This window comes from Mus caroli, unplaced genomic scaffold, assembly GCF_978045245.1.
Source record: "Mus caroli unplaced genomic scaffold, Mus_caroli_1 scaffold_9, whole genome shotgun sequence".
Taxonomy (NCBI): domain Eukaryota; kingdom Metazoa; phylum Chordata; class Mammalia; order Rodentia; family Muridae; genus Mus; species Mus caroli.
This window is the reverse complement of record NW_028227264.1, coordinates 26,766,463-26,910,641: the sequence shown is the minus strand read 5'-3', so window position 1 is coordinate 26,910,641 and position 144,179 is coordinate 26,766,463. Positions and strand designations below refer to the sequence as shown.

General features: G+C 38.9%; 2 protein-coding genes across 2 annotated transcripts; both read right to left on the bottom strand.

The window, feature by feature from the left end:
- Positions 1-26,200: 26,200 nt before the first annotated feature.
- Kiaa0408 (KIAA0408 ortholog) lies at positions 26,201-38,763 on the bottom strand. The gene is made up of 5 exons (XM_021175058.3): positions 38,526-38,763; positions 34,707-35,051; positions 34,531-34,610; positions 31,465-32,644; positions 26,201-29,657 (listed from the first exon to the last, which is right to left on the bottom strand). The coding sequence occupies exons 1-5, from the start codon at positions 38,700-38,702 to the stop codon at positions 29,493-29,495; spliced, it is 1,947 nt and encodes a 648-aa protein (XP_021030717.1). The 5' UTR covers positions 38,703-38,763; the 3' UTR covers positions 26,201-29,492.
- Positions 38,764-55,745: 16,982 nt separating this feature from the next.
- Mtcl3 (MTCL family member 3) lies at positions 55,746-110,715 on the bottom strand. Its single transcript, XM_029482758.2, has 7 exons — positions 109,770-110,715; positions 106,371-107,563; positions 105,689-105,913; positions 104,007-104,165; positions 71,459-71,530; positions 57,577-58,752; positions 55,746-56,028 (listed from the first exon to the last, which is right to left on the bottom strand). Exons 2-7 carry the CDS (start codon positions 107,466-107,468, stop codon positions 55,918-55,920), a joined length of 2,841 nt encoding a protein of 946 aa, XP_029338618.1. The 5' UTR covers positions 107,469-107,563; positions 109,770-110,715; the 3' UTR covers positions 55,746-55,917.
- Positions 110,716-144,179: the final 33,464 nt, after the last annotated feature.

The following is a 144,179-nucleotide window of genomic DNA, read 5'->3' as shown; positions in this document are numbered from 1 at the left end:
AGGATTGTGGCTGGAGGTGATCTGGAGGGGGAAGTGAGCAGGATATAAAGTGAGTAAGTAAAAAAATAAAATAATAATAGTAAAAAAAATGATGGACGAAAAAACCCTTGTTTGCAGAATAACTGGCAGAGTAAGAATTATGTTGCAGCAGCTGTAAGCCAAGGAGACAGAAATTTCACAGCAAGATTGTTAGATAAACATACCCTGAATCACAAACAACCCACTCATGTTCTGGCTTTTAGATATAATGTAATTACCCATGAGTGTTTACATCTGACAGAGTCTGGGGCCCTATCTATGAAATATCAAGGGTGGAGAGTATAGATGAACAATGGTCAGCCTCATCATCACCACCACCACCACCACCATCACCACCACCACCACCACCACCACCATCACCACCACCACCACCACCACCACCACCACCACAACCACCACCACAACCACCACCACCACCACCACAACCACCACCACAACCACCACCACCACTATCATCCTGCTCTAGGTTGATTTAGAACTTGCTGTGGCAAGGTTTAGCTGGACTGGAGTACTGGGTTTACAGGTTTCTCTTATCATAGTTGGCTTTTAAGTTCTCTTCATATCTGGAGGCTTGAGCAAACATTAAATATGATCCAGGACTTAAATGAAACATTTGTATTAGCTCAAATTGCTCACTTGTAACTTCATGGATACAACTAATGGATATACCAACCTTGTTACTACATTCTTCACATATGGCAGATGGCAAACCCCTCCCTGTCCTCCAGAGGAAGGCTTGGCTTTTGCTACTCAAAGTTTCTGGCTTATAAAAATTTTAATATACAAGTTTTTCTATTTTTAATTCTGTAAGAAGTGACGAGATATGACAGAGGACTCTCCAGGACATTTATGCCTTTCCTGCCATGTTGATTCAAGGATATCTGAGAGGTTCCATCTTAAGCAAAAAGACATGGCACAGGGCCATCACTAGGATTTCTCTTAACTCTTCCACTTATGCATCAACTTGAGGTCTCAGCATGCTGACTACTTTGTTTGTTTGTTTGTTTGTTTGTTTTCTGAGACAGGGTTTTTCTGTGTAGCCCTGGCTGTCCTGGAACTCACTCTGTAGACCAGGCTGGCCTTGAACTCAGAAATCTGCCTGCCTCTGTCTCTCAAGTGCTGGGATTAAAGGCATGCACCGCCACTGCCTGGCTCTAACTACCTTAAAGGTTTCACCTTCTAAAACAAGGATATCGGGCCTTCTGTTGCCATCAATTTGAACTACTACTAACTTTGGTGTAATCTATCTGTCTGTCTGTCTGTATCTCTTTACGTGTCTCTTTCAACTAGAGAATTTCTATCAAAAATGACAATATTGGTTTGTAGTGTTGATATTTGGTAAATTTCTTTTTAAATTCTATTTCCTAAAGTTGCTTCTATTCATCCAATGCAGATTAGCTTTCAGAGCTTATTCTGTGACTTTTTCATCTGCTTCTGTGTATTGTCTTCACTGTCTCTTCCATTTCTGCACAGTCTATTGTAAAGGGTTTGTCTCAGCTCCCGTACTAGACCCACAAACCCCAAGCCAAAGGAAGTAACTGACATGAGTCAATCTAATTTTCCATTGTGGCAAACTGAAGCTAACTCACCATGGAGCCCTTTGAAAGATTTTGCTGAATTTTTTTTTTGTTTATTTGTTTTGTTTTCATTTTTAACCTTTAAGACACAACTTGCAAACTTACTTTAGAATTCTCATGTATTCAAAATGTGTTGTTGAAAAATATAGAAATTTTAATGACTTGTGTGTGTGTTTTAATATGTACTGAAACTAAACAAGAAAATATGTAATAAAAATTGTTAATCGATTATTATGCTGGATCAGAATTTTTCAGCTTATAGGGCATGTTGATAAGGATACAGATGCAAAATGTATAACTAGTATCACTGACATGACAGGAAGAATTGGAAAGTCTCTCTCTATGTCTGCACAAGTGCTACTGCTCATAGTACAGGTGTCAGCTGTGAAGAAACATACTCTCTGCATATTTCAGATGTCACTGGTAAAATTTTGCTTTCATCATGAGTAGCTATGTAATTTTGCATATCAAATATTATGTTCCTTTACCTAATCTTGTTATCACATAACCTAGTTAGATCTTTCTTCTTCTCATAGTGAAATATTGTATATTCATCAATCGCCAGTAATCTTTTGAGTTCATAGTGATATGAGAATGTGAACAGTTTGGAGAATAAAATAAATTAGATTCTGACTCCAAGAAAGATGATAAATAATGAACTAAGACTTCAGACTGACCAAATCCTGCAGTGTTTACTCCCATTAGCCCTATCTTCTATAGCTTATTGCTTTGTTCACTTCAAGTCACACTAGCCCTCTTTTCGTTCGTAATTTATCAAGCAACAGGGCAATACAGAGGCTGGCCTTGTAACGTCTTACCCGATGGATTATTTCTCCACTAGTGTACTTCTCTCACTCTCACTCACCTTCTGCCTTTCTACTAATATTTTCTCAGAGGAACTTTTCCTTACATTCCAAATTAGGCAACATTTCCCATCATACACTCTCACCATGCCATATATTTTCCTTCCTTTATATAGTTAAATAACACAATTAAATAACAATCTATGTGATTATGGATTTAATATGTATTTCCCTACACATTGTTAGGACACCCAATATATTAGATGACTCAAAAGTATAAAGGCACTGTGTGTATTGATAAACCTTCTTGTTCCAATGAATGTTTTTAAAGTTTTTTTTTTTTTTTTAAGACAGCATGCTGTTTAGTGTGGGCTCACTGTAGAGACAGTTCATGTCTGCAGGAGTTGACAATAAATGTCATCTGAATTTTTTCAATAAGAAATTTTTCACCATAGAGTTCAACCTCTTCCTCTTTTGTCTTCTAGAGATGGTTAGAGCGCTATACAGATGCTGCTTTCTCAGAATACCAGTAAAAATTATGTCTTCCATGGATACTTCTCCATGGGAAGACAAACATGGCTCCTGCCCTCCCTAATCATTTTGCTCTTAAATTGGATGGTAGCTGAATTGCCTGGGAGACTGATCCACCATATATATCTGACCAGCCAAGCTGAACAGCCTTCAAGCCAAGCAGGGAACTCCAGGGATGCAACCTTTCATTGATCACTTGAGTAATTTGAGTGGCTCTTCCACGATAGGGTTGCCTTGAAACTACCAATGCTCCGGTAACCAGTTTCTGCCCATACTCCTGTTAATAACACCCAATAGGCTCATTGGTTCACTCAGCTAGAGTGGCATGGAATGGTTTCTTTAATCTGTCATTCATGCTTTATCTAGGGTGAATACAAGTTTCTTCATCTTTCTCCAGGAAAAGTTTCACAACAGGCTTAAAGTGTCAGTTGAGAAAAGTAGATGACACAACCACAGATTTACAGGGCTGAGATGACTCAGATAACCAGAAGATAAGGCAATAATAAGGCTATAGTTCATTTGCTGGTTGCTTCCCGGGGAAAGCACTGCGCTGCAGAGGTGTAGAATTTTCTCTCTGAAGTACACAGCAGCCCTAATAAGGAAGTTAAAACAAAGCTTTAGAACAATGTAACTGGTTTTAAGTTACGGTCTTTGATTCACTAGGACCTTACTTTGTGTAGGGTCATTCTTCTACATACACATATCTAGTTAGACCAGCACCATTTGCAGAAGATGGTTTCTTTTTTTTTTCCAGTGTGCATTTCTGGCTTCTTTTATTTGAAACAAACAAACCAACAATCAGGTGTCCATAGGTGTGTGGGTTTACTTCTGGGTCCTTGACTTGATTCCATTGATCAATATGTCTGCTTTCATGCCAATACCATGTGGTTTTTATTACTATTGGTCTGTAGTAAATCTTGAAATCAGGGATGGTGATACTCCTGGAAGGTTGTGGGTTTGTTTGTTTGTTTGTTTGGCTTTTGATTTTTATCATATAGGATTGTTTTAGCTATCCTGTATTTTGTTTTTCCACGTGAAATTATTGTCCTTTCGGGTCTGTAAAGAATTTTGTTGAAATTTTGATGAGGACTGTGTTGAATCCGTAGATTGATTTTGATAGGATGTCTATTTTTACTATGTTTATCCTACCAATCCATGAACATGGCAGATCTTTGCATTTTCTGATAACTTCTTCAATTTATTTTTTTCAAAGACTTGAAATTTTTATCATATAAGTCTTTCATTTGCTTTGTTAGAGTTACAACAAGATATTTTATATTATTCATGTCTATTGTGAAATGGGTTGTTTCTCTGATTTCTCTCTCAATCTGTTTGTCATTTGTTTATAGGCAGATTATTGATTTTTATTTATTTTCATTTTTATTTTTTAGTTAATCCAGCTATTTTGCTGAAGGTGTGTATAAGCTGTAGGAGTTCCCTGGTAGAACTTCCAGGGTCTGTTATGTATATATATTCTCATATCAACTGTGAACAGCACACATTGACTTCTTCCTTTCCAATTTGTATCTGCTAGATCTCAATTGTCTTACAGTTCTAGCTAAGACTTCCATTACTATATAGAAGAGATATGGAAGGAGCTGACAGCCTTCTTGATTTTTGTGGAATTGCTTTGAGATTCTCTCCATTTAAGTTGGCTATAGGCTTGCTGTAAATTGCCTTAATTATGTTTATATAGGTTCCTTGTTTCCCTATTCTCTTCAATACTTTTACCCCGATGGTGTGTAGGATTCTATTAAAGGCTTTTTCTGCACCTAGTAAGATTAATCATATGGTGTTTCTTGTTTTTCCTTTCAGTTTGTTTATATGGTGGATTATATGGACCGATTTTCGAATGTTGAACCATCCTTGTATCTCTGGCATGAAGCTTAAGTAGTCACAGAAGATGATCTTTTGATAAGTGTTCTTGGATTAGTTTGCTGGTGTTTCATTAAATATTTTTGTATCTATGTTCATAGGAAAATTATTCTGTAGTTCTTTTTCATTAAAACGTGTGTTATTTTTGTGTGGGGAGACTGTGGTCTTGTAAAATGAGTTTGGCAATGTTCATTGTATTTTGTGGAATAATTTGAGGAATATTGGTAGAGTCCTTCTATCTATGCCTGCATCAAGAGGTGGATTTTCTTATTTTGAATATCTTTCCACAGTCCCTCTATGATTTTCCTTGAGTTTTTATTAATGTAATGTAATATTGGGGATGGAACCTAGGGCCATACACTTGTTAGGCAAACACTCTACCTCTGTGAAACAATCTTTGGGTTGTTTTTGTTTATGTTTTGGTTTTAGTCAAGGTCTCATTATGTCACTTAGCCTGACCCTGAACTCACTTTGTAGTCCAAATAAGCATTATATCATCTTTCTCCCTCAGCCTTCAAAGGAGTAGGATTTTTTTTAATATTTTTATTACATATTTTCCTCAATTACATTTCCAATGCTATCCCAAAAGTCCCCCATAGCGCCCCCCACTTCCCTACCCACCCATTCCCATTCTTTTGGCCCTGGCATTCCCCTATATTGGGGCATATAAAGTTTGCAAGTCCAATGGGCCTCTCTTTCCATTGATGGCCAACTAGGCCATCTTTCGATACATATGCAGCTAGAGACAAGAGCTCCGGGGTTCTGGTTAGTATACATCATGTTGTTCCAACAATAGGGTTGCAGATCCCTTTAGCTCCTTGGGTACTTTCTCTAGCTTCTCCATTGGGAGCCCTGTGATACATCCAATAGCTGACTGTGAACATCCATTCTTGTGTTTGCTAGGCCCCGGCATCGTCTCACGAGAGACAGCTATATTTGGGTCCTTTCAGCAAAATCTTGCTAGTGTATGCAATGGTGTCAGCGTTTAGAAGCTGATTATGGGATGGATCCCTGGATACGGCAGTCTCTAAATGGTCCATCATTTCATCGCAGCTACGAACTTTGTCTCTGTAACTCCTTCCCTAGGTGTCTTGTTCCCAATTCCAAGAAGGTGCACAGTGTCCACACTTTGGTCTTCATTCTTCTTGAGTTTCATGCGTTTAGCAAATTGTATCTTATATCTTGGGTATCCTAAGTTTTGGGCTAATATCCACTTATCAGTGAATACATATTGTGTGAGTTCTTTTGTGATTGTGTTACTTCACTCAAGACGATGCCCTCCAGGTCCATCCATTTGGCTAGGAATTTCATAAATTCATTCTTTTTAATAGCTGAGTAGTACTCCATTGTGTAAATGTACCATAATTTCTGTATCCATTCCTCTGTTGAGGGACATCTGGGTTCCTTCCAGCTTCTGGCCATTATAAATAGGGCTGCTATGAACATAGTGGAGCATGTGTCCTTTTTACCGGTTGGGACATCTTCTGGATATATGCCCAGGAGAGGTATTGCTGGATCCTCCGGTAGTACTATGTCCAACCTCCCGAGGAACCGCCAGACTGATTTCCAGAGTGGCCTTACAAGCTTGCAATCCCACCAACAATGGAGGAGTGTTCGTTCCTCTTTCTCCACATCCTCGCCAGCATCCGCTGTCACCTGAATTTTTGATCTTAGCCATTCTGACTGGTGTGAGGTGGAATCTCAGGGTTGTTTTGATTTGCATTTCCCTGATGATTAAGGATGTTGAACATTTTTTCAGGTGTTTCTCTGCCATTCGGTATTCCTCAGGTGAGAATTCTTTGTTCAGTTCTGAGCCCCGTTTTTTAATGGGGTTATTTGACTTTCTGGAGTCCACCTTCTTGAGTTCTTTATATATATTGGATATTAGTCCCATATCTGATTTAGGATAGGTGAAGATCCTTTCCCAATCTGTTGGTGGTTTTTTTGTCTTATTGATGGTGTCTTTAGCCTTGCAGAAGCTTTGTAGTTTCATGAGGTCCCACCTGTCAATTCTCGATCTTACAGCACAAGCCATTACTGTTCTATTCAGGAATTTTTCCCCTGTGCCCATATCTTCAAGGCTTTTCCCCACTTTCTCCTCTATAAGTTTCAGTGTCTCTGGTTTTATGTGAAGTTCCTTGATCCACTTAGACTTGACCTTAGTACAAGGAGATAGGAATGGATCAATTCGCATTCTTCTACATGTTAACAACCAGTTGTGCCAGCACCATTTGTTGAAAATGCTGTCTTTCTTCCACTGGATGTTTTTAGCTCCCTTGTCGAAGATCAAGTGACCGTAGGTGTGTGGGTTCATTTCTGGGTCTTCAATTCTATTCCATTGGTCTATTTGTCTGCCACTATACCAGTACCATGCAGTTTTTATCACAATTGCTCTGTAGTAGAGCTTTAGGTCCGGCATGGTGATTCCAACAGAGGTTCTTTATCCTTGAGAAGAGTTTTTGCTATCCTAGGTTTTTTGTTATTCCAGATGAATTTGCAGATTGCACTTTCTAATTTGTTGAAGAATTGAGTTGGAATTTTGATGGGGATTGCATTGAATCTGTAGATTGCTTTTGGCAAGATAGCCATTTTTACAATGTTGATCCTGCCAATCCATGAGCATGGGAGATCTTTCCATCTTCTGAGATCTTCTAGAATTTCTTTCTTCAGAGACTTGAAGTTTTTATTATACAGATCTTTCACTTCCTTAGTTAGAGTCACGCCAAGATATTTTATATTATTTGTGACTATTGAGAAGGGTGTTGTTTCCCTAATTTCTTTCTCAGCCTGTTTATTCTTTGTGTAGAGAAAGGCCATTGATTTGTTTGAGTTTTATATCCAGCTACTTCACCAAAGCTGTTTATCAGGCTTAGGAGTTCTCTGGTGGAATTTTTAGGGTCACTTATATATACTATCATATCATCTGCAAAGAGTGATATTTTGACTTCATCTTTTCCAATTTGTATCCCTTTGATCTCCTTTTGTTGTCGAATTGCTCTGGCTAGGACTTCAAGTACAATGTTGAATAGGTATGGAGAAAGTGGACAGCCTTGTCTAGTCCCTGATTTTAGAGGGATTGCTTCAAGCTTCTCACCATTTACTTTGATGTTGGCTACTGGTTTGCTGTAGATTGCTTTTATCATGTTTAGGTATGGGCCTTGAATTCCTGATCTTTCCAAGACTTTTATCATGAATGGGTGTTGGATCTTGTCAAATGCTTTTTCCGCATCTAAGGAGATGACCATGTGGTTTTTGTCTTTGAGTTTGTTTATATACTGGATTACGTTGATGGATTTCCGTATATGGAACCATCCCTGCATCCCTGGGATGAAACCTACTTGGTCAGGATGGATGATTGTTTTGATGTGTTCTTGGATTCGGTTAGCAAGAACTTTATTGAGGATTTTTGCATCAATATTCATAAGGGATATTGGTCTGAAGTTTTCTATCTTTGTTGGGTCTTTTTGTGGTTTAGGTATCAGAGTAATTGTGGCTTCATAGAATGAGTTGGGTAGAGTACCTTCTGTTTCTATTTTGTGGAATAGTTTGTGAAGAACTGGGATTAGATCTTCTTTGAAGGTCTGATAGAACTCTGCAGTAAACCCATCTGGTCCTGGGCTTTTTTTAGTTGGGAGACTATTAATGACTGCTTCTATTTCTTTGGGGGATATAGGGCTGTTTAGATCATTAACCTGATCTTGATTCAACTTTGGTACCTGGTATCTGTCTAGGAACTTCTCCATTTCATCCAGGTTCTCCAGTTTTGTTGAGTATAGCCTTTGGTAGAAGGATCTGATGGTGTTTTGGATGTCTTCAGGATCTGTTGTTATGTCTCCTTTTTCATTTCTGATTTTGTTAATTAGGATGCTTTCCCTGTGCCCTCTAGTGAGTCTGGCTAAGGGTTTATCTATCTTGTTGATTTTCTCAAAGAACCAGCTCCTTGATTGGTTGATTCTTTGAATAGTTTTTCTTGTTTCCACTTGGTTGATTTCACCCCTGAGTTTGATTATTTCCTGCCGTCTACTCCTCTTGGGTGAATTTGCTTCCTTTTGTTCTAGTGCTTTTAGGTGTGTTGTCAAGCTGCTAATGTGTGCTCTCTCTAGTTTCCTTTTGGAGGCACTCAGAGCTATGAGTTTTCCTCTTAGAAATGCTTTCATTGCGTCCCATAAGTTTGGGTATGTTGTGGCTTCATTTACATTGTACTCTAAAAAGTCCTTAATTTCTTTTTTATTCCTTCCTTGACCAAGGTATCATTGAGAAGAGTGTTGTTCAGTTTCCACGTGAAGGTTGGCTTTCTATTATTTATTTTGTTATTGAAGATCAGCTTTAGTCCATGGTGATCTGATAGGATGCATGGGACAATTTCAATATTTTTGTATCTGTTGAGGCCTGTTTTGTGACCAATTATGTGGTCAATTTTGGAGAAGGTGCCATGAGGTGCTGAGAAGAAGGTATATCCTTTTGTTTTAGGATAGAATGTTCTGTAGATATCTGCCAGATCCATTTGATTCATAATTTCTGTTAGTTTCTCTGTGTCCCTGTTTAGTTTCTGTTTCCATGATCTGTCCATTGGTGAAAGTGGTGTGTTGAAGTCTCCCACTATTATTGTATGAGGTGCAATGTGTGCTTTGAGATTTACTAAAGTTTCTTTAATGAATGTGGCTGCCTTTGTATTTGGAGCATAGATATTCAGGATTGATATTTCCTCTTGGAGGATTTTACCTTTGATGAGTATGAAGTGTCCCTCCCTGTCTTTTTTAATGACTTTGGGTTGGAAGTCAATCTTATCAGATATTAGAATGGCTTCTCCAGCTTGTTTCTTCATACCATTTGCTTGGAAAATTGTTTTCCAGCCTTTCATTCTGAGGTAGTGTCTATCTTTTTCTCTGAGATGAGTTTCCTGTAAGCAGCAAAATGTTGGGTCTTGTTTGTGTAGCCAGTTTGTTAGTCTATGTCTTTTTATTGGGGAGTTGAGTCCATTGATATTAAGAGATATTAAGGAAAAGTCATTGTTGTTTCCTGTTATTTTTGTTGTTAAAGTTGGCATTCTGTTCTTGTGGCTGTCTTCTTTTAGGTTTGTTGAGGGATTACCTTCTTGTTGTTTCTAGGGCGTGGTTCCTGTCCTTGTATTGGTTTTTTTCTGTTATTATCCTTTGAAGGGCTGGATTCGTGGAGAGATAATGTGTGAATTTGGTTTTGTCGTGGAATACTTTGGTTTCTCCATCTATGTTAATTGAGAGTTTGGCTGGGTATAGTAGCCTGGGCTGGAATTTGTGTTCTTTTAGTGTCTGTATAACATCCGTCCAGGATCTTCTGGCTTTCATAGTCTCTGGTGAAAAATCTGGTGTAATTCTGATAGGCTTGCCTTTATATGTTACTTGGCCTTTTTCTCTTACTGCTTTTAGTATTCTATCTTTATTTAGAGCATCTGTTGTTCTGATTATTATGTGTCGGGAGGTATTTCTTTTCTGGTCCAGTCTATTTGGAGTTCTGTAGGCTTCTTGTATGTTCATGGGCATCTCTTTCTTTAGATTTGGGAAGTTTTCTTCTATAATTTTGTTGAAGATGTTTGCTGGTCCTTTGAGTTGAAAATCTTCATTCTCATCCACTCCTATTATCCGTAGGTTTGGTCTTCTCATTGTGTCCTGTATTTCTTGGATGTTTTGAGTTAGGATCTTTTTGCATTTTACATTTTCCTTGATTGTTGTGCCGATGTTCTCTATGGAATCTTCTGCACCTGAGATTCTCTCTTCCATCTCTTGTATTCTGTGGCTGATGCTTGTATCTATGGTTCCAGATTTCTTTCCTAGGGTTTCTATCTCCAGTGTTGCCTCATTTTGGGTTTTCTTTATTGTGTCTACTTCCCTTTTTAGGTCTAGTATGGTTTTGTTCATTTCCATCATCTGTTTGGATGTGTTTTCCTGTTTTTCTTTAAGGACTTCTACCTGTTTGATTGTGTTATCCTGTTTTTCTTTAAGGACTTCTACCTGTTTGATTGTGTTATCCTGTTTTTCTTTAAGGACTTGTAACTCTTTAGCCATGTTCTCCTGTAATTCTTTAAGTGAGTTATTAAAGTCCTTCTTGATGTCCTCTACCATCATCATGAGATATGCTTTTAGATCCGTGTCTAGCTTTTCCGGTGTGTTGGGGTGCCCTGGACTGGGCGAAGTGGGGGTGCTGGGTTCTGACGATGGTGAGTGGTCTTGGTTTCTGTTAGTAAGATTATTACGTTTACCTTTCGCCATCTGGTAATCTCTGGGGTTAGTTGTTATGGTTGTCACTGTTTAAAGATTGGAGCAGAAGCTGTGTTCCACTCACCAGCAGTCTCAAAATCCTGCGGCGGGGGTCGTGGGAAGCTGGCGGTACCCTGGTGCTGGTCCAGCGGGAAGAGGCCTGTGGTCCTACTCAGGCCGGTTTTCTGCTTCCCTAACTAATGCAGTCTCTGGTCCCGAGTGCAATTGGATTGGAGCAGAAGCTGTGTTCCACTCACCAGAAGTCTTAAGATCCTGTGGCAGGAGTAGGATTTTAGGCCTGCTCTGTGAGTCCTGTCCAACACATTCCCTTTCAGTGCCATAAATAGTGTGCTACTGTTGTTTGAAAAGAACTTCACAGCTATCATCATTTTAATGTACAGCTCCATCATACATAGCATTATTCAAAGACAGGATAAGGAAATTGGATGATGTTTGCATACAGGACAACTGGTGTCCTGAGGCTTACCATGCCAAAGTTTTGTTCTGTCACTTCATTTTACTACTTCATTCAGCTTTGACATAGACCTGGGAAATTGGGTGTTAGGAAAGCCATTTTGACAACATGAGCAAGAAACAGAAAACATCAGTTCAGTTACTCCAATTTTTGAGGCAAAAATAAATTCTGTAAAACAGAGAGCAAGTAAGCCTTGATTGTGGGTTTGGGATTATCATTTTATCCTCATGAGTGTGTATTATGTTTTGTTTTGCTTTGTTTTATTTGTTTTTTGAAAAGGTGAAGCAGTAAAAATCTAGTTTTATCATTATGAAAGCCTCATTTCTTTTCAAGAGCAAGCTTCATTCTCCTTTGTAGAACTAGAAGGAGAGAGAAACAGTTGTAACCCACACCTTCAATGATAAACTCTTGTTCCCACACTTTCCTGTTATTCTCAAGTTTTGGCAGGAAGCACTAATCTCCCAGTTGGCTGCTCTGTGTAGACACTAATGGTGTGGGCACCAAGGTCATGGAGGATGGATAGATCAGTTCCAGTTGGCACCATCATCTCTCAGTCACATGTGAACTAAGGATGACTAACATATGAAATCTTTATATACTGAGGATAAGGCATTCACAATCTGCCTATGATACATTCCTAAATGCAGTGATTTTGCTTTTTTTCTTTAAGGGCTTCACTGTTTTCAAAAATAGGATTAAACTGATGATCTCCCTACCTCAGTCTCCTTTATGCTGGGATTGCAGGAATGTGTCTGACACTTGACTTATTCCTTGTTTGTAAAGCCAAGAATTATATACTGGGTTTCAGATGCAGTTTGACTGATGGATTGTCTAATATATAGGAAGACAACAAACAAGAACCTAAAAAGCAGACCATAGTGCATTGTTTACATAAGTGTGTTAATTAGAGCTTTATTTATATGAAGAGACACCACGACTACAGCAATTCTTATACAGGGGCTGTATGCAGTTTTAGAGGTTGAATCTATTATCATTATGGTAGTAACCATGGCATCTTCCAGGTCAACATGGTGCTGAAGAAGGAACTGAGAATTCTACTTCTTGATCCACGGGCAGCAGAAGGTAACTGTGTGTCATGCTGGGCTTTCTTTCTTTTATCTACTGGTATTCCCATGAAAGCTTCAAATGCTGTGTTGTTTTGAATATGATTGGCCTATTGAGCATCACTATTAAGAGTTGTGCCCTTGCTGGAGGAAGTACATCACTGTTGAGGTGGGCTTTGAGACCCTCCTTCTTAGCTGCCCTTGAGACAGTCTTCTCCTGTTTGCCTTTGGAAAAACATGTAGAACTTTCAGCTCCTCCTGCACTATGCCTGCCTGGAAGATGCCATGTTCCTGCCTTGATGATAATGGGACTGAATCTCTGAATCTGTAAGACAGCCCCGATTAAATGTTGTTTCTTTTAAGAGTTGCCTTGGTCATAGTGTCTCTTCACAGAAATGAAATCACTAAGACAGATCCTTATAGAAGTGACATATATTTTATTGTTCAAACCAGTTACCTTGGAAGTCAAAAGTGGAATAATTTCTAAGAAGTCATTCTCCAATCAGAATTCTCCTAGATAAGACAATTTCCAGGAAAGAAAAGAAACAGAAAAATGTTTCTGGCCGTCAAGGTATGTGAATTCATCTCCTCAGTTTCCCAATGTTTTCAAGAAATTAGAAAGTCAGAAGTTTATGAAGAAAAATAGATGTGTCTATAGTTAGATGGATGGGGCAAAATGTGTGGACTTAAAGACGTTTACCCCTTATCTCCCACCCCAAACACAGATGTCTTTTTACGGTGGTCATAACTTATAAAGGACTATGAGGAAAACACTTAAACCTGTGTTAATTTAGCTTTAAGACAGGTTAACAAAATATGATGATTTGAATGAGAATGGTCTGTCTCAGTTTTGGTTACTATTGCTGTGGTGAAACACCATGATCAAAGAAACTTAGGGAAGAAGAGTTTCAGCTTATATTCCCACATCACTGATCATCATTAGAGGAAATCAGGACAGGAACTCAAACAATGCAGGAAGGTAGAGGCAGGAGTTGATGCAGACATCATGGAGGGGTGCTTCTTACTGGATTGCTCTCCATAGCTTACTCAGTTTTCTTTCTTATACAACCCAGGAACACTAGTCCAGGAATAGCACCACCTATGGTAGACAGGGCCCTTCCACCATCAATTGGTAATGAAGAAAATGCCCTAAAAGCTTGCCTACAGACCAATTTAATGATGACATTTTCTCAGATAAGGTTCCCTCCTCTCAAATGACTAGCTTGTGCCAAGTTGACATAAAATTACTCAGCAGAGACTCCATAGTCTCATATATTTGAATGGTCCCAGTTGATGGAACCATTTGAGAAAGATTAGGAGGTTTGGGCTTTCTGTAGGAGATGAGTCACTGGGTGTGAGCTTTGTGGTTTTAAAAGCTCATGCCATCCCCAGTATTTCCCTGTCTCTGCCTCATAATTGTGCATCAGATGTAGGTGTTCATTCATTGCTCTAGCACCATGTCTGCCTGACTGCTGCCATATTCCCTACTGTGATGGTCACAGATCCTGATCTTTTAGAACTTTGAACACCAAATTAAATGCTTTATTTATAAGTTGCTTTGGCCATGGTGTTTTGTTGTGGCAATGGAAAAGTAACTAAAACACCCATGTTTTCTCAAAGAAAGGGTCCTCGGCCCGAGTTTACCACCATTGTCTCCATTCTCTGATATAGAGACAGTTTTACTTGAGTGTGGTGGACAAAAATGGGGATGTTAGAGATTCTTAGGTATAAAGAGAAGAATCAAGAGTTTTGTGATGTCAGAGATTCCTACCTACTGTAGGCCTGGAGGTTTTTTTCCCCCCAGATCTACCCTTTGATAGCTATAGAACCGTAGAACTATTACGTTATAGGTAAGTCAGATCATAGTGGATTTGAAAGCCAATGAGAACAGTCCCTTCCCTCATAATCAGCAACTTTAAAAACAAAAAATGTTAATGTATAATATGGATAACCTATCATAGAATGTAATATGAATCATATCTCTGTCCCTGGGTAGCGATATCACTTTTCAAAGTACACAAAAGATGACATTGTCACCAGCAAGCCAAAGATTTGCTGATAGAATTATCCCCGCTTAAGAGTTCATATAAATGAGCCTGTTAATCATACAGAGAGAAAAACCCTCCCAGGAAAGCTACTTGTTCCATAATCTTTAAGAAATAATGTAAAAAGGCTGCTCAAGAGTATTTGACTATAATACTCAATTATAAGAATATTCTTATAAAGAACACAGGTTCTGTTTCAAGCACCCACAAGTTGTCTCACAAACTTCTGTAGCTCCATGTTAAGTGTATCTTCTGACTTCTGAAGATATATGGGAATCTGGGCATGCATGTGGTACACATATATAAATGAAATTCACATCACTCATACACATAAAAGTGTAGCTATATACAATGGTCCTTTCGGCTATTGCCTATTTTCATTCTACAATGGTGTTCTTTGTGGTCAATGCTGTCTATTCTCATCCCTTAGGATACTTTCTCTCCACACTGGTTGTGTGACCACAGCCCACTCTCATCCATTGATGAGATACTACTTTATACTGTGATAAGCTCGATAGATAGATAGATAGATAGATAGATAGATAGATAGATAGATAGATAGATATTCATCCATCCATACTATGCTCAGTATGTCTCATCTGAATTATTTCGACAATTATAGGGGATGGTGAAATGAGGGAAAAACTGAGGAAAATCCAGGTAAGGATGGGAAGCCTATTATATATCTTTTTTTTTATTAGATATTTTCTTAATTTACATTTCAAATGTTATCCCCTTTCCTAGTTTCCCCACTGAAAATCTCCTATTCCCCCCCCCCCGCTCCCCAACCTACTCATTTCCATTCCAGGTCCTGGACTTCCCCTATATTGGGGCATAGAACCTTCACAGGACCTAGGGCCCCTCCTCCCATTGATGACCAACTAGGCCGTCCTCTGCTACATATACAGCTAGAGCCACAAGTTCTACCATGTGTTTTCTTTGATTGGTGGTTTAGTTCCAAGGAGCTCTGGAGGAACTGGTTAGTTCATATTGATGTTCCTCCTATGAGGCGGCAGACCTCTTCAGCTCCTTGGGTATTTTCTCAAGCTCCTTCATTGGGGACCTTGTGCTCTGTCCAATGGATGATTGTGAGCATCCACTTCTGTATTTGCCAGGCACAGGCAGAGCCTTTCAGGAGACAGCTATATCAGGCTCCTGTCAGCAGGCTCTGGTTGGCATCTGCCATAGTGTCTGGGTTTAGTGGTTGTTTATGGGAAGGATCCCAAAGTGGGAAAGTTTCTGGATGGTTGTTCCTTCAGTCTCTGCTCTGAATTTTGTCTCTGTAATTCCTTCCATAGGTATTTTGTTCCCCCTTCAAAGAAGGATTCTGAGTTTCTGGGCTAATATTCACTTATCAGTGAGTGCATATCATGTGTGTTCTTTTGTGATTGGGATACTTCACTTAGGATGATATCCTCCAGACCCATCCATTTGTCTAAGAATTTCATAAATTCACTGTTTTTAATAGCTGCATAGTACTCAATTTTGTAAATGTACCACATTTTCTGCATCTATTACTCTGTTGAGGGATATGTGGGTTCATTCCAGCTTCTGGCTATTATAAATAAGGCTGCTATGAATATAGTGGATCATGTGTCCTTATTATATGTTGGAGCGTATTCTGGGTATATGCCCAGGAGTGGTATTGCTGTGTTTTCCAGTAGAACAATGTCCAATTTTCTGAGGATCTGCAAGACTGATTTCCAGAGTGGTTGTACCAGCTTGCAATCCCACCACCAATGGAAGAGTATTCCTCTTTCTCCACATCCTCACCAGCATCTGCTGTCACCTGAGATTTTGATCTTAGCCATTCTGACTGCATGAGGTGGAATCTCAGAGTTGTTTTGACTTGTATTTCCCTGATGATTTAGGATGTTGAACATTTTTTTAGGTGCTTCTCACCCATTCGGTATTCCTCAGTTAAAAACTCTTTGTTTAGCTCTGTATCCCATTTTTTAATGGGTTACTTGTTTTTTGGAGTCCAACTTCTTCAGTTCTTTATATATGTTGTATATTAGCCCTCTATCATAGTTAGGATTGGTAAAGATCTTTTCCCAATCTGTTGGTTGCCTTTTGGTCTTATTGACAGAGTCTTTTGCCTTAGAGAAGCTTTGCAATTTTATGAGGTCCCACTTGTGGATTCTTGATCTTACAGCACAAGCCATTGCTGTTCTTTTCAGAAAAATTTCCCCCTGGACTCATATCTTTGAGGCACTTCCCCACATTCTCTTCTATAAGTTTAGTAGCTCTGGTTTTACATGGAGTTCTTTGATACACTTAGACTTCAGCTTTGTACAGTAGATAAGAATGAATCAATTCACATTCTTCTACATGCTAACCAACATTTCAGCCAGCACCATTTGTAGAAGATATTGCTTTTATTAATTTTATGTATGGGCCTTGAATTCCTGATCTTTCCAAGACTTTTGTCATGAATGGGTGTTGGACTTTGTTGAATACTTTCTCAGCATCTAATGAGATGATCATGTGATTTTTTTTCTTTGAGTTTGTTTATATTGTGAATTACTTTGATGGGTTTCCATATATTGAACCATACCTGTATCCCTGGGATGAAGCCTACTTGATCATGATGGATGATCATTTTGATGTGTTTTTTGATTCGATTTGTGAGAATTTTATTGAGTATTTTTGCAGGGAAATTGGTCTGAAGTTCTCTTTGTTCAGTGTTTGTGTGGCTTAGGTATCAGTTCTCTTTTTTTGTTCAGTCCTTGTGTGGTCTAGGTATCAGAGTAATTATGGCTTCATAGAAGGAATTCAGTAGAGTACCCTCTGTTTCTATTTTGTGGAATAGTTTGAAGAGTTTTGGAATTACTCTTTGAAGGTCTGATAGAACTCTGCTCTAAAACCCATCAGGGTCCTGGGCTTTTTTTTTTTTTTTTTTTGGTTGGGAGAATATTTATGACTGTTTCTATTTCTTTAGCAGATATGGGACTGTTTAGATTGTTAATCTTGATTTAACTTTGGTATCTGATATCTGTCAAGGATGTTGTCCATTTTATCCAGGTTTCCCAATTTTGTGGAGTATTGTCTTTTGTAGTAGGATCTGATGATTTTTTGGATTTCCTCAGATTCTGTTGTTATATCTCCTTTTTCATGTTTGATTTTGTTAATTAGGATACTGTCCTTGTGCCCTCTAGTTAGTCTGACTAAGGGTTTATCTATCTTGTTGATTTTCTCAAAGAACCAGCTCCTGGTTGGTTGATTCTTTGTATAGTTCTTTTTCTTTTCATGTAGTTGATTTTAGCCCTGAGTTTATTTCCTGCCTTCTACTCCTGTTTGGTGTATTTGCTTCCTTTTGTTCCAGAGCTTTTAAGTGTGTTGTCAAGCTGCTAGTGTATGTTCACTCCAGTTTCTTTTTGGAGGCACTCAGAGCTATGAGTTTCCCTCTTAGGACTGTTTTCATTGTGTCCCATAAGTTTGGGTATGTTGTGACTTTATTTTCATTAAACTCTAAAAAGTCTTTAATTTCTTTCCTTATTTATTCCTTGATCAATTTATCAGTGAGTAGAGTGTTGTCAAGCTTCCATGTGTATGTGGGCTTTCTATTATTTATGTTGTTATTGAAGATCAGTCTTTGTCCGTCATGATCTGATAAGGTGCATGGTATTATTTCAATATTTTTCACATCTGTTGAGGCCTGCTAGGTGTCTGATTATATGGTCAATTTAGGAAAAGTACCGTGAGGTGCTGAGAAGATATATCCTTTTGTTTTAGGATTAAATGTTCTACAGATATCTGTTAAATCCACTTGTTTCATAAGTTCTGCTAGTCTCACTGTGTTTCTGTTTAGTTTCTATTTCCAAGATCTGTCCATTGATGAGAGTGGGGTGTTGAAGTCTCCCACTATTATTCTGTGAGGTATAATGTGCACCTTGAATTTTAGCAGTTTCTTAAGTGAATGTGGATGCCCTTCCATTTGGAGCATAGATGTTCAGAATTGAGAGTTCATCTTGGTAAATTTTATCTTTGATGAGTAAGAAGTGTCACTTATCTTTTTTTGAGAACTTTAGGTTGAAAGTCTATTTTATCCGATATTAGAATGACTACTCCAGCTTGTTTCTTGGGACTATTTGCTTGGAAAATTGTTTTCCAGCCTTTTACTCTAAGGTAGTGTTTGTCTTTGTTCCTGAAGTGGGTTTTCTGCATTCAGCAAAAAGTTGGATCTTGTTTATGTAATGTCTGTTAGTCTATGTCTCTTTATTGGGGAATTGGTCCATTGATATTAAGAAGTCGCTATTGCTTTCTGTTATTTTTGTTGTTAGAGTTGGAATTCTGTTTATGTGGCTATCTTCTTTATGCTTGTTGAAAGATTACTTTCTTGATTTATTTGAGCTTAGTTTTCCTCTTTGTGTTGGAGTTTTTCCCTTTATTATTCTTTGAAGGAATGGATTTGTGGAAAGACATTGTGTAAATTTGATTTTGTCATGGAACACCTTGGTTTCTCCATCTATGGTAATTGAGAGCTTTGCTAGGTATAGTAGCCTGGGCTGGCATTTGTGTTCTCTTAGGGTCTATATGACCTCTGCCAAGGATCTTCTGGCTTTCATAGTCTCTGGGGAGAAGTCAGGTGTAATTCTGATAGGTCTTCCTTTATATGTTACTTGACATTTTTCCCTTACTGCTTTTAATATTCTTTCTTTGGTTTGTGCATTTGGTGTTTTGATTATTATGTGATGGGAGGAATTTCTTTTCTGGTCCAAACTACTTGGAGTTCTGTAGGCTTATTGTATGTTCATGGGCATCCATTTCTTTAGTTTGGGGATGTTTTCTTCTATAATTTTGTTGAAGATATTTATTGGTCCTTTAAGTTGGAAATCTTCCTCCTTGTCTATGCCTATTATCCTTAGGTTTGGTCTTCTCATTGTGTCCTGGATTTCCAGGATGTTTTGAGTTAGGACCTTTTTGCATTTCACATTTTCCTTGATGTGTCAATGTTTTCTATGGTATATTCTGCACCTGAGATTCTCTCTTCTATCTCTTGTATTCTGTTGGTGATGCTTGTGTCAATGGCTCCTGACTTCTTTCTTAGGTTATCTATTTCCAGAGTGGTCTCCCTTTGTGATTTCTTTATTGTTTCTATTTCCATTTTTAGGTGGATGGTTTTGTTCAATTCTATCACCTGTTTTGATGTGTTCTCCTGTATTTCTCTAAAGGAGTTATTTATTTCCTCTTTATAGTCCTCCATCATCGTCATGAGAAGTGACCTTAGATCCATATTTTGCTTTTCTGGTGTGATGGTGTATCAGGACTTGCAATGGTGGGATGATGCCAAGTAACCTTGGTTTCTGTTGCTTCTGTTCTTATGATTGCCTCCTGCTATCTGATTATCTCAAGTACTTGCTGCCCTCAATATATCTGATTGGAACCTGTCCTTCCTGTAATCCTGGTTGAGTCAGAACTCTTCAGAGTCCAGATTTCTGTGTGATCCTGTGATTCCAGGATCCTGCAAATCAGTGATCCTAAGATGCTGGGAGTGTTAGGGCACCTGGGGCTTGGAGAGTCCTCTGGGGACTGTGGGACTGTCCGTCGAGTTCACACCCAAGGTTGCCCACTCTACGAATGTATATCCAAAATTGTCAACAAAATATTAGAAAACTAATGTGAGCAACTATAAAAATTGTTTCATACCCCACCTACATGGGAAATATTTTGGGAAGGTTGTTTTATTATCTGAATAGATATAGAAATGCATCTGGCAAAATCTAACTCTACTTCATGGTAAAAATCACTCAAGTATGAGCAAATGAAATACTCTTTTGTAACTAAATATAGGAATCTTATAGCTACTGTCACCTTTGTTGATAATAACTGGATTCGTCCCCTAACTAAGAAATAAGGCTAGATGGGACTGGCCGTGAACTGCTTTTGCATGGGCTGCTCTTGGTAAGATATAAGTCCAGTTTCTCATATCCACAGGGGAGAGTACAACCTCTTTTGGCTTCAGATCCAGGCAATCCCAAACCCTCTTCTGGGCAAAGGCAAAGCAGACATACTACCCCCATCCACACAACTGACAATAAAATAAATATTTAAAATGGAAAAGGATATTCATTTTTAACTATTCCTGTTTAGTATTTCACTGAATGTTCTTTCCAGGTCAACTAATTTGGAAAAAAGCCATAAAACTAAGGTTCAACAAATTTGAAGTAATTGAAACCATATTGTATGAATGTTCTCTCTGACCATATTTTAATCAAGTTAGAAATCAGCTGTTTATCAGGTTTAGGAGTTCTCTGGTGGAATTTTTAGGGTCACTTATGTATACTATCATATCATCTGCAAATAGTGATATTTTGACTTCTTCCTTTCCAATTTGTATCCCCTTGATCTCCTTTTGTTATCAAATTGCTCTGGCTAGGACTTCAAGTACTATATTGAATAGGTAGGGAGAAAGTGGGCAGCCGTGACTAGTCCCTGATTTTAGTTCAATTGCTCCTTATAAGGATTTGCCTTATAAGGAGCCTGCACTGGGCTTTTCTGCCACCATGAACTCTGCTGTGACTTGTCTACCATGATGAACTAAAATTAGTGCTGAGAGCCTTCTTTTCTATTTAATTGCTTCTTGTGGTACATTTACACAATGGCAAATGGATGGATCTAGAGGATATCATCCTGACTGAGGTAACCCAATCACAAAAGAACTCACTTGATATGCACTCACTGATAAGTGGATATTAGTACAGACACTTAGAATACCCAAGATACAATTTGCAAAACACAAGAAAATCAAGAAGAAGAAAGACAAAGGCCTGGATACTTCATTCCTCTTTAGAATTAGGGAGCAAAATACCCATGGAAGGAGTTACAGAGACAAAGATTGGAGCTGAGATGAAAGGATGGACCATCCAGAGACTGCCCCACCCGGGGATCCATCCCATAATCAGCCACCAAAGACAGACACTGTGGCATATACCAGCATGATTTTGCTGAAAGGACCCTGATATAGCTGTCTCTTGTGAGGTTAGGCCAGTGCCTGGCTAATACAGAAATGGATGTTCCACAGTCAGCTATTGGATGGAACACAGTACCCTCCAAATGGAGGAGCTAGAGAAAGTACCCAAGGAGCTGAAGGGGTCTACAACCCTATCAGTGGAACAACAATATGAACTAACCAGTACCCCCAGAGCTCATGTCTCTAGCTTCATATGTAGCAGAGGATGACCTAGTTGGCCATCATTAGGAAGAGAAGCCCTTGGTCTTGCAAACTTTATTCTCCAGTACCGGGGAATGCCAGGGTCAAGAGTGGGAGTGGGTGGGTAGGGAAGCAGGGCTGGGGGAGGGTATAGGGGACTTTCGGGATAGCATTTGAAATGTAAATGAAGAAAATATCTAATAAAAATTGAAAAAATAATTTAAATAAATAATTTTACCTAATAAATTCCATAACATAAAAAATCCTTCTTTCCTGGGTTCTATCTCTGTAATGAGAATAGTAACTAATTCTACGTCTCAGTAATAGGAGACGTGATGTGCAGAAACCACTGAGTGAGCCATCCTTGGTTTTCTTTGGTTTATTTTCCAAACTTCTATAAGCCTATTATCAATCCCTGCTGACATACTTTAAGATGTGTTGGCATGTCCCAACTTAATGAAGTTTTTGATCTGTCAGCAAGTATTTTTATTACATTCATGTGCTTCCAGAATGCACAACATTTTTATTTGTGGTTGCTGTGAAATTTTGATACCTCTGTGATTGATGAACAAAATATCATTAACATTTCAGTGCCAAATAGTTTGTCCTGTGCATCATACTAGGGTGGCTTAGTTGCTTTTCCTGCTGCTGTGATAAAACCCTTGAACAGAAGCAAGCTCAAGGCAGGAATGGTTTATTTTGCCTCCGTTTGAAGTTAACAGTTCGTCATAGCAGGAAATTCACAAGGAATGGTCATTGGGCTAGCTAGTAACATTGTCTTTTTTATTATTATGTTTATTATTTTTTATTTGTGTATGTATGAATGTCTGTGTGTGGGTATGCACAGGTGATTGAAGGTGCAGAACTGAGAAGACAGTCTTTGATTTCCTGGTGCTGGAACTACAGATAGTTGAGAGCTGCTTATGGTGCATGCTAGGAACTAAACTCAGGTCCTCTAGAAGAGCAGTAAACTCTCTTATCTGATAAGTCATCTCTCCAGCCCCTAACTCTCTCTATATACAGTCCTGGAGCACACCCTAGGGAATGGTGCCACCCAAAGTAGTATGTAGTGAAAAGAGTCAGAGACCTCTTAGATGAACTTGGAATAAGTCACTCGGACATAAATGGCATCAGTGACACCTGTGGTCCAGATCTGCTTAGGGAGTTTCCTGCCTCTTCATGGATTAATCTTAGAGCCAGGAAATGCTTCTAGCCCCTTGTCCTTCTCGCTAGACAACAGTGGATGGATGCAGAAATTCTTGCTCTTGACATGTTATTATGTACATTCCTGGAAGCCCAGTTCCCTTCCTGTCAGACAGCGACTATCAGAATGATTGATGCTATACTTCCTTCACATATCATCACACTGCCTTTGTTTGTCCTTGAGACTGAAGTCTGTTCTTATTAAAAACAGCTTGTCTCTTTATGTGTATTAGATGGAAGTTTGTAGTCTTTGGGTTATCTTTATTCTATGAGGTCATAGATAGACTACTTTATCTATTGTGTTCTCAGGAAACATTTATGTTCCAGGGACGAAATCAAAAGAAAATAACAGTAAAGGGAGAAAGAAAGAAGGACAGTACCATATCATTTCTTCTTGATCTTTTTAGTGTTTCCCAGTGAGATTTTCCCATGGCGTCCTCCCATTTCCAGCTCCTAAAGCTGTCCCATATTAAAATCCAAAGTGGACTGCCTCATCATTACTTTCAGCTTTGTATGATTATTGTCCTAGTTGCCTACAAACCAGGCCTCACTTCCTACTTCTGCTTTCCAGATTACAGATTGTGCATCTGCCAGTTTCTTTCCTGGGACTCCTCAGTTCTAATGGGGCCCTAACAAAGAAGAAACCAGAACTGCTTTTTGAAGAAGAAAAACAAAAAACAAAAAACAAAAAACTGTGACCCATCTCACCCCTGAGCATTGAGGCTCTTAGTACCTTATGTAGTTCTGGTTTCAAGCCCAAATTGGAAAATGGGCTTAAAAACTAAATGACTCTCAGGGAACAAACTTAAGTGAGTTTTAAATTAGAGGTAATTAATTGATTGCTATGATCTGAATGTGCCCCTCCAGAATTCACATAAAAACTTAATCTCATTGCAACATTGTTAAAAGATGGACATTTTCATTTACAGTATCATGACGTCTTCTCAAGAATGGAAAAATTTGTGGCCTTGTTAAAAAAAGAAACCTTAGCTTTATTACCATTGGGATATTTTTTGTATTCTGATCGGGAAGGACACCACTCACATGTTAAGTAAGGCATAGCAACAGAATCCTGCCTTAGATGTGAGGAATGTTATTACCAGACACTCAGTTTGCTAGCAAAATCTGGCAGAGTCGTAAAAACTACAGTTCTGCTCCTCAAGTTACCCACTTGTAGTCATCTTGTCACAGTGGGAAGGAAGGGTTAAGACTGCTTGGGGTGCAGGCCCCCGTTTATTCTGTAGTTTGTTTTTATGGAGGGTGAAACTTTCCTGATTCTTTTGAAGACAGAGAAAGACCAGGATCCAATTCATACTGGATAGATACTGATTGCTCACCTACTGTACTGCCGCATACAGAAATCCATATGAAACTAGACAGTAATCATGGAAACCAGTTTTCTAACGTGAGTGTTGGTTGCAACATTGTGAAGTTGTCAAACACATATGACTAGGCAGTGAGCATTACACCCAGGTCACTACAAGGCTAAATCAAAATCTCTTCTTTTCTCTTCCCCTCTGCCTTTTCTTTATGGGGAGAAAGGGTTGAGGGGGCTTCCTCAGGAGCCTTTCCTGTTTCTAAACACCATCTTGAGGAGTACTTATGCCAGTTGTTATTCTATTTAATTCCCTTTTGGTAATTAGAAATTGCAAAGTCTGCCTGAAATTTGCTATAAGAAGGAAATAAATCATAGACCAAGAAAGTGTTTGGCAAGCTTTAAGTCACGCATGGGACAATTTATACAGGGGAGCAGATTGTGGATGGCCAGTGAGGCTTGGCTTCTTTCTATTCCTGGGCTGTGGGTAGCATCAGAGATTTTGCATCTCAGAAAAATGTCAGGGATCCTGATGTTTGATACTGGTTGTCAACATGATTACATCTGAGATCAACTAAAAAACATGACTCTGGCCGGACAGTGGTGGCGCACGCCTTTAATCTCCGCACTTGGGAGGCAGAGGCAGGTGGATTTTTGAGTTCGAGGCCAGTCTGGTCTACAGAGTGAGTTCCAGGACAGCCAGGGCTATACAGAGAAACTCTGTCTCCATAAAACAAAAACAAAAAACAAAAACAAACCCCCAAAAAGAATCAACAAAAACCCATGACTCTTGGAAAGTCTGAGGGTGTTTTCTAAAAGGGGGGAACTTCCTCTATTACATGAAAGGAAAGACACTCACTTCCTCCAAGTGAGCGGAACCTTCTAATTGTACTTCAGTTCTGAAGAAGCTCAAGGGAAAATATTGCATTTTGTGCTTCCACTGTGAGAGAGTGTGCTTTCTGATGCCATCTCATCTCTCTTGATGAAGATACTCCTCATGGAGTATCTTCAGCCTTCCAGTGTGAACCAGTGGCTTTCAGGTATCCTCCTTCTGTACCAGAATTTTACTGTAAAAGGGTGCAGCCTCATGGACTGAGCAGTGACCAGGTCCAGCCTCTCCAGCATGCAGCCAGCCATTGTAGAACTACCCAGAATGCATCATGTCAGATAACCTAACAAATACCCTTTCAGTATGTATCCATCCCGTTGCTCTCTTCCTGTAAGATAGTGATTTTTCAAGACACTTCCAAACCTGGGCTCTTCGCCAACTTGACAGCTTCCTCCAGTGTAGTCTATTATTTGTAAGATTACCCAAAATGGGCTCTATTTTAATTGTCTTGATTTTGTTTACTAATATCCATTTTTCTAATATAAAAATAAATTATATGGCAAGTAAACTGATTGGGGAGTAGGCATCCCTCTGAAGTTCTCCAAAGAATGACTTTCCAATTTATTTATATTGTTTGCCTCATGATGCCCCCCCCTTTTTTTTTAAAAAGCACGATTTCTCCGTGAAGTGTATAAGTTATGAATTCTACTTCAGAAAAACATATAAAATTTAAAACATCAAAATACTACACCAAACAATTGTTATCTACCTAACACTAACTTAATCTTATCATGTATGTTCTAATTTCATAGACTTAGTACCATTTAGATGGAAACAGTGGATGTGCACACAAAGCTATATGGGGGATGTATGTGGCTTTCAACTGGTTTGTCGTAAAGTCTCTGGTTATTTTGGGGGCAGCTGAATTGAACAATAGAGGCATTTAAGTTGGGACTAACGGCCCAACTGGCATGTCAGTATCACAAGGGAGAAAACAGAGACATTATTGTGTCTACAACAGTAAGTGTTTCCAAACTTATTTTATTTAATAGCTTCCAATGGCTGAAGACTTCAATTTCAAATAATTATTTTTCATCTGAAAAATGTAAGTTTAAAGATTTATTTTAATGGAACTTAATACTCTTTTGGGAATTCAATGCTTTGTTTTGTTTTAAGACTTTGTGGTGGCTTTGTTAAGTCATTTACATAGACATAAATCATGTTTTGGGGAAAGGTCAGCATAATGAGTCTTCTATTCATTTCCTATAAGGACAAGTGAAAGACACGGTTATGTTTGAAGTTCTGAATAATACAAATTATCACTTATATTTTTATATTTGTGTTTTGGTTCTAAGGCAAATATTGATAATATACATAAAAGTGCAAACAGGGAGCAAAAAGGAGGATGGCTGGAGGAAGGGAGGGAGGGTGAAAGGTGGAGACAGAGAGAGCGAGAGCGAGCGAGCGAGCGAGCGAGAGAGAGAGAGAGAGAGAGAGAGAGAGAGAGAGAGAGATTTGAGCACTCTGGTTCTGAGATCAGCTAAAAGTTTCAATAATCCCCTGTGAAAAAAAGAGATCTTTATTTTATTTTATTTTTTCAAAATCTGCTAGGGAAAATGTCTTCTAAATAGATATTCCTAATGAAATGTTTCTGTAAATGATTAAAAGACCTTAAACTCAAGGATGATGGCATAATGACGGTTTCAGTGAAGAAAATGGCTACCCAGCATAGAAAAAGAACCAGTTAAAAATCACAATTCAAAAAAATATTTTCAGTGACAACTGTCACTTTCGTGGTAAGCTTTCCCATAAAATTTATAAACTAATTTAAGAGAGAATATAGACTAATCAATTTGTTTTAGTTTCTTTAGTTTTCTAGTTAAGGATCCAGACTAAAAGCTAGTTTTTCCCAATTCTTATATTCTATGATTCACATTAATATGTTATTAAAGTAGCCCCATTAGTCTATTCAGATGATAACAGAAAAGGCAGCTTAAGCGGCTGAACCCCTGGCAAGGCAACTGTTTGTTGATAATAAAGTAAAGGATTAAGTGATCAAAGACACTACCCAAGTCCTAACCCGCTCAGGTTCTACTCAGCACCTCTGCTTCCAAGTCAGTGTGGTCATCAAATATATTACATTGTTTTGTTTTATTAAAGACTCGAAGAATCTCAGGTCTCCTCTGCTGGAAATCTTTCTTTATCATTCTTGGGATGAGATCAGGATTTCCCATTTTTAAAGGAGGCCTCAACGTTCAGATGTGAACTTAAAGACAGGGGCTACCTATCATTCCCAGACTGCTTGGGATTCAGGGACACCGAGGAACAGATGTGACCACAGCAATAGCTTTAGGTTATTATTTCATGCCCCAAGGAATCACTTCTCCAGTGTTTTTATCTGTTCTAGTGGAAAAGTATACTCTAACTCATATCTGGTATCTAGGCTACTTTCCTGTGGGGGGAAAATCCCTAAAGTATGAAAGATTGAGAAAAGTGGATCTATAACCTTTGTGGTTTGTGCCAAACTCGCATTCTAGACACCTAATACCACTTAAGCCCTAGAAGTCTTCTTACTGTAAACCGTGAATCTTGCCATCACTGTGCTACAGTCTTGAACCTTTTAAGGCAATCTGTGATTTAAAAATTATTTTCTTTACTCCAGGGAATGGTATAATAAGGTGGAATCCTTTGAGTGGCTAGTATATTAAAAGCAGAAAGCCCACTGATTTTGTTTGGCAAAGAGAATTTCTCAACATTTTTGGGTGAAGTAGGATTAATATTTAACAAACCATTCAAAATAATTGCTCTTATATGGGAGTAATGTACAGCAAAGTTGTTTCTAAGACCATCCATGAAGAATTCTAAGTACCTTAACTCTTCTACTTCTTCTAGGCCACTTCTCAGTACAGATTTCATTATAGATTTCATGCATCATGTGAAAGCAGATTATACCCTGGATGTACATCTGTTTCTTATGTTATTATCAATGCCCAATTTAGTTTAAGACCTTTTTACACAGTATGAGAATTACAATATAACTGAGCTGTCAACAAAAAATTGTTTCTGTTCATTTTTGTTTTACATAAAAAAGCAAATTAGTTTTTTATCTACTAACTTTGGGGACATGATTAGAATAAAGAAAGAAAACAAACAAACAAACCAAGCAACTTACCTCTACAGAGGAATTTGAGATAAAGCAGACAAATGAAAACTCGGGACAATTTTAACAAAAAAGAAAAATTCAGCATGATTTGATGCCTTTCTTTATCTTGTTTAAAGGATGTTTGTTACTACGAATGACAAAATAAATTCATTACTTTGTCCTGTCATTATTAAGGCAGTCTAATGATACTGGCTCCGAGAAACAAGTATACAGTTAAAGCCACGTGAGACTACAAGATGATATATAAAAGTGTGTGTGAGCTTCTTATGATTGCTCTAGAAGGCTGATATATTAAACCTGTGACATTTTCATTTTACAAAAAAATCAACAGTATCAGCTATTTTCATATGGGTTAAAATGCTATTTAAGATTGATTTCAGGTCAAAAAAAGCCAGGCGTGTTGGCACACGCCTTTAATCCCAGCACTTGGGAGGTAGAGGCAGGCAGATTTCTGAGTTCGAGACCAGTCTGGTCTACAGAGTGAGTTCCAGGACAGCCAGGACTACACAGAGAAAACCTGTCTCTAAAACCAAAAAAAAAAAAAAAAAAGGAAGAAAAAAATTGATTTCAGGAAAATTGTTAATGTTAGGTTTGTGTATAATTCTTACTTTTCAATATAGTTGGTAGCCAAAGAAGTCATTAAATGATACATGAACATCAAATGTCTTAGGTGAATACCTATTAAAAGGTATGCAAAATATAAATAGGATTGTATATTTTCAAAACTTTAAAATAAGCACAAAGAATATATAGGTCTACATGTTATAATTTCAAAGTCAATACTAGCACATACATTTTTACCTAAATACATATCAGAATACTTCCTATGACAACACATGCACCCACAAACACATTGCCATGCACAGGACCTTGTTTTCTGCATTTGCAAGGAAAGTTAGAATATACAATATAGTACACTGTGTCAACTTAAATCATATTGGAAAGTCAATGAGGATGCCGATAAAAAAAATCTAATGCAAGAAATTAAAATAGAAGGATATAATTATCCCATAGATTAAAAACACTGAAGACTGATGATAGAAAGTTGGGATTTAGATCACTTGTTCCAGTGGTCTTAGAAAATACAGAAGAGAACAGGACTGTTTGTAAACATTCTCAATATTCAGTTTGGCAAAAGGTATGAGAGCTTTTGTAATCCAGAAATCCAGGCTAGAGATATCGAGCATCTAGGCTTCTGTTTGCAGAGAGACTTTATATCTGTGGGCAGTCCTCCGCAAGGCTAGGGGTGCAGATGGTGATCTGGATGCCCATCTGGATGGGAGCCGACGATTTGCTGGTCTAGCAGGTCGGGAAAATCCTTTTCCATTAGAGGCTTTCACTGCTATGGACTTCTACAACATAAATAAAACTTTGTAATCTCTTAATACATACCACCTTTATCCAGGAAATAGTCTTTTCTTCATCATTATCATCATCATCATTGTAACAATAACAAAAGTGTTCCTGAGATTTTATTCTTATTGTTCCAACGGGCTTTCTTTCAAGAAATTTTTAAGATTTATTTATTTTTATTTTCTATATATACATGGTTTGCCTGTATGTATGTGCACCATGTATGTGAGTGTTCTACATGGAAGGTAGATTTCTTGTTCCAGTGGATTCCTGGAACTAGAGTTACAGACACATGTGAGATACCATGTGGCAATTGGGACTTGAACTCAGGTCTTCTGGAAGAACAGCAAGTGCTCTTATCTCTTCAGCCATCTCCCAGTTCCTCTAACTGGTCTTTGTAATAAAGCTACTATTCTTCCATCTGAGATAGGCAGCAAGGACAGACTCAGATGCTATTCTCTCACTGACAGGCAAACAATAACCTCAAGTTTTTATTGCCCCTTTGGAGACTTAAGTTTAGTTCACTGTTTTTGTTTGTTTGTTTGTTTGTTTTTGTTTTGTTTTGTTTTTTAATGAAACAAAGCAATACAATCTGTTCCTAAGGGTCAACAGAAAATAATGCCTCACAAATCTCTAATCAGTGAAAAGAAAGAAACACTCAGCATTTATTCTTAGCTCAGGAGAAATTTGTAGGTTTGTGTTTGTCTCCAGTCACAGCTCCTACAGATTTATAGTTTCAACTATAATGAAGAGAAATGCAATAGCCAGGGAATTATTTGAAATGCTTGCTAATGATAATAGCACACCATACATCTTAGAAGTCATGTTAAGTTACATATATTAAAGGACATTTTGTATGAGTCTTCATAGTAAATAACAGGTTGCTTGACCTTTCCCTCACAATTCATGAATACTATCACTTTTAAGTGGATAAAAACAGAAGGATAAAGGCTTATTTAAGTACCTGTTTCTATTATTTTCCATGTAAATACTATCTATGGCTAGCTGTATTTTGTAGACAGTCTTAGTAGCACAAACATTCTACTAGACATTGTTTAAAAATATTGTTTTACCCACACATTCATATGGCTAACCCTATGAGGACATGGGTCATAAGGTAGGAAAGTATGAACCAGGCATAACTGATAAACCTTTAGAGTAAAACTCTGTAAATCAACAAATATGTATTCTGCTTTTTTTTTTTGTATTCTGTTTTTTTTTTTAAAGAAAACAAGTAACCTTCCCCAGGTTCTTGAAAGTGTCTTATATTAAACCTATCTCTTCTATCTATCTATCTATCTATCTATCTATCTATCTATCTATCTATCTATCTATCTATCTATCTATCTATCTATCTATCTATCTATCTGTTATTGTTGAGGCTTGGTCTCACTGCATAGTCCCACATAGCCTGGAAACATTTGGGAAAACACTCCAGTCTTACAGAGGACCAACTGCTTCTGCCTACTGAGTGTTGAAATTAAAAACACAGGTCACCACAGGTGTCCCTAATTATCTTAAAGAAATGGTATACTAGATCAAGTTCTAAAAACCATATCCTTAACTCATATTAAGTTATTTCCTCACAGAGGGCCCAGATGTTAGGAAGGCCTGCAACCTACTTACATGATCAAGCAACTGAGCTGATTCCAGAGCTATTGCTATAGATGGATGTAGTCCTTACTCTCTCAACTCTGAAATCTTATTTGAATCTACTCCTTGACCCACTTGCTGATTTCCCTAATACAGCAAATGTTCCATTTGACACATTCTAAACATTGACTCAATGTGATTGCAACCACTTACATCAGAACCACATTTGGTCCAGTTATTCCTGAAGCATTTTGAGTTTTGCAGTGCAGACCTTGTCTCTGTCTCATAGGTTTTCAGTAGCTTTTCCACAACACCGTAATTTGATCTGGGATCCGCTGATCTTGGCCGGCTAGAAAAATTGCTTGATCTCCAATCATGCTCATGGAGCATAAGCTGATAGCTGCTGGGGCTCTCACGTGTCTGCGTTTGATTGACCAGGCCTGCCGAGTATATTTTTGCGGGATCACTGAACACATTTTCCATGGGCACAGACACATTGTCACTAGCTTTCAGAACACTGGTCCCATTGTCACCTTCTGATAGGTAAGCTTTCTGAGCAGTGGAGATATCACGGGTATTGAGATTGTCAGGCGATTTTGTATAGATTTCACTTTGCTGTATTGCTTGACAACTTCTGTCTGTTCTAAAAACAGTTCTGTTAAACTCATCAATCTTTGCAGCCAGCATTTCATTTCTTGGAGTTGGTTCAAAATTGCAGTTGTAAATTCTAACTGGGTCCCTCTGTGTCACTGAAGGAAGAAAGTCATTTTTCACATGAAGATCAAGATGCAATTTCGTAGGGTCATCTGGAAACACCTTTTCAAATTTTGCTCCACTGGAGGTAAAACAGGTTTTTTGAGATGGCCTGGAAGGGCTCTCTTTTGTACCTAATATGGTGTCACATGACCACAAATTAAGTCCAGTGTCTTTGTTACCTGGAAGATTTCTATCTATTTTGACTTCTGGTGTCCAAGAGGAAAACATGGTACTATCTTTCAAACTCTTGCCTTCTTGTGGAAACAACGGAGACTGCCTCAAGAGGAAATAAGGATTGCTATCTGTTTTGTCTTGAATCTCACGGGCCACCCACCTGTGGTATAAACTTTCCTTCAGTCTTTCTTGGGCTTGTTCAGAATATGAGCTGGGGAGATTTCGAGAGGTACTTCTTGGAGGGGGAGTTGGTGGAGTTTCGCTTCTTTGTAAACCAGTTGTACCAGTTCCACAGTTGTTTATAGAATTGCTTTGGAGTCCATAGGCACAGCTCAGATTCTTTTTCTGCATTTCTTTCTCCAAATTGGTTGGAAGAATGCCCTGGCCATTGCTGATCAAGTGGTCCTCAGGAGGCACAGGGATTGCCTTTGGCATTTCCTGGAGAACAGGATCTGATTTCATCCTAAACATAAGTCAAGGTGGATTAGTGACAATTTTCTTTTCAAAATGAGCTTTGTGATATGTGATATATAAGTAATGCTATGTGATATGTAAGTGATGCTATATATAAATAATACGGTATATAAGTGATGTGATTATGTAACACACACACACACACATATACACACACACACACATATTCTAAATCCACTTACAGAAAGTCCTCTTTATTGTAGGATAAAGTTGTCAGTGTTACATTCATGGATCTAAACCAAATTTTATTCACCAAATTTTATCATCCCTCATTTCCCCTATAATCTGAAACTTATGCTAGACTCAAACTAGACAATGTAGTCCTTGAGTTTCTGCTTTTGACATTCCCATTTCTAGGCTTTTTTCTGCTATAGCTTTTCTTCCTCTTTCCCTATGCAACTTCTATTCCCTACTCATAATTCCTCTTTAGACCTCAGTTTTCTCCTTGGGATATAAATAACATTATCATGAGTTCTAGGTAACTCCAAATGCAATGTGTCATTTGAACTTTAAAGTAAAATAAGATTATCTTTTAGTAATCAAAGAAATGAGCTCTGATAAAGTATGCCTACTGAGCAAAGAAAGTGATAATGAATGACACAGAAATACTAGACTGTGGCAAATCTTAGAACAATCTCTTTAAACCACACATTGAGGCTCTGAAATGCTTTCTGGAGGCCATAGGAATGAAAGTGAACACTTTACATTTCAATGTTTTTGGCTTTTTTTTTTTTGGAGAATTTCAAACAACATAATTTGCTCATATTCTTTGATCTTCCCTCAACTCCCCTCCCAGATCTTCCCTACCTCCCTACTCATCCAACTTCATGTTCTGTTTTCACCATGAGAACTTTGAACTAATTTGATTTGTAAATGAAAGATATCAAGTCTCTGCATAAAACACAAATAGAGCAACAATGTGGACATGTGGACTAACAAATAAGAAAATCACAGAAGTAAAATAAGTCATACTGTACAACTTATAAAAAGCTTCTACGACAACTTATAATGATGTACAATAAGCACATGCCAACAAATGACAACAGGAAAGCTCAATGGGCAGAGAGGGGGCAGTGCACAGTGGCTAACAAACTCTACTGCAAGTCAGCACAGAAATTCGAGATTTCCAGACAGCTAAATAATAATAAGGAACCTCACTCTAAGAGAATATCAGATTTCTCAATGAGCTAATTATTGATAAAGAATAATACATGTTTAGTATGCACATAATTCCAAATTATTGTTTTTTTAACTTAGCTAGAATTTAGCCTTAAGCTTACTTAGTGATTCTGACCTAATACAAGAGATTGTGCCATGTAGACATATAATGTGTTATTTTGAAATGTACATTTGCTTTTGTCATATCCACATCACTGTTGAGAAATAAATGATCCAGCTTTAAAGTGTTTAAATAGAACATCTCACATTGTTCAAACACCACATTGTTAAAGCTGTCACAGTTTAAGCCAATTTAACTGGCTTTGCCTATTTGTATATTCTCCCTCTGGTCCAAAACTCTGATGGAGAAGGAGCTTCAGTAGAAAATGCATAGTCATTTTGTACAGACTGTCTACTTTGCCTAAACACTGAAAGAATACAATATACTATTCCTTTTTTTTTTTTTTTTTTTTTGCTGGCCTTGAACTCAGAAATCTGCCTGCCTCTGCCTCCCGAGTGCTGGGATTAAAGGCATGCGCCACCACATCCGGCTCAATACAATATTCCTAATACTTAAGTTATGAAAAGTACTGGAAGGTGACTTTTAAGGATCATGAGCTAAGATATACATGATGAGTCAGTATAAATTCATAAAATAAAAACAGAATTCTTTTCTATTCTCTGGTCTACAGAGATCATACGTGTTAGCCAGCCTACCTTCTGTGGTTAGAACGCTTTTGGATTTCCTCTTGAAAGGTGCACAATTCTTCACTAACTTTTGCAAGTTCTTCAAGAGCCTTCATACCATAGCACATAAAAGAGAGCTTTTGTTAGCGTTCTGAAGTGTAAATGCTTCTTTAGAAATAGCTCCCGGCTGACCCAATCTTACTTACTGTGTTAAGGGCGACAGAAAAATCTTTTCTCTCCTTAGAAGTGTTCTCACCAGCCCAGGTCTCACATGCCTTCCTGTCTGTGGCCAAAGGATTCCAAAACTCCACTTTGGTTTCTGTGTGTATGTTTTGTTCTGGAGACCCTTGACTTTCTTCCCCAAGGAAATTCCTTTCTATTTTCTTTTCCTTTTCTGGATCATCTCGGTAATTCAGCACTCTTAATTCGCATTGTCCTGAGTTGAGGTGATTTGGGGGAAATTCCATTTTATCTTGATCACGGCAAAGATCAATGACCTTAGAATATTCATTCATGTTCATCTTCCTCTGAAGCTTTACTTCCTGGCAAAGCTGTAAAAATTAAAAATTAAAAACTTATTTTCCCTAATTTACTTGAGCAATGAATTCTTTTAAAGGCATTCTCACTTTGTAGCCCTGGGTAGCATAGAACAAATTCTGAAGTCCAGAGTGGCTTTCAAACTCTTAAAGATCTACCTGCCTGTGCAACCTGGAAATAAAGCTGTGTGCCAGTATTCCCAGCTTTGATCAATATTCCTAATACTAAGCAAATCATTTGAGTTCTCTTTGCAATATTACAGTGTACTACCATTGGTGTTAATGCTTGTGTATACAGGCAGTGTCTCTAAAATAGGAATTAGCCAGAAAAGTTTTGGGGAAACCATAAACCATAAAGACTAATTTTAGTAAGGCAATGCATGGACATTACATTCTATTTTTCTGATGAGAAATCAACTCATTGTCACATAAAGTGAGTCTGGATCTACACAGAATGTAAAAGTACTTTCACAAAATTACACTGTGCTGGATCAATTACTGACTGTTCTCTCTAAGTGCTTTTTGGATATAACAAGAGCTTAACATTAATAAAATCATATGTTTTAATGATACACTATTATATAGCAACATTAGCTGTTTAAATAGCTGTCCATATCATACAGTAAAGCAACATATTCTCTCCTCTAACTAAGCCCTTACTAGTCATCCCCTCAGTGGGTCAACTGAATTATCAAGGTATAGGTATTACAGTGATATCTTGATTGCTACAATGATACAGATTCATTTTTAAAAGTTCTTTATTCTGATTAAAACAAATTCATCAGTGTTATACATGATAAAACGGAGCTCCAAAGCTTGATACATTTACTGCCTCTGTTAAAGACAATCCCAAACTATTTCTTAAGGAGGACTTATGCAAATCAGAGGTGACTCTGTAAGCTCACCCATAACGTGAAGAAGGAACACACATTCACCTAAAGCTTCCACCTTGGACATGCTCATCATCTTTCAAAACAGACAGTCAAACAACTTGAAAGCAAATGTCTCTATATTTCACAAACACAATAAATGCCTGTAATAATAATATACTTACTCAGTATTTACACATACTTTAGTTCACAGAAGCACCATACATAATTAATACATTAAGAATACATGGTGCTTTTAGTTGATAAAAGTTTTAATCACTCATCTCATTGACTAATCTAAGAAACCCACCAAACTACAATAGTAAATTGATTGTTTAGATGCTTACAAAATTATGCCTATAAATTATCTTTACTGAACTGCTATTCAACATGAGTGATATAAAGAACATCGCCCCAAAGTGCCATGATACATTTAAGGATATTATTGGTGGTGTTGTTCTCTTCTACAAATTCCTGATAGGCTGGATATGGTGTTGCTCACCAATTCCAGCACATGGGAACCAGACAGATCTCTGTGAGTTCAAGGCCAGCCTGGTCTTCAAAGCCAGACACAGGATAGCTATAGCTGTTACACAAAGAAACCCTGTCTTGAAAAACCGAAAGGGGAGGGAGATTTCTGAATAAATAGGAGATGGCTATATCTTCAAATCCAGGGGAAATTGTGCTATTTATGACACATGGCTTTTTATTCTGCATCTGATAACTATATTAGGTCCCAGAAAGACCCTTGACTGTACTCATCTCAGCCTTCAATTATAGCTACGGTGTAATTTACCTTATAATGTAATTTTATGCTGTTATTTCTTCTCATGGATATTTGGTCCAGAAATGGGAAAAAAAAACCCTAGTATACAGTAATGAGTGGAGAACTACTTGGTATAGGGGCTGATACTCAGCCCTTGTCAATAGCTAAATGACTATTCTAACAAAGGACACAAGCAGAAAAGATACAAACAGTAAAGATTGCAAAGTGAACAGAAAGCTCTCAAGATGATATCAATTCAATGTATCCATAATCCTAGTTCATATGTAGTTTATTCTAAGTTTCAAATGGTCTGAGTATGTACATTCTGGATTTTCAATAGCCATTGACATTAATGGGGACATGGACTCAGCAGAGAGGCACCGAATCGCCATGCCCACTGTTGGATACTTTCACTAAGAGATATTACAGGTGCATACTTGGGAATCCACACTTCTCTAGCATATGGCTCAATATCCTGAAAAAAAATTAAAAACTAGAACCAATTCATTTTAGATAAAATGCTATATTTGTAAAACAATATATTTACTAAACAAAATACTCCATTATGCTTTCAAAATTATATGATTGCGTTTTTGTTTTGTTTTGTTTTTTAGTTTCCAGAACAAGTGTCTATTTTCTTTAACCTGTGAAACTATTTCCTCTGTTTTACCAGCATTTTATCCTAGCATTACATACTGTTGATCATTATTTACATGACCAGAGGAAGACACGCTTCTAGAATTGAGATTTTCTCTACAAGCACTATGAATAGTCTCAACAATGTTGCCTTAACTACAGGTAGGAAGTCCCTGGGTAAGAAGAGAGGGAAGGAAGCAAGTAGAAACTGTTTTCCAATTTGTAGAGCATCACAAAGGAATCACTAATCATAGATATCTCAATTTATTTTAGAGGAAGAACGTAATAGTCCCTTTCCTTTGCTTTCTGTTTTGGTGGACCACTTTTTTACTCTGTATTTTATCCCCAACCTATTTGTTTGTTGTTAGTCAAGTCAGAAAAAAGTATGTTTGCGTTACAAACATACAAAGCACTTACTTTGTTTATATGCTTTTAAAAGGGCCCAGCAATCTGTTAAATAAACCATAAAATTTAATACTGTGTATTAAATAAAGTAGAACAAAATAAATATAGTTAACTTTCAGTTGGAGGAAGCTTGAATGCACACCCACCAAAGGAAGAAATAGTTCAGAGCAAAGTATGGGATAACTGGGAGATTATTAAGGAGAATATAATCACTGACTACGTCAGAGCCATGGCAGGTCTTTTTAATAACCCATTTCCCAGGTAGTGTGCTAGCATGTGAGGACCCCTGCCAGTATAAATCTAATAAAATAAATGTAGCCGTTGCTACTTTTCTATTTGGCATATGGCATACGTTTTGATGCTGCTGAGTTATTTGACATCCTTTGGTATACGTTACTCAGATATCATCTCAGGAACACTCTTTCTTCTAGTGCCAAGTGATAATCTTAACACTATATGTCCCACAAATTATTTCCTGCATTTTCTTCCGAGGTTCTAGTATCTGAACATTTATACAGAGTATACACATTACTTTCAGTACCATGCATCTGAATTCAGAGAATAAGGAATTTGATGCATTGTAGAATAACATTACAAAGTCTTCATTTCCATACAAGATTATAAAATAAATGCAGTCTCAAACATACCACCGGGTGGAGGTGAGCCAGTTTTGTTCTAGTAAATTTCATAAGACATTTATTTCTTTGGTGGAAGAAGAAACACAAAAGTACTTCCTGATATAATATGCATGTCAGCAGGCTTCTAATTTCAAGCTTGCACTTAACACTACATTTAAAATAAATCAAGCCTTACCTCTTCGATCTTCTTCTGCATGATCTTCCACTGACTCTCCCATTCTTTTCTTTCCTTGTCAAACTGGTTCAGTAACTCCATCTTTTCCTTATGCCGGTTGGCCTCTGTGCTCCCCCTCTGCTCATGGAGGTCCGTGGCAATGGTGTGAATGTCAGCCACAGGACTGCTGCTGCTCATCTCTGCCTTCTCTTAGCTGGTTCTTGGAAGTGTTAAACTGTTTGGTTTGAAGTGGTCTCACTTGCCTTTAAAATAAAGCCTGAGATAAACATAACAAGACAGTGTCCCAGGCTTGTGTGCTTCCTGCCAACATATCATTTTTGTCAAACATCAATGACATAATTAAACTATAGAAGAATAACAAAAAGAAGGGAAAAGATAACAAAATCTGATTATAAAGGAGTTTTTTTTTTTTTTTTTAACACAGTCAATAAAGTGTCAATAACGGGTCCTAAGACCCTTTCTTCTGTTTTGATATTAACAGGAAAATTATAGTGAACAAGCTGGCTAAGTGTATATGCATGATATAAATATCTCTTTACCTAACTGCTTAATCTAAAAATAGACATTCTTCATAAATATTCATGAGTTTGAGTCTGATGTGCTGATTCTGTTAAAATGGAATTAACTCTTTAAGCGTCAGTACAAGTTAGTTACATATGCCTAAGATTTAAGATTGTGAGCCGGTTCGGAATAACTGAGTTCTGCATTCAGAGGTCAAGCCCATGTAACATAGGAAGGATGTACCAAGACCTAAAGCAGGTAGTCACCTCGAGAGGCTCATGTCTCAGCAAGAAACGAACCTAATCTTAAATTTGGAAAGGTCATTATTTTACTTCCTCAAATAAAATCTAAAGAATCATTATTGTTCTGTGAGAATCTTAACATGTGTTAAAACTTGTTCATGACCTCTTGTTTTTTGCCTGGACTATTTATGCCTACGATATCACTATAGGAAATAGTTATTGAACAATAACTATAGGAAAATGATTTTTTATATTACACTAAGTAATGACCAAAATAATGTGATTTCTAATATTCAGCATATGAATATTTAGGGTTTGAAGAGACCATTTAATATGCCAGATATGGGGGCCAGAGAGATGGGTCAGACCTTAGGATTGCACAGTGTTCTTATGGGGGACCCAAGTCTGGATCTCAGGCCCCATACTGGGTGACTTACAACCATCTGTGACTCCAGCTTCAAGGAATCCAAAAGTTTTTTCTGAAATCTGTGGGTACCCACACTCACACATGCACATACCTCCCACCACACACACACACACACACACACACACACACTCAAAAGAGAAGAAAATAAAACACCTAAACCCTCATTGTCCAGCTTACTAATTAATTACTAATTAATTATCATTAACTAATCAATTAGCATAATTATTAGTATATGGTCACAATGCTACAGCCTTCCTGTTACTTATGCACGAATCTGTACTGTGTCTGGTAGAATCAAGTCTGCATGATTATGCAGTAAGAATTACTTGGCATTTGCAGCAGATAGATGCATGTTTCATACCTCACATGTTAGACGACTATGAAAGGTAGCTTTACTTTTGTCAGGCTTCTCCAGTCAAGATGTGAATGAATGATCATAGACTACAAGGAATTAAAAACATAGCTCTTTATGTAGGGCTCTATTTCTTCCTTCCTTCCTTCCTTCCTTTCTTCTCTCTCTCTCTCTTTCTCTCTCTCTCTCTTTTTTGAAAAAAAAAAAACCTTTCAAATGTTAGTTTCTATAGTTCCTTAAAAAACATCTACCAGTGGCCCTTTGACAATTTTTGCATATTTTCTTGTCACTCACAGTATCACTATTAATTCAATCAAGAAAAGAAAACAATTTCTAGTTAGTTACAAACACGCTCTCATTACCCTTTGTCACTCATTTGCTCTCTGTTTCTAATCTCATTTTCCTTTGCTTCTTCATTAGTCTTGGTTTTTTTTGTTTTTTGTTTTTTTGGTTTGTTTGTTTGTTTTTGCTACTCACCCCATTTATAAGCCAGACCACAAAAATCTAACAAAAGGAAGAAGTTAAAGAATTTACCAAATTTCGAGTTTTGTTTTGCTTTACATAAACTTTACTAATATTATTTAGTGATACTTTAGGTCTATACAAAACTTACTCCCAGGTACACAGACTGGGTTTGTGTTGAGAATGGAAGAATGCTTTAAAACTATCTATAACAAACTGTGAGCTGAAAGTAACTCATGGACTGGGAAGAATTGCCTCTGGGACTTCTTAGCAAAAGCAATTACAAATTTAAGTAAAGACATTGTAAAGAAAGGAGTGGAGTCCTTACAGGATATTTAGAAAAGAGTCTTTACAATAAATCGTGCTTTGTTCCAACTGTGCTTAAATAGTGTAATTGCTCAGAAATCCTCCTCGCAAGGATTTACTACCATCAATGTAACAGAAGGGTGCAAGGATTTTTTTTTTTGTTTGTTTGTTTGTTTTTGTTTCGTTTCTATTTTTCACTCCTCTTGAACCATTCCCACCTTAGAGTTTAATGTGGTCAAGCCTTCCTATTTTTATCTACAATAAGATCAGTGTTGTCACTAATAACAGGAGTCTGTTAGCCCAGGAAAGAGGCATGAGGGCCTAACTCCGGGGCTTGTTTATTATCTGCAGTGTCAAACTCATCGCTGCTGAAAGGCCGATTTACACAGCTTTCTCTTTCCAGAGCCAGAGTAAAACCCAGTTCCTAAACGGTACGGCTATGATTGAAAACCAACCAGAGCCATTTCATACAAGAAGAGTTTCTGAAAGTTCATTTACACCTGTTTCTCTGGTAATATTTTTGGAAGGACATTTTCTTAGCTTTGCTAGGGTCTCAGCCTTGTCATCAATACACACATAAATGTCCACTGCAACACAGTTGCAAGGGGTGGGGGGATGAAGCATTCTAGAGACTAAGTAGCAAACAAGAGAATGCATAACCAGAATTTAAACACTGTTGTGTCATAAGGATATTTTTAAGATTTATTTTATGTATGAGGGTTCTATCTGCATGTACACCTGCATGTTAGAAGAGGTCATTATATGCAGAGGATCACATAGATGGTTGTGAGCCACCATGTGGTTGCTGAGAATTGAACTCAACAGTCATAACCACTGAGCCATCTCTCTAGGACCACAAATTCTGGCTAAGTGCTGATTTCTTTCCCTTGCATTTCATCTTCCCACTTTCCCTTCATCCTTTCCTTCACTCATCTCCATGCAAACCACTTCTTTTTTTCCTAAAGTAAAACTAATTATTTCAAACTTTCCCTCATTGCAAGCAAATCTGAATGGGTTAACTCTTATCTTCCCTTTAACTCTCTTGCCTTGGTATTTTTCAATTTTATTAAAGACATATACTAAGTTAAGTATAGTGCAAAACAATTTGTCCCTAGTAAAAAGTTGGATAAATATTTAAAACTGCTTTTTGTTATCATTCTAAATTGAGTTTTTAGAATGTCAGGCTAAATGATCTATTTTGTGGGGACAGAATGTTCTGTGGTGAGACGTTTCAAGGCCAAATGGATTAGCCATTCAAAAGCCTGGCTTTAGGGCTCTCCACTGAAGCCAGTATAAAAGCTCTCCTTGTTCTTAGCTGTCAGGCTTCCCCTCCCACAGATTCTGGCATCACTGTGGGAGAGAAGAAAGGATTTCTCCATTTTACATCTCCTTCTCCCTAGCTCCTTGTTTCATTTCAGCATTCTCAAATTTCATTCAGGATAGAAGTTCATTAGAGGAACCTTAGAGAGGTAGTGACTTGATTTGCTAGTCACACAAATGCCCCGCCTCTCGAAACACAACACTAGCATTCCATAATCCCCTTTAATTTACTTCTCCTCAAAACCAGACACCAAGATTATAAAGGGTTATAAAGATTATAAAGACACCAAGATTATAAAGAGTGGGTTGTGCACGTGCTGTAATAAGAAGCAAGACGGTTTAGCTGATGGTTCAGTCCTGCCAAGGAGCAAAATATAGGAACAGCAAAGGGGGGCTCATGAACTGTACATGATAAAATACAAACTTTGATTATAAACAACTTTTAGGTCGGGGAAGCAAAGATATAAATGTAATAACATTGAGCAGACGATTACTGCTGCAGTCTTGGTCCCTAGACCCACCTCAGTTTGGCCATGGTCATACATCTTTATCCAAGGCATGCTCAGTGCTTTCTACATCACAGTTATGACTATTTCGAACTCCATCTTGCCTGCTGAAGCTGGATTTTAGCCAACTAAGGCATGTCAGGAGGGTTGATCTTACTGCTGCTTCGGTCTTAGGAAATTCTGCTTTGAGTTCGTGCCCATTATTTTCTCTTTGTTTCTGGGCATATTGCATTTTTTTTTTTTTTTTTTCTGAGACAAGGTTTCTCTGTGTAGCCCTGGCTGTCCTGGAACTCACTTTGTAGACCAGGCTGGCCTCGAACTCAGAAATCCGCTCCCGATTGCTGGGATTAAGGGCGTGTGCCACCACCGCCCAGTGCATATTGCATTTCTTATATTTCAAGTCCTTTACACACATGAGGATGCACACTGAAGAAGGAATATCAGAGACAGCAAATACTTCCAACTTCACAATTCTTAGAGGAAATCATTTGGCCTGACAATAAGCTGCTCCCCATGAATTTTGTGGGATTAGGAACTTCTGTGCCTATACCTCAAAGTACTGTGTCACCTATCTTCAAAATCCCCTCCCGTACTTTCCACGTTATTATCCACCACTGGAACCATTTTAATCAATTAAGGAATCCTATTGCTCATGTGCTGTTCATCAGCAAATGCATCTATCCAGAGACCTCCATTCCGTTTTATTAGAAGATTAAAATGAAAAAAAAAAAAACCAAAAACCAAATTCACTGCTGTTCATTGCTCTTCCTGCCTGCTCCTTGTTTTCTAGCAAGGTCAAAGAAATGCAGCACAAAGAATTCCAAAGAAGTCAATCTTGTTTTCTCATTGGGTCACCATCTTTATTCTTTTTTTTTTTTTTTTTTTTGTTTGTTTTTCGAGACAGGGTTTCTCTGTGTAGCCCTGGCTGTCCTGGCACTCACTTTGTAGACCAGGCTGGCCTTGAACTCAGAAATCCGCCTGCCTCTGCCTCCCGAGTGCTGGGATTAAAGGCGTGCGCCACCACGCCCGGCTTACCATCTTTATTCTTGGATCTCCAACTATCTACTCATAGTCTCAATTTAAGCCACATGGGCATTAGTTTTAGTTCCCTTAACCAATAAGATACAAGCTTTGATTAAAAACAACGTTTGGTTTGCAGAAAGCAAACACCAGTGTCTCTTAACTCACATTATGAAAAATACTCCTCCTGGAGTGTAATAGTAGTTTTGAATAAAACTACATTTTTTTAAAATTACAAATTTCAAATAACAGAGAACTCACAGGTTGAAAATTTTATTTCACAGATATTAAAAATAACTTCATCCCACCACAGATTGCATTCTAATAAATAGTTAAAAGAAACTTACACTGAGCAACGTTTTCTGAACTGCTGAGAATGAATGAGAAACAATCTCAGGCTGAGGATGTTGCTGTCAGTCCAAGCTTTAGAAATCCACCCTCAGCAATTGAACAGCCTCTTTTCCAAGGCAATTGAATCCCTTATGTACCCTGCCCACTGTTCGAAGGCCCAGCCACAAGCACGGCCAGGTCAGGAGATGCTGAAAACACACTTACTTAAATTTCATCTTTAATATAAGATTCGGAAGCAGTATCCTGCCCTACCTAGTTTGCTCTTTCAAGTTTGCCAAGAAGAAACATACCTTCTTACACTTGGGGGTCGTCCTGCAGCAGGTCAGGCTCTGTGTGGCCAGTCTAGCAATGGAAGAGGTGGGGCAGAGAGCTAGTTGTCTTAAAGAACAGTCTCAGTGATTCTTTTATAAAACAAAGTCCATTCATCTTCCACAGTGGTCCTGACAAACGCCTTCGCAAATTGAACTTCAAAGAGCTACTCTGCTCAGTGTCACAACAGCAGCTGGGCTACTATGACGTCAGGGACTTGGAGGCGGCCTTAAGGCTGCTGCTTCCAACCACAGCCCTGTAACTTTAGAGCAGTTATATCCTCTGGGTAAACAACTCCAGGTCCAGGACATTTTTAACTTTTATAATGGAGCCTAGCATTTTCAAACTTGCCAAGAAAGAGATCTGCTTGCTAGCAGCACATGATGACAATTTAGATTTCTTTTATTTGGAAAGTAGACTCTGTTTTAGGAGCAAGAACCATCCTCTTCCTCCACCCCCTCTCTTTCCCTCTCTCTCCACAGTGAGATGCAGTTTCAGTGTGTTTGTAAGTCTGGCCAGGGATGAAGTGGAAACGTGTGAGAAAAAAAGAAATACACACACACACACCAGCAAGCATGAGTCAAAATGTATGTTGAAACATACTGAATGTCTGCCTTTATGCAAAATAGAAATGGGGCATATATAAAGAGAGAGAGAGAGAGAGAGAGAGAGAGAGAGAGAGAGAGAGAGAGAGAGAGAGAGAGAGAGAGAGAATATGTATTTGGCCTTATATATCCAGGCATCTGTGGTTTACTTTAGTCAATAAAGTCTCTAGGGCTAATATAGCAAACCAGTTACACTGAATTTTAAGTAATAAGCTCTTATCGTCAAGCTAAAGTTTTGCGACTGTACAATATAACAATGTGTCATTTGAAGCATGCCATAATTTCATGGTTTGTTTTGTTTTGTTTTGTTTTTGCCTACCTCCAAGCACCATCCCATAAGGAGCTAAATTGCTTAATAATGGTAAACTGGTCAGGTCAACCATATATTTATCTAATTTAATCAACTGACTTATTAATTAGCATATAACATATTGCTTAGCAAAACAGGCTAGCCTAAAACCCAATATTGCCTCTCAAACTGGTCTCAATTTAGTACAATCTTGCTTCAGTCTTCCAAGTCCTGGAATTATGGTCTTGAGCCACCAACTCCAGCTTCTTTACTTCCACAGAAGGAAGTTATACATGCAGAATAACTGAAAGAAAGGCTTCCCTATGTTTAGAGAGCTAGGCTTCATATTTCCAGGGGTAGCCACAATCGTCATAGTTACAATAGCAACACTAGTTACTCACTGGGAGCAGCTTTAAGCAAAGCTCTGTGCTAAGGATGTCAAGTGGAGCTTCGTGTTAGTTTACCACCTTAGCAACTGTCTCTGCGGTTTTATTCACCCGATCTTACTTACATCCATGGCTTAGAGAGCTAAAACATCTTGACAAAGCCCACAGAAAGACCTCTGAGAGGAGGAACAGGACTTGGAACCAGTTTGGGGACCCTAGAATATTGCTATAGGGACCGAGGGCTCAATACTTCTGCCCCCATTTAACTGTGTAATCCTGAGGCCTCCGTCTCTTCCTTAACCGATTAGATGAATTTACTTCATAAGACTGTAAGGCAAACAGATACATGGAGTGACAGACAGTTACAGTTGGTCCCTCCTGCTTGCCTTGTTGCTAATGCATACAGGAGGGCGAAGAAGAAACTTTGCTCAGAACCATCAGCTGGAGCTATCAAATAATACTCCTGTGGACTCTTCATTCCAAATCATTGAGTTTCTGTGTCCCCTGTAATTCAAGCTAGCCTTTGCATCTGGACATGTTGGCATAAGCCTGGAATCCCAGAACCTGAGAGGTAAAGGCAGGAGGATCAGCAGTTTAAGGCTAATCTCAGATACTGGGGAAGTTCAAGGCCAGCCTAGGCTCCATGAGATCCTGCTCTCCAAACAAACAGACACCAACCCATAAACAATAACTGAAGCGAAGAAAGGCAAAAGGCCCTTTCCGAAATTCTATCAGAAAGTCAAATAGCATCTGGCTGACTTTCAGAAGTTATGTTGTGCTACGGACTCTGGGCTTCCCTGTGGCTATTTCAATATCCTTTCTCCTGTGCTAATCAAAAAGAACTACACTTCCTTTTTTTTTTTAGCTTCTTATACTGTATGTAGGTTTGCCAATGAGTCACTTCAAATTTAACACTAATATCTTCTAGCCCTTTCTGCTGAATAATTTTGTAAATATACGTACATACATACATAGTCTCTTGGTCTCTGTCTCTCTGTCTCTGGAGTAAGCGCATCAACAAACTGATAGGATATAAAGACAACAGCTGTTCAAAACTGCTTTAAAGAGCTTCCAAGCAATTCATTTTAACAAGAGGGGCTATTGTTACATGCACAAGATACATAAACTGAAAAAAAAAAAAACCAAAAAACTAATGGTGGTGTATGTACTCCCACAGCAATGGTGATAATTTTAGCTCTTAAACGATTTAACATTTTAAAGTGTTAAAATGACAACGATTTTATAGAAAACACGTCATTTATTGTGTAATGCAGATGATTTGTAAGCCATTTGAACATTTGAATTCATCTCAAAATAACAAACACACCCAAATTGTTGGTCTCCATTTCAGAAAGAGTTTTACTCACAATTGCATGCCTGCTAACCCAATTTCAAAGTGGAACAGAATATACACAATACTTAATAAGAGTTAATAGAGAAAGACCAGCTACCATTAAGAAACAATACAGCAAATTATAGAAAAAGGTTTAAAAACATTTGTACGTATGATGACAGTAGCCATGAGTTAGAACATTTTGGAAAAGTAGAAGAAAGACACTGAACACATAAATGGCATGAGCAGGTGTTTCCAGACTCACCGAATTTAGAGCCAAAAAGAGCCTCTGAGGTCATCTAGCTAACCTTCTCAGTTTACAGTGAAGGGGGGGACCCTGTCATGAGATCATCTGTTCAAGGCCACTAATTACACTAAGAATAGAATCCCGGTCCTCTCATCCCCAGGACAGCTCTGTGAAATTTAAAATTCCAACCAAGTCAAGAGACAAGACTCAAGATCAGGGATAAGGATGTTGGCTCTGACTGGAGAATAAGATGCTGGCTTCTGGTTTTGCCAAATCTGTCTGAGTTGAATCAAGGGAGTCCATAGTCTATCTATATGTCTATCTATATGTCAAGTGTGCCATAAGACACCATATAGTTGAGAGTTTATTTTGCTACTCAGATAAAGAAACTTGGAGCCTGGAGAGATAGCTTAATGGGTAATAGTGTTAGTCACATAAGCTTAATAACCTGCTTCAATCCCTGAATGCAGTGTGAAAAGCTGAATGAGGTGGTATGCATCTGTGACCCTAGCACTTCCATAGAAAGATGGGAGGCAGGGTTAGAACTGTCCTGAAGCTGGCACAGCATAGCATCAGTGACTTGGTACCCTATGTCAACATATGTGGCATATGTGAGGACTGATGTCTCACGGCTGCACTCTGACCTCTGCTCTTCAAGCTAAGACAACTCCGGCTGCTATAAGACTGGGAATTATCTGAGTTCATGCTTGCACAGTGTTTCTTCCTTCTTTCCCATTCAATAATATTTACAGTGTGTTTCTGTTTTCTATAAAGGTAACATGAAAATAACCGAGAGCACAGAATAATGTTGGAGTGAAAAGAAATCTCATTCTTTTCAGGCTAAAGTTGGAGGCCATACTATAAGCACTGTGTTTTAGATAGCCATTCTTTCCACTGAAAACTTTTTGATGTTGCTGTTTGTTTTGTTTTTTAAGATAGAGTTTCCCTGTGTAGCTCTGGCCATCCTGGAACTCACTATGTAGACCAGGCTGGCCCTGAACCTGACTATCAAGTGTTGGGATTCAAGGCATGTGTGCCACCACCACCCATCCTTCCTTACAGAACAATGTCTGCCTTGTATAGATTCTTTAAGGTATGTGACCTCACATTTCAGCTGAGCTCTTCAATCTTAAAGTATCTGCGCTTTTTTTTTTTTTTAAGGAAGACAGATGTGAGGTATTTCAGTTAATATTCAACGTATAAAACATTGATGAGTGGCAACATCATCTCAGGTCACACTCGGGGAGGGGGGATTCGAGGAATAAGACAAATTCATGAATTACAAAAGCTACTGTGAGGAGTCAAAGAAATGGGGTCCACAGCACAACTCCTCAAGTCTCTTTTCTTGTAATTAAGTACAGCGTTCTACCCAGGGATTCAGTTTAGTGTTACAACCAGCCATAGCTCGCTCACACTGCTCGGAGGTTTATACTGAACTATTCGTGAAAACTAGGAATTTTGAACTTTTTCAATCAGTTCGTCCAGTGTGGACTCCCGCCCCCATCAAATGTGCTCCTATGTTTTCTGCATCCTAGAAAAGCAGAGCTGTAAGTGTGTGTTAAGAGAATAAAAATGACTTTGATGCATATGAGACTCCGACTGGGTAAAAGTTGGGATGGCTACACCAAGGACATTTTCTCTTAGGAGTTCCATACTTAGACTATTACATTTCAGCTAGTGCACTGTTTTCCTAGCACTGGATGTTTTTTTTGTTTTTGTTTTTGTTTTTTTTGTTTTTTTACCAAGAATCATGGGATGCTGGCTTCTTCTATTCTGAGGTCTGGTGACATGACAATAGATATTTTAGCCAAGTCTTACATAGGCACTTCGAGATGTAAGAAATAGTTCAAAGAAACACTTTTGAACTATCAAATTTTATTTTAAATTCTAGTCCAAATTCTGAGTAAAATAATAACGTACTTGAGAAATATATGTTATTTAAAATTACAAAAATACATCCCTTTGAGCTTTTCAAATTGGTGTTTAGCATCTAATTCTATTATTGACAGATTCATGACTTGTTGATGACCAAAGAATCAAAATAAGGAGGGCATTCTGCTAAGGGTGTCTATTTAGTATTTTGCCACTAGATGGCAAACCTGAGTCACTTCTCTTTGCTTGTAAATTCTGAGGCCCAGACTGGCCATTTAGGGAGTGATTTGGAGGAGCGGTGAATAGTCCTTAGTGTTCTAAAAATGTGGCTATCCCACAGGCAATAGCATTATGTTTCCAAAAGTTGTCTGCTACAACGGTAGTGATATAAGAAGCCAACTGATGGTTCTTCAGAGCCAGCACAGAAAAGGAAAGTCATCACCATATAGAAAAGACTAGAAGGAACAAGCTAGGAGCATAGAATAGCTTTCTGTTTCACTTATATGTCATGGGTGAGAAAGAGGAGCAAGGACTGGAAAGAAAGAAGCAGGGCTGGGGCCTAGATTCTGAGGCCATTATGTAGAGTGGGAAGATCTGTGGCATTGTTAGTGAGAAAGTCCTAGTGATGAGAGGCCTGAGGTCACACCTCAGAGTAATCAGAAACTTCTACAGCTGCCAGACTCATTCCCCAAGGTCAAGGCATAGTTCAGTATCTGATGAAGTCAGGAGGCACTTTGCATGCCTGTCAGCCTGTCTGTGTTTGAACCTTATAGTATAGCATAGTTCTTGATGCTTTCTGGACAGTTTGCACAATCATATCCCTAAAGCTTTGCTTTTTCTACTGCAGTTATTTGGAACCCACTGTGATAATTTGAATCTACCTACTTTCTAAAACTTCAGTAATTTCAAACAAGAAGCCCCAAGTCATGGGGCTTATACATAAACACTTCCAGATGTAAGAAATAGTCCAAAGAAACACCTTTGAACTATCAAATTTTATTTTAAATTCTAGCCAAAATTCTAGTAAAATAACAACATATTTGAGAAATGGACCTATTTTGGAACCAATTGCATCCCTTCTAAAGTTAGGGGATGATCAGAAATACGAGGAAGGTAATCAACTCCTTCCAACTCTGCCCTTTGCCTGCCTCACTGTGGCTTCTTCACCCAGATAAGAGTCCAAGGCTGTGAGAACAATGGGATGGCTCTCCAAGTGATAGCCCTAACCCCAGTAGGTGATACAACTCCAAAGGAAGGTGTTCAGATGCCTAGAGCTCACCTAAACTCCAGAATAAATTAGTTTCAGTACTACCTTGGAGATTCTATGTAACTGGTCTATTTTAAAGGCATTTGTTTTCTGTTCAAGAGTTAATAGGGAAGAGAGGCCCCTTGATCTTGCAAAATTTATATGCCTCAATAGGGGGGAACGCCAGGGCCAAGAAGTGGGAGTAGGTGGGTAGGGGAGTGGGGACTTTTGGGATAGCCTTGGAAATGCAAATGAAGAAAATACCTAATTAAAAAAATAAATTACAAAAAAAGAGTTAATAGTATAAATAAAATGTCAACGATATTTTTCAAAAACCAAAGCAAAACAATAGATAGTCATGAAAAAGAGAAACTACACCGAACTTAGTTTGGGGGTTGATATACAAAACACCATATGTGTGTGTGAGTCCCCCATGTCTATCTATCTATCTATCTATCTATCTATCTATCTATCTATCTATCTATCTTTCTTTCTTTCTTTCTTTCTTTCTTTCTATCTATCTATCTATCTATCTATCTATCTATCTATCTATCTATCTATCTATCTACTATCTATATATGCTCAAGCAGAGAGGGTATTGATGGAAACTTATTAGGTTACATAGCAGGAACCATTTGAGTCTATGGCTTCACAAAATTTCAGTATGGCCATCGTGAAAAAGAGCCACTCGTACCTCCTCCCCCTCCTAACTGTTGACACAAAAGCACTATGTAGATGCACATGGATGCTACTGCGTTCATTGAGGTGTATTCAGAACGTGAAGTATCCTTCCTGTGTTTCTCTCTGAAATCTTTCAAGTGTCATGAGAATACTGGGGTACATTATCATCAAACTATATATGAAACCATCTCATCTACTCCAAACCAGATTACAGATTCAAAACTGCTTATCTCCCTGTACCTTTCTTGCCTGTAAAGAGGGCTCGAACAGATATGGCTTTATGCATAGTGGTTTTGAACTGTACCAAATTCCATTATTTTAATAAACAGTTAACTTTCCTCACATTTTAATACTACCCTCTACCACTTCCTGTTTATTCCCACAATCAGTTAGAGCCTGATTCTACTAGGGGAGACTTACTCTAGGAGACTGTAGCTAAGACACTGCATAGAGTGTTGGAATTAAGGCTTACATTCCAAACTTCAGTGACAGACAATTAAATAGCCACATCCCAGTCTACCACATAAACTGCACATTCCTGGCTTGAACCAAAATTTCTTTGCTTAATGAGTTTCAGTCATCTTTATTTAAAAATAACCAAGCAGATTTCTGTTTTCCTTAAACCTATGCTAAATTCACCAAGACTCTAGTTTCTATGCCCAAGAAAGTGCCTTAGAAGGGAATTGTCTACAATAATTTTGGTTTAAAAAAATTATCTCCAGCATGTTATTTAGATAACCTAGCTTTGAAAGTGAGAATAGAAGCTTCCCTGTATCAACAACTGGGAGATTTCATGAGGCTGATCATTTAAAACCAGCAAAAATGAAATAACTGCACGCTGAAGAAAGTAACAAAAATAATGCCGAAATGAGGTCAGAGACACAGGCAGGGAAGTGTGTAGGGGTGGGGGAGCAAAGTGAGGTGCTCAGAGGAAGGGCATGCTGGTAACTCTCACAGGTCTTGGGCACCATCTTTTTAAACTTGTCTTCCCTACCCTAAATATTAGGTTCCTACAGAAGAACCTACATTAAAAGAACAAGATCAGAAAAAGTTACTTCACTGGTAGTTTGCTGAGACCACCTTCCTTTCACTAGCCTACTAGCCACTTCTCTGGACACAGGGACCTCTCACCACCTGACTCCAGTGAACTTATTACATGTCACAGCAGGTTGGCTGTGTGCTCTTGTGTGTGCCTGTGTACATGCTGAAGCACATTAGAAACCTGGATGGACAGTCGACAGAGCAGAGTTAGAAATGCCTTTCTCAGAATTCACTGGGAGAGTAAGTTTGCATCCATAAGTTCAGAGATTTGGTCAGAGTGAATCCAAAGAGCCCAGAGTATGGTAGCCAGGCCAGTCCCATTCAAACTGCTGTCCCTTTACCAGTATCTTAAGACGGTTCTATCTACGAAAGGCATGGCTTGGGATGTAAGAGTCACATAACATTCTTGTATTAAAATTCAGCCATATGAGTTCGTATCATGACTGCCAGATGAGATCTAAAGATAGTACTATTTGGCTATCCCAGAGAGCAAAGCTCACTGCTATGGTCCTTGCATTATCGCTGCAGACATTTCCAGTGCCTTTAAGAAAGCCTACGGATTTGTTGCTACAGCGTATAGATCAGTATGAGGGTTTGATTTAGTGTACACATCTATGCATCTGTAATGTGCCTACCTTGCATTTTGTCATCCTGGTTCTTTTTGCCATTGAATACGTGTTCCTTTTGTTTTCAATTATGTTAGTTTTGAGAAACTGGGGGAGTGGGAAGAATTTTTCTTTCTTCCTGAACTTTTAATTTTATTTTTATGTGTATTTATGTTTATGAGTGTTTGCCTGCATGTCTATATATGCATCACATGTCCATAGTGCTTACAGAGTCCAGAATCAGACACAGGGTTCCCGAGAACTGAGTTACAAACAGACAGTTATGAGAAGCCAATGAGAATGGGACCCAGATTTTCAGCAAGAGCACTGAGGACTTAAGGCCTTCTCTTCTGCCCCGTATTTTAAAAAATGGCAACAACACAGTAGAGAACTTGCCAGTCCTGTGCATCATGAAACATTCCCATATATTCCCAGAATCTCCATAGGTAGCTAAGAACCACTGCTTGGCTGGGGAAGTCTGTGGCTCCAAGTGTTATAGACATTTCGGGCAATTGTCAGTTTCAACCCTTAAACATATATGCTCACTTCCATTGAGTTTGTAACTTGGAAAAATATCAAAAATCTAGTAGACAGGTTTGAGTTTTTAAGGGGTGTGTGTGTGTGTTGTTGTTGTTGTTGCTGTTGTTGTTGTTACATGACTGGTTGGTTTTGAATCAGTCTCTAACTGTAACCCAAGCTGGCTTCAAACTTGCCGTGGTACCCTTCTTCACTTTCCCATCTGTTTTGAGTATAGACTTGTGCCACCAATTTGATCAAGTTCAGAATTTTCTCCCTTGTTTCCTCTTTTCTTCTGAAAGCCTACCTAATCCCTTAGTCTTTTGAATTTCAAGATTAAAAGCCAAATGTGGCTGGACATAAAGTTCTAAGGTAGAGCATTTGCCTGGCATATACAAGATCCTGGGTTCCATTACTAACATTGAAAAACCAAAGAGAAAACATCCAATCAAACAAAATCTATTTATTGACTGATTCCAAGTGCTGGTAACTATTCATTAGACAATACTTTTCCTTCCTGACCTCCAAAATAATTAAAATTCAATAAACAAAGTAAAAAAAAATCCCAAGCATAGAAAAGATAACGGACATTAAGAGCAGTTAAATTAAACTTTTCAACTGCTGTGAAACTTTCTAAATTTAAATGTGTGTGTATGTGTGTGTGTGTGTCTACTGCATGCATATGAGTGTGCAGGTACACACACTTATGAAGGTCAGAAGGGGATATTATGTGTATGGATGTGTAGTGTGTATGTTGTGCATACTATATATTGTGATTTGTATGTATAGTGTGTTGTGATGTTATGTGGTGTGTGTGTATGTGTGTATATACAGGTGCTATACATATGTGAGCATACACACACACACACACACAGTATGGGTATCTAGTGAAAGACAGAGAAGGATGTTGTTTGTGGTGTGTATATGCACATATGCAGGTACTGCATGCATGTGAATATGTAGGTACATGCATTTATGAAGGTCAAAAGGGGATGTTGTGTATATGTATGTATAGTGTGCATGTGTGGTATGTGTGTTATTTGGTATGTGTGTTATGTGCTGTGTGTATAGTAGGTGGTGTGTGTGTGTGTGTGCACATAGTATGTGGTGTGTTTGTATATGTGTTGTGTGTGTAGTAGGTGGTATGTGTGTGCACATAGTATGTGGTGTGTTTGTATATGTGGTGTGTGTGTAGCAGGTAGTGTATATATGCATGTAGTATATGCATGTGTTTGTGTGAGTGTGTATGTAATATATGGTATGTGTGTATACTGCATGCATATGCAATGTATACAAGCACAAGCACTTGTGTAGGCCAGAGGAAGATCTTGAATGTCCTCCTCTAATATGTTCCTCCTTCTGGCCTTGTTGCTGCATGCCCAGCCCCAATGCACAGCCACACACAACTCTTTGCATAGATCCTGGGGATTTGGACTCCAGTCCTCATGCTTGCATAGCAAGTCCTCTTACCTACTGAACCATTTCCCTGCAAAAACATTCCTAAATTTAATATTTAAAGAAAAAGTGGATCTGTAGGGAAATGAAATAAAACACTTTCCTGCAGATGAAATTCCTGGGATTCCCAAGGCCTACCTGCACATTTTTCAGCTGGCAAACTTTTCCACAGGATCTGTTTCTTGTTGTACAGATACATCATTTTATCACAGGTTTTTGTAAAGACTAATTCGTGAACTAAGAAGAATATGATTTTTCTTATTCTTTTTACTTGAGTTCTGGCTAGATAGCTTGGGCTGACCTCAAATTCACAGTCCACTTGTCTTACCTTCCCCAGTATTAGGATAAATCCATCTCAGCCCAGTGCTGGAATTCTGATGTACTCTGGGATTATGGTGGGTAAGTTAATAACAAGATGGGCAGAATAGAACCTTCCGTACACAGAGTCCAACCAGGAGGCTTTAGATATATACAAGACAGGGATGCTAGGGGTCACCAAAGTAAGTTTAGGTCTGCAGAGTGGTAGTTTATCATAGAAAAGAAAGGACTGCAAGCAACATGGTCAGTCAGTGATACATGGCTTCACATGTAATACAGAAGCGGGGATAGCTGGTTTAGTGAAAAGTGGGGAAAATTCAACAGGAGGGGACTATTTAGTTTCTTATTAAACCAAAAGGCCATTAGATTCATGCTTCCAAACACATCTCTGGAGACAGACCATGTCAGGGTTAGAACATCATTTACTTTCCAAGAGAGCTACATTTTCTCATTTCATATTTTCAACAGATACTTATTAGACACTGATGTTTTCCTTTTTGTCTAACATGAGTAACACCATGCTCACAAATCTACATAATTTATATCAGAGATAATTTATAAATCATCTACATTGACTTATACTTAATGCCTCTACAGGGATTTGAAAATGCAACCAGCTGAGATTTTCCAGGTGTAAAATAATACTCAATTCCTACAGAATAATTATGAGACTTAGTCCATTTTTCACAGTCAACCAGTCAACTATGACTCAAGAGTGCAAAACAAAGAAAGGTACAAAAGAAAGGCAGAGGAATATGAGCTACACAAAACTCTGATAACTCACTTTTCCTTACCTGAAACACTTTGGTCGCTGGGGTTTCCTAGTGAATTTGACAGTGTAAGGTGAGTTGTGTCTTTTTACAGAGATATGCAGTCTTCAGTGTTTTTTTGTTTACAGCATCAGCTACTACAGAAATGATACTTCTTTTATGTCTTGTCTTGAAGGGTGGACAAAATAAAAACAACTGAAAACACTACAACGGACAGCAAATGATGGAAAATTTACAGTACAAAAAACAGTGTAAAAAGGAAGACAAGTTTAAATATTGTTGTGTAAGACAGGGACGAGAATAAGACAAGGATGAGAATAAGCAGAATGATAGGCTGGAACATCTGGGGAGGCAAATGTGGGGACAGAGAGAAGAGCCAGTTAATAACCACTGTACACCTTCCCGACAAATCCAAACTCTGACTCAGCCTCAAACAAAGGCGCCCCCAGCCTACATCTGCAAATTCTCCAAGTACTTTGTTATAAACAGCTCTTTCTCTCACTGACATATATACACCCACCCAAGAGTCTAGCTGAAAACACATGCTTGCTATTCAAAAACCTGCAAACTGAAAACCAAAAACCAGGACTAAAACATACTAAATAGAAAAGGATAAAATTTAACCCTGTGAAATGCAATAGGTTCCATTATAATCCCTCCCCCTCTCCCTCTCCTCCCGGCTTCCCCCACCCCCCCACCCCCCCACCCCCCCACCCCCCCCACCCCCCCCCCCCCGCTGCTGCCAGCAAAGCATAGCAACATGCAAGATAAGCGACAGGGCTGTAAGTTCTCTAGCCATGGTCAGCAGCCAATTCCTCTAATGTCATGCTGCTGCACATAAACTGGGTTTTAAACATGGGAGTGGGGCGAACTCGAATGTGTTCAAAGCCATGCATGCTGTTGTACTTCTGTGGGTTCTCCGACGGATACAGGGCATCAGGCTGCTGCAAGGGACAGTACTGCCTCGTTTGGTCCATAAAGATCTTTTATGTGGTTAACTTGGACAAATGCATTGATCTTTCAGTGGCCACCATACCTGGCCAAAGCTGCTGAGTCCAATTCATCCGCTGTGCTTCTACAAGTCAGGAGGGAAATGCTGCTTTCCCCTGTGCTGGAATACTTATTAATCCTTTTTTCAATTAGTATTGCCTTAAAGCTATGCTAAAACTTCTCACTACGGATCTCCATTACTGAAACGATAGTATTTTAACTAGAAATGATCACCGTGTTGTCTCAACTTAGGTAAAGGGGTAGCTAGCATGTGTCTTATCCATAGGGCTCCGGGCACAAGAACATATCTCTTTATTAGCATCTTGTACATTTATCAGAAGTATCAATCAATCTTGTTTAATAAAAAAAAAATGTTTTTTAGACAGCCCTAGGGATCTGTTATCACAGCGACCCACCTGCTTTTACTTCTCTCAAGTGCCAGGATTAAATGTGTGCACCACTACCCTGACTTATTTTGTAATTTTTATGATCTTAAACTCAATTCGGACCTTCTCACAAACCTCAGATAAACACCTTAAGGTTCCTCCTATTCAGGACCTTTATGCTGGCCAACATGTTAGGGAAATGCTGAAAATATTGACCTTTTAAAATGTGTATTAAAAATCCATCAGTCATTATGCAAAATCTGATTGCATCCGTTTTAAATTTCCCCTTGAAATAGAACAGAAAGGAGTAAATGTTAACTATCAGTAGGGCTTCGAGAACCTCTGCCTGGTTGAACATGGTGTGAAAACACAGGTGCCTGGAGCCCAGCAAGGCCTTGAGATGGAACTTCCCTACAAAGGGATGTGGAAGTCGGGGTTGGAGATGCCCCACGAGGGACAGCAGCTCCGCGGGCCAGCCTCGCCATCGCCATGGCTCGCAAAAGTCAGAACTGTACCTGACTCACGGATATGGGCTCCTCCGCTCCTCGGTCATCCGCAGACTTGGGCACCTCCAGGCGGTCGATGAAGGTCTGTAACTCCTTGCGGAAGGCCTTCATCTGCGCGTTGATGCGGTAGAGCAGCTCGTGTTCCCGGATACGACTGCCGTCATCCTCCTCGTCCATCAGTCCGAACAGGTCCCCATTAGCCACGTAGATGCGTGCCTCTGTGATGATGGTGCTCGTGTCTGCGATGAGCCGATCGATGGTCTTGCCCAGGCGCTCGGCCTCGGAGCGGATGTCCTTCATCTGCTGCCGATCTGAGAAGCTCTTGGGCCAGGGCCCGGGTGTGGGGTAGAAGGAGCGGGTGGGTGTGAGGGAGCGGATGTTCCGCACCTCCTCTGAGTCGCTCTCACCACCAATTGGCCCTTCGCGCTTGCGATGGGGAGGCCGGGAGTCATCATCGCTTTCCTTCTTGCCCGCATCACTCTCAGCATCGCTGTCGCGAGGGCTGCCACGGATACCCAGGTGTGAGGCCAGGTCGTAGCGCTGCATGTTGGACATGAGCACGCGGTTCTCATACTGCAGCTGCATGACCTTGCCGCTCAGCTCATTGATCTGCAGGCGCGCTGCCTTCAGCTCCTCTTGCAGGGCCTCGGTCTTGGCACTGTCGTGGTGCCGCGAGCTGTCATGGCCGCTGGACTTGTACTTGTACTTGTTGAGCTCCGCAGTGATGCGTTTGTTCTGCTCCTCGAGGTCAGCCACGTTCCTCCGCAGCAGCTCCGTCTCGTCTTCCACAAGCTGCAGGTGCTGTCGCAGCTCCGATAAGGACTCGCTCTGCTCCCTCATGAGAGGGTTGGAAGAGCCATTGAAGTCTTCGCCCCGCAGGTCATCCAGTTCCGCCTTCAGGCCTCTGTTCTCCACCTCCAGTTCCACGATTTTCCTGCCCAGGATGTTGGCCTCTTCCTCCACCAGCCGCAGCCGCAGCTTGAGCTCGGCCTCCCTGGTGCTGGGAGGTCCCCCTGCTTCTCCTTTGGGTAAAGGACTGTCTAAATCCCCATAGAAGGATCTGTATTTCTGGAGTTCGTGTTCAAATCTGTCCTTTTCTTTATCAATCTTGGCCATTTTCTTTCTCATCAGGGCAGCTTCTTCCTTAACGAACTGTAGCTGGCACTTGAGATCCTCATTGTCGTCCTCATTAGGGGAAAAGTGGGAAAGGACAGGAGATCATTTCTATGCAAATAGAGAAAACAACCGAGAAAGGACATCCTCCAGCAAAACTACGTTATTTTCTTTGTAATTACATATATCACATAGATCTGTGGTTTTTTCCACATCACTTACAGTCTTTGCCCAATTAAAAATTAAGGTAGGGGGACTGGAGAGTTGGCTCAGCAGTTAAGAGCACGGACTGTTCCTCCAGAGGTTCTAAGTTCAATTCCCAGTAACTTCCAACCACGTGGTGGCTCACAACCATCTCCAATGGCATCCAATGCCCTCTTCTGGTGTGTATGCACACCAGCTACAGTATACTCATATGCATAAAATAAATAACTAAATAAATATATTTTTCTAAAAAAATAAGGTTGGATGTTCTGGAAACCAAAAGAAAGGAAGATAGAAAAGGTGAGAAAGCCTGACCACCACTATTCAGGGATTGTTGTGTTAATAGCTACCATTTCCTGGGCTTCTTACCAGTGTTGTTTTTACTCTGAATTCCCTGGTGAGGGTCCTCTCACACGTTCTTACTTCAACTAAACTGACATGTATTGAAAAAAAAAAACTGAAATCCTGTTTTAAAATCTCTCATAGTTCAATTACGTCTGTGGTAGTTTGAAAAATTGACCCATCGGCTCACAAGTCTGAACAGTTGGTCCCCAGGGATAGAACTATCTAGGAAGGATTAAGAGATGTTTCCTTGTTAGAAGGGGTGTGTCACTGGGACCCAGCCTTTAAGTTTCAAAAGACTCGGGGCATTACCAATGTACTCTCTCTACCTTCTGTTTGTGGATTGAGACATGAGCTTGCAGCTCTTCCCGATGCCATGCCATTGCACTGTCATGGTAAGTTCCGACCTCCTAAAACTGAAAGCTCAATTAAATGCTTTCATTGTAAGTTGCCCTGATCATGGTATTTTCTCACAAGAATAGAAAAGTAAGTAATACAATGTCCAGGAATATTTATTCCAAAGACCATTTTTCAAAGTACATTTGGGGTTCCTTATTTAGATATATGGATAGATTGGTCGGCAGGCAGATATAGATAGACAGACTAATGATAGATAGATAGATAGATAGATAGATAGATAGATAGATAGATAGACGGACAGATGGATAGTTTTTGCCATAGAGGGGATGGAATCTAAGGCTTGGCACATGCTCTACAAGCATTCTACCAACAAACAACATCCGAAATCTTTCTAAGATTAAAGTAAGCATCCCTTTTGAGGTGCATTCCAATAAAACAATACAGACAGTGGGACACTGCTAGAGAGGTTCAGAAAGCAATGATGAAAAGCTACAAGTCTCTTGTCTTCAGAGAAGAAAGGGTTGGAGAGCTGCTAGTAGTGGAGAGCTGAACACCATAATCCTTCTCTCTTTAGAGCCTCACTCCCTCAGAGCAACCGGATCTTTGACCCTTTACAGAAGGAAAGGTTCATCATGACAGAACACAGTTAACACACAGCAGAGCAGAGTCTGTAACCAGGCTGGTTTCAAAACTGGCAGTGTTTGAGCTGCTTCTAGAACAAAGGCACAAATGAGCAATCTAGGGCAGTGTGGTAAAGTTGAAGACCTAGGAGGCACCAACCCTTTATTCTCCTTGAGAAGCCTCTCAAGGAGAATAAACCTCTTGAGAGCATGGAGAAGAGCACAAGGAGAATAAACCTCTTGAGAGCATGGAGAAGAGCACAAAGAGTTGAGGTGAAACAAGTTTCACAGCAGAGAGAATGGAGGCTAAAAGGATCCATCACAGGCTTCCATGGGAGAATCCATTCCACAAGAGAAGACAAAAGCAGCCATGTAGAAAACTCTTGAGATCAAGGACACCTTACAATGTTTAAGACCACAGTGCTCAAAGATACAAATATAGCGTGAAGTTCTGAATCATGGGTATATTCTACTGATGATTTCAGGGACCAAAAGAACAAAGAGGAACAAATTCTGAGTGAAGAATACCATCTTAGGGTAGAGTTTATAATGCTTAGGTTATGGTTTATAATGCTGTCTTTGTGGGGCAGCATTGAATGGAGACTATATTAACATCTAGCAATAGGCTTGTGGTAGCTCAGGGCTGAGATCATGAACATTTATGCTCTTAGAACTGTAAAAAGCTTCTCTTTGATTGAAGAATTTAAGAACACAATGCTTTGTTATGATAGCTATTGTAACAGTAATGGAGGCAACCAAATATGAGAAGAAAAGAAGGGCGCAATGGGAGATGCTCAAAGGTTTGGCAGGTCATGAAGACCAACAATCAGAAAGCATGTCTGACTAGTCAGAATCAAATGTACTTTTACACAGGCTAAGTTCTATTGGAAAGTGTAATTAGATGAGCCTGGGTGGCTGGGTAGCATCACCTATGTGGTAGAAAACTTTATTTTCTATTACAAAAAAACTCTTTCTTATATTGACATATGGTGTGGTTTTAATATAATTAGCACCACAGTTGGTCATTGATACAAACCAGAGAATGGAGCAGAACAATTCTACACTTTGCTGTGTCAAGCAATCCAAAGATAGAAGCATGTCTGATTTGCATGCACATCAACTCTCCAACCCAAAGGAATAAAAACATATTTAAGACGTAGAAATATCCTTTATGTGACAAAGTTCTTTTAAAGGAGATGTAGTGAGAGGAGGTGGGCACAGGAATTCATTTGCTTATTAGAGGCTAAGTCTTCTCAAGATACAAACTGTGCTTATCTTATGCAAGTCTGAGAATTTAAGAACTCGTCATGCCAATGTGCTTTCTATATCTTATCTTATAACCTACTTATAGGCTGCGTTTAAAATGGGCCCTCAAAACAGTACTCATAGTTATTGGGAAGAAAGAAAGAAAGAAAGAAAGAAAGAAAGAAGAAAGAAGAAGAAAGAAAGAAGGAAGGAAAGAAAGAAAGAAAGAAAGAAAGAAAGAAAGAAGAAAGAAGAAGAAAGAAAGAAGGAAGGAAAGAAAGAAAGAAAGAAAGAAAGAAAGAGAGAAAGAAAGAAAGAAGGGAAGAAAGAAAGAGAGAAAGAAAGAAAGAGAAAAGGAAAAAAGCAAAAAATGATGTTCTGTCCAAAGTAATTATTTGGACAATATTGGTAAAATATTTGCTCCACTGTTCTACATAAAAGGGGGGCAAGAAAACTCAAAATTCTCTGAGGTGTGAAATAAATTGTGATTTCTGATCATGTCAAAGACTTATTTATTGGGAAAAAAAGGAATAAAATGTATGTATAAAAGATGTATGAGGCAGAGGCAGGCGGATTTCTGAGTTCGAGGCCAGCCTGGTCTACAAAGTGAGTGCCAGGACAGCCAGGGCTACACAGAGAAACCCTGTCTCGAAAAACCAAAAAAAAAAAAAAAAAGATGTATGAGGTAGGAAACATTAAATGGCTCATGCTAGAAGCTAATTTGCATTCAATTATATATACATAAACACTTACTTATTTAAGGGCTCAGTATTTCTCAACTAAGCTTTGATGTATATGGAAGAGGAGTCTCTGAAAGAATGAGTACCTTATCAAAAGTTGTGTAGAGAGCATATAGCAATGATTTCAATATAGGTGATTGTACTGGCTAGTTTTGTGAGTCAACTTGACACAGCTGGAGTTATCACAGAGAAAGGAGCTTCAGTTGAGGAAATGCCTCCATGAGATCCAACTGTAAGGCATTTTCTCAATTAGTGATCAAGGGGGAAAGGCCCCTTGTGGGTGGGACCATCGCTGGGCTGGTATTCTTGGTTCTATAAGAGAGCAGGCTGAGCAAGCCAGGGGAGGCAAGCCAGTAAAGAACATCCCTCCATGGCCTGTGCACCAGCTCCTGCTTCCTGACCTGCTTGAGTTCCAGTCCTGACTTCCTTGGTGATGGACAGCAGTATGGAAGTGTAAGCCTAATAAACCCTTTCCTCCCCAACTTGCTTCTTGGTCATAATGTTTGTGCAGGAATAGAAACCCTGACTAAAACAGTGATCATATTCAAAATATTAAATATTCCATTTAATTTACTTCTCAGTAAAAAGAGTCAGCCTGCTTCTGGGGGAAGGTACATGGAATAAATCAAAGAACATAAAGTAGATTTACAAAATGACATATAAAACTTATAAAGATCATATTAGGTTAGGTCAAATGACATTGCCATGACTATAAATTCAAATAAAAAAACTATGCTGACAATTTCTACTTAACCCAGAAAAGAAAATACTGTCATTTGAATGTCTATGCTGAACATGCCCAGTGTTGACCACAGATCAAAATTTTTGACCAAGGTCAAATAGGATATTTTTGTTTACAAGATGCCCTAAATAGGACAGATCAATTCATAGCAAGAATTATAATAGAATATAATTATAATACAATACAACATCTGGATCAATAGTCCTCAACCTTGACTTCAAAACTAAGTCATTTTATAATTGTATAGAAATGTAATATGTTTTAAACTAGCAGCTTCCATCCAAGGAATTCCCATCCAATCTCCTTGAGCAGGCTTTAAAAATGTGATAGTACAATCACATTTTTTTAAAAAAATCGTTATGCTGGAAATTACAGCAGAGACTACATTACCACAGCACTACACTTACATTTTCCTCAGGAAGTTAATGTCCAGAAATCAAAACATAGTGAGCCAGGAGGCCTACTGATTTTTGTAAGGTGGTTGTCCTGAGAAGGGATCTAAGTTATAAAGTCATTGGCAGGTGGTTCCCACATGCCTCTGGAGGATTCAGTCTAATCAATCAGAAACAAGGGAAGGGATTCCTGAGCTGAATCCACTTGAACAAAAAAAGTGTGATATATAAAAAAGGAAGGTTTAAAAGATAATTACTGGTTAAGGTTGGCCCATGGTTTTAGGATGGGAAGCGAATGGCATCTTCTCATCGCTGAAAACAGGAAAGATTCTTGGGGAATGATCCACAGCAGAGTATTTAGAGTCTGTCTCTGTCTCTGTCTCTGTCTCTGTCTCTGTCTCTGTCTCTGTCTCTGTCTCTGTCTCTGTCTCTCTTCCCACAGATTCCCAGCCTCTCTCCCCCTTTCTGACATTTTCTGTGTTCCCCCTTCTCTGCTTCAAAGCTCCGCTCCAGTCTGTCTGCCTCTATCCCATTTCTCCCCTTCTCCCAAATAAAACTCCTTTGAGCCAGGTCTGTTGCATAGTGTGATTTCTCAGGGGCACAACTTGGCAAGGGCCCTCCAGGCACCCAGCAATCACACCATTATATTTTATAACACTCATCTCTCCAGTTCTTCTTCTCACCTGCCCCTCCCCTCTATGCAAAGTTTGTTTTTTTTCTTTCATGTCACATATTTGTGCAATTAAGTTAAATCAATGTTCCACATGTGAGAGAATTATGCAATACTAATAGACTAGGAGTTAGACCCCCTGGTAGGCAGATAGGGAGAGGAACACTGCTAAGAAATAAGAGTGGCAAATTTCCAAAGCATCCTGCTTCTTCCACTCCATCCCGACTTGAGACTAAAGCCTGAAAGCTTAAATATCCTCTTGGCCTTTGTCTCTTCCTGGAGCCCCATACTGAAGAGCTCAAAAGGTTCAGAGCCATTCTGTCTCCAACCTGAGCTGATCCTGAGCTACAGCTCTCCATACCCAAATACTGCCACGAGAGACCTAGTCTCCCAGGAGTACTGACACACATGTGAGCACAGGCAAGACCACTATTTCTGCTCCAAGGGACTCACCTGGAGCTATCAGGACACAGGAACCAAGGAGCAGACTGGAACAGGATTCTCTGGTTTCCATCTATGCCCAGAGCAGATCCTGTGCTACAGCTTTCTATACACAAATACCACAGGGAGAGAGTTGGTCTCCCAGGAGTGCTGGCACACTTGTGAGCACAGGTAAGACCATCACTTCTGCTCAAATTTCTGGCCCAAAAGTGACCTGCCTAGAGCCATCTGGACACAAGAACAAAGGAAAAGCCAGAGACAGGATCCATCCAGTTACCATCTGCACTCCAGAGCTGACCCCGTACCACAGTTCTCCATACCCAAATTCCTCCCACAGAGATCTGGTTTCCCAAGAGTAAGGACACACAGGCTTGCAGGAGAGACAAGTCACATTTGGAGACAGTAAGGCCACTTACTACTATAGACATCCAGATGTTGAGAGGCAAGAGCAAGAACATAAGCAACAGAAACCAAGGCTACTTGGCATCATCAGAATCCAATTCCCCCAACACAGAGAGCCCTGGATACACCAACACACCAGAAAAGCAAAACTCTGATTTAAAAATCACATCTCATGATGAAGACTTTGAGAAGGACATAAAGAACTCCCTTAAAGCAATACAGGAGAGTACAGGTAAAACAGATAGAAGTTCTTAAAAAAGAAAGACATCTGTCCCTTAAAGAAATACTGGAAAACACAAGTAAATAGGTGAAGGAATTGAAGAAAAGCATCCAGGATCTAAAAATGGAAATAGAAAAAAATAAAGAAATCACAAACTGAGACAATTCTGGAGATGGAAAACCTAGGAAAGAGATCAGGAGTCATGGATGCAAGCATCACCAACAGAACACAAGAATTAGAAGAGAGAATCTCAGGTGCAGACAATACCATAGAAAACATTGACACAGCAGTCAAAGAAAATGACAAAAGCAAAAAGCTCCTAACCCCAAACATCCAGGAAATCCAGGACACAATGAGAAAACCAAACCTAAGGATAATAGATATAAAAGATAAAGAAGATTATCAGCTTAAACGGCCAGTCAATATCCTCAACAAAATTATAGAAGAAAAGTTCCGTAACCTAAAGAAAAATATGCCCACAAACATGCAAGAATCCTATAGAACTCCAAACAGATTGGATCAGAAAAGAAATTCCTCCTGTCACATAATAGTCAAAACACCAAATGCACAAAACAAAACAAAACAAACAAACAAACAAAAGAATATTAAATGCAGTAAAGGAAAAAGGTCAAGTAACATATAAAGAAAGACCAATCAGAATTACACCAGACTTCTCACCAGAGACTATGAAAGCTAGAAGATCCTGGGCAGATGTCATACAGAACCTAAAAGAATACAAATGCCAGCCCAGGCTACAATACACAGCAAAACTCTCAATTAGCATAGATGGAGAAGCCAGATAGTCCATGACAAAACCAAATTTACACAATATCTTTCCACAAATCCAGCCATACAAAGGATAATAGATGGAAAACTCCAACACAAGGAGGGAAACTACACACTAGAAAAAGACAAGAAAATAATTTTCTTTCAACAAACCCAAAAAAGCCACAAAACCATAATTCCACTTCTAACATCAAATATAACAGGAAGCAACAAACGCTATTCCTTAATATCTCTTAACATCAATGGACTCAAGTCCCTAATAAAAAGACATAGAATAACAGACTGGACAGATAAACAGGACCCAGCATTTTGCTGCATACAGGAAACACACTTCGGTGGCAAAGACAGACATTACCTCAGAGTAAAGGGCTGGAAAATAAATTTTCCAAGCAAATGGTCCCAAGAAACAAGCTGAAGTAATCGACTTTCAACCTAAAGTTATCCAAAAAAGATAAGGAAAGACACTTCAAACTCATCAAAGGAAAAAAATCTACCAAGAACTCTCAATTCTGAACATCTATGCTCCAAATGAAAGGGCACTCACATTCATAAAAGAAACTTTACTACAGCTCAAATCACACATTGTACCTCACACAATAATAGTGGAGAGACTTCAACACCCTACTCTCATCAATGGACAGATGATGGAAACAAAAACTAAACAGACACAGTGAAATTGAGAGAAGTTATGAAACAAATGGATTTAACAGATATCTATAGAACATTTTCACCCTAAAACAAAAGAATATACCTTCTTCTTAGCACCTAAGGGTACTGACTATATAACTGGTCATAAAACAGGACTCAGCAGATACAAGAAGATTGAAATAATCTCATGCATCCTTTCAGATCACCACAGACTAAGGCTGGTTTTCAGTACAACAAAAAGAACAGAAAACCCACATACACATAAAAGCTGAACAATCCTCTACTCAATGATAACTTGGCCAAGGTAGAAATAAATAACTTAATTAAAGACTTTTTAGAATTTAATGAAAATGATAGCACAACATACCCAAACTTAGGGGACACAGTGAAAACAGTGATATGAGGAAAACTCATAGCTCTGAGTGCCTCCACAAAGAAACAGGAGAGAGCATACATTAGCAGTTTAACAACATAACTGAAAGCTCTAGAACAAAAAGAAGCAAATTCACCCAAGAGGAGTAAACTGCAGGAAATAATCAAACTCAGGGCTAAAATCAACCAAGTAGAATGAAAAAGATCTATACAAAGAATCAACAAAACCAGGAAATGTTTTTTTTTTTTTGAGAAAATTAACAAGATAGATAAACCCTTATTCAGACTAACCAGAGGGCACAGAGACAGTATCCAAATTATCAAAATCAGAAATGAAAAGAGAGTTATAATAACAGAAACTGAGGGAATTTTTAAAAAATCACCAGATCCTACTACAAAAGCCTATACTCAACAAAACTGGAAAATCTGGATGAAATGGACAATTTTCTAGACATATACCAAATACCAAAATTAAATCAGGATCAGATTCACCATCTAAACAGTCCCATAACCCCTAAAAAAATAGAAGCAGTCATCAAAAGTCTCCCAACCAAAAAAAGCCCAGGACCAGATTGGTTTAGTACAGAATTCTATCAGACCTTCAAAGAAGACCTAATACTAAAACTTTTCAAACTATTCCACAAAATAGAAACAGAAGGAACACTACCCAATTCTTTCAATGAAGCCACTATTATGCTGATAGCAAAACCACACAAAGAACCAACAAAGAAATAGAACTTCAGACCAATTTCCCCTGTGACTATCAATGCAAAAATACTAAACAAAATTCTTGCAAATAGAATCCAAAAACATAGCAAAACAATCATGCACCATGATCAGGTAGGCTTCATCCCAGTGACTAAAGAATGGTTCAATATTCAGAAATCCTTCAACATAATACACTACATAAACCATCTCAAAGAAAACAGAACACATGATCATTTTATTAGATGCTGAAAAAGCATTTGACAAAATTCAACATCCCTTTGTGTTAAAAGTTTTGGGAAGATATGGAATTCCGGTCCCATACCTAAACACAATAAAAGCAATATACAGCAAACCAGTAGCCAACATCAAACTAAATGGAGAGAAACTTGAAGCAATCTCACTAAAATCAGGGACTAGACCAGGCTGTCTACTCTCTTCCTAAATATTCAATATAGTACTCAAAGTCCTAGCTAAGGCACTTAGACAACAAATGGAGGTCAAAGGGATACAAAGGAATGAAAGGAAGAAGTCAAAATATCACTATTTGTAGATGATATAATAGTATACTTAAATTCCCCCCAAAATTCAACTAGAGAACTCCTAAAACTGATAAACAATTTCAGCAAAGTGGCAGAGTATAAAATTAACTTCATCAAATCAGTAGTCTTTCTATATTTAAAGGATAAATGGGCTGTAAAGAAATTAGGGAAAGTACATTCTTCACAATAGTCACAAACAATATAAAATATCTTGGTGTGACTCTAACCAAACAAATGAAAGGTCTGTACAACCAGAACGTCAAGTCTCTGAAGAAACAGAAGACCTCAGAAGGAAATATCCCCATGCTGGTGGATTGGCAGGATTAATATGTTAAAAATGGTCATCTTGCCAAAAGCAATCTACAGATTTAAGACAATCCCTATGAAAATTTCAACTCAATTCTTAACAGAGTTAGAATGAACAATTCTCAAATTCATTTGGGATAACAAAAAAAAAAAAACAAAAACAAAAAACGAAAAAACAAAAACAGAATAGCAAAAACTATTTTCAACAATAAAAGAACTTCTGGAGGAATCACTATCCCTGACCTCAAGCTGAACTACAGAGCAATAGTGATAAAAACTGCAAGATATTGGTAAGAGACAGGCAGGTAGATCAATGGAATGGAATTGAAGACCCAGAAATGAACTCACACACCTATGGTCACTTGATCTTTAACAAAAAAGCTAGAACCATCCAGAAGAAAAAAAGATAACATTTTCAACAAATGGGGCTGGTTCAACTGGTGGTCAACATGTAGAAGAATGCAAATTAATTCATTCTTATCTCCTTGTACAAGCCCAAGTCCCACTGGATAAAGGACCTCTATATAAAACCAGATACAATGAATCTAACAGAAGAGAAAGTGGGGAAGAGCCTTGAACAAATGGGCACAGGGGAAAATTTCCTGAACAGAACACCAATGGCTTATGCTCTAAGATCAAGAATCTACAAACGGGACTAATAAAATTGCAAAGCTTCTGTAAGGCAAAGGACACTGTCAATAGGACAAAATGGCAACCAACATGTTGGGAAAAGGTCTTTAGTAATCCTACAACCTATAGAGGGCTAATATCCAAATATACAAAGAACTTAAGAAGTTAGACTCCAGAGATCCAAATAACTCTATTAAAAATGCAGAACAGAGCTAAACAGAGAATTCTCAACTGAGGAAACATGAATGGTGGAGAAGCACCTAAAGAAATGTTCCACATTTTTAGTCATCAGGGAAATGCAAATCAAAATGACCCTGAGATTCCACCTTATACCAATCAGAATAGGTAAGATCAAAAACTCAGGTGACAGCAGATGCTGGCAAGGATGTGGAGAAAGTGGAACACTCCTCCATTGCAAACTCCTACAACCACTCTGGAAGTCAGTCTGGTGGTTCCTCAGAAAATTGGACATAGTACTACCTGAGGACCCAGCTATACCACTCCTGGGCATATACCCAGAAGATGCTCCAACATGTAATAAGGACACATGCTCCACCATGTTTATAGCTGCCTTATTTATAATAGCCAGAAGCTGGAAATAACCCAGATGGAACTTGAAAACAAGATCCTACATGAGGTAACCCAGTCACAAAAGAACACATATGGTATGCACTCACTGATAAGTGGATATTTGTCCAAATGGAATTACCCAAGATTCAATTCACAGACCACGTGAAGCTCAAGAAGTAAGACTAAAGTGTGGATGCTTCAATCCTTCTTAAAAGGGGGGACAAAATACTCTCAGGAGGAAATATGCAGAGAAAGTGTGGAGCAGAGACTGAAGGAAAGGCCTTCCAGAGACTGTCCCCCTGGGGATTCATCCCATATACAGTCCTCAAACCCAGATGCTATTGGGGATGCTGGGAAGTGTTTGACAATTGGAGCCTGATATGGCTGGCTCCTGAGATGCTCTGCCATAGCCTGACAAAGTACAAATGGGGACGCCCACAACCAGCCATTGGACTGAGTGCTGTGTCTCTGATGGAGGAGTTGGAAAAGGGACTGAAAGAGCTGAGGGAGGTTGCAGCCCCTTCGGGGGAGAAACAGTGTTAACTGGTCAGAATCCTGATAGCTCCTGGGGACTATACTACCAACCAAAGAGTATACATGGAGGGACCCATGGCTCCAGCCGCATAGGTGGCATAGGATGGCCTTGCTGGACATTAGTGGGAGGAGAGGTCCTTGGGTCTGAGGGGGCTTGGTACCCCAGTGCAGAGGAATACCAAGGTTTGAAGGCAGAGTTGGGGGGAGGACCCTCATAGAAGCAGAGGGAGAGAGCATGGGATGGGGGTTTCGGGAGGGGAGACCTGGAAAGCACATAACATTTGAAATGCAAATAAAGAAAATATCCAATAAAAAATATCCAGTAAAAGTTCCTGGCCAAATCAGGACATATGTGAGCCAATCAACAGCCCTAAATCTGGGGAGAAAATTTCTTCAAAGGCTTTTAAACCTGCCTCAAGAAGAAAGGGCTTTTAGCTCTCCACCCCAACCCCTGTGCTTTGCAGGGGGTTTTGTCTCTGGGCATCTGCTGCATACTGCTATTCTGTCCCTTCCCCTTCAACTGCTGGTTTTCTTCAGTGCTTGGGTTTCTCCACTGCCTCCTGATGTACTTTAGTTTTGTCTGCCGTTTAATTGTCCAACTGACAGAGAGTATGAATCTGGTTGAGAGCCCTAGACTGCATCAAAACTAGTTTATCCATCACACCCTTGTTCCAATGTTCCTGAGATCAAGTTGTTTATTTTTTGTTTGTTTGTTTGTTTTTTGAGACAGGGTTTCTCTGCATAGCTCTGGCTTTCCTGGAACTCACTTTGTAGACCAGGCTGGCCTCGAACTCAGAAATCCACTTGCCTCTGCCTCCGGAGTGCTGGGATTAAAGGTGTGCGCCACCACACCCGGCTACATTGTTTATTTTTTTAAGCTTATTTGTAGTGCTTTCTTTCCTTCCTTTTGTCTCCCCAGTCACTGGTACAAAGAATGGCATTATCAGCTGGGGGCTTTCTCACCTGCTACCCCTTCCTGCAACATCCTTTTCTTTATTCTGAAGATGCTATAGGAACAGTCATTCCATTGACTTCATTAATTATGAGAGAATGAGATTAGCACTCATAGAAAGCACAATGTGTTGCTATGGGCTCACAGTGAAACAGATCATGATAGGCACGCTAGTTTATAAGGAACTATTCTGAACATATTTTACCACCCAAGTCTACAGCGACATAATTGAGATGCACGATTGGTATGCTTCACATAAGCCTATCTAGCCATTATGTCTATTCATAAATGTAGCTTGCTAACATGTGCATTTGGACATGCTCCATGCATGCTTTAAATGTTTATTTTGACATACCTCTGTGGGTGTCTGCTGAGCCTTTTTTTCAGATTTTGGCAAATCTTTACTTCCTCTTCTTTTTAAGGATAACTGAAACAAAGCAAGAACATGATGAGTTTGTTAAATGATAGTTTTTAATACTATCTGTTTTTAAGTACCCTAACCTCATATAAAACCACGACAAATAAATGAGTCCCCAAAAGAAGTAAAAATTCCCAAGACAGAGTCAGATACAATTGCACTAGAAACAAGATATAAATCACAGTAAATTGTCCCTAACAATTAGCCATGTTCTTTAAAATTCAGAAAAACAACTTGGACAAAATACAGATCGGTGACTCAACTTGCTACAGAGCTCACAAGTAGGCAAGTGAGGCAAGTGTCCTGTTAGCATTCTTCATCGACAAGCAAAAGAAAAGAGGAGATTAAATTAATATTTCCTTTGTTGGTTAGGTTGCCACAACTCTCCAAGACACGTCCAGTGGACTCATGTAGAATTTATATATTTTCGTCCTTTCACCACATATCCCTTCAAACAAATACCCATGGCATGCAGTGGGAAGTGGGAAGGAAGAAGTCAGATGGGAGTTCTCTATTTCATTGAGCAGGTGTCCTGGGAACCTCTAGGAAGCTTGGGTCACCACGTAAAGGCTTCCCTAATTGATGGGCTAGTTGGGACAGTAATTCACAGAATATTACCCTGTCATGGACGAGCACTTTATAGCCATTGATGCTCACCTCCAATTCTTAAATTTATTTAAAGTTTATTTTGATGTTAAAGGATCTATAATTTTCAGAATGTATTTTTAAGAAAATAATTTTTAAGGATCCAACTAACAAGGATACAATTATGAAATTCTAATTTCATAAAAGCTATTAACTTATAAACTATGAAAGATAATTAAGGTATACAAGTTAGTGATCAGTCACTTGTAAACGACCAAATTATTTAATATGCCTCAGAACTATGTTTTCAGTCATGCTAAGTACAAATGTAATTTATTTATAGAGATAAGCTTAGAGGGAGAGACCAATTTAACTCTCAGTATGTTGTTTTCTATATATGTTGCTAGATTTTACCCTAAAGCAAGGAATTCAAAACAAATTTAAAGTAAACTTAAAGTTTGTTTTGTCAAAAATAAGATTCAAAATAAAGTATATATTTAAAAAATAGTTATGAAGAGTTGATTGTTTGTGTAAACTGGGTTCATTTACATATGCTGGCATGGCAGGATTCCTGTAGGCCCAAGCTCTTTTCCTTGGGTGGAACAATCCCACCAGAGTAAGGTAAATGTTAGCCTCATTACAGAATACGGATATATGGAAAGAATACATGCCAGAAATCTGCTGCTTCTGCCCATGGGCCTGGGCTGCTCCTGCTGTGTAGGCCAGATCCAAAAAACCTTGCTGTGAACAGGAAAATCTTATACTTAAGCCTCCTACCTGATGAGTATGGGGCCCTCAACATAGCTCAATTGGACAAATCGTTTATCCTGGCTTTTAATTTTTCCTCTTAGTCAAAGCTAATTCCAGGGTTCATACCCTAACCATTCCTTGACTAAAGGAAGCTTCCAGATACACTGTCTTGAAATTCACAGCTTTGGAATGTTATTCATAATATAAAATCAGTATCTTTGGAACTTTGCTAGACAATCCTATAAAAAATGAGACAATAGTATTCTATTACTCTTTTAAATTGTCAGTTAGATGCTGACTTTAACTGACTTATTTTACAAAGCTTCAAGGGTCTTGCTCCTTATGCAGGAGTCTGATGTAAGCAGACAGCTTACAGGAACTTATTCTTCTACAGGACTCTGGTGCATGGTCCAGCCATGGTACAGTTGGATTTCACGTTTTGTTAACTTTATGTTTCATCTTATATTGACTAGTTATGCTACTTTGTTTCTTTGTCCTCAAAAAGTTGTATACTTTTACCTCCTGACTTATCTTCTGGGTCTTTGTCAAGTTTTATCATGGCCTCTTAGATAGATTCCTTCTGAGGCACTCTTAATTGCTTAATTGTCAGCTTGAAGCAGTTAGAGAGATTGGCACCCCAAACTCCTGAAAGTAGTGCAGGTGACTAAGAAACCATGAATCATCCAACTTCTCTGTGTTCTTGCCACTCTAGGTATTGTTTTCAGGACTCGGAATTAAAACGGTTGGACTGAATTCTTATTTGATTAATTAACCTGTCTAGACAGCTTTCAGAAAAGTTCTTAGAGAAATCTCAGATCAGCTTAACATCCACCAGGGTCAGCTAGATTCCTTTCTTGCTGCAGTATTTCAAAAGAAAAGGAGACTAGATCTGAATATTAATAATGATGGCATTTGTGCCCTCCTCCATGACCAGTGCTTCTTCTACACTAATACTCATACCTGGTTTGAGATGAGGACCTACACACAGGGAACATAAAAATTCCAATCACAAGCCTCTTCTAAGGAAGGGGTTCCTGCTCCTCCCACCCTAGAGTCCTCCCTTTGTTTACTTCTTTCCTCCTTGTTCTCTTTTAAATGTTTTACTTACTGAACATCACCATTTAACCAAACCAAATGTATAATGTCTCCCAATGTCTCTCACCCCCCAAACAGCTTAATTTGTTTTATTTGTTCTCTGATAACATCTGCAAAAGAACTTTTCAGGCACTGTGGAGAAACTCTGGCTGCAGGAGACCTTCAACTTTCATCCCACGCCAGATATAGTTCTTTAGAATAGTCCAGTACTTTACTCTTCTTTCTGTATTTTGATGTTCTCTAGTTTCTGCTAGCTCGATGTGATACAGCAGTCCAGCAGCAGGACTAGTCTGAGTCAGCTCCACGCCCACTACCTCTGAGTCACCCTAACCCTTCCCACCCCTGCTCCTCCGATTGTTCTCACTTTCCTGGAAAATCTCTGCTTTACTCTGCAACCATATCGCTTGCTTACAGATTATTATTCAAAAGTGTCTCCAGAAATGAAGGGTGGCAATCACGTGGTCCATCACAGCCAATCAAGTTAAGACTTCTTTCCTGCTAACTAACCAGAGGACTCCTCTCTTCAACAGCACTGAACTAGTCCCCTCCAACAGTGACACTCCTCAGCAGGAAACAATTTAAGAGCCTATGCCCCCATTTTTCTGCATCTCCAGTTTTCTGTCTCCTTAGATTATGAAATGATTGTTTCCTGCTGAAAGACCAGATCTTCCAGCATCATTTGAGGCCAGGCAACGTAACTCCAGAGAAGAGAACCATAAGAGAAATTACCATGGTTCAGTAATTTCCACCCATATAAATGGTTGCAACCATCTTTCTCCTCAGACTTCCTTTACCACCTTCATAGGATGAGATATTTCTCAACGCCCAGGTGGATGAAACTGCCTCTTCACGTTGTCTACCAAGGAAGTTGATCCTGCCTATATAAGGTCAGAGACCTCTTTTCCAGACTTCCATCTCTTTTTTTTATTAGATATTTTCTTTATTTACATTTCAAATGCTATCTCCAAAGTTCCCTATACCCTCCCCTCGTCCTGCTCCCCTACCCACCCACTCCCATTTCTTAGCCCTGGCGTTCCCTGTATTGGGGCATATAAAGGGTGCAATACCAAGGGGCCTCTCTCTTCCCAATCATGTCCGACTAGGCCATCTTTGGCTACATATGCAGCTAGAGATATGAGCTCTGGGGGTGCTGGTTTGTTCATATTGTTGTTCCATCCATAGGATAGCAGACCCCTTCAGCCCCTTGGGTGCTTTCTCTAGTTCCTCCATTGGGGGCCCTGTGTTCCATTCTATAGATGACTGTGAGCATCCACTTCTATATTTGTCAGGCACTGGCATAGCCTTATACGAGACAGTTATATCAGGGTCCCTTCAGCAAAATCTTGCTGGCATATGCCATAGTGTCTGGAAGCCTTCCATCTCTTTTAAGCCACCTCAGGAATCCTCTTAGAATTGGAAGCTCTGGTTTCTGAGTCAGCTGTTGGCAAGAAACAGTGCAAAGAATACCAAGAATATAGGGGGCTGAATTAGACAATCTAAAATGCCGCCTGTGCCACAGTCCTAATTAAACCAATGTAATCCCCATTCTTTGAACAGTTCCCAATTTGCTCACCATGGCCTGTTAACAATGCCACAAAAGCACTGATGAGTGGCCCCTGGCTTGTGCATTAATTCATGACAATGCTGAAGTGTACTTCAACTAATTGCTTTGAAGATATTGAACCAAGAACTTAGCAAAATCGATAAACAAATGTTTTCTCAAGTTCAGTTTACTAAAACAGCACCACTAATGTCACCAGAAACAGTTAGAATATCAACTTCTTGAGACCCTTCCTAGGTCCAGTGAGTCAGAAACATTGAAGCTGATCCACAACTTAGTAAAATCCTTAAGTTCTCATAATTTTTTTCTTGTGACAGAGCTGAAACTCTATTGTCCAAGCTAGCCAAAACTAGCAACCCCTTGCTTCATCTTCATGAGTGACAGGATTACAGATGGGAGCAGCACACTTAGCCTTAGCCTCTGATTCTGATGTTAAATCTGTCTTGTTCTAAAGTTAATACTTGCTTGCCAGTAAAATTGCCTAAGCTTAATTGGGTTCCAGGATTCTCATGGTAGAAGGGAAGATCTGGTTCCTGTACATGGCCACAAATGATAAATGATATCATAATGATAAAACCTGTATGCATATCCCTACATACAACTACCACCCTACCCCCAATCAATACATGTGAAAAAAAAACAAATAACTTGATACAAAGAAGAATCATATTCTTATCCATATCTGTGCCCATGAATTGTTTCCAATTAGATCACAGAGGAGAAAGAATTGCCCCAGTCTGTGGCAAGACCTAGTGGGGAAATACAGGCATGATTTTTAGAATGAAGTAATGTCTCATACTGAATCTGATATGTAAGTAGCCAGGCCATGGTAGATGGAAAGAGAGAAGGAATCATAAAACTTTTATGTAAAAATAAAATATATTCCTGAGACACATAAATTAAGTGTGGATGTGAGGGAAAAGGAGATGCATGACTTCAAGATACCTGTTGACCCAAGTCAGATCTGGAAAGATGTAGAACAAGGTCCGGATTCTACCTCATTGGTGTCAGATGATTGCTTTAATTAGAAGTGGGGGCAGCTTTTAAGGGAAAAGGGTGTTACTAGACCATCACAGTTCAGAAATACAAAGGCAAACAGATGGCAGCCCAAATGGCTTCAAGATGACAGGCAGATGTGCAAGAGTTAGGGGGAAAAACATGCTCTAGTTTTGAAACTATTGTTTGTTCTTTGTGTCTCATGCATTTCACATATATAATGTGATGTTCAGTTTTAATTGTCAACTGGAAACAGTATAGAATCACCCAGGAAAGGGAATATAAATGATGGATTGTCTAAATTAGATTGGCCTGTGGGAGTGCTTGGGTATGGATTATGTTAACTGAGCTGGAAAAACTTATCCAGCCTGTCTGACACCATTCTCTAGGCAGCAAATCTTGACCTGAATGAGTGGAGAAAAGGGTCCCAACCACAAGCCTGCATTCATTCATTCATTCATTCATTCATTCATTCTCTTTCTGTTCTTGTCTGTGGTCTCTTCCAGCTGCTTCAAGTTCCTATTGTCTTGATTTCTTCACAGTGACAAATGGACTAAAACTGGAAACCATCAACTAAATCAAACCCCTTTTCCTCTACGTTGCCTTAGCACCAAGAAACACTGTAAGTAAATGTTATTAAAATATTTTTTCTTCTAAAGTGGTTTGAATTGATTCAAAATGGGAAAAAATTATCTAAGGCACTAAAGAGTTATCTAAAAGCAACAAATGAATAACACATGAAAGACACAAGAAAATGGAAGAAGCTGTTGTTCCAGGATGGAAGAATTGCAACAAAGTTACCCAGGAAGCCAGACTGTTGAAGGATTTTACAAAATTAAACTGCATGAGCAGCAGGAAGAAAGGTGTAGAGAGAGGTTAATATATCTAGAGACACATCAACTTCAGAGAAGAAACAATGGAGGCAGGGAACCTGAAGACAGGAGAGAGAAGAAAATGAAAAATGGATTTGCTTTCAGAGCTAAGAAAGTTAACACTGTCTGATAGCCAATGTTAAAAGGAAACTGATGAGTTAGCTCTGGAAAATTCCTGAAACTAGGACACTCTTTACTGGGAGGTACCTTGTGTGTTACTCTCATATAAATAACATTCAAATGTGGGGTTAAATGAAATTCTGTGCAAAATCCCTCCCCTTGAAATAAGGTGTGTTGCTTTTAAGAAGATTGTGGGACTAGAGTAAATTTAAGTATCACATTCAATTTTTTAATAAATATTTATCATCTAGTCATGTTCCATTATGATTTCATGAACTTTATGATGTCTATAAAAGAAAGGCAGGAGCTAATAAGCATAGAGATAACATGGTAATGATATCTCTCCATTTCTTTTATCGTTATTCTGCTCAAATTCCATGCACTCCGTCTACAAGTTTCTGTGTGTGTCTGTATGTGTGCATGTGCATGTGTCTGTGTCTGTATGTATGTGTATGTGTATATGTATATGTTATGTGTGTGTATACATTGTGTGCTAGTGTGTGTATGTGTATACATGTGTGTGCATGTGTATATGTGTATATCTGTGTATATGTGTGTACATGTATTTATATATGTATGTGCGTGTGTGTTTTATGTATTTGTGCATGTATGTATAAGTATGTGTATGTGTAAATATGTGTGTGTGTGTAAGGATGGAATCAATTTGGCCAGCTACACAGCATCTCACACCTCTTCTGTTGCCAGCATGGGCACTTTAGACAGTTCTCCAGAGATGTTTGTGAGATATATTCCTTGCTCACTTTTCCTTTGCATTCTCAGACATAACTTGTCTGAAAGAGGCTGCTATGCCTTCTCCAAAATGAAAGCCCAGGAGTGTTGTCAATGATTATGTGTGCATGGCAATTATATAAAATGGATTGTTTATGTTCTCAAAGTGCTAGAGGATTGCTCTTCTAATTGAAATTTGGTCAACTTCTGCTTCACCCTGACCCATTTTGGTTATTTTAACAGAGAGTTTGCTATGTAGTCTTGACAGGCTTAGTATTCACTATATTCTGCACCCTACTGTTAACTAACCTCAATCCTCCTGCACCTCCCAGATCCTGAATGCTGGGATTTCAAATGAACCCACAATAGATGCCACCAAAAGATGTATTACACGTATCCTAATATAAAGTGAGATACATTTGCATTGTGATTAAATCAATAAACTAAGCATATTACTGCCTGTGATTTTTACAAGCAATGAACATGGCTGTGTCCTTTTTATCATTTTATGTATATCTCCTCTTTGTTGCTCTGAGTTCTACATCACAGTCTCAGTATCATGGCATTATAGCTGGCTAAACTACCCAGCTGACAGATGTCAAACCAGCACTTACATAGTCAGTTTCAGAGCTCTTGCTCTGAATAACTACACACTGTGATGCACAGGAACAGAAGTGCAATCTAGCAGCTAGCTTTATTACTTCTCTATGCTTTCAGAGTATAGCTGCACAGTCATGTGGACCTCCTTATCCATATTACACAGATGTATTGTGTCTTCCATCACCTACACAACAGAAGTGATGTACACACTGGTTCCCATAATCTCAAATACCTGTCATGTCAACACTGGAGGGATGCCTAGGTATACACTACAAAAGGCTGGAGGGAAACTGAAAGAAGGAACCTGTCTCAATCAGGTCTTGGAATCTGGGCTTGGCAGCAGACTTTTCTCTAGTATTTAGGAAGGAGGCAGGAGGATCAGGAATTAAAGGTTGCCAACTTAGCTAAATGGCAAATTTGAGACTAGCATAGGCTGCAGGAAACCTTATCTCCAAACAAAACAAAACAAACCAAACAACTAGGCCTTAGAAGGGCACACAAGGGCCCCTTATCTATAAAGCCAGCCTTGTCTTCACTGACATGAGAAAGCCTGGGATTCCAAGTGAGGCTCTGATGTACATATTGTCTGTTCTCACCCTAAAAGGGTGGGCTAGGTTTCAAAGCTGTATACCAAAGCATGATCTGTGTTTAAAGAAGAATGTGGGTAAGAGAGGCAGAAACCAGGGTGGTTAGCTCAGTGCATTGTTCACCAAATCACCCAGTTTCACAAACTCATAGGCAGTCCTTAGCAGATCTTGATCCAATAATACGTTAATCCTAGGAATGTTGGATAGGGTCACTCTAAGATCCATGAAAGCTAGTTTCAGATTCACGGTGATTCCTTTTTCAAATGCTACTGAGTGCCAGCATGACAGGCATGAACCACCACACCTGGCTTTTAAAAAGATTCTCACTATTATATTACTCTAGGACAACTACCAATATTTGATTTCAGAAAATACATTTTTAAGGAAAGCTTTAAATTATTTGAAAAAGCTCACCTTCCAGGTCTAAATAGCAAATGCATCTTTTAATAAGTGTTCCAATTAGCACCAAAGGTGTGATCCTGAGTTAAGAGTTAATGAAACAAATCCAGCATTCACACTTATTACTGGGTTCGACTAATACCACACAGCTTTGAAATGTTTCTTCTATCTGAATTTCCTTTTCATTCTTCGTCTTCAGGAAGAGATTATATGCACATCTGTAGAGTTACCCCTTCCCAGATCTAACTTTCAAATTAAAATCTGTCAACTCCTGGAGAGTGTACAGAGATTGGAACATTTGAATCACTCAGTCTTAAATTAGTTATGTGCACCAAATCATTCCCTTCAAGGTCCACTGATGTATGAAAAGAGGGGGAAAGAATATTTAAAGAGCCAGAGGTGATGAATTATTCCAAAGAAACACCACCTTCCAGGCACATCAGTATTGGTGCAAATAATAACTTACAGAGACTATAGCAATATGCCCAAGACTTACAAAGGTTCAAGACAGATAGGATCCTAACATTGAGAGGGGGAAGTAGACATGGGACTCCAATCCCTAGGCTCAATGCTATCTGCAATTGATACTAGATGGCAAATGGAAAAACAGTTTTCTCCAATGGAATGTTACTATGTGTATCAACAGCACTGCAGGACAGAGCAACACCCAGTAAACTCAAGCGGGTTTGGTGGGTGGTTTTTTCATTTTGCTTTCTTTTGACTTGTCCTTATCTTATTGTTTTATCTTATTAGTCTTTTGTTTGTTTTGATTTTCATGTATATAGGTATGTGTGTGTTTTGAAACACGGGGAAAGGACATAAAGTGAGTTGTGTAGAGATGTGGGGAGGAGGATTTAGAAGGCATTGGAGGGAAAATGCTTAAGATAATGCTTAAAATGCTTAAAATATAATGTATAAAAATATGAAATCAACGATTAGTTTTACCAAATTTGTCTTTTCCTTTTGCTCCTACAGTTTTTCTAGGCAGAGGAAGAAAGATAACTTTGACTTTCACAAGGCTCCCTAATAGTTGAAACATGAAGACAAAAGCAAAGAGAGAGCTGTAACCAAAAATACCTTAGAGTTTGGTTTGTTAAGGTTCCCCGAAGAGGTAAGAAGGCCAATAGCCAGAAGAGGTGCAGAGCATGGAGAAAGGAGACAAGGCAAGGTGTCCTGAACTCATCTACACCAGGAATCAGCCTTGGAAATTGACTGACTAATTGAGGATTTGTTCCTAGGATATAATACTAAATAGAAACATTGTTTTGTTTTTGTTGTCGTTGGTGTTTTTTTTTTTTTTTTTTTTTTTTTTGTGCAATAAGAATGGTACTCCCTTCCTGAGGATGTTCAGTCACAAAGGTACAAGTCAAACTTAGAGAGGTGAGTTTAGGTTATGAAGGTGATGCTCCAAATCTGCACCCAACATATCAACCTTTTTCTGCCAAAAAGTTGCGGCCTATTACAGTCACAGATCAGCATGTTCTGTCCAACAAATGCCTAAATAGAAACAACTTTTTAACTCTGAAGAACATATTGTTTTGCTCTAAGACTTTGTATTCAGCTGCTGAAGAGATGGCTCAGCAGTAAGAGCACTTGGTGTTTTGGATTGGAACCTGGATTTGGTTCAGAGCACATCCATGGTGAATCTTAACCACCTATAACTCCAGGTTTAGGAGATTCTAGACCCTCTTCTGGCCTCTACAGGATCCTGCACACATGATGCACATACATACACCCAGGTCTACACACACACACATAATAACATATGTCTTTTTAAAATGTTGATTCAGTGCTAAATTGAAATAGCAAGGATTAAAGTACATTATTAATACAAATAATTCAATGACTTTTCTCTCTTTAGCTCCTCCATTTTTTCTCACTATGGTAAAGAAGATACATACCAAAGATCAGATTGGCTGATCTTTTGAATTAATGAATTACATAAATTCAGTGTTGTTAAATATTATAACATATGAGCTTGTAAGCTACTAAAAACAAAGAGAACACTTTAGTGTTTTTCTGTTTGAGAATCAGGGTTCTCACTTCAAGATTAAATAAATTATGTATAGTTCTTTACTTTTTTTTGTTGTTTGTTTGTTGTTTTGGTGTTGGTGGATTGTTTTTTTTTTTAATTTGTTATTGTTTTGGGTTTGCTTTTTATGTTTTGTTTATCTGTTTGATTTGGTTTGTTTTGTTTTGGTATGGTTTTTCCAGACACAGTTTTTCTCTGAGTAGACCTGGCTGTCTTGCAGACCAGGCTAGCCTTGAACTCAAAGATCCACCTGCCTATGCTGGTATTTTCTTTTTAAAGTCATTCTTTAGTGGAAATAATGACTTTAGAACACCTCTAAACTTTTCTTACCATACTATTTGATATAGTGCTTACAGATTTTTAAATGAAAAAACTGGTTTCCATAACAAAATATAGGGTGAGCCAGAATTTAGAAACTCAACTCCAAAGAGATTAAAGGTCTTTAAGGCTATGGACTAAAAGAGAGACAGAGGCTTTTTTTGTTAATGGGCTTGGGTTGCTTTGGAAACACAGAAGAACTGGGAGGAGACTAATAGCTGAGGATCACACAGCTTTGTGAAAGTGTCTCTTATATAACTGAGGTTTAGATCCAGTAACTGCTTGTCTTTCATGGTTGGTTCCAAATATATGATCAAATAATTTCTAGACATGTAGATTATTATATGTAGAAACTAGATTATTAAGTTTCTCTAAGTTCTCCAAGGGACTCAAAACTACTGGTGAGATAATTTTATTAAACAAATAATTTCTTTGACATTACGAAAACATTATCCCGAGCTTTTGTCCCCGCCGGCAAGAACACACTCAGGACAACCGGAATCTTCTGCAGCAAAGCTTTATTGCTTACTTCTCAGGAAGATCTCAACCCCCGAAAATGGAGTCCGTTATATAGCACTCAGCCATGACGTTTCAGCACCTGATGTGGCGTGACAGCTCTTGATTCGTTGCTCGCTCATCACACCACTATTACACCCCGAGAATGGGCAGTGACTAGGAGTGAGTTCACTCTCGCACTTGCGCACAAGGCTTGTTTACTAGTTTGTCACAGCGGAGGCCAGCGCCATCTTATAATGGTGATTGCTCGCTGCACGCTGCACGGCTTTCCACAAAACATCATGTTTTAGTATGGATAGCCAGTCAGAAAGTCTGCCAAATTTTTAAAAACTGACCTCAAGGCTAGGGTACCTTACTTCTCAAAGCAAAGACACATTATAATATTCATATCCCATATGAATAGTTAGATACCAGCCAAAATGTTTAGAAAGCTCTACTGAAGATTTGGGGGGAGGGTAGGGATATCCTCTAGGAAACAGGGTTTGGAATGGAATGAGGAACAGTCAGAGGGCAAATTGGGACGAGGATAAGAAATGGACAGTAAAAAAAAAGATTAAAGAATAATAATAATATCCTAACCCAAAAAGCCCAGGACCAGATAGATTTAGTGTAAAATTCTATCAGACCTTCAAAGTAGACCTGATACCAATTTCCCTCAAACTATTCCATAAAATAGAATGAGAAGGAACAATACCCAATTTGTTCTATGAAGCCACAATTACTCTGTTACCTAAACCACACAAGGACCCAACCAAAAAAAAAGAGAACTTCAGACCAATCTTGCTTAGGAATATCTATGGAAAAAATACTCAATAACATTCTTGCAAACTGAATCCAAGAACACATCAAACCATCATTTACCATGATCAAGTAGGCTTCATCCCCGGGATACTAGGTTGGCTTAATATATAAAAATCCATTAACGTAATCCAGTATATAAACAAACTCAAAGAAAAAATTCATATGATCATCTCCTTAGATGCAGAAAAAGCATTTGACAAAATACAACACCTCATCATGTTAAAAATATTGGAGAGATCAGGTATTCCAGGTCATGCCTAAACATAATAAAAGCAATTTACTGCAAAACAACAGCCAATATAAAATTAAATGGAAGCATACTTGAAGCAATCCCACTGAAATCGGGGACAACACAAGGATGCCCACTCTCCCCATATCTATTCAATATAGTATTCCAATTGTTAGCTTAAACAATAAGACAACAAAAAGAAATCAAGAGGATATGGCAAAGAAGCAAATGTATCACTATTTTCAGATGAGCTGATAGTATACATAAGTGACACTGAAAATTCTACGAGAGAAATTCTCCAGATGATAAGCAACTTCAGCAAAGTGGCTGGATATAAAATTAACTCAAACAAATCAGTAGACTTCCTTTTTACAAATGATAAACAGGCTGAGAAAGAAATTAGGGAAACAACTCCCTTCACAATAGCCATAAATAATATAAAATATCTTGGGGTAACTCTAACAAAACAAGTGAAAGACCTGTATGACAATAGCTTCATGTCTCTCAAGAAAGAAATCAAAGAAGATCTCATAAAATGGGGAGATCTCCCATGGTCATGTATTGACAGAATTAGTGTAGTAAAAATGGCCATCCTACCAAAGGCAATCTATAGATTCAATACAATCCCCATCAAAATCTCAACACAATTCTTCAAAGACATCAAAAGAGCAATTTTCTAATTCATCTGGAAAGGCAAAAAAAACAGGAATAGTGAAAACAATTCTTAATAGTGAAAGAACTTCTGGGGGAGTCACCATCCCTGACCTCAAGCTGTACTACAGAGCAATTATGATAAAAACTGCATGGTACTGGTACAGTGACAGACAGGTAGATCAATGGACTAGACTTGAAGACCCATAAATAAAACCACACACTTACAGTAACTTGATCTTTAACAAAGATGCTAAAAATGTACAATGGAAAACTGAAAGCATCTTCAATAAATCGTGCTGGTCTAACTGGCTGTCTGTATGTAAAAGAATGAAAATAGACCCATGTTTCTCACCTTGTACAAAGCTCAAGTCCAAGTGGATCAAGGACCTCAACATAAAACCAGATATACTGAATCTAATAGAATCTCTTCTATTCTAAAGTGGGAAAGAGCCTTGAACTCATTGGCATGGGGAGAAATTTCCTAAACAGAACTCCAATGGCTCATGCTGTAAGATCAACAATTGATAAATGGGACCTCATGAAACTGGAAAGCTTCTGTAAGGCAAAGGACATAGTCAATAAGACAAGTTGACAACCTACCGATTGGGAAAAAATCTTCACTAACCCCCCATCTGATAGAGGGCTAATATCCAAAATATATAAAGAACTCAAGAAGTTAATCACCAAAAAACCAACAACCCAATCAAAAAATGGTGTATAGAAATAAACCGAGATTTCACAACTGAGAAATCTTGAATGGCTGAGAAGCACCTAAAGAAATGTTCAAAGTTCTTAGTGACCAGAGAAATGTAGATCAAAATGACCCAGAGATTCCACCTTACACCAATCAGAATGTCTAAGATCAAAACCTCAGTTTACAACACATGTTGGACAGGATGTGGAGGAAGAGGAATACTCTTCCATTACTGGTAGGATTGCAAATAGGTATAACCACTTTGGAAATCAATCTGGAGGTTCCTCAGAAAATTGGACACAGATCTATCTGAAGACCCAGAAATACTACTCTTGAGAATATACCCAAAAGATGTCCCACCATGCCACAGGGTCACATGTTCCACTATGTCCATAGTGGCCTTATTTGTGATAGCCAGAAGCTAGAAACAACCTAGATGTCCCACGACAGAAGAATGGATACAGAATATGTGGTTCATTTATACAATAGAATACTACTTAGCTATTAAGAACGAGGACATTCTGAGTTTTGCAGGCAAATGGATGGAAATAGAAAATACCATCCTGAGTGAGGTAACCAAGACCCAAAAGTACATTCATGGTGTGTACTCGCTAATAAGTGGATATAAGCCAAAAAAAAGAAAAAAGAAAAAGAAAGAAAGAAAGAAAGAAAGAAAGAAAGGAAGGAAGGAAGGAAGGAAGGAAGGAAGGAAGGAAGAAAAAGAAAAGGAAAGAAAAAAAGAAAAAAGAAAAAGGGACAGAATATCCAAGATACAGTCCACAGAACTCAAAAAGATCAACGAGCTGAAGTGACCAAGTGAGGACACCTCAATTCCACTTGGGAAGGAGAAGAAACCAATTCCAAGTGTGGAGGGAGGAAGGGACCTGAGAGCGAAAGTGGACAGAGGGAGGGAGTGGGCTGAGAGGGAACCTTATCTGGTATTGTGTGAGGGAAAAGGACTGGAGCCCTGAGGGCCAGCAGAAAGAATGGAAACAGTCAACCTCAGCAAATAGGAGTTTGGGGAGACCCTTCAGAATGCACCAGAGACATGGGAGTTGGGAGACTCTCAGTACTGAAAGGAAGGGAGCTTATGAAATGCCAGACAGTAGAGAGAGAGGAAACTTATAGAGCCCGCCCACCTCCAGCAGGAAGACAGGGCATCAAGTGAGGGATGGGTTTGCCATGCCACAGTCACATCCCTGATTCATAATTGTTCCTGTCTAAAGAATTACAGGGATCAAAATGGAGAGAAGCCTGAGGAAAAGAAGCTCCAGCGACAGGCCTATAGTGGGATCCAACTCAAGGGGAGTTCCCAAGGCCTGACACTATTACTGAGGCTATGGAGTGCTCACAAAAAGGGACCTAGCATGACTGCACCCTGGAAGACCCAACAAGCAGCTGAGTCAGATGCAGATATTTGCACCCAACCAATGAACAGAAGCAGCTGGCCCCTGTTGTTGAATTAGGGAAGGCTGAAAGAAGCTGAGAAGAGGGGCAATCCTGTAGGAGGACCAGCAGTCTCAATTAATCTGGACCCCTGTGCTATCTCAAACACTGGTCCACCAAACTGACAGCATACAACAGCTGATTTGAGGCCACCAACACACATACAGCAGAGGATTGCCAGGTTTGTGCTCATTCAGAGATGATGCACCTAACCCTCAAGAGATTGGAGGCCCCAGGGCGTTCAGAGGTCAGGTGACATAGGGATGGGGACATCCAAGTGGAGACAGGGGAATGGGGAGGAGGTGTGGGGTGTGGAGCAATAGGAGGGTAGATGGGGGTGAGGGAAATAAAATATGGAGTGTAAAAAAATAAATTAATTAAAAAAAAAAACCCTCTACTGAAGATTTGGAGTTAAGACTGGGCGATTTTTTTCACAACACATTTTCAGTTTTGTGGTTTTTGTTTGTTTGTTATTTTAATTTGAGAGTCTGGTTAATATTTCATGAATAATCATTAAAGTTATTTTATTCTTTTGATACCCCCTTCCATAGGGAAGATATGCCTTTTAAGCTGTGGTTAATACCCATTAACAAATGCAGAATTTTCAAATTCCACTTAACTTGCTGTGGTTATTGAGATAGATAATAGTCATCATTTTAGTTCATCAACTGAGACATTTAGAAAGCTACGTATGACAATGATAGCAGTTCCTTATGGACTTTCTCTACAACGTGGCAAACAAAACAAAACCTATGTCAAACATTTTATAAATAAGAAGTCCAATCTCTACTACATGATGCCTCAACCAACACCAATCATAAATGTGGTGATTGTAATGTGAATGTGCTTGTTTGAGAATATTGTAGCAAATATGCCTGAGGGTGCTTTTTCAAAATGTCAGGATGCTATGGAATTGATATAACATGAGTACTTGAAAATCTATCTTTACATGAGCATATACTTAGGATATTTAATAAAACATTTCTATGTCAAAGCAGTCAGTCATTTATGAAATGCCTCAAAAGGAGGAATGAAACTCCCTAGGAGTGATTCTTGAGGATTATTACAACACAGGACTCTGAAGTAGTCCAACACCTGTCCGTCTACCCTGAATTCCCAGTACAAGCTCAATAGTTTCTCGTGCTCATGCATCTGAAGCAGATGCCCAACTCAATTGCAAAAAATAATGCTCTTCTTATTAAAATTCCAATACAGCAAGGAAGCCTGCAGGGATAGAATAGATGAAAAACTGAACAATGAATCCCAAGATATAATTTTCCTTACCATCTTTACATATTAAAGAGCCTTGAGGGAAAGATACTGTTTTGAATATACTACATACAAGCTTCCTCCAAATTTTTCTGAGATTGACCTATTCTCTAAATCTAGAGTCACTCAGTGTTCAGAGTTAGACTTAATTTCATTTTTACCTTAAATAGAAAAGAGCTAGACTGATTGCTAGTAGTTCTCAAAAACAGGAGGGAATACAGATCAAGCTGGCTATACCTCTGTAACAAAAATTGAACAAGAAGCGTTATGTGGACAAGTAAAACCTCCACAGTTCGCCAATATGACATGCACAAATATTTCTTCTTGACATTAAATGAAATAATTCCAAAAACACACAGAAGGGAGTACAAGTTAAGATGTACTTTATGCAATGAGGGAAAATAGTCTCTTCCAATAGCTCAGTGGGTAAAGGCTCTTTTGGCCAAGCCTCATGGCCAATCTGAGTTCAGTATACAGAACTCACAAGGTGGGAAGAGAGAACTGATTTCTGAGAGTTAACCTCTGACCTCCACACCAATACTGTGGCATGTGAAACTTGTATAATACAGAAAAATTAAAAGATGACAAAAGGCAAAATCAGATTTTAGTGGAAATGACATAAAAGGAAAACTCTTACATACTGCTTTTAGGAACTTCAATTAGTATAGCCACTGTGGACAACAGTAGGGAAGTTCTTCAAACTAAAACTACCATAGGACCAAGAAATGTAGATCTAAAGCAAACAGACCATCATATTAAAGAGATACCTGATCATCCATGCTTATTGCAGAGCTATCAGAGATAATCCAGATATGGAATCAATATGATGTGTATAGATGAATGAATGATTAAAGCGTGTGATGCACCCACTCTGTTAATTACCTTTGTATCACCTGACAAAGGCAAATTAATGGAGGAAGTTTAGTTCCTAGGCCCAGAAGTTTCATTCTGTCTTACTGGGAAGGCACAGGGTTGTCTCATATCAAGACAGACAGGTAGCAGAAGACTGCCAAGACACAAAGACGCCACAAGGACACAGCCTCAAAGACTTTCTTCCTTCAGTTCTACCAGATGCCAACAGTATAATCAAACTTTGAATCCACTAATGGATCAAACCTTTCATTAGATAAGAAAGCCCAGGATGTACTCTCTCATGAAAAAGCCCTCACTCTCCTAATCCCATAAGCATTTCTACATTCAGTCTAGTTAAACATTCATATCCACTATCATACACACATGGTGGAATAATATCTACCCACAAAAGGATAAAATTTTTTTAGCTATGGAAACAAACCTGTAAAGTAAAATTAGGCACAAAAAGTTAAGCACCACACTCTCTGGCTTATTTTGGAAGCTAAAACTTCTGATTATATAGAAATATAGAGTAGAACTATGACCACTAAGGGTTAGAAAGGACAGAGGGGGAAAATGGTTGGACTAGAATAGGCAGATAAATCAGTTCTAATAGATTATGGTATGGTGGTGTACCTAAAGAGTATCACCCTCTGTTATATACTTCAAAGTAACAAGAAGAATTTTAAGTTTCCCAATACACAGAACAGATCATTTCTGAGGAGCTATAAATTAGCTATACATGCTAATTACATTGACTTGATAATTATAGGTTAAATTATGTATCAAGGCACGATAAAATGCCTTGTAAGAACAAACTTTGTATAGCAACTAAAAAATAAAAAAATATAAAAAAGAACATGTAGGCTGCTGAAGAGATATGGCTCAGGGGTTAAGAATGCATACTGCTTTTGCAGAGGACCCACGCTCAGTTCCCAGCACCCATGTCCTGAGCTCCAGGAGGATATGATGCCTGTGACCTCTGTTGGCTCCTGTGATGGCAGACAGGTACATATACCCATCCCCAACCATGACAGACACGAACATAGTAAAAATAAATATAAAAACATTTAAAATAGAAGAAAAAGTCAAATCATTTATATGATGAAAATCTGGTATGTAAAAGGTAAAAGAAGCCCAAATTAGACTTCAAAAATATGTAGAAAATGAAACTAAAAATAGACATAAACAGATAGATGATAGATAGATAGATGATAGATAGATAGATAGATAGATAGATAGATAGATAGATACTGCAGAAAACAAGTAAATGAACAATATACATTTAAAATGATACTCAACATAACTAGGAAATACAAATTTAAACCACAATGGTATTTTGTTTAAAATTAGTAATGTAGCTACAACAAGAATTCAATAGGCAATCAGTACTGGCTATGATATAGATGGTGAGAAGGGCAGTGATGCAGATGCTCTGGAAAGCAGCTGTTAGAGTACTACAAGTTAGAAATAAATACCTTGTGTGACATAGGATTTCCATTTTATCAGACATTTACATAAAAAAATTTGTTGTCCTCAGCCACATTAACCATAAAATGGGAAGTATGCATAGTTCTTAAGGTGTGTGCCATGCACTGGAAGCCGAGACAATAGCATTGCATTGAGTCTGAGGATGCCCTGGGTTATCTAATCGGTTACAGTCTAGCTGATCCAGAAAAAAAAATGTTTCCAACATTTACTTTCTAGTAAATGAATAGATAACACGTGTGTAAAAGAAACCATATTCAAATGTCACCCATTGTATGATTATAATCATAATCATATGAAACGTAAGAGTAGCACAGTGTTTGGAAAGTGGTTGGTGTCTCCATAGTTGACTGAGGATAGGGAAGAGGGGCTGAGGGCAGTATGTGAATACAAAAGAGCTATGTGATGGCATATAAAAGCAAAAATGCCTTGAAACTGAAGCCATGTACTCTAACAGTGAAGACCTTAGCACCAGCAAGCTTAGCTTAGGTTTCTCTTTGTACTAATGAAGCCTATGGTCTCAAGGTCTGAATGAACTGACTTTTTAATTCCTCACTTCATTTTTAAGTTCAGTAATTAAGAAAGCTGAAAATTACACAAATATATGTTACAAGAAACCAAAGAATTAAAAACAGGATAACTACCAATAGAACCCTTATAAAATACAATTAATTATCCTAATTGACACTTAACTGGACCTCTAACAGCTATAAATATCTTTGGAAGAGAATACCTTCCATGTGAGCGTTTCCTAAGTTTAAATAAATGGACCATGGTCTGTAATTTTTCTTCCATTTGCAAGGAGGCAAAGGATATGCCTTCATACAAACTGTCAATATTTATCAATGTACTGCAATGCAAATGGGTTGTCTATTTATGCTACAATTTAAGGTTCTTGGCCAATGGGATGATAGGAAACTTTGTGAAGAAAAATGATAACAGAGCTAACTTTATGAGGTGTTTGCCTTTATGATTAACTGTTTGGATCACTGGAAACAACTGAGCCAGGCAGCAAGTGAATGCAGGGTACTTTGAATTTGAATTTTTTATTTTAAGTTCTTCTAAGTTGAATTGTGCTGAATATAAATGGCCCTATTAACTGAAATATGTAAGTGTGAAGTGGAAAATGTCAGGAGGGAAGCTTAATGACATCTTCAAATGTCATCTTCAAATGTCATTTACCATCTGTTATAAAGATCAGTTTAAATGACCATAGGATGTAAAAAAAATGGAGTTATATTTTAAAAGGTCAGATAAATAAATTTATGTCTATTAAAAACATCGAATGGATAATTGTATCTCTCTTAAAATGCAGTCAAATATACAAATCACTAAAACAAAAGGATATTTAATTTAGAAAACGCGTCCCAGGATGCAATGACATTCTGTATTATCTGTTCCAAAGCAGAATGGGTTTTAAGTGACCAAGGAACTAAGTGAGTTCTGATTTCAACAGATAACAAGATGCTGGCTTCTATGGTATCAAGCTCATCTTAGCATCCTCCTCCTTAGCCCCAGGTTTGATATATATCTTGCATCAGTTTAGTAGAAGTATAGTCTTTAAATTCAGACAACTAAGGTTTTAGCTGTGGAGTCAATAACACTACAGAACAACCTAGCACGCCTTGTGTTCTAACACAATTGATGAGCAATGCTTTACTCTGTTCTTCAGCATGCAGAGAGCAGTGGGGCAGGAGAGCAAAGCAGATGAGGCTGCCTTTATCCATCAGCTCCATTCTCATCTTGCTTATATTGCATTAGGCTCCATAGAAACAGTTTTGTTTTGATTCACTGTTCTGATGTTACTTGGTTTGCTTGTTTCTTTTTCTGTTTTATTTATTCAAAAACAAAACATCTCTCTTAACTATAATTTTATCATTTTTGTTATTCATAATTACTGATTGTTCATCAGGCTTGTGTCAGGCTGTCCTCTGGTTGCTATGGAAATAATGAAGATAAACTCAACCAAGTCTGAGGGAATTTATAATACAAGATATGGAAAATATACGTTAAAATTAAGTATAAGCAGGCTGATTAGTACATGCCTTTCATCCTGACACTTAAGAACTGGAAGGAGGATCAGAAGTTCAAGGGCATCCTCAGCTACATAGTGAGTTTAAAGGCAGCCTAGGGTCTATAAAACATGGTCTCCAAACAACAGAACCAAAAAACAAACAAAAAAAAAGAGATAATAACTATGAAATACAAGTTATCATATTACAAACAAAGATGGTCAAATTGTCTATAACCTGACACCAAACCAGGTGTTGAGAAATTTATAAGAAACAAACCAAAACAAAACAAAACAAAAACAGGTCTGGACCTTGATCTCAAAGAACTCAACCTGGAAGTTCTTATGAAAATCTGATACCATGAACATCAAATAATTTTCGATAATAATTAGCTGTCAAGGCACTTTCCATTAAAATTTGTCATTCCCATAATTATTTTATTCCATAAAATAATAATGTAAAAACTTCCAGTTCTTAAGTGCCAGGATGAAAGGCATGTACTAATCAGCCAGCTTATACTTAATTTTAATGTATATTTTCCATATCTTGTACTATAAATTAATTCCATAAAATAATTAAGTTGAGTGCACCGACTATCTCCATGATGACAATATTTGATATCCCTTATAAATATATATTTTATATATCCCATATATATAATATATACATATATTATAGATATATAACAGTAGTTCATGTTTGTTAAAGTCAAAATTGTATGGGTTTTTATCTATATCCAAAAGGATTAAAGATGCACAATATGTTATATTCTGACTATTCTAGTAGTCCACAAAAACATTTCTATGGTGTCAAGACTGAACATGGTAAATGATCCAATAGCGAACAATACTACTTATTATTGCCTGTTATTTACTGTGACAAAATATCCAATAGAAACAGGTCAAGAGAGGAAAGATATTTTTTGGAGCTTATGATGTCAGAGTGCTCAATTCATGGATGTTTTGCTGAGTATGTTTGGGGAACATTATGGAAGTGGGAGTGTGTGGCTCAGGAGGGTTTCAGTCCTATGCACACTGAGAGTAGCATGTGAGGAGAAGGTGTCTGCATCACTTTAAAATATAAATTCCTGAATTTTTGATCTTAGCCATTCTGACTGGTATGAGGTGGAATCTCAGGGTTGTTTTGATTTGCATTTCCCTGATGATTAAGGATGTTGAACATTTTTTCAGGTGCTTCTCTGCCATTCGGTATTCCTCAGGTGAGAATTCTTTGTTCAGTTCTGAGCCCCATTTTTTAATGGGGTTATTTGACTTTCTGGAGTCCACCTTCTTGAGTTCTTTATATATATTGGATATTAGTCCCTTATCTGATTTAGGATAGGTGAAGATCCTTTCCCAATCTGTTGGTGGTTTTTTTGTCTTATTGATGGTGTCTTTAGCCTTGCAGAAGCTTTGTAGTTTCATGAGGTCTCACTTGTCAATTCTCGATCTTACAGCACAAGCCATTACTGTTCTATTCAGGAATTTTTCCCCTGTGCCCATATCTTCAAGGCTTTTCCCCACTTTCTCCTCTATAAGTTTCAGTGTCTCTGGTTTTATGTGAAGTTCCTTGATCCACTTAGACTTGACCTTAGTACAAGGAGATAGGAATGGATCGATTCGCATTCTTCTACATGTTAACAACCAGTTGTGCCAGCACCATTTGTTGAAAATGCTGTCTTTCTTCCACTGGATGTTTTTAGCTCCCTTGTCGAAGATCAAGTGACCGTAGGTGTGTGGGTTCATTTCTGGGTCTTCAATTCTATTCCATTGGTCTATTTGTCTGTCACTATACCAGTACCATGCAGTTTTTATCACAATTGCTCTGACAGCAGATGCTGGCGAGGATGTGGAGAAAGAGGAACACTTCTCCATTGTTGGTGGGATTGCAAGCTTGTACAACCACTCTGGAAATCAGTCTGGCGGTTCCTCAGAAAATTGGACATAGTACTACCGGAGGATCCAGCAATACCTCTCCTGGGCATATATCCAGAAGATGTCCCAACCGGTAAAAAGGACACATGCTCCACTATGTTCATAGCAGCCCTATTTATAATAGCCAGAAGCTGGAAAGAACCCAGATGTCCCTCAACAGAGGAATGGATACAGAAATTATGGTACATTTACACAATGGAGTACTACTCAGCTATTAAAAAGAATGAATTTATGAAATTCCTAGCCAAATGGATGGACCTGGAGGGCATCATCTTGAGTGAAGTAACACAATCTCAAAAGAACTCACACAATATGTATTCACTGATAAGTGGATATTAGCCCAAAACTTAGGATACCCAAGATATAAGATACAATTTGCTAAACGCATGAAACTCAAGAAGAATGAAGACCAAAGTGTGGACACTGTGCACCTTCTTAGAATTGGGAACAAAACACCCAGGGAAGGAGTTACAGAGACAAAGTTCGTAGCTGTGATGAAAGGATGGACCATTTAGAGACTGCTGTATCCAGGGATCCATCCCATAATCAGCTTCTAAACGCTGACACCATTGCATACACTAGCAAGATTTTGCTGAAAGGACCCAAATATAGCTGTCTCTTGTGAGACGATGCCGGGGCCTAGCAAACACAGGAGTGGATGTTCACAGTCAGCTATTGGATGTATCACAGGGCTCCCAATGGAGAAGCTAGAGAAAGTAACCAAGGAGCTAAAGGGATCTGCAACCCTATTGTTGGAACAACATGATGTACTAACCAGAACCCCGGAGCTCTTGTCTCTAGCTGCATATGTATCGAAAGATGACCTAGTCGGCCATCAATGGAAAGAGAGGCCCATTGGACTTGCAAACTTTATATGCCCCAATATAGGGGAATGCCAGGGCCAAAAGAATGGGAATGGGTGGGTAGGGAAGTGGGGGGCGCTATGGGGGACTTTTGGGATAGCATTGGAAATGTAATTGAGGAAAATATGTAATAAAAATATTAAAAATTAAAAAAAAATAAATAAAATATAAATTCCTCCTTGCCTAAGTTTTCCTGCTAGGCTTAAGCTCTAACATTTCCAGATTCTCCTCAAATAGCACTGTCAATCAAGGATGAAGCAGTCAGGCATAAGCCTGTGGGGGATATATCATAATATTGCCCCAAAGTCTAAAGGCACCACATATACTATGTAGGTCTCAGTTATAAACTTGGAATTCAATAGATGATGACTGAGATACTTAGTAGAGGCCATTTTGTATGAGGTTTATGTTTGTCATATATACAAACCCAAGCAAAATTAGAAACTTGAAAGTGAGAAACTAGAAAGAATTTCCATTTTGGTAGAGTTACCTAAAAGGCATGCCCTGAGACACACCTGTGAGGGATTGTCTTGATTAGGTTGGGATGAGAAGACACACCTTAACTATGGTACCTGGGGTCCTGGACTGAATAAAAAGGAAAAAGTTAAGATAAACACAAGCAGCCATTACTTCCTCCTTTCTGATTATAGATGTGCTGCGACCTACCAATCTGAACTCCTGCTGCCATCACAGACCTTTGAAAATAAGGACGGTTGAAAATACTCAGTTTCACTTTTGCCCTTATAAAGAAAGAGACGGAGCTCTACAGAGTTCAGGTATGTGTCATAAGGAATGTGGCTCCCAGTTTCCAGAACATACTCATTTTCTAATCAATCACACTCAAGTTAAGAGTCATGAGAAGATACCTGATTTTATTTTCTGAAAACTTTTATTTTCTAATTTAAGGATCATGCAGCCTAAAATCAAGCATTGTTTAGTAAGCTCATCTATCCATACTGGCTGAAATCGAGTTTGTGTAAAACAATGAACAGTTCTTAGCACCTAAGTGTTGCCTACATATATGGCCATGGCTAGGAAGGAAGTTCTTTCAACCTTTCTCCTTTTTTGATAGCTGCTGAACTCAGAGCCATCTCACAGCATGCATATCCCTTGGGTGAACCATACTTTCATCTTGTCTGAACTTTTGTTTCTAAACCTTTGACCAACTGTTGACTAACTTTATTGTGATGCTTATAATTCACCTATAAAAAGCAATCTGGATGTACAAATCAGAGCTGTAAACAACCTTCAATTATAACTATATTAGTTATTGTAATGAGATTTTTCTATAGGCAAAGTGCTGACTTGCCCCTCAGGGGTGGGTCATTCAAAGCACAGCTCAGGGCTCTTAGACTGTATCAAACTAGTCTGAACCAGAAACTCAGGGCTCATAAATACATTGTAATAGCAAATTCAGCAGAACTTCAAACACAGCTATTGCATAATGATGCCAATTACATTTTTTCCTCCAAACTCTAGCCTTTTTAATTCTGAACTTGAATTTTTTAAAAGATCTATCTATCTATCTATCTATCTATCTATCTATCTATCTATCTATCTATCTATCTATCTATTTACTTAATGTGAGTATATGCCTTCAGACATACCAAAAGAGGACACTGGATTCCATAGTTGGACATATGGTTGTGAGTCACAATGTGGTTGCTGAGAATTGAACTCAGAACCTCTGGAAGAGCAGTTGGTGCTCTTAAGCACTGAACCATCTCTCAAGCTCACCCATTATGTTTTTTAACATTCAGGTTGATAAGAATTTTAGATAGAAAGTGGTGGTGCTCCCAAAGAGTGTGCTGAATCAAGTGAAATTCCTTTCCATTCTCCTCCCTTCCCCTTCCCTCACTTCTCTTCTTCTTTCCTCCCCTCCCCTCCTCTCCCTTCCCCTCCCTTCCCTTTCCCCCTCTTCTCTTCCCCTTGCCCTTTCCTCCCTTCCTATTCCTTCCCTTTCTGTGATGTTTGGATCTTGTGCACAAGGGGTAACTGCTTTGCCACTGAGTTATGTCACTAGTCCATGAACGTTGTGCTTACACAAAGTTTTACTATTTCCTATATATATGATTAAAATTCCAACCAAAAAAGGACCTGGAATCTGATCAACTGTGTGTGTATGCTTAGAGATGTGGGATTAGTGCTGACCGGTATTTTTATGTAAATAGTTATAACCTTTATTATATAAATTCTGTAATTTATATATAAGTATAAAATATAACTGAAATATTCAGTGTAATCAAAAAATTCTATACCAATTTCTTAGCTACGAACTATCATTGCTTCTGCTTGACAACTGGGAAAGGATTCACTTGCCTAAGACCAAGTTTAGAAATTTCTTCTGAGTATATGCTACTGCATATGTGATTTCATTTAAAAGGTCCAGTAAAATTTATAATTCCTCAACAAATATATTTTTGAGAATTTGTTCAAGTGTGGGGCATGACTCAGCAACTAAAGGCACCTACTGCCAAACCTGATGACAGAAGTTCCATCACATGGACCCACATGGTAGAAAGAATATCAATGCCCATGAGTTGTCCTCTGACCTCTGCATGGGTGCTATGACTTGTGCATGTACATACATGTAAGAGTACAAAACAAATAAAGTGTAATAAAAAAAAATGCACTGACAACAAAGAGTAGCTTTGTGAGTGCTTCCCCAGCAGAGCCTTTTATGTTGCTCAATAAATTATTGGCTGTGACTAGAAAAGAACTCATGTGTTTAAAAATAATGGTCATTTCAACATCATTAAGTATGAAAGGTTTTTATTTTATGTGTATGTGTATAAGTATGTATATGGGTATATGTATGTGAGTATGTGCATATATGTGCACCATGTATAGAAGGCCAAGGAGGTCAGAGGGACATTGAACTTCTTGCAACTGGAGTTATAGGTGGTTGTGAGACATTATGTGGTTGCTGAGAACTAAACCCAAGTCCTGTGCAACAGCAGCAGGTGCTCCTAACCAATGAGCCCTTTCAGCAACCCCGCATTTTCCCCATTTTAATAAGCGACCAGGACAAGCAGAAAATAATCACATGTTGATGGATTTCCCATTAAAACTATATCATGGAGCTATCCTGTCAGTGATTTGCCAGTCAAAACTGCATTCTGCACCTTATAACTTAGATAAATATGACCTACCAAAACCAAGTATAGTTAATAGCACAACCTAATTTTATATAAGAAAATGCATACAATATTTAAACATATAAGGCATAAACTTATCTATTAAAATGCCTCATGTGTTAAAATCATCAGATATGTGGCATGACCACAATGTATTAAGAGAACAGTGATGTTACTGCTAAAATTTATAGTGCTAATTGTTTCTGTGATTCAGGATGAATACACATAATAATAGGATATATAAACCAAGCACACAGAAAAGAAAAGTCCACAGGGTAGATGATGCTCTTGCAGCTGGGCCATTAAGAGTCTTCTAGAGTCAAAACTTGAAGTTTTTTTTTTTCTCTAAGCTTCTTATGTAAGACTGAGAGAGAAACAACAAAGATAACAGGCTCTGAAATATGAAGACTCAGCAAACACTGTGCACCATTAGCTCACTTCTTTTTTCTTCTTTAAATGACTTCTGTTCAAGTTTCTATCATGAACCGTATTTCAAACTGTGGTCATTAAAACTCCTTCCTCATGATGAACATGAGAAGCTTTGAGGCACAAAAAATGATGCTACCTCTAATAGCAGCAGGAAAACTCCATGAAAGGGAGCGACTGGTTTCACAGGGGCAAAAACTCATTCAACCCAGGGAACATGTACAGAGTCTCCTACAAAACCCTAACTTGATCTTATGTGTGCAAACCTATTGTGACAGAGTTTCTTGTTTGTGTGCAATAACTTTCAGAGAACTCTATATTGTTGTGATCCTTTATGATGCTGAAAGTCAGCCTGTCATTTTCTCTGGGTTATAGAAAGGGCAAAAGCATTTTACTCCAGGAAGAAGACATACTGCTACAAGCAAATCGATGTTTCATAATGGGGATGAGAATGCTATTAAGGTTCGAAGGCAGAATTTTAAGAGGTCCCTCTTGTTTACAGTTGGCAGAATATCAGCTGCTTCAATATAAGGAACAAATTGCAAGAGCCTAAACCAATTACCCTCATCCTGCTTCTACTCAGTTCTTAATCCCAAGTGCCCACTCCAACCTCTCAGAGGGAGACAACAAGCAGATGGATGTATGCAAGTGCACAGAACTCTGTGCAGCCACCAGTTCTGAGAGCAATTGGTCAATACCCTTGAAGCTAGTTAAAGTTCTAGTAAAGGGTTCCAAACTCTACCAGATGGTCTAATTGGTCTTAGGAGCACTGTCCAGAATTTATACAGATGCACACATGCAGTTAGAATCTTAGGATTAGAATACTGCTTTTATTTAATATTTCATGATTTTACTCTATTACTAGTGTCTTTTCATCTGAATTTGACACAGTTATGTTTTACTCTGTGGGCAGAGTGACACAAAAGGCTTCTAGTTCACATGGTTAATTCTCAGTAAGGATTTAAATACCTTCACTTTACAAATAAGAAAGCTGATGGGTAATAGTGCCATTCTATAAGATAATTGTTTATTTTAATTATTGCTTTATTTATTTATTGTTTGTCTGTTTGTTTGTTTTAGGGTGGATTTCATCGCCTCAGGAGTGGAACTCAGGAGTCAGTTTTAGGGAGTCGGTCCTCTCCTTTTAAGATGTGGGTTCTGGGACTCAAATTCAGATTGTGTCAGGCTTGCAGGCAAGTGCCTTCATCTCCTAAGACACATTCCCAGCCTGGAGCTAGTTTTTAGCATTGTTCTCTTAGATGATAAATATGCAATTACTCCAAATGCCTTATTTGAATAAGATATTTCTGATTTTTAAACTATGTTTCTTGCAGGTGCTTTCTTGACTCTCTGAAGTCAACCTGGTGCAGGTGGTTATGCCTGCCTGATAGTTTTTCATTTTTCCTTATGACATTTAGTATTCTCTACATTTCCATATGTCATATGTCTTTCCCTAACATTAACTTTTCTTCCCTCACCCCAACACACATTTTCTAATATTATTTTTCTTAGTAAAAAGGTATTTTTAAAAGCTAATGTCCTGGACTTGGGAGATCGTTCAGTGACCAAAGTGTCTGCTGAACAAGCATAAGACCCTGGACTGGATCCCGGACAGTGCTCCTAAGACCAATAGACCAACTGGAGAGACACTCTTTCAAAATTTAAGTTAGAGATCAAGAAGGCGAATATCTGATGACCTCTGACCTCCATGCACACATAAATGCAGGTGAATGCACCTGCATGCACATGAACACAAACATATGGGCCACACACATAATAAACAAAGAAAGCTAATATCGTGCAGAAAGTCTCTAGGCTTTCACGACTACCTCATTTAATCAGAGTCTGACTTTGAGGTCCCCTTAGTTTTTGGTGAACATGGACTATTTTTCAGGTCCCCTCTGTCAGGGAAGTGATTCTTATTTTACGATTCAGGACAGCCCATCTGTCTGGCTAGTGGATGAGTCTATGAGTATTTTACCCCATTTCAGGACAGAGGATGAAAAATCAGACAACCCTTATACCATTCTGTTTTGTGTCCACCCATGTACGTGAACACATGGGCCATATATATGGAGATTGGAAGTTAGTGTTGGGTGTCTTCCTCTATCAATTTCCACCTTCTTTGGGGGGATATGGCCTTTTCCTCGACCTGGGTCTCCCTATATCATCTAGGTTTACTGGCCATTGAGACCCCAGAGTCTGTCTGTCTTTGCCTCCACCCCTTCCCAGCACTGGAGTTACTGATGCATGATAAGTGTCATGGCCTGCTTGGCTTTACAGGAGTGCTGGGGATCTTAACTCATGCCCTCATGCTTACCCAGTGAATATTTTGTGCACTGAGCCATCTCCTAACTCCTCAATTTAAGCCATTCTTTGTTTTTCTTTTTTTTTTATTAATCATTTCATTATTTTACATCTCTAATGATATCCCACTTCCGGTCCGGTTACTCCTCCACCAACCCCCCCCAATCCCACATCTGCCCTCCCCTAGAGCATCCAACCTCCCCAGGACCAAGGGCCTCCCCTCCCATTGTTGTTGGGCAAGGCTATCCTCTGTTATATATGTATCTGGAGCCATGGATCCCTCCAGGTATACTACTTGGTTGCTTGTCTAGACTTTGGGAGAACTTGGTAGTCAAGCCAGCCTATGTTGTTCTTCTAAGGGGGTTGCAATCTCCATCTCCTGCTCCAGTCCTTCTGTCAGCCTCCCTACCAGGTTCCCCAAGTTAAGGCATTCTTAAATACAAGTTTGAGATTATCCACTTGAGAAATATTTACATGACACCAAATTGCAAGATATTTCTCTTTTATCTCTGACAATCAAGTAAGGTTTGATTTTACTTGAATGTTTTTGAGGTTGTAGACAAAAACCAGGAAGTGCTCCCTCCCTCCCTCCCTCCCTCCAAACAACATCACACATAGACAGATAGAGGCCGCAGGAGAATGACACTGGACTCTCACTTGCCCACACTAAGCAATGTGATCTTCCTTTACCTTCTTTTTCAAATGCATATTAAAATCTTAATCCCCAATTAGAATATGCTCACTAGGTTGGAGAAAATTATTTGGAAATATTTTTTTTTTACAAAGGTAATCAATTGAAACTAAAGCTATCCTTTTTACCTTTCTTACTCTTTAGCCCTCCTTCTCTTTCCCTTCCCCCCTCTCTCCACATGGCCATGGCCAGTCTCTCTCTTTCTGCCTTCTCTCCTTTCTCCCTGCCTTTCTACAATAAAGCTCTAAAACCATAAAAAAAGAAAGTAAAGCTATTAGTGTAGACTTTAGTCTAATATAACTTTAAATAGGAAGTATTGGGTGTTGAAGAAATATGTTAGACACTAAGGTAATTGATTGCCTTGCAAACCCAAGTACCTGAGTTACATTCTTAGCATTACATGGTAAGCCTGAGTGTGGTGGTGCATGTCTCTAAACCTTGCACTGAGGGGGTAGAGTGATATGGATCGCTGGAGCTTCCTGGCCAGCCAGCTTAGCCTAGTCCTTGTCATAGATGGCAGTGAGAAGGCCTGTCTCAACAAACAAGGTGGAAAGATTCTGAGAAATGAGAAATTCCATCTGAGGCTGATTTCTGACTTCCACAAATGTCTATACGACACACACACACACATACACACACACACACACACACACACACACACATACACACACAGGGAGGCGTGGGGGAAGGAGAGAGAGAGAGAGAGAGAGAGAGAGAGAGAGAGAGAGAGAGAGAACTCTAGTGAGTGAAGTGGGACTATCAACAAGCTAAGGAGGGACGGGCTTAGGTCAGATCCTTCCCTCATGGCTCTCAGAAGGCATGAAATCTGCTGAAACCTTTGGCCTCCAGAAGAGTGAGAAAGTAAAATATCTGGTATTTTATGAATGCAGTACTTGAAAATTAAACCTACTTCATTCTCTCCTTCCCCAGAAACACAATAAAACTTTGAAACTCTTTACCTGTGCATTATTGCTTAAGACAATACATACTTTTACATACACTAATTTCATACTTGACTTTAAAACTTTAGGGGGAAAAGGTATGTGCTGTTATCTAAATGGCAATGCCTTGGACTCTGTGATAAAATATGTCAGAGGAGGAGACATTTGAAACAATCTTTACAGTTTAGAATAAGTAGAGAAAAATAGAAGTTAGAAGCCTTTCAAGGTCATCCCATTAGTTACTGATGAAAGCATATTACATGATTCTCAATCTCTATACTTTTCTACTGTATTACAGAGGCATTCTGTGCTACAGTATGTAAATTAGTGGCCAAGAAGCATATATCAACATTAGTACTTTCCTTATACTGTCACGTGAAAAAGATGTTTAGATCAAGTGTAGATGGTACACATCTACAATCTCAGACCTTGGGAAGCAGAGACAGAAGGAATACCTCAAGCCTGAGGCCAACCTGATTATGAAGAAAGTTTCAGACCTACACAAAGAGATCCTATTTCAAAAAAATTTATTTAATGAATGAAATATTTTTTAAAAATGAAAAGGTGTTTAAAGTTAAGGTAGTATAAGTGAGCACAAAGAACACAAAGAATAGTTTGTTCCACTAACATAATATTTCAGTGTTCCTACACTTAATAGATTCTTAACTACACTGCTTATATTTTTACTGTGAATGGCAGATATGAGGGGTTTAATATTCAGTACATTCAAAGACTAGATTTTCTCTGAAATTCTAAATAGTCAATTTCTGCTTTTGCTGAATTTCACTCATAATTTTCATACATTACACTGCCAATAACTCAAGTAGTATAAAAAATATTTTAGTTCAGTGACTGTGTATCATGATTCTAATTACTTATTGATAGAATTTTTTGGTTTTTGTTTCATCTCTGTTTATTTCTATATCATTATCCTTTCAGAAGATGGATGGTAAATAAAGCAGGGACATTCACAGAGCAACATGAAAAAGAGAACATTAAATCCCTCACCCTAAAAGACATTACCAAGATGAATCGCTTTGAGGTACAATTGTGTAGGTCTCAACTGGAAACAAAGAAACCCTTTCACCAGAACTCTGATGGGGTGGAAGAGTTTCAGGATAGTATTCTGCACATTAGACAATTTAGGAAACTTTGTTATAGACAAACCCAAATAATGGCTGGGATAGACTGAAAGGTCTTTACAGCCCTGCCCATTCCAGAATTTTACTGTTCTAGGAACACAGCAATAATCTCACAAAACTATTCCCCTCAACTAACAAAACCATCACTTAATCCTTATCTTTTTATATCATGTATGTGTAATATTTAATGTATTTAATTCACACACATTTCAACAACACAAACAGCTTGTAGCTGCTTATTGCACACAGTAAGTTAAATTAAAATTCAGGTTAGAACATTTTCTTTACTATTCACTTGTTAGTATGAAATCTTCTATCTCTTACTCTATTGAGTTACAAGTTGTAATCAGGAAAGACTAACTTTATCACTGATGTTCATCCTTGAGATTCTGTTCCAAAGAGCAGAACTAACACAGTTAACCATGAAATAGACACTAACCTCCTTCATTTTTTCCAGTTCGTTCTGTAAAGCTTGCTTTGCAATTTCAACTTCAATTAGCTGCTGCCTCAGTTTCTCATTTTCATCTTCTGTTGTTGTCCTTTTTTCCTCCACATTTTCTAATTCATGGTGAAGTCTCACAGATACATCCTTTGCAACCTAAAAATGATATGTTTGCAAAGATAAATTATAACTTATTCATACTGAAGGCATTAAGAGCCAGTATTTCCAGAGTACTTCCTAGGTGACCATGTCCCCAATACCTCATCTATAAGCCATTCATCTATAGCAATCACTTAATCCTCACCGCATTCCTATGGGATAGATGCTACTGCTATACCTGCTTTGTAGAGTGGGGAAGTATTAAAGATGTTCAATGCTGTATGATTAACAGGTAGTCAGATGGCCTGGGTCAACTTCGTCCCTTTACTTCATTACATCAGAGTGACATGTATTTTACTTCATGTTCAGTTGTAGATAGATTTAAGATATCTGCTTTAGTTTTACAGTGACACCATGAGCTATATGTTGCCACTACAGCCACCACTGAGAAATGGAGAAAGACAGTTTTAACTTCTGGGTAGTTGGGCTTGCTCTTTTCCTTATAATTCTAGCTAGTTACAAGTACTTAGCTTTAGGAACATTCGAGGTTTGGAGATTCCTTTTTGTTTTACTAGTATGTATTTTTACTCCAACTTTTGAAATTATCTTGACAATCATAGGGCTTTGAAGGAATGCTGAGCATCTAGTGTTAGAGGCTCAGGACACAGCCAGTCCTGGTTTGTGTTGGATAAAGGGAACTTGGCTATTGCTGGGCTTGTTACAAGGCCCAGGTACATGCATAGAACCTATGTAAGAAAACGCTTCTGGTTGGGGTTGAAGAGGTACCTAAACGGTTAAGAGCACTGGATGCTTTTCTAGAGGGCTATTTGTTCAATTTCCAGATGCTATGGACTTTTCTGGCTTCCAGGGACACCGGGCACTCATGTGGGGCACAGACATGCATTTGGGCAAAATACCAATACACATTTTCTTTGAAGTGCCATTTGTGCACCTACCTATAAAGTAGCTCCATTTATAATCTCTACCTCACAGATTTTTTTTCCTCAAAATCAACCAACATTATATGTATTGATGCTATATTTTCTGATGAGTCATGCCGGATTCCAAAGCAAACCAAAAGAATGGAGCAAAGACTACCATAAGATGTTTGCCAAGAGCTTTCTTTGAAACATCTAGGGTAATTAACTCTACTTGCTTATCGATGAAATTAATATAGTTAAAAGTATATTTGGTTGTCAATGGAGGTGTGCTGAATGTCCAGTTTGCCTTGTGAATAAATCTGCCTGTTTTCAAAATGAAGAAAGAGCACCCCACTAAAGAGTCTACTGTAAGCTCTGAGCTGTCATGGCCTTGTTTCAGTGGATGAGGGAGGAACCCTCTTATTACTTCCTGAAGAGTTACTCCCAGGAGATCCTCCTCCCACTAAACTGAATAGATCCTTCTATGCCCAGATGCTGACATTTTGTGGTGAAGGAACTTTTGAAAACTATTGCCCTTTGTCGTCCTTCTGTGAAGGCCCTTGCAATGCAAAGAGCCCTCCAAAGTCTCCACCCATAGACCCTAGCCCGCCCTGGCTCTCGCCCTCGCTCTCCCCCACCCACACTACCCCCGCAAGAGACCTTGAGATCCTGCTCCAGGCTGCGCAACAGCTCGCCATCAATTTCCCCAGTCTGCGCGTAGCGGAGCCTTTTGCGCTCGGCTTTGCGGAGGCGGTACTGCAGAATCCGGCAGTTTTTGTTGGCTCTCTCCAACTCATGGCGCATTTCCTGCAGTTGACAGGCATCCTCCTCGAAGAAAGTATCCCTCATCTCGTCCATCTCGGTCCTCAGCTCATCGATCTCGTTCTGAGAAGGTGACAGGCTATGGGTCACAACCAGTCTTGCCACTAACCCCTCAGATACGCACCACGTACATCCCATCCCTATTCCCAATTCCTAGCTTTATTGCCTTCCTCTGCACAAGACAGGAGTGACAGGGAGCTGAAAGCAAACCAGGCCTAGTTTAGGCCCGTCTTTCGTTCTATTACTCTAGCTCTCTCTGCCTGTGAGAAAGTGGGGCAAATCATGATAATTGGGTAAGCGAAGGCCTAGATTTGGTTTTAAATACAACGGTATTAATATTAGTTCCGTTTCTAATTAGGAGCAGGCCATGGACCACCCCAGTCCCCATCTTCCTAGTTTTCCTCCTTTCATGTGGTCCTAAAAGGTCAGCAGCCTTCCAAACCTACCAGGACACGCCCTAATCATCGGAGGCCCCGCACTTCCCCTCCCCCATTCGGGTCCCACCCCCTCTCTTTCTCACCTTGAGAGTCTCGTTCTCTTCCCTCAGCTTCTCCATCTCCTCCTGCATATCTTCTTGCTCTTGGAGCTGCTGCGAGTGCGGCTGGGACGAAGGGGGAGCAGCTGCCTGCATGGCCCCGCCGCTACCGTTGCCCTCGGCGCTCTGCTGGGGGCCCTCGGCTGCAGCCGCCATTGGGGAGGAGGAGGGGACTACAAGGGGCTCACAGATGGCTGGAGCGCCGGCGACCGGGGAACTGCGGCTGCCGCCGCCACCGTTTTTAGTGTGCATCTGAGCCGCGGCCGCCGCCGCCGCCGCCGCCCGCTCCTTCTTGAGATGGAACTGGATGAGCTCAGACTGCAGACATCCCTCCTTCCAGTAGCTCCCTCCACCACCGCTGCCGCTCCCTGTGCTGCCGCTCCCAGAGTTTCTGCTACCTGGGCCGGGGGTTTTGCTCGTAGCAGCGGTGGGTGGTGAAGGGGAGACTCCCTCCGCAACGCTGTTACCCCTCTGCGTTGCGCGGACGCCTTTCCCTCGCCAACCCCTGGGCGGCGGCGGCTGCGGAGCGCCCCCCTCCCGGTCCCCCGGGCCACCACCGGCTCCTCCTCCTTCCCCGCCCCCTCCTACTCCCCCGAGCGGAGGAGGTTCCCCGACTTTCGAGGGCCCCGATTCTATTTCCCGGGGTGTCTCTTCCGGCTGTCCGGACCTCCTGCAGCTCACAGAGGCCAGGATCGCCGCGGGGGACCCTTCAGCACCAGGCGCGGGCTGGACAGCTCCGGGAACAGCCCCTTTGGGTATGGAGGGCACCGCCTTCTCCGCCCCGCCTCCCAGTCCTCTGGAGCCGGTCCCGGAGGTGCTCCGACCGGTTATCTTGTTACCCTGCTGTTGCTGCTGCTGCAGCTGCTGCTGCCGAACAGAATTGAGCTTAGGGCCGACCCCAAGCGGGGACCGCGTGGCCCCGGAGGTCTGACGAAGAGAATTGTCCCTAGGCCTAGCGGGTGATTGAGCTCGCTGCTGCTTTCTGCTACAGCCCTCCGGGTGCATGCGAGCCTCCGTGGCTGCGGTGGCGGCAGAAACTGAGGTTGCGGCTGGGGCAGCGCCCCCGGACGGTGGCTGACTCATGGCAGTCTAGAAAGAACCTACTGGATGCCACTTGGAAGAGTCCATCTCTAGATCATCCTCTTCTCTCCTTTCTGTCACCAACCTTCCTGTGTAAGCTGGGATGGACATAGAAGAAAAATATACAGTATGTTTACACTGTTGTAGAGCCAAAGGTCAATGTGCTGTACAAGGGAAGCTAGAGAGAATTACCGGATTCGGAAACCAAAGCTTTGATGGAAGCTTTGACTAGGTGAAAGATTCAGGACTGTAAGTCCTCACTTTGCCCAAAGTGGCGCTGTCTCCATCTTACTCCACTTCAGTCAAAAGGATCTGAAGGCAGCTAAAACTTGCACTCCCTAGGTAACCTGTACCTGGGAAGGGTGAGGCACAGGTTCAGAAAGAAATGAACGGTGAAGGAAATGGGGGCAGGGGAGATGAAAAATGGAAAAGGATACGAAAGGTAAAGGAAGTGTTTAGATATTATAGCTGTTAAACAGCTTCCTCCTCTGACTCCAAATCTGTATTTTAAACCTAGTTTAGTGTGTGTGTGTGGGGGGGGGGGGGAGGGGGGTTTATTTAATTCGTATTCCTAATTGTCAATTAAAGAAATAAGGTTATAATGTAAGATCCTAGAGAAGATTTACCGTGGATAAATGACACTTTTCCCACTCAGCCCCAGCCCTTAATGTTGTCTTCAGAGAATTTTAGCCAACTTTCTTTAGAATGGAACACACACACACACACACACACACACACACACACACACACACTGTAAAGAATGAATATGAATCAACCCCAAGCTCAAGAAAAAGCTGATATGAAGAATTAGTTATAAGATTTTAGTCATTGGCAACCCGAAAGAGATTATTCTAGCAGCTTAAAAATACTTGTTGAAAAATTTGATGAACAGCTTTATCTACAGACTGCGAAGTTTTTAATGGTGAATTTGTCCTCGATTCTTCCTGTTCTGCACTTAAGGTGGACTGAGTTGCAAATACAACATAGAAAAGTTTTATTCTGAACCATCTCCTTAGATAGTATATAATAGACTGAGTAGAAGTTTTAAAATGCCCACTAGAGAAATAGCAGAGTGGTTAATTACATTGGCTGCCCTTTCAGAGGGCACAGGGTCTGCTCCAAGCACTCAGGTGACATCTCACAGCTCTCTGTAACTTCAGTTTCAGGGAACCTGACACACTCTTCTGTCATCCCTGGGCACCAGACCCATATGTGGTACACAAATATGCATCCAGGCAAAACACCCATATGCATAAAATAAAACCTAAATTTAAAAAAAAATGTTAAAATGCTCAGTCATTCCTATGGAGTCAAATTCTGAAACAGAACCATGGAACACTATTTAACCAAAAGGCTGTTTGTCTTCCTTTAGGCCGGTAAGATACATTGCGTTAGCTTTCCAATATAAACATACCATTTTAAACCAGAGAACAGAAAAGACTTGTGGATTTTCCTTGCTAGTGGTTCAGACAGCTAGTTCATTTGGCCCCCTTTCCAAGAACCTCATTTACCTTTACTGGTAAAGCACAGGAAGGTCAAGACTAAATACAATATTATCTTTTACACACACACACACACACACACACACAGAGAGAGAGAGAGAGAGAGAGAGAGAGAGAGAGAGAGAGAGAGAGAGAGAGAGAGAGAGAGAGCGCTTTTAGGAGACATGGTTTCCCATTATTACTCTTATTGTCTGTTGTAAATATCTTAATTGAGGATGTAATCATTTGTCCTTTCATAAAGGAAGGGTACCCGAAACTCCTCCTCCACCTTTCTTTCTCCCTCTGTAATCTCTTTTCAACTCCCTTTGTAATACAAAAATAAACAATGATTACTTCAGAAGGAAAACCAAAGTCACCCTCTGCTAAAAAGTCTGGCCTACTTTACCATGGGTCAGACTAAAGTGGGCCACCCAGCTTAATTGTACTGACAATGCAATGTTATATTTAACCAAGTAGAACCACGCGGGAACTCAGAAAGTCATCAGCTGAAGCCTGACCCGCCCAGACTATAACCTCAACAAAAGCTTGGGTTCCATTAATTAGCTCCACAATCTAAGGAACCTAGTGTCTCTCACTTGTTCCCTGACAAAGTCATAAGGTACTGTATCTCACAGTTTCTCCAGTGGCAATATCCATCCAAGCAATGATAGTAAGGACCAAATCAATCCTTTTCATCTCAAATCCTATCTGTCCCAGGACCCACCCCGTTTCTCTTCGTGTCTTTAGAAATCTAGAAGATCTCACTTCTCTGCAGTGGCTTTTGCTTCCAGGAAGCCGGAGACCTCCGACTTTATTTTTCTACCTTTCAGAGAAAGTTCAACTTCCCAGCTTCCGTTGTGTTATAGGCGAATTTCTTGCTGGGCGCGCTTGCTGGCACGGGATCCACACCCACTCTGTTTCTCCGAACAAAGGCGACAACCACAAGGACTTAGAGCTCTGGGAGTTGACTCCTAGCCGGCGGTGCTTGGCTGGCTGGGCTGCAAATGCAGCAGGCAATACCCGGGGTGCCAAGCAGTGCCAGACTCTTCCCCAGGAAGTGCAGCGGTATTCATGAGCTGACCTCACCGGACTGGGCTGGAAAGAGGGCGGGATTGAAGGGAAGACAGGAGAGAAGTAACCGGAGTGGTTGCTTAAAGAAGAAAGAGAAGGATGGGGAGCTTGGGTAGCGGGTGGGAGGCAGAAAGACAAAAAGGCCAGAGCCACGCCCGAGATGCAGAATTATTCAACCTGGCTCATCATATTCCTCTCTCCATTTCCATTTCCTGTATTTGGCAGAAGACTCCAAGACCGCTTAAAATCGGATGCCTTGGCTTCCTGCAAAGCTTTGTCTCAGGTCCGATCAATCTCCATCAATTATTTACTTGAGCTCTTTTCCTTGGGAAGCCGGTTGGAGCAGCCTTCACCCTCCGCCTGACCCAGCGGAGTCTCTAGACGCAGCTCTGAGAGGCGCTGGCGTGCGCTTCCGGTACTTCTCTTTGTTCACTCACTTTAATGCTCAGTCAGTCTCTCCATGCGCGGCTCCTTCCCCACCCCCAGCTCGGGCGGAGTCCTGGGATGGCTTTTCCGCGAATAGACAATGCTCGTCAGACCACAGACAAAGGGTTCTTGAGGAAATAAGGAGAAATGACTAATTTAGGGCAAACTGATTAAATATGTGCTTCCAGGGATGTTTTAAGTGCATTTATTTCAGTAGCACTGGGCACCGCATTTCCCCTCTCCTCACTAAAGGCCAATTTCTTCAGTGAAAACAAACTGGTAATTTCTGAGATCCTTTTTTTTTTTTTTTTTTTTTTTTTTTTACTGTTGTACACGTAATAGTAGTCAGAACAAATGTATCAATAAAGAATCGTCTGACCTGACAATGAATTAAGAAAAATGCGTTTCCAGTTTACATTTATCCATATTGATTCACAGGATTAATACTCCTAATGTTTGAGGGGAATTTTCTTCTTTTTCCTTCCAATTTTATTTCAGGAGAGTAGGCTCGAGTGACTTCCTTTAACCCATAGAAATCCCCTTGTAAGTTTGCAGGTCAGAATATATAAACCTGTTTTTAAAGGACATTTTTGAGACATTAAACTTCTCTTACTTTATTGTGGTGGTTTTGTGAGAGCAAAGACTTAGATATTCTTCAACAGTTTCTAGCCTAGCGTTAATTTTAGAGCAAGAGACTTCATTTTAAACTAAATCCTGTCTTAAAAGTGAAATGACTATTTGGAGTAAATTGCACAGACGTAGCGAAATGAGAGCATATTTAAGCCCAGGTAATGTATACCCCAGTGACATCACTTATGTTATCACAAGGAAATAATTTAGACTGTCAAACTGTTGCTATGGAGTGGTTTGTGGCCAGCACTGTCCAAGGTGCTGGGGATACAAAGAAAGTAGAGAAACCATCTCTGGGCTGAGAAGACTCAAACATACTGGCAGCAGTTGAGGTAACTGAGATATTGTTCTTATTCTTGAATACGTGGAAAGTCAGAAAAGTGAATCCTGTGATGTCTATGATAGGACTTGCATCGTTGATTAGAATAACAAAATGAAGCCACAATGTCACAAGTTATTTTGAGTTTGTGTTCAACAGTTCCTCATTATGTACCACAATGTAAGTTGCAGTACTCTGTGTGTGTGTGTGTGTGTGTGTGTGTGCATGCGCACTTCTTTCCTTTTGAAGCAGGTCTTTGTATGTAGCACTGGGTAACCTGGAGCCCAGGATGGATGATCTCAAATGCATCTGCCTCCTGAATACAAGAATTGAAGTTGTGGAGCACCACACACAACTTTCTAAATTGCAATATATTTTTTAAAAAATTAAGATTCATATATCTCACTCAACGAAAATTAATAAAATGCATAAAATATCTCCTAGGCCAATCTTTATAAATAAAGCATTCTTACACAAGTAATCTAGAAGCATAAAACAGAGTTCTGCTTGCCTAAGAACTTGCTTAGACATATCCATTTCAGTGTTTATTTCCATGCAAACAGTATCTTTTATTCTCTGAACATCTAATAAAATCAAGAATGCTTACATCAGAGTTCATATGCCCAAAAGGGTAGTTTTTTACCTTAGAACTGTGCAGTCTCAGTGCTATAAGCCCTGGCAATATGGGATGAACGGAAACAATACTGTCAAGTCTTTAAACTAGAGGTTTTAATTAGAGTCGTGTTTTGGTTATCCCATTATTTACTGGTTAAAAATTACACTTTTGCATGGGGCTGGAGAAATGTTGAGTTCTTAAGTTCAGTTGCTGCTCTCACAGAACAGCTTATGACTTGCTATAAAGCCAGTTTCAGGGGACCTGACAAGCTCTTTTGATGGCGTTGCATACACCTGGCACCCATATATGGACACACATAAAATAAGAATAAGAAAACACTTGAAAAATATGTACTTTCTATTAAGCAAACACCAAAGATGAGTATGCAGATTTCTTCATAGTCCAGAAAGGCTTTGGAATTATTTTTGCTGTTTCAGAAATAGGTTACCAACTGGCCTTTTACTGTTTACTTGTAATAATGAATCATCTTTTCTTCTTTTATTGGATATTTTATTTATTTACATTTTAAATATTATCTCCTTTCCCAGTTTCACCTCCTGAAAGACCCTATCCCATCCCCCCACCCCTTGCTCCTCCACCCACCCACCCACCCATTCCCACCTCCCTATCCTGGCATTCCCCTTCATGGGGCATTAAGCCTTTACAGGACCAAGGGCCTCTTCTTCCATTGATGTTCGACAAGGCCATACTTTGCTACATATGTGGCTGGAGCCATGGGTCCCTCCATGTGTACTACTTGGTTGGTGGTTTAGACCCTGTGATCTCTGGTTGGTTAATATTGTTGTTCTTCCCAAGGAGTTACAAACCCCTTCAGCTCCTTCAGTCCCTTATCTAACTCCTCCACTGGGGACTTCTTGTTATTTTTTTTTTTTTTACAAAATCATAAATTTATAGATGAGAAAATAGTAGAGGTTGTAGAAAATATTTAATCTCTATCCTATCTTTGATCATTCAGTTTCCAGATAAAAGACACATTTTTGATTATTTACAATAAGCCTTAATTAGCACTTAGAGCTAGTCAGATGTCTACCCTCTAAGCTATCAAAATCTATTTCCTACCAATAACCTTGAGTTATTACTATGTTTTATCTAGGCTGTTCTTAACTCCAATTGGCCAGCCCTCAGGGCCATGATTTTTTGACTCCTAACCAAAAGTTTCTTTCTCCTCTCCCCCTTCTTCTTCCCTTTCCTCATGGTCTCCTCTTACCAAAAGGTGGAGAACCCCACGCCCAGGATATCTCAATTTTACCCAGCTATTTTAGACATCCTTGAAATGCAGGATGTGACATAGATGCAATTTGGTTATGCAAACCTGGAAGACTGATGAATACATTGGCCAATTTTCATGTATGTATACAAAACTTTCCACTTTCAAAATGACAATCGTTCCCTCTTGTTCTTCTATCAAAATATCAACAGACATCTTTGTAGTGTAGCTGTCTCATCATCTTAACTTTTGATATTAAGAGTAAACTCCTTCAGGCAGTACTGCTTCGGAGAATTGAAAATAGAATTCCTAACAAGGCTAGCAGGAAAATTGGATACAGTTCACCCTGCCCAGTTTTACAGATGACCACCACATTTCTTTCCAGAGTCATCTACTCTATGAAGCTGAGGTCTTGCTGCATGGTACAGAAAAGAAATTTCATAGCCAAGTTAAACATAATTAAGGAAAAGATTTTACTATAAATTTAAACATGGTAATATGGAAGAGGAGAAGGATGGAAAGACAATATCAGAGGAATAGGCCACTATTTCTTTTAGATACAAATCCTTTCTTCTTCTGTATATTCCTTCTTGTCATTCCCCATTGTTGGCAATGTTCTCTCTTCTTGTCACATTTTTTTGCTCATGTTGCAAAGTTTAGCTCAAATTTAAATTTTCGATAATATGTACTTAGTCCTTTCTGATGGTTGATCTTGGTTATCAGCTGGATTTATCTGAGATCCACTAATAGAGGAGCCACAGGACACACTCTGAGGGATTTTCTGGATCAGGTAACTTGAAGGATGACCCACACTGACTGTGGGTAAGGCCTTTGGGTACAGTCAGGATAAAAGGAAGTCTGAGAGGAAAGCTTTATGCTTTCAGCCTTCCTGCCTTAAACCTCAACTGTGAATTCTTCTATTCTCTTGATGCTACCGCTGCATCTGTCACCACCAATGGCATCAGCACTGGTGCTGATGCTGCTACATTGCCTTGTTGGGATTAGAACCCAGCTTCCTCGAGTCTGCATTGTGGGCTGAAGGCAGGTGGATCTCTCAGAATGCACCCAGCTTTGAGTGGCAGGGTGACAGTGATACAGCACTCAGCCTGTGGATGGAACTGCTACTGAAATGCTCTGGAGCCCTTTCTGTAAAGACAGTCATTGTTGGACCTTCTAGATCAGATTCCAAGTTAATTGAATAAATCCCCCATTAAACTATATTCATTCTGAATGTTCTGTTCCTCTAGAGATCTCTGACTAATATGGTTTAATTTAATTACTGTAGTTAAATATGTTTAAAATTTCTGAGCCACAAGGGTTTTCTTTACAAGTGCATTTTATTTGTATATTTTATTGTATTATATATTAATATACTTTATATTATATTTATTATATCATATAGTTACATGGATCATGCATATTGCTATAGTAAGTGTGTGTGTTTGTGTGTGGGATGAGGGGTAGTGGACCATGATAGGTAGTCTGGTCTTCTGTTGAGCTAAAGGCTTTGAAGCCCTGGAGACCCTGAAGGGACAGTAGGAGCTTTTCCTGCTCCTGGGCACCACGCCCCTGTCACTAGTCGCTGCCCCCCATATATTTATGGCCATCAGTCACATAAGGGAAATGGCCCAAGCCCCTCCAAATGTAGATGAGGCATCCCTAACATCTTAGACCAAGACAATAGGAAAAGAGATGTGAGCTGTGGTCAGTCAAGTAAGCTCATGACAGAGTACTTGCCACCTCAGACTGCACTTTCCCACTCCTAAGCCATGCACCTGGCCAGCAACTGTGTGGGGTAAACGCAGTCAAACTCCCTATGTCCTGCCTGCCCAAGTGGTGGAGCCCTGTGTACCTGTGTGTGTGTGTGTGTGTGTGTGTGTGTGTGTGTGTGTGTGTGTGTGTATTGATGCATGTGTATGGTGAAGGAGAGGACCATGTTAGGTCAAATTCTCTCCATCTTATTTTTTTGAAATAGGGCCTCTTAAAAAACCCAAAGAACAACTAGCTGGCCAGTTAGCCCAAGGGATTCTCTCATTTCCCTTCCCCAGAAGTTTTTATGTGAATTTGCTGTTTGAATTCAGTGCCTCATATTTGCGTGACAAGCATACAGCTTTTTCTTGCTGTAATTTTGTGAAATGCAGTTCTTATCACAGTGTACGGAACATGGTGTGCATAATTGTTGATAGTGATGATTGTTGCATTTTGTCTAAACTCCACCCCCACAGTTACCTGGTAACACTATAAAAAGGGCTGATAGCTCTCTCTGCTCTCTCTTGCCCTCTTGCCTTGTTGCTCTCACTCTGTCCTCTCTCTCCATTCCCATCCTGCCTCTCTCTCTCCACTTGCTCAAGGTCAGCCTCTACTTCTCTGCTCTCTCTCTCTCTCTCTCTCTCTCTCTCTGCCTTTCTCTGTGTCTACTACCCTTTCAACTCCCCTCCGCATTCTCTGAATAAACTATATACTATACTGTCAGGTGGCTGGTCCTTCAGGGGGAAGGGATGCCTCAGCATGGGCCTGAGGAGGCATCCCTTTTTCCCACAACTGGCAACACATCCACCAAAAAAATATTCCTTCTCTCTCCTTATCTTTTTATAAAACACAACAGTGAATGCAATGCATACTGTACTGTGTACTGTGAAGAAATATTAGCTGTTAGTTTTTACCATTAATAGTACTATGTTTCTTTAGCTAAGTCTTTCCATTCCTAAATTTCTATAAAATTAATGCTATGTTGATTGAGGCCCACACTGCATCTTGATGTGTTTTATGACCATCCATCTAGATGGTATACATCTTAAGATAAAACTTAGGAAAAGAGTGGCATACATGAAAGCTGACTAGCATATGCAAATTCCTCAGAAAGTTTATTAGCATATGCAAATATCTTAGAAGGTTCCTACCAGAAAGGGGCTGCTATTGTGGGATTTGGTCTGGTCTCTTTCTTTGAAGAGTTCTTTATCTGGGAAAAGTGTCATTGTCCAGACCTTTACTAGCATGTAGTCACACACCCATTTTGTTCTGTGGACAATAACTTAAGATAATAACAAATCAAACTGTCCTTGGGATGTAGACATTGTGATTCATCTTTCTACTTCTAAGTAGGCTATTCAGATTGTATTACATCGAGTTCAGCATGATTCTGAATCTCACGCTGAATTCTACTTTCTCTCTGATTAAATGTACACACATATCCTTGTTGTTGCTTTCTTTTCAAGACAGGGTCTCATGTAGCTCCTGCTGGCCTCAAATGTTATATAGTAAAAAATGACTTTGAAATCCTGCTGCTACCCACCTCCGCCTCCAAGTACTAGGATTATGAGCTGTGCCACAAACTTGGATAAATGTCCCATTTTTGTTATTACTTATTTGTTTTGCTGTAAATTTATTTGCTAAGAAAGATTGGTTGGACTCCCAAATTCTGGATTCCAGGCATCCAACACCATGCTGGTGATGCAGATGATGCATGATTCAGCTTAGCATTATGACTTCATCTTTAGTTTAATGCACATATTGAATTGAGACAACAAACTGCTACATACCATGAATAATTTAATTATTCATGATTTTGTTCTTGTTTTTTTCTTGCAGTTGGGTCTTACCTAACCAAATAAACCTGATTTATTTCTGTAAATGATTATAAACGTTCAATTTTGGTAACTCAGCACTATGTGTAGCCGTTTATTGGAGCTAAAATATGGATTGATTACTGTTTTCAACCCAGTTTCATTTTCTATCCTAACTTCATGTTAGTAGGAGGTATTCAAAAGTCTAATATTTATCACATAAATGCTATATATACTTATGATCACCATTAACTTTTCTTCTGCTATTAGTAGATTATAAGTTCACAGCCACAGATTCTCTGTACACGTATTTTAATGACACTTCTCTCACCTTCTCTGCATTCTCTTGTAGCTTTTATCATTCATGAATAATTAGTATGCTTTAAAATGAACACAACAGACCAAGGGAGGTAACATCTCAAATGCTTTATATTTCACTGGGATCTTTTGGTGCATCATATACTCAAATGCACACACACACACACACACACACACACTCAAGTTGTAAAAATAAATGGTTCTATGGTCCATGAATAAATTTATAAAAATGAAAAATATGTTTCATGGTATAGCATCATAAACCGGGTGATGGTACGCATCTATAATACCAGCAGTCGTACGTAAGTTTGAGGCAGTAGGATTGCCATGAGTCTAAGACAAGCCTGGAAATCATTGGGAGAACTACAAAGTTAGGTATTGTCTCAAGACAACTCCAGTTTTAAAATTTATTTAACAGTAGATTTTGACTTAATGAGGAAGTAAAACTTTAAAATAGGTAAAAGAATAGGGGCATACATCTCCTCGTCACTTGCACTATACTTAAAAATGATTGAAATGGTATAATAAAATGTAATGCTGTCTTCAAAATGTAGCAAAATGTTTTATGTAACTGGCAGCACTGCAAAGCAGTTGTTTTATGCAAAAATATTAAAAGTACCAGTTTCTACATCAAGTATCCTCCTTAATCATGAGGGTTTCTTTTATATTTATCCTGATATATATGCTTGTAATCTAAAAATCATCAAAATTGAATGAGTAATAAAATATTAATATGTTCACTAAATAAGTGGAAATAAACTAATATCTATAAATATTGTGATATAAGTGCTAAACAAGATGAATAAATCACAAGGCATTTAAACATGTAAGGTTTTCCATAAGGAAAACTAGCAGTATATCATCTATGATATATGGATAGAAATTAAATCAGAAAAAGTAAGGAAAGTTTAACAAAAGTTTGACTAGTGGTTAATGCAGCAGTGAGGTATTTCAGAGCTAGAACTGACTATAGGTATAAGTGGTTTGGCTGAGATTCACTTCTCAGCCCTGATCCTCTGATTGCTGATTCCCTTCTAAATATATATTTTATTTTGTGTTTGCTTCTAACTCAGGAAGTTTCATGATTATAAGGAACCACATTATAACCAGAATTAGCAAATTTTGGCAAATATTGTGTTCAATTTCTTAGTAGCTCCTATGAAATTCCATTGTTCATTGCTCAACATTAAGTCATACATCCACCCTTGTTCAGGTTATGCCTCTACGCAAGTGTCATTCCTAGATTTGTGACATGGTTCAGCTTAAGCTCATCAGTCAGTGCAAATAAGATAGATGAAGGCTTGATGGCCTTCCAAAACAAAATTAAGTCTGAAACTAAAAGAAAGGTAAATTGTTGCTGAGATGTTCCAACAAGACACAGGTACTTCCGTCTCACGGCAAAAACAAAACAAAACAAAACAAAACAAAACAAAACAAAACAAAACAAAATGTATCTTCATTTCTCATCAGAGGGTCAAATGAGCCTTAAGCCATGGTGGATAACATGGGAGTCTTTACAATGCATAGTAGAGAATTGAACTTAACTGACCAGGTAAAAGATGACTACATGTGATCTGCTTCCTTGGCACTCTGTAGTACACTTTGAAAACTCAACTAAGTTGGAGCAAGCTATGGTAACTTGGAAAGATCAGACCTCATGGGAAATCCAGCAGACACCAGAATTCATACTACTCACACGGCTTATGCCATTATACAAAGCAGATGGTTCAATGCTCTCAAGCAACGTGACTCAATTATGAAATGGACTTGGGGTATCGATTTGCATTCAGAGAAGTTTAATTGACGTAACCATCAAATGCCCAGGGAGTACATGGAGCACACTGCTAAGTAAGCAGGTCCCAAATATTCAGGACGAGGGCAAGGGTCCCACTTGTCACTTGGGGAGATAGCTAAGACTACACACTTTTGTGTTTTTCCAACTTTTGTTTACATGGAGCAGGAGTAGGAAGTTGGGGTGGGGAGAAAGGAAGGAAACTATAAAATAGCTAACACTTTCATCCTAGACCTTAGTGATTTGATCACAGCAGCTGATTTATTTAGAGTATGGTTGAATATATAGAAAAATATTCTATGCCTGGGTTTTTAAAGATATACCATGGTAGAAATGATAAATCTCAGGGCTCAAAATTAAAGATTAACTTCTTTTGGTAACAATATTACTGTCAGGTGGCTGCTGGGGTAGGTGTCATGGCTAGGCAGGCAGAATGCCTTCTAGAACTGTTAAATGACTGTACAACACCTTTTTATAAACTATGCTCTGCAACTTTAATACAGTCTAACATTTTGTCCCAGGCTAACTGTGAACATGTGAGTGTCCTACCAAAGCTTCCCACATGTTAGGATTACAAGTCTGCACCTTCAGGTCTGGCTAACCTTTGGCTTCTGATAGCAGCCAGCATCAGACAGTTCTTCATAGGAGCTGTTACCTCTATAGCTCCATATCTTTTGTAAATCTCAGGTACTAGAAACACTTTGTTCTGTGGTCACTGGACAGTACAAGAAGCACAGGCCCACAAAATGAGCTGAATGGCTTGCTTATATAACCAGTAAAAAGATGTTTGTATCAGAACAGATATTCATAAAATGAGAGATAGCATTCATGCCAATCATGACATCTTGTACTAGTCCTGTGAGTCCTTTTGATGGGCCACCTTACCTTTTAGGAAGAAATGACTGCAGAATTGTGGATGTTTGAATAAGAATGTTCCCCCATAGGCTCCTATGGTTGAATACTTGGTCACTAGTTGGTAGAACTATTTATAAAGGCTTAAGATATGTGGTCTTGTTGGAGGGGTTTTGTCACTGGGGGCAGCTTTGGGGTTTCAAAAGACTTGTGCCATTTGCAGTCTTTCTCTGCTTCCTATTTGTATATTGAAATGTGAGCTCACAGCTATTCCTGCTGCAATTCTTATGCTTCATTTTCATGGATTCTATCTAACCCTCTGAAAACATAAGGACCAAATGAAATGCTTGCTTTTATAAGTTGATGTGGTCACAGTATTTTGTTATAGCAGTAGAGAAGTAACTAAAACAGAATTATCTAAATTTCACTAAGACTTGTGAAGACAGAATTCAGTTCAAGTGATTTGAAGGAATGACAGCTGGTGCTATAATTTCCCGAGCTAACTGTGTTTTAATAGCAAGCGCTTGTTGTCATGTGGCTTCCTTAAGGCTTTCTCAGACTGTTCAAAATATCTGGTAGTGGCAAGAGTGTAGTATGGCTAGCTGCTTTTGACTAATTGCTCAAAGCAACGAGGGCACTAGAGAAGAAACTCAGATGTCAATGAAAGAGTCAAATCATCCCATCTCCCAAAGTCTTCGAGTGTTTTTAGAAAGTACAAACATTTGAAAGAGTGTTTACAAGAAGGACCTATCATTAACATTCATGTTAATTTAAAAAGGTTTTAGTACTGCTTAAGAGCCACTCTGCAAACTATGGAAAAGTGGAGCCCATAAACTGTCTCAGTAGATTTGCTGTTCTAGTCAAACTCATCACATTATGAGATACCAGAGTCCAAATGCAAAGAAGATGGATTGAAGGATTTTTGTTTTTGTTTTTGTTTTGTTTATTTATTTATGTGTGTGTGTGTGTGTGTGTGTGTGTGAGAGAGAGAGAGAGAGAGAGAGAGAGAGAGAGAGAGAGAGAGAGAGAGAGAGAGAGATTCATGTGCCAGTCAGAAGACAACTTGAAAGAGTATATTCTCTCTTTCAACCATGTGGGTCCCAGGAACCTATCTCAGGTGGTTAGGTTGGTACCATGAACCTTTACCCATCAAACTATCTCACCAGTCCTGATGGGAAGCTCTTAAAAGATAGCTTAATCTTCTATAAAGTTATAATCATACTGCCATTAAGATTATTTTCCAGTGGGTATGAAGCATCTTTTAAGCATGCCTTTAAAAGTGGGATTATGCTACATAGTCATAATCACTGTTTTAGGCCTTGGATTGAAATGCAAAATGGAGTCACATTCTGCAACGATAAAGGGGGAACTGAGTTTCTTTTTGGAGAGAAATGTTTAGAGACATTAAGGAGGCTGGGCATTCAATGAGGGAGTATAGTATCGTATGATCGAGTGATAAGGAGCCTTATTGAATAGGAATGTCTACAACAAATCATTCTTTAATCTTAATTACATAAATGATACATAGACATGTGATTATAAAATGGTTTTTAAAATGGAGAAACATTTATACTAAAGACTTAAAATTGACCTTCACTCTTCTTTTTTTCATTTTACAACACAAAATAATTATTGTTCAGTTTTGGGAGTGTGTTTTCTGATGAATTTGTATTACAAATATATAGAATTTGAAATGAAACTATGCCATATGTTTAATTCTGAATCATGCTTTTTCCTCAGTCACATGGTTTTGCTTTATACTCTGAGGTTTAATATACCATACTATGACCATTCCTTTATATTTACTACAATTATATAGTTTATAATGCTTTGTTATAATTAATAATGTGAACTTTTGTGCATACATTTTCCATTTCTGGTTTCCTGTAGAATAGATATTCATAAGTGAATTAGCAATTGTTGTACATCTCCTTTAGTTTTATAGAAAAAAATTGTCATTTTTTTGGGAGGGAGAAAAAGGGAAGAAAAGAAAAAGAAAATAAGAATGAAATATTGTTTTAAACTTGTGAACTAAAAATGCTGAGCCTGAACAAGTACAGATGACAGCTTGGAACAGAATATGAATTCTCTCTAATATGTAGTTAGCCAGCTGGTGGGTCAGCTGTTCCTCCAAAATAATGAAAACTGTGTCATAAAACAGTGACATGTCCTGTCCTTAGTCCAGCGAGATGATAATTAAGGCCAGCCAGTCTCATGGCCCAAGAAAATACTTTTGTACCCCCACAGTCAACGGGTCCTAGCCTACTGCCCTACTTCTCAGTGGTTTCAATGCCTTCCCAAGCATCCAGGAGGTAAAATTTGAGCATGAGGAGCAGAAAGACTTGTATAGATTAGATATTTCTGTATATTTCAGGTTGTACTTGAACTCACTCTTCTGCCTCCACATCTGAATTCTGGGACCACCAGTGTGATCTTGGTCAGTCAGTAGCCTTTGGCTTTCAGCAATGTCATTCTTAATTCATTTACTTAATAGTTCATCTAAGAACCTGTTTTGGCTTTCTTTCCTTTTTCTTAACATATTAGATTCAATGGCTATGTATTTGATACACAGTTCCCCAGTTGTTAGTAATACTTGGCATCTTTCGTTTTTGTTTTGTTTGTGATACTGGGGGGTGGACATATTAGGCAAGTACTCTATGTTGATTTCTTTTCCTAGTTCATTTATTTAAATATTTATTTAGACAGGTTCTTATAATCTGTCTTGTAGCATAGTCTATCTTTAAACTCATCATCCTCCTGCTTCCACAGCCTAAGTGCTGTGATTCCAAAAGGGAAGCAGCACCTCCTGTCCTGTCCTGTCCTGTCCTGTCCTGTCCTGTCCTGTCCTGTCCTGTCCTGTCCTGTCCTTTCTGTCCTCTCCTATCTCCTCCTCCCCTCCTCTCCCCTCTCCTCCAGCTTGCTTTTCTTTCTGTTTCTCTTTTTTGGATGCAAAGTCTCAAGAAGCCCAAGCTGACCTTGAACTTTCCATGTGTGAAGCATAACTCTTAAGCTGCCATTCCTTGGTTTTCAACCTCCTAGTGCTTCTGTGCTTGTACCATAGATGGGGTGCTGCAGTGCCTCACTATCTCCTTTGTTTTTCTGCTAGACTCAGTTTTCCATATTGAGTCTTAGCAATTTGTTGTATTTTAGGATTTGAACTAGGGACCTTTGGAACAGCAGTCAGAGCTCTTAACCACTGAGCCATGGCTCCAGCACACTAATTTGTTGTATTTTAGACATTATGTCTTTCTATGTTCTAGTCATAATTTTTTTCTGCTGTATGGATTAATGTGTAGATAAAATTCAAATTCATATGCAGAAACAATTTTTATTCACCATATTTATAGCGGTTAGGGTTTGTATCTAGAGTAGAAAGATCATATAAATTAAATATTAGTAATTTAATTAGATTCATAAGTTGCTAATCCTATTATTCTCATTGTGCATCTGTAGAAATTTTGGCTGAATGAGATTACTTTCCCAAGGTGATGCATCCAATCAGTGTTGGAATCAGATTTGTAGCTAGGAACTGAACTGCACAATATGTTCTCTGAACTATTCTATAAATTCACTATTACTATATATTCCAGCATTAGTATGAATAAGACAGTCATCTGCACTGCCCATTCTTTGCAGCAGTCTATTCCTATGCCTCTTCAGTTGCCAATTACAATGAACCAATGATGTGCATTATGCACCATGGATGTGTCTAATCGGACATATATTTCCTGACTTATTTACATTTTTCTTGTCTATTTACTTCCATTTTCAGGCTAACCCTTAAAATTAATTCATTAAGTTTCACAAAATGTTTTTATGATTATCTGCATTTTACATTGATGCAGGAAAATTAATCTCTTCATAGTTCATTATTTTTCATAAGAACATTACTGATTTTGCTCCTTAAAAATATTCTTTAATAATGTTTCAGGTTTGAATTACGTATTCATTTAGCTTGAAATGAGAGATTATTACAGTGTTACATATTTCTTTGGCTATTGGTTCCCCTTTTTTGAAAATGGACATAGTCTATATTTTAAACTTTATTTTCTAAATTTTTTTGTTTTGTTTTTTGTTTTGTTTTGTTTTTTTGTTTTTGTTTTTTGTTTTTGTTTTGTTTTTTGAGACAGGGTTTCTCTGTATAACCCTGGCTGTCCTGGAACTCACTTTGTAGACCAGGCTGGCCTTAAACTCAGAAATCCACCTGCCTCTGACTCCCAAGTGCTAGGATTAAAGACGTGTGCCACCATGCCTGGCTTATTTTCTAATTTTTTATTGCAAAGTATTGAAACTTCTATTGCATACCTTTTTTTCTGGATTATACTGAAGATTAAACTCAGGGCCTTGAGTTGAGTAAGATTTCCATCACTGGGTTATCCTAGCCCCAGTCCTTTACTCTTATTTGTATTTATTTTGAGACAATGTCTCACAGTGTTTCCCAGGCTGGCCCTGAATTTGCAATTCTTTTGCCTTGCCTTGTCCATAGTTGGGATTACTAGCTACTGTATCCCGCTATTGGTAGATTTCTAACTCTACCACATATCTGAATACACTTGTAAATTATATTTGCTTGCTATAATTTGAATCTTGAATTGCTAAAGCCTAGAAGTTGAAAGTTTGATGCCAGGATCTTGGCTCTTGGACAGTAGAGTCTTTAGAGTCAGGGCCTAAAGTGAGTTGCTCACAGGGACATGTCTTTGAAGGGCCTTCATAGAAGTATGGTATCTCTTTCAGTCTGTGCTTTCCATAAGGTGAGCAGTCTCCACTGACATATGCTGTCCCCTTGGATGTAATGTGCTGCCACAGACCAGAGCAGAAGGGTCAAGTAATTTTAGGTGAAATTTCTCATTGTTGTTTTCTGTTGTCATGGCAGGGGAAGGATAAACGATTGCAAGATTTAATATCTGTTTTCTATATGATGGAGCAAAGTCCTAAAATCTGATTCACACGGGAACACAATTACTAAGAATGGAACAACACATGGGATTCTGACTGCATATCAAGTGATAGAGATGTCAGGCTTTGGCAGTGCTCTAAATATGAAGAACTTAAAATACTATGGCATGTCTCTGCAGTGTTTATTTCATGGCTAGTTTCCCCTGTACACAGGGAGTAGGAGTGACTTTACTGCCTGCCTTCTATCCCACAATTAAATGAGCACCTTAGTCAATTCTCTTGAACACTTAATGGGTTCCTTTGTTGGGTTGTAAAAGATAAACATTCCAAAGGGAGAGCAATCTGTTGAACTTTCAGAAAGCTCCTTCCACTTTCTGTTCCTCAGAAGCATTTATCAGCAATGTAAGGCAGCCGCAAATATTAAAGAGTAGATTGTACCTTTTAAGAAGTATTGACTCAAATGCTTAAAGGAATTTAAATAAGATCATCAAACTACTGGCTACCAACTTGAATTATCAAGAATAACTGATTCACAATTCTGAGCAAACACAAAAGAGAAAATCAGTGAGCGCTACTTATACGCTGGTGATGATGGAAGTTTCTAGAGAGGCACACACTCAAAAAGAACATCACAGAGTCCTGGGACTCAAGCTGGCTCCAAGAGAACAGTGTTTGGCCCATTTGTTTACTTCTGTCTGGTTGACAATGATCTCTTTCCACTTTAAATCTGAGGTTTCTTGTTTCTATTCTTTAATTTAATATTTTTTAAAGCTTTTATATCCCAACCATAGAATGTGTGTGTCATATTTTGATCTCTCAGCTTATGCGAGGAGCTTCTTGAGGACGGTACTGGCTTGTTCTTGATTATGGCCCTAGGGTGTCTCCATATCTATCGGCCTGTCTCTGTGACTAAGGAGCTATCCATCTGGAACAGTTTGTATGCTTGACTTCAAGTGTTATATTCTCAAATGTGTTGCATAATATTCTGTCATAAATTTTGTTTTTCAATGTCTAGTACAAATGTTTGCATATTTTAAGTGAGGGATGAGGTCATGGGCCCAGAGAAGAGCCTACTGTGACTACCTTTCTAAATCAGTATAATTTAGCTGCATTCTAACAGCTTACCCCTGTACCCACTAGTAAATGGGTACATTCTACTCAACCCCTCTTTAAAGAAGCTTCTTTTTGTGTCAGACTGACATCATTACGGAACCCCCCAAACTGGTCAAAATTCAGAGAACAGCTGACAATGGCAGGACCTAACTCCTATGGGTACATCAAAACTGCAACTCCTACACCCAAGGCTCAGGAAAAAAAAAAAAATTAAAGAGGAGAGGGAATAGTCAAAGAGCCTGAGGGCCAGAAGAACTGCTCTGACATAGTCTTTTATATATGACAGAGAGGCTGAACCTATGAAATTCTAATATATGGTTGCCTAGATAAGAGATGCACAATGGCACTATAGATTGATGTGGCAGTGTGACTGGAGGGAATCTGATAAGGCTCCATTCCAGATGAAGATCTATAGGGAATTAGTAGCTTCAGAGAAAGAGAGTTGTCTTCAGGGACAAGGCCTGTGATAGGTTATCTAATCTCCTAATTAGATATATTATCTAATCACAAATACATCCAAACAATACTTACTATCTCCGCAGTTTGTGTTTACACATACCTGCATGACTGTGTAGGTGTGCTTGTGTGTGCTCGTGTGTGTGTGTGTGTGTGTGTGTGTGTGTGTGTGTGTGCAACAAAACTAATTAAACAAGAAGCTATCATGAATAAAGAGAAAAATTGATGGGGGACATGGAAGGAGTTGGAGCCAGAGAAGGAGACACTGAAATACAATTTTCAGAAAAAGTTTAGTTGTTTTAGGTTTTTTTTTTTTTTTTAAGAAGAAATCTATGGTATTTCTAAAATAACATATATTTTAATATAACATCTTTCAGAAATACTTTTTTCTCTTTGGTACAATACTAAATGAATCAGATGTCAAGGTTTTCAACAAATCATGTTGTTAAATGACTTTTTTTTTGTTGTTGTTGTTATGGGAATCTAATCAGAATGAAGTAAAGCCTTATTGGGTGTAAGGATTAGGTCAGTGCAGCAACAATGAACTTGTTCATTGTAAAGGTCAGCACTAGAATCTTCTGAGATAGGATCAGTTACAGGGTACCAATGGCCTTAGCCAGACAGTTAGCTTTACTCTGAGTCTATATGTCCAAAAGACACTTTAACACAATGCAGTCATATTTTCTCCCGTTATTGAGGAATGACTTATTATGCCAGCTGTGTAGTACTATTTTCCCCCTGTTCATACTATAATGCCATCTTGCAGTATATGTAAACTTGACCCAGAAGCCATGGCAACTAGAAAAGAAAAATACAGTGATAGTCAGGGATACATTAATAGCAACAGAACTACAGACACTCACTAGGAGATGTAGGAAAGTGGGAAAGAAACCCTAATCTGGAATTCCATCTTTCTCACCCTCCCTCCTAAATGAAAGTGACTTGTGGATGTTCTTGAGTATGTAAGAAGCGAATGGTTAATAGAAAGTGAGATTGTATCATGAAGCTTCTACAAGGTCATTATTCACAATGGGGGGGCACTTTGTGATGATGTAGATGTTTGGAGTCCCATGCTTTTTTTAAAATGACCTCTCACATGTGCTCTGTAAGCAAGCCCAATAAATTAATTGCTTTCCTAAGTTAGACTTTTGTGGCATTCTACTGTGGTCTGTAATCAATTGTGATAAACAGAAGGTTGTGCAATTGCCCCAGGAGATGTCAACTCAACAAATTGGTACTGGTGCAGCACAAGAATTTAGGGTTGTCAGGCACATATATTTCCTCTGACCTGCTTGAGTTGAGAAGGACTTTTGAGCATGAATAAAAGATAGTTTGGCTTGTGACAATGTGGGATATGGGGGCAGAAGGAATCAATTTGAGTGCCATAGAAATGAAGAAACTATGTGATGTAAATACTCATCACAGCTTTTAGACAAAGGCTGCATAATCTGAAGCAATATAAACCAGGCAGGGATACCCAAAAATATGAGGGACTGAGGGACAAGTGTTTGCCTTCACTCCTCCTTGGACCTTGGCCAAGCCGTAGGATTGAGTCAGCCTCATCATTGAGCCTGGAGGTGTGAAGAAAGATGTACGACTGGTCCCATAGAAGTGCCCTAGGAAAAGGAAACAGAACATGAAACTATAGAGTTAGATCACGTAATGCCTCTCACTCATACCATAGTCCCAAACAAGCATTGCTCCTTTTAGAAAATCACTCATACCAGCAACAGAACCTTTCTATGGGTGTTATCCATGTTTTCATTAGTGTCCCCTTTGATGATGATTTTTGAGCTCCACCTATGCTTGCTTGGGATGGACAGCCTTCACAGATCCCCTGTACTCTGTAAAAGAGTCTTGTTACATGTTGTTATAATGATAACTTCTTAGGGTCCTATAGATTTCTAAATTCACTTGGAAGGATAGTGAAGAAAGCAAAGGCAACATTCGACAAAGGCAACTGTTGGTTGAAATGGGAAAAAGAAGCCATTAGGCTGTTTAAAGAAAACTTCAGTGTCCAGATCTGTTTCTTGCTTACAAATTATTACACAGGGATGCCTTATGGTGCACAAAGTGATGAAAACTATCACCACTGCTGTTGGTTGTATATCACAACTAGACAGTATAACTCTATTGTACTAAGGAGATGGAGGATGTCTTGGCCTTACCAAATGTCTTGTCAATGTTTATATTTCTTTCTTTGCTCTTATTTTTGTTTCCCTCAAGTGTTGGAAAGCTTTGATTTTTACTACTTTTCTCTGAGAAAATACTGCCTTTCTAAACTCTCTCATATATACTGACAACTTTTTTTGTTTGATTGTTTTTTGTTTGTTTGTTGATGTTGTTTCTGTTTGTCTTTGTTTTTGTTGTTGTTCTCTTGGACTTGGGGGGTATAAATTGCCTTATTACTTGTAACATAATTTTTTGCATGGTTACACTTTATATGTTTATATTTTCTGCTATCCCTTCCTTTATCTTTTCTGTCTCTGTCTTTCTTTATTCTTTTATCAATCCATTCTTTCTTTCTCTCATTACCTCTTTCATTCTTTTTCCTTTCTTACTTAAAACGTTAGGAAGAATGATGAATGATAGTGTTCATACCATATAACATATAATACATGTATTTATATAATATTCGAAGTGATCCTAATTGGAATAGCTAGGTTGATTTGCTTTTTAGTCCAGTGCTTGATGCTGGATTCAGTTCCTGGCATACCATCTGAACCAAGTGCACCATAGGAGTGATGGTATAAGCCAGGATCTAGGTACTCCCTATAGTGTGGATAGCATAGGGTTGAAAGTTTCTCTGCCCTGCTCCACTCACCATCTCCTATGAGTTAAGGCAGGCTTACCTATGACCTTTTCTCAGCAGAGTTTTATTGTGCTTTCAGAACTTCCTGAAAACTGCCCCAGTAGGCTAGTGAGTGATCAGGCAGGCAGCTCCTATTCACCAACTTAATCTCATCAATATCAGGTCTTCCAGAGGTTACTAAATCTTCTCTCAATTCTCTTGAACGGTTTATAGCTCTTTTTAATTTGAACAGAATTTAAGTAAACCAATTAGTTCAGTTATCCAACTCAAAGCATCAAATGACTATTTTAGAATGCAAACTTATCATTTCAAATTCTGTTATCAAATCATATATGAATTCTCTCTGAAGAATGGTAGATAGAAATAACCCATTAAGACAGCACTAGGCTCGATACATAATTAGCATCAACTGGATACATAACCAGGACCCAGCATTTTGCTGCATACAGGAAACACACCTCAGTAACAAAGACAGACACTATCTCAAAGTAAAAGGCTGGAAAAAAAATTTCCAACCAAATGGTCCCAAGAAAGAAGCTTGAGTAGCAATTCTATTATCTAATAAAATAGAATTTCAACCAAAAGTTATCAAAAAAGGTGGGGAAGGGCATTATATACTCATCACAGGAAAAATCCACCAAGAGGAACTCTCAATTCTGAACATCTATGCCCTAAATACAATGACATCCACATTTGGAAGAGAAAAGTTACTAACGTTCAAAGCACGTAGCCTGTTCCTTATTGCTGAAGCAGACTCCCAGTTGGTCTGCTACTGTGAAGACATCATATCCTGATACATCCTAACCCTCTGTATTCAGAGAAGTTGGTTAGTGCCACAGACAGACCCTCTGGGTCCCTTTGTCTGCGTAGAACGGGTCTCTAGTTGCAGATGGGCAAGGAGACGGTGAATGAATGAATGACAGACAGACGCAGCACAAGAGGTTGTGTAGAATCTGAATGTAATTTGTCAAATTGAGCATCAAACTTTTTATACAGAAGAAAATAGGGAAGTTAGGTGACACATCGGCAAGGTACAAATGAGGTTACTGGATGCTTAAGGACTCTTACACAAAGCAGAGGAATGTAAACACAAAGACTGGCAGGGACTGGGCAATAAAACAACTAAGACAAAGTCAGCCCTATCTAAGGTCAGCTATAGTCTAAGAAGCCAGGTGTGAGGTCTTTATATTCCTAGGGCAAGAGCTTTCACACCCAAGTCATGGTTCTAATTAGGGAATTCTGCTCTAGCTAACCATCTCATGAATAATGCAATACTCTAAAACCACAGCCTGATCTACTTCCTAAATCACTGTAAATTCCTGTATATGGGAGCGACTTGTCTTTTATTCTAAGTGATAGTGTAATACTAGAGGCAATTCTGAATGTCACTGAATAGGCAACATTCTTACTGAATTCCAAGCCCATGGTCAGCTCAAGGACTTTCTAGGATGTTGGAACTCTGGTGAAGGCTTAGCTATGTCAGAATTCAATCTTTAAAGACACTTATAATAAAATAATACTAAAAGAGAGCATGTGGATCCATACACCAGACTAATGCGGGAATAGGGTATGAGTATACGGGTTATGAGAACGCCAAAGTTCCAGGAGGTGAGTTTGTGTGAAACTCTTTGCCTTGTGAGTGCTCTCAGGCCTCTCAGCCTGCCACGCAAACTTTACTGGAGTGTGCGTAGCAGGTAAGAACCCCCTCCTGCTCCCACCCTGAATCTCAGAGTTGTTGCTGGGAGCCTAGTGGACTTGGGCCCCATCACCCACCAAAACCCCCACACTCCCGAATACTAATCCCCTTCCTTCTTGCCAAGGTACTCCGGTGGAGCCAGCTTGAGGCAGTAATGCCAAAAAAGCTGCTCATGAGAAATGAATTCTTAGAACTTTTTCCTGGAGGTCTGATGAAAGTCTGACCCTCCAGCTTGGATCAGTTTGGCAGGCGTAAAGCCTGGAAGCTGTTCTTGAGGATCAGAGTTCCATGGTAATTCTTCTCCCAGAGGTTGGCATTCTCTTCTGAACCCAAATTATCAAATTCCCACCGCATTAGTTTAATGCATAGATTCACGTGCACTCTATTAAGCATTACCTTATAGTAAATGCCTTTTAAGATTGAATTCTAACATAGCTAAAGCCTTTCCCAGTGTTCTAAGATCCCAGATAACAGCAAGGAGCTTAACCTATTCAGTAACTAATTTAGCTCTACCATAAAACAATAAAACACTAGCCATTAGCTCAATTATCTGCAAAAAAGAGACTAAAAGTCTCACTGAGATAGAAATATTTACTACAAACTACATTCCACACCAGAGCAAGTTGATATACTATCTTGATAATGGAAATTCTCCAAATTAGATATAATTTAACAAGGCCTAGAGAATTTCGGGGTCAGTGACACTACATTACTCTTGAAGCCTGTAAAGATTTAAACCCCATGGAGCAATTAACAAAGTGTAAAACTCTTGCCAGGCTAGGGCTGAAGTAGGCGCTTATCTCTAAGTAAACATAGTTTTTTTTAAAGTCACTCCTCTTGCATCTGGAGGGACACTTATCTATAACCTAAACATTTATCTGGTTCCTGCAAATTCTTTGGTAGTCCCTCCTTTTGCACCTGGGAAACTTCAATGTACCGTATCTGTTATGTTTTACAATTTATGATATTCGCTGTAATATAATAGTCTCATGTTTTACCAAGAGATTACATTCAGATTCGACACCTCTCTTGTGTGTGTCTCTGTCTGTCCCATTCGACTCTTTGCCCATCTGCTCAAGAGAACTCTTTCCTATGCAGGCACGGGACCCAGAGGGTCTGCGGCACCTTCTGTCCCTTCCATCCCTTCTGCCTGGTCCTTGCTGCTGGGGCAGACCACTAGATGCACTCAGAGCAGCTGGACCCACTACACTCAGAGCAGTTGAGCAGTTGAGGACCCCCTGCACTGAAAGCAGTTAAGGATCAGCTACACTCAGTGCAGTTGGACAACAGCTTGACTGCTCCACTAAAGACCCAACAGTCTTAAGGCCTCCAAGGAAATCTACTACAGACAGGGCAACAGACTGGCAGCTTCTCTGTCCCTCTGAAGAGCCCCCAGTTAGAAAGCAATATAGGTGGTTTGATACAGCCGGGGTTGCAAGCCTACCAGAAGACCCAAAGCAACCCAGGGACAAAAGAGCCAGACTCCATATAGTCACTCAAATTAACAAACACCAGGGATATCCACATAGTGAAAGGCAAGCACAAGACCATAAGCAACAAAAGCCAAATTATGTAGGCATCATTGGAACTCAGTTCTCACACCATAGCAAGACTTGAATAGACCAACACACCTGAAAATCTGGAATCTGTCCTAAAATCCTATCTCATGAAGATAATAGAGTCTTTTAAGAAGGATATCAATAACTCACTGAAAGAAATACAAGAAAACACAGGTAAACAGGTGAAGTAATTGAATAAAGTGATCCAAGACCTAAAAGTGGAAGTAGAAACAACAACAACAACAACAACAAAACCCACAAATGGAGGCAAACCTGGAAATGGAAAACCTAGGAAAGAGGTAAGGAATTACAGATGTAAGTATTACCAATAGAATACAAGAGATAGAAGACAGACTCTAAGGTGTAGAAGATTCAGTAGAAGAGATTGACACAACTGTAAATTCAGGACACAATGAAAAGATCAAATCTAAGGATAATTGGAATAGAGGAGAACAAAGATTCCCAGCTCAAAGGACCTGAAAATGTCTTAAACAAAATCATAGAAGAAAACTTTCCCAACCTAAAGAAAGATGGACATAAAGGCACAAGAAGCCTATAGAACACCAAATAAATGGGACCTGAAAAGAAAATCTTCTCATCACATAATTACCAAAACACTAAATGCACAGAGCAAAGAAAGAATATTAAAAGCTGCAAGGGGAGAAGGTAAAATAACATACAATGGTAGACCTATCAGAATTACACCAGACTTCTCAACAGAGACTATGAAAGCCAGAAGATACTGCTCACAGGTCATGCAGACTCTAAGAGAACACAAATGCCAGCCCAGGCTACTACATCTAGCAAAACTCTCAATCAACATAGATGGAGAAAGCAAAACATTCCATGACAAAACCAAATTAAAACAGTATGTATCTACCAACCCAGCTTTACAGAGGATCCTGGAAAAAAAAAAAAAACTCCAACAAAAGGAAGATACCTGCACCAAAGGACAAAATATTCTGCAGCTCACAACAAAGTCAAAAGCAGAGAGCCACAAGCACATAAAGCCACCTACAACAACAAACATATCAGGAACCAAAAATCATCTCTCTTTAATATCTCTCAATATTAATGAACTCAACTCACCTATAAAAAGACATAAGCTAACAGACTTCATACACAAACAAGATCCAGTATTTTGCTGCATACAAGAAACACACTTCAACAACAAAGACAGGCACTATCTCAGAGTAAAAGGATGGAAAAAGGTCTTCCAAGCAAATGGTCCCAGGAAACAAGCAGGAGTTGCCATCCTAATATGCAATAAAATAGACTGTCAACCACAAGTTATGAAGCATGGTGAAGAAGGGCACTTCATATTCATCAAGGGGAAATCGAACAGGAGAAAGTCTCAATTCTGAGCATCTATACCCCAAGTATAAGAGCACCCACATTCATAAAAGAAACTTTACTAAAACTCAAAACTCATATTGAACCTCACACAATAGTAGTGGGAGATTTCAACATCCCACTCTTACCAAGGGACAGATCATTGAAACAGAAACTAAACAGAGACACAGTGAAACTAAGGGAGGTAATGAACCAAATGGATTTAACAGATACCTACAGAACATTTCCCCCTAAAACAAAAGAATACACTTTCTTCTCAGCACCTCGGGGTACCTTCTCCAAAAGTGAACAAATAATTGGTCACAAAACAATCCTCAACAGATACAAGAAGATTGAAATAATACCATGTATCCTATCAGATCACCATGGTCTAAGGCTGGTCTTCAATAATAGTAAAAACTATAGAAAGCCCACATATATGTGGGAACTTAACAACTCTTTACTCAATAGTAACTTGATCAGGAAAGAAATAAAAAAAAGAAATTAAAGATTTCCTGGAATTTAATGAGAATGTTGACACATCATACCCAAACTTATGGGAAACAATGAAAGCAGTACTAAGAGGAAAGTTCATAGCACTAAGTGCCCTGATAAAGAAACTGGAGAGATCTTACACTAACAACTTAACAGCACACCTGAGAGCTCTAGAACAAAAAGAAGCAAACTCACCCAAGAGGAGTAGAAGGCAGGAAATAGTCAAACTCAGGGTGAAATCAACCAAATAAAAACAAAGAAAACAATACAAAGAGTCAGCAAAACCAAAAACTGCTTCTTTGAAAGAATCAACAAGATAGACAAATCCTTAGCCAAACTAACTAAAGAGCCAAGAGGCAGATTAATATTAATAAAATCAGAAATGAATAGGGAGACATAACAACAGAAATGGAGGAAATTCAAAAAAAATCATCAGATTCTACTATAAAAGCCTATACTCAACAAAACTGGAAAATCTAGATGAAATGGATGGTTTTCTAGACAGATGCCACATACCAAAGTTAAATCAAGAGCAGGAAAACTATCTAAACAGGCCCATATTGCACAAAGAAATACAAGAAGTCTTTAAAACCTCCCAACCAAAAAAGCCCAGGGCAGATGGATTTAGTGCACAATTCAACAGACCTTCAAAGAAGACCTGATAACAATTTTCCTCAAACTATTCCATAAAATAGAAACAGAAGGAAGACAACCTACATTGTTCCAGGAAGCCACAATTACTCTGATACCTAAACCACACAAGGGCCCAAGCAAAGAAGAAAACTTCAGACCAATCTCGCTCATGAATATCTATGGAAAAATACTCAATAACATTCTTGCAAACCAAATCCAAGAACACATGACAACCATCATTCACCATAATTAAGTAGGCTTCATCCCAGGGATGTAAGGTTAGTTTAGTATACGAAAATCCATTAGTATGATCCACTATATAAATAAACTCAAAAGGAAAAAAAAATCACATGATCATCTCCTTAGATGCAGAAAAAGCATTTGACAAAATGAAACACCCCTTTCATGTTAAAAGTATTGGGGAGATCAGGAATTCAAGGCCCATGCCTAAACATAATAAAAGCAATTTACTGCAAACCAACAGCCAATATAAAATTAAATGGAAACACACTTGAAGTAATCCCACTGAAATTGGAGACAAGAAAAAGCATGCCTACTCTCCCCATATCTATTCAATATAGTATTCCAATTGTTAGCTAGAATAATAAGGTAACAAAACGAGATCAAGGGGATACAAATTGGCAAAGAAGAAATAAATGCATCACTATTTGCAGATGATATGATAGTATACATAAGCAACAATGAAAATTCTTCCAGAGAACTTCTCCAGCTGATAAGTAACTTCAACAAAGTGGCTGATTATAAAATTAACTCAAATAAATCAGTATACTTCCTTTTTAGAAATGATAAACAGGCTGAGAAAGAAATTAGGGAACAACTCCCTTCACAATAGCCACAAATAACATAAAATATCTTGGGGTAACTCTAACAAAACAAATGAAAGACCTGTATGACAATAACTTCATGTCTCTCAAGAAAGAAATCAAAGAAGATCTCATAAAATGTGGAGATCTCCCATGGTCAAGTATTGACAGAATTAGTGTAGTAAAAATGGCCATCCTACCAAAGGTAATCTATAGATTCAATGCAATCCCCATCAAAATCTCAACACAATTGCTCAAAGACATCAAAAGAGCAATTCTCAAATTAATATGGAAAGACAAAAAGTCCATAATAGTGAAAACAATTCTTAACAATAAAAGAAGAACTGGGGGAATCACCATCCCTTACCTCAAGCTGTACTACAGAGCAATTATGATAAAAACTGCATGGTACTGGTACAGTGACAGACAGGTAGATCAATGGAATAGACTTGAAGACCCAGAAATAAAACCACACATTTACAATAACTTGATATTTAACAAAGATGCCAAAAAATACAATGGAAAACTGAAAGCATCTTCAATAAATGATGCTGGTCTAATTGGCTGTCTGTATGTAAAAGAATGAAAATAGACCTTGTACTAAGCTCAAGTCCAAGTGGATCAAGGACCTCAACATAAAACCAGATATACTGAATCTAATAGAAGAGAAAGTGGGAAAGAGCCTTGAACTCATTGGCATGGGGAGAAATTTTCTAAACAGAACTCCAATGGCTCATGCTCTAAAACCAACAATTGATAAATGGGACCTCATGAAACTGGAAAGCTTCTGTAAGGCAAAGGACAATAAGTCAATAAGAGAAATTGGCAACCTACAGATTGTGAAAACATCTTCTTTAACCCCACATCAGATAGAGGGCTAATATCCAAAATATATAAAGAACTCAAGAAGTTAATCACAAAAAAAAAAAAAAAAACCCAAAAACCAAAAAACAACCCAAACAACCCAATAAAAATGGTGTATAAAACTCAACTGAGAATTCACAGCTGAGGAATCTCAATGAACTGAATCTCAAATGGCTGAGAAGTACCTAAAGAAATGTTCAAAGTCCTTAGTCATCAGGAAGTGTAAATTAAAATGACCTTGAGATTCCCTCTTACACCAATCATAATGGCTAAGATCAAAACCTCAGGTGACAATACATGTTGGAGAGGATGTGGAGAAAGGAACACTCCTCCATTTCTGGTGGGATTGCAAATTGGTACGACCACTCTGGAAATCAATCTGGAGGTTCCTAAGAGAGTTGGAAATAGATCTCTCTGGAGACCCACCATGCCACAGGGGCACTTGTTACACTATGTTTATAAAGGTCTTATTTTTGATAACCAGAAGCTGAAAACAACCTAGATGTCCCACGCAGACAGATATGAAATATGTGCTTCATTTATACAATGAAAACCTTATCTGGAATACTACTCAGGTATTAAGAATGAGGACATCTTGAGTTTTGTAGGCAAATGGATGGAAATAGAAAATACCATCCTGAGAGAGGTAACTCAGACTCAAAAGGACATGCATGGTATGTACTCACTAATAAGTGGATTGCCGCAGACCTTCTTTTTCCTGTGCCTGCGTAAAAACAAGTCTCTTGAGCGGATGGGCAAAGAGTCGGATGGGACAGACAGACACACACACAAGAGAGGTGTTGAATCTGAATGTAATTTTCTGGTAAAACATGAGACTATTATATTACAGCGAATTATCAGGAGCTACAAATCACAAGTAAGACAAGGTACACTGAAATTTACCAGATACAACAGAAAAGAATTTGCAAGAACTAGTTAAATGTTTACATTAGTGATAACAAGCCCTGCCTGGGAAAAGCCTAATGCCAGGCAGGAATTTTACACTTTAAAGTTAATAGCACCAGGGGGTTTAACTCTTTGACAGGCCTCAAGAATAATGGGGTATCGCAGGGCTCTAAATTCTAGGTCTTGTAAAACTTTATCTTGTCTGGAGACTTTCTTACTTATCAGGATAGTATATTAAGTCACTCCTGACATGGAATGTAACCTGTAGTAAAGATTTCTATCTCAGTGAGATTCCCAGTCTCTTAATGGCTGTGTTTTAATGTTTTATGGTAGTGTTTAATTAGTTACTGAATAGGTTAAACTCCTTGCTGCTATCTGGAATCTTAGAACACTGGGAAAGGCTTTAGCTATGTTAGAATACAATCTTAAAAGGCATTTACTATAAGGTAATGCTTAATAGAGTGCACGTGAATCTATACATTAGACTAACGCGGTGGAAATTTGATTATTATGGGTTAGGGAAAAACGCCATACCTCTGGGAGGAGAATTTACATGGAACTCCTATCCTCAAGAACTGCTTCCAGGCTTTACGCCTGTCAAAACTGACCCAAACTGGAGGGCTGACTTTCGTCAGGCCTCCAGGAGGAGAGTCCTAGAAATTCATTTCTCATGAGCAGCTTTTTGGCATTACTGCCTCACAAGCTGGCTCCACCGGAGTCCCTTGACAGTAGATATTAACTAAAACCAAACCAAACAAAAACAAAAACAAAAACAAAAAAATGAATACTCAAGATACAGTTCACAGAACTCAAAAAGCTCAACAAGCTGAAGTGCCCAAGTGAGGACATCTCATTCCCACTTGGGAGAGAGAAGAAACCAATCACAAGTGGGGATGGAGGGAGGGACCTGGAAGGGAAAGTGGATAGGGTCTTAGATGGGGATGAGGAGAGGGGAAAGCTGATCTGGTATTGGGCGAGGGAAAAGGACTGAAGCCATACGGGTCAGCAGAAAGAATGTAAACAGGCAAACTCAGGAAATAGGATGTTGGATACCCTCTAGAATGTACCAGAGACATGGGAGATGAGAGACTCTCAGGACTCAAAGGAAGGGACCTTAAATGAAATGCCAGATAGTAGGGAGGGGAAACTTATAAAGCCCACCTCCAGCAGGAAGACAGGGCATCAAATGAGGGATGGGTTTGCCATTCCACAGTCACATCTCTGACCCATAATTCTTACTGTCTAAAGAATTACAGGGATGGAAATGGAGAGAAACATGAGGAAAAGAAGCTCCAGCAACAGGCCCAAAGTAGGGTCCAACTCAAGGGGAATTCCCAAGGCCTGACACTATTACTGAGGCTATGGAGTACTCACAAAAAGGGACCTAGCATGACTGCTCCCTGGAAGAGCCAACAAGTAGTTGAGTCAGATGCAGATATTTTCACCTAACCAATGGACAGAAGCAGCTGAACCCTGTTGTTGAATTAGGGAAGACTGAAAGAAGCTGAGGAGAAGGGTGATCCTCTAGAAGGACCAGCAGGTTCAATAAATCTGGACCCCTGAGACCTCTTAAACATTGAACCACCAAACAGGCAGCATACACCAGCTGAAATGAGGCTCCCAACACACATACAGTAGAGGACTTCCAGGTCTGTGTTCATTCGGTGTTGATATACCTAATCCTCAAAAGACTGAAGGCCCCAGGGAGTTTAGAAGACAGGTGGGGAAGGTGGGTGCATCCACATGGAGACAGGGTGGGTAAGGAGATGTGTGTGATGTGGAGCAGGAGGGTGGTGGATGGGAGGGTGGGGAATAGAATATGTAGTGTAAAAAATAAATTAAAATATAATTAAAGTAAAAATTAAAGCTCAAATCACACATTGAACCTCACACAGTAATAACTGGAGACTTGAACACCCCACTCTCATCAATGGACAGATCATGGAAACAGAAACCAAATAGAGACACAGTGAAACTAACAGAAGTTATGAAACAAATGCATTTAACAGATATCTACAGAACATATCACCCTAAAGCTAAAGAATATAACTTCTTCTCAGCATCTCAGAGTGCTTTCTCTAAAATTGACCATATAATTGTACACAAAGCATGTCTCAACCAATGCAAAAAGATTGAATTAATCCCATGCATCCTATCAGATCATCATGGACTAAGGTGGTCTAAAATAACAACAAAAACAACATAAAGCCCACATACACATGGAAGTTGAACAACTATCTACTCTATGAAAACTTGGTCAAGGAAGAAATAAAGAAAGAAATTAAAGACTTTTTAGAATTTAATGAAAATGAAGATACAACATACTTAAACTTATGGGACACAATGAAAGCAGTGCTAAGAGAAAAATTCATAGTTCTAAGTGCCCTCATAAAGAAATTGGAGAGAGCATACACTAGCAGCTTGACAGCACACCTGAAAGCTCTAAAACAAAAGGAAGCAAATACACCCGGGAGGAGTAAATGGAAGGAAATAATCAAACTCAGAGCTGAAATCAACCAAGTAGAAACAAAGAAAACTATACAAAGAATCAACAAAACCAGGAGCTGGTTCTTTGAAAATATCAACAAGATAGATAAACCCTTAGCCAGGCTAACAAAAGGGCACAAAAATAGTATCCAAGTTAACAAAATCAGAAATGAAAAGGAAGACATAACAACAGAAGCTGAAGATATTCAAAAGATCATCAGATCCTACTACAATAGCCTAGACTCAACAAAACCTGAAAATATAGATAAAATGGATGGTTTTCTAGACAGATGACAGATAGGAAAGTTAAACCAGGATCAGCTAAACCAAGTAAACAGTCCCATCACCCCTAAGGAAATAGAAACATTCATTAAAAGTCTCCCAAACAAACAAACAAACAAAAGCCCAGGACAAGATAGTTTTAGAGCAGAATTATATCAGACCTTCAAAGAATACCTAGTGCCAATATTTCTCAAACTATTCCATAAAATAGAAACAGAAGAAACACTACCAAATACATTCTATGAATCATCATTTACACTGGTACCTAAACCACACAGAGACTCAAGAAAGAAAGAGAACTTCAGACCAATTTCCCTCATGAATATTGATGTAAAAATACTCAATAAAATTCTCACAAAACAAATCCAAGAACACATCAAAACAATCATTCACCCTGATCAAGTTGGCTTCATCCCAAGGATGCAGGGATTGTTCAATTTATGCAAATCCATTGACATAGTCCACTGTATATATATATATATATATATATATATATATATATATATATATATATATATATATATAAACTCAAAGGAAAAAAACTCACATGATCATCTCATTAGATACTAATAAAACCTTTGACAAAATACAACACGCCTTCATGTTAAAAGAATAGGAGATATCAGGAATTAAATGTCCATTTCTCAACATAATAAAGGCAATATACAACAAACCAATAGCGAATATCAAACTAAATGGAGAGAAACTTGAAGTAATTCCACTAAAATCAGGGATAAGACAAGGCTGCCCACTCACCTCTATCTATTCAATATAGTTTTTAAAGTTCTAGTCAGAGCAATTAGGCAACAAAAGAAGATCAAAGGGATACAAATTGGAAAGAAGGGATTCAAGATATCACTATTTGCAGGCGATAGGATAGTACATATAAGCGACCCCAAAACAAATCCATCAGAGAAACCCTGCATCTTATAAACATCTTCAGCAAAGTGGCTGAATATATAATTGACTCAAACAAATCATTAGTCTTCCTGTACTCAGAGGATAAATGGGCTGAGAAAAAAAATAAGGGAAGCCCTTCTCAATAGTCACTAATAATATAAAATACCTTGGTGTTACTCTAGCCAAGCAAGTGAAAGATCTGTATGACATGAACTTCAAGTCCCTGAAGAAAGAAATTGAAGATCTCAGAAGTTGGAAAGATCTCCCATGCTCATGGATTGGTAGGATTAACATAGTAAAAATGGCGATCTTACCAAAAGCAATCTACAGATTCATTGGAATCCTCATCAAAATTTCAACTCAATTCTTCATAGAGTTAGAAAGAGTAATTCTCAAATTCATCTGGAATTACACAAAACCCAGGATAGTGAAAAATCATTCTCAACAATGGCAGAATTTCTGGGGCACTCACCATCCCTGACCTCAATCTGTACTTCACAGCAATAGTGATTAAAACGCACACACACAAACACACACACACACGGTATTGGTACAGAGACAGGAAGGTAGATCAATGAACTAGAATTGAAGACCTGGAAATAAACCCACACACTTATTATGTTCACTTGATCTTTCACAAAGAAGCCAAAACCACCTACTGGAAAAAAAGAGCATTTTCACCAAATGGTGTTGGTTCAACTGGTGGATGACACGTAGAAGAATGCAAATTGATCCATTCTTATATCCCTGTACAAAGCTCAAGTCCAAGTGGATCAAGGACCTCCACATAAAACCAGATACACTGAATCTAATAAAAGAGAAAGTAATAAAGAGACTCGAACACATTGGTACAGAGGAACGTTTCCTGAACAGAGACTGATGGCTCATGCTCTAAGGCCAACAATTGACAAATGGATCTTCATAAAATTGAAAAGTTTCTGTAAGGTAAAGGACACTGTCAATAAGACCAAAAGGCAATCAACAGATTGGGAAAAGATTTTTACCAAATTTAAATCTGATAGGGGGCTAATATCCAATATATACAAAGAACTTAAGAAGGTAGACTCCAGAGAACCAAATAACCCTATTAAAAATGGGGTACAGAACCAAATGAAGACTTCTCATCTGAGAAATTCTGAATGACTGAGACAAATTTCAAAAACGTTCTACATCCTTAGTCATCAGGGAAATGCAAATCAAAATGATGCTGAGATTCTACTTCATACTAATCTAAGTAAGATCAAAAACTAAGCTAAGATCAAAAAATCAGGTGACAACAGACACTGGTGAGGATGTGGAGAAAGAGGAACACTCCTCCATTGCTGGTGGAACTGCAAGCTGGTAAAATCACTTTAGTAATCTATCTGGCAGTTCCTGAGAAAATTGGAAACAGTTTGACCTGGAGACCCAGCTATACCACTACTGGGCAAATACAGAAAAGATGCTCCAACATATAACAAAGACAAATGCTCCACCATGTTTATAGCAGGCTTATTTATAATAGCTAGAAGCTGGAAACAACTCAGATATCCCTCAACAGAAGAATGAAAACAGAAAAATTTATACATTTACACAATGGGGTAGTATTCAGCTACTAAAAACAATGACTTCATGAAATTCTTGAACAAATGGATGGAAGTAGAAAGTATCATCCTGAGTGAGGTAACCCAGACACAAAAGAACACACAGAGTATGCACTCACTGATAAGTTGATTTTAGCTAAGAATACCCAAGATACAACCCACAAACAATATGCAGCATAAAAAGAAGGAAGACCAAAGAGTACATGCTTCAGTTCTACATAGAATGGGGAGCAAAATAACCACAGGAGCTAGAGGGAAGGAGGGAACTGGGAGGAAGAGAGGAGTTGGAGAGGAAACGGAGGTGGGGGGTGGGGAGAATCAGGTATTAGAAGGGACAGGGAGAGAAGTTCAGATGTTCAGGAAATTGAATAGAAATATGTAGCAGAGGGGGGATGAGGAATTGTGGTAGCCACTAGAAAGTCCCAGACTCCAGGAAAGTGAGAGGCTCCCAGGAGCCAATGGCTATGACTTTAGCAGAAATTCACAACAAAGGGGAGATACAACCTGAGACACCACCTCCAATTGATAGGCACAGCCCCCATTTGAGGGATGGGGCCACCCATGCATCTAAAAATTTTACATCTAGAAATGGTCCTTTCCAAAGGAAAGACAAGGACAAAAAAATGGAACAGAGGGTGAAGGAAAGGCCATGCAGAGACTGCCCCACCAAAGGATCCATCCCATTCACAGACATTAATCCCCCACAGTGTTGCTGATACCAAGTGCTTGCTGACAGGAGCCTGGCATGGCTGTTTCCTGATAGGTTCTACCAGCCCTTGACCAATACAGATTCAGATGCTCACAACCAACCATCAGACTGAGCTCAGGGACCCCAAGGAAGAGCTAGAGGAAGGACTGAAGGAGCTGAAGCGGATTGCAACCCTATAAGAAGAACAATATCAATTAACTGAACCACCCAGATCTCCCAGGGACTAAACCACCAACCAAAGAGTATATACTGAGGGAACCAGGACTCCAGATACATATGTAGCAGAGGATGGCTTTATTTGGCATCAATGGAAGTAGGGGAAGTAGTGTAAGGGATATTAGAGGATGAGGCAGGAGTGGTTCAATGGGTGGAGGAGCACTTTCATAGAGGCAATGGGAAGTGGGTTGAGGGGGGATGCGATGGTGGGGGGGTCAGTGGACAGGTAACCGGGAAAGGGGATATCATTTGAATTGTAAATGAATAAAATGGTTTATAAAATAAATAAAAGACAACTGTGCTGAAAATTTTAACACCATGATGGTGGTGGTGGTGGTGGGGTAAATAGCTCCCACATTAACTACTTAAATTGTCACCCTGGTAAACATAATTAATATTCTACAAAAACAGTGTTTCTAAAGTAATATTATAAATATACATATGTTGTCCCCTTCCAAAAGAAGTGAAGACTAAGTACAGATACTGAGTATGTACTATTGAAAGAGTTTTGACTAATTTTCCTTGTTATGTTGATAAGCAGCAGTCCTGAGGAAAAATAATTTACTTTTAATTCACACGAAATAGTAAATAAGAAAAGATGATACATTTGCCATTTGACTAACAATGCTTTTCCAAGGCTTGTGGATATTAATGC

Bases quoted from the DNA above. Each gene is read 5' to 3' on its own strand.
- Kiaa0408 (XM_021175058.3), bottom strand. From the start codon at position 38,702: ATGAGCAGCAGCAGTCCTGTGGCTGACATTCACACCATTGCCACGGAC. The intron at 35,052-38,525 runs GTAAGGCTTGAT...TAATTTTTACAG, and splicing joins TGCAGAAGAAGATCGAAGAG to CTTTGCCAGGAAGTAAAGCT. The intron at 32,645-34,530 runs GTAGGCTGGCTA...ACTTATGTTTAG, and splicing joins AAGCGTTCTAACCACAGAAG to GATGAAATCAGATCCTGTTC.
- Mtcl3 (XM_029482758.2), bottom strand. From the start codon at position 107,468: ATGAGTCAGCCACCGTCCGGGGGCGCTGCCCCAGCCGCAACCTCAGTT. The intron at 104,166-105,688 runs GTCTCTTGCGGG...TATCATTTTTAG, and splicing joins GCCTGGAGCAGGATCTCAAG to GTTGCAAAGGATGTATCTGT. The intron at 71,531-104,006 runs GTTAGTGTCTAT...GCTTTGTTTCAG, and splicing joins AACTGGAAAAAATGAAGGAG to TTATCCTTAAAAAGAAGAGG.